General features: G+C 39.4%; 2 protein-coding genes and 1 long non-coding RNA gene across 8 annotated transcripts; 1 reads left to right on the forward strand and 2 right to left on the reverse strand.

The window, feature by feature from the left end:
* Nucleotides 1–49,845: 49,845 nt before the first annotated feature.
* Nucleotides 49,846–114,657, forward strand: FXR1 (FMR1 autosomal homolog 1). Of its 6 annotated transcripts, XM_032174060.2 has the most exons (18): nt 49,846–50,049; nt 70,999–71,051; nt 72,805–72,898; nt 85,387–85,458; nt 85,867–86,015; nt 86,237–86,330; nt 86,744–86,860; nt 88,810–88,980; nt 91,313–91,391; nt 95,303–95,412; nt 99,659–99,745; nt 101,075–101,132; nt 101,220–101,282; nt 106,238–106,441; nt 108,328–108,528; nt 109,227–109,307; nt 113,426–113,517; nt 114,233–114,657. In XM_032174060.2, exons 1-18 carry the CDS (start codon nt 49,999–50,001, stop codon nt 114,401–114,403), a joined length of 1,947 nt encoding a protein of 648 aa, XP_032029951.1. In that variant the 5' UTR covers nt 49,846–49,998; the 3' UTR covers nt 114,404–114,657. The 6 variants fall into 6 exon arrangements, with proteins under 6 accessions (XP_032029951.1, XP_032029949.1, XP_032029946.1 ...); XM_032174056.2 differs by lacking the exon at nt 109,227–109,307 and having other exon boundaries at nt 49,854–50,049; XM_032174055.2 differs by lacking the exon at nt 109,227–109,307 and having other exon boundaries at nt 49,850–50,049; nt 101,075–101,282.
* LOC116481275 (uncharacterized) lies at nt 74,952–101,162 on the reverse strand. Its single transcript, XR_004251458.2, has 3 exons — nt 101,054–101,162; nt 95,063–95,105; nt 74,952–75,029 (listed from the first exon to the last, which is right to left on the reverse strand). It is a non-coding gene; the product is annotated as an uncharacterized LOC116481275 (long non-coding RNA).
* A 7,730-nt stretch (nt 114,658–122,387) lies between the features above and the next one.
* DNAJC19 (DnaJ heat shock protein family (Hsp40) member C19) lies at nt 122,388–127,881 on the reverse strand. Its single transcript, XM_032174061.2, has 6 exons — nt 127,717–127,881; nt 126,312–126,363; nt 126,157–126,230; nt 125,043–125,122; nt 123,733–123,803; nt 122,388–122,543 (listed from the first exon to the last, which is right to left on the reverse strand). Exons 1-6 carry the CDS (start codon nt 127,717–127,719, stop codon nt 122,473–122,475), a joined length of 351 nt encoding a protein of 116 aa, XP_032029952.1. The 5' UTR covers nt 127,720–127,881; the 3' UTR covers nt 122,388–122,472.
* Nucleotides 127,882–144,179: the final 16,298 nt, after the last annotated feature.

A 144,179-nucleotide genomic window follows, 5' to 3' on the forward strand; every position in this document is an offset into this window, starting at 1 on the left:
ATGGGCATAGAATATTATTTTGGGGTGATAAAAATGTTCTAAACTTGATTATAGAAATGAGACAGGATAGTTCCCTTGACCCACTTCGTGGGTGGGAATGGAAGTGGCTCGTTTCACTCGGCCCACCACTGGCTACTCCTCGTGAGAGAGAGTGTGCGAGCAAAGGAGTGTGGGAACTGGAGGGAATGAACCCTGGATCTGGCCACTCTTCTCTGCCGGAAGCAGGTTCTGTGCGGGCCCTACAGCAGCATCCAAGCCCCTGTCCTCTCGGCACCCGAGTTCTTGTTTGGCATCCAGGAAGAATTAGGTCACCCAAACGGATTGAAAGGTAGTGTATGTGGAAGATTTTATTGGGTAATGGCTCTCGGCAGGATGGGAGTTGGAAAGGGGATGGTGCAGAAAGAAAGCGATTTTTCCCTGAAGCCACACCATCTGAAGTTAGCTGCGTCTCTCTGTAGTCTCTGACACTCAGTTGCTGCTTCTCTGCTTGCTGCGCATATACCCGGCGCTCAGCCGCTTGTGTTGCTCTGCCAGGTGAAGTCTTTTTTATATGGGCACAGGATAGGGGCATAGCAGGCCAAAAAGCAACATTTGAGGACAAAAATGGGGTCGGCTGTTTTCACACAGGGCTGTGGTTCCAGGCTTAAGGGTGGGGTTTAGCCAGGAGCCAAGCCGTTCTGTATCATTTCCCCCCTCTGAAGAGGCACATCTAACCGCCATTAGGATATGGACAACGACCAGTCTTTCCGTTGTTTAACGAAAGCGGCAGTTGGATTCCTCCCAGAAGTCTACCCAAGGATCCCCAGCGAAAGGGAGCCATAGTCCGAGGCTCTGGCTGCCTGCCTGTTTGGAGCTTTGATGGCCTCGAGGTGAGAGAAAAAACAAGCTTTACAAGGCCAAATATGCATGGATCAAACATGTATTACACAAGGAAAGAATCTAGTGTGAAATATTACAGAAATAAAAAGTGAAATATACTAGTAACATTGTACCCCAAGCTGTCTCACCCTGGTGAAAGAAATTAAACCTCGTATGGGAGCAGTTAAACTTCATGAGAGAGATAACTGCTCTTGTCACATCTGTGGCAGTTAACAGGTGAACCTTAGGAATTCTGGGGTCTGTGGGCTTGCATGGTGGTCATTAAAGCTTCTGCCTCTTTCTTGTGTCTAAATGGCCAAGGTGGCCACTTCAGGAAGTCCCCTAAAGTACTATATGGTCCCAGGGTGCATTTCTAAGTATAAACTGGAGGTGGTCAAGTTTGTTGGTTGCCCATTCTGAAAGACAGGGAATTTGGCGTCTCTCATTCCCTTTCTTCTTTCAGTGAAATTTTGAGGTGTGAGGGAGAAAGAAAACGGGCATTTTCCCTTTCTCTTCTTTTTGTCCGAGTCTCGGCAACCTTGGCAGGTGCCACCCATGGGTGCCAATGCGGCTTGCACCCAGGAAGCAGGGAGGGCCTAGAAAATAGGAATTACGCACACAGCTGTGCCTCTACCTCCCCTACTGTCGACAACCTTTGAGTTCCCTGGGCCTCGTTTATGCCATAGAGCATGGCTTCCTTGCATGAAGCGGGGGGTTAATTGGCAGGAATCGGTCCTGCCCATTTACACTGGGACTGTTGCGTGGCTTCGGTTCCCTCAGATCTGGTTTTCCTTTCTAGGGCCTCAACCTGAAGTTTAGAATCAAGTGTGAGACCAAAAAAGAAGGTATTTCAGAGGCTGCATGGATTCATTTAGATTTAAGTCCCAGATGGACTTTGCCAAATTTGCAGTTATCAGCCAGGAGGGGTTGCTCCTCTGTTGCCTCCCTATCATAAGCAAACTGCTGAGGTAGGAAAGAATCCTCTCGCTTAGAAAAGAAAAAAAGCTTCAAGTACCTCTAAGTTGGGGGGACCTGGGGGAAGAGCCTCTTGCTCTGCTAAAATGGGTTTCTTTAATCACTGTATCCCTCCCCTGGTTCAGACCGGCTAGACCTCTGTGACGGGAAACAGAGCCAACATTCCTTTCACCTAAAGGAAAGAGAGAGGTGCCAGGGTCTTGGAAAAGACACAGATCCAAAAGTTCCTCATTTTAACTCACTCTTTTTCATATCCTGGACAGGCCCCCAGATGAGACAGGATTGTTCTCTCCACCTTAACCCCCTTCGTGGGCGGGAACTGGAGCAGCTCATTTCACTCAGCCCGCCACCGGCCACTCCTGGCGGCAGAGCGCGCGAGTGCCGGAACCGGAGCGAACAAATGCTGGAACCGGCCGGTCACTCCTCTCTGGCGGGAATAGGCTCTGTGCGGGCCTCACAGCAGCGTCCAAGCCCTGCCCTCTCGGCACCTGGGTGCCTATCCGGCGTCCAGGAAGAATTAGGTCATATGAACGGATTGAAGAGTAGTGTATGCAGAGGATTTGATTGAGTGGTGGCTCCTGGTGGGATGGGAACTGGAAAGCCGACGGTGAGAGAGGGTCATCTTTCCCTGAAGCCGCACCACCTGAAGTTAGCTGCGTCTATCTGTAGTCTTCAACACTCTGTTGCTGCTTCTCTGCTCACCGCTCAGCCGCTTGTGTTGCTCTGCCAGCTGAAGTCTTTTTTATGGCCACAGGATAGGGGCGTGGCAGGCCAAAAAAGCAACATTTGGGCAGAAAAACAGGGTCAGCTGTTTTCAAGGCCGTGATTCCAGGCTTAAGGGTGGGGTTTAGCTGGGAGCCCAGCCATTCTGTATCAGTGATAGTTGCACAACTATAAATATACTAACGACCATTGAATTGTGTACTTTAAATAGGTTAACTGTATGATATATGAATTATATCTCAGTAAAGTTGTTTTTTAAAAAATATGCATATACCTAGTCTAGCCATTCCAGGTCTAGTAATACATTCTACAGCGATAGTAGCATAAAGATATAATATGTGGTTTATAATAATAAATATTGGAAATACTTAATCTTGTAAATGCATGATCAGTAAGGTAGTGGAGGCAAAAACTAGGTTTCCCAGGAGCTCCAGGCTTCTCAACTTCTGAGTAGCAGTCTCAAGGAAGTACGTACTCTGACTGAAACTGTTTATGTCACAGACCTACTCGTTAGACCAATCACTGTTCCCATAGAGATAGCTCATTATGATTTGTGGAGTCAGAATCATGTGCCCACTACTGAAATCAGGAATTCAGGGTCCTGGGAGAGTCACCCGTGCCACCCACCTAATGTTTTCTGGAAGTTTGACTTTAAAAGGAAGAAGAGAGCAAGAGATCAATATAGCTAGAGTGTGGAGATGAGGTGTTTTCTTTAGAATAGAGGTGACTTGAACATGTTTAAATGCTTGTGCAAAGTAGCCAATATAGAGGGAGCAGTTAAAAACACAAAAGAAATGGAACATTTCTAATCAATAGATCTCAGGAAATTATTATTTCCCACTATCCCTTAGAAAATTATATTCAATAAAGGAATTTGTTTCTGGATCCTTGGAGGATTAACTTTCCTTTTCATGCTTAGGCAATACAAAGTTGAATCACCACTTTAAACCACATTACACAGACTAGAAGGTGAAACTCCAATGCCCAGGCCATGATGTTAATCAATACTCCAAACTTCATTTTTTTTTTCTTTTTTTTTTTGAGACGGAGTTTACGCCCTTGTTGCCCAGGCTGGAGTGCAATGGTGCAATCTCGGCTCACTGCAACCTCTGCCTCCCGGGTTCAAGCAATTCTCCTGCCTCAGCCTCCCACGTAGCTGGGATAAGAGGCATGCGCCACCACACCCAACTAATTTTGTATTTTTAGTAGAGACAGGGTTTCACCATGTTGACCAGGCTGGTCTTGAACTCTTGACTTTAGGTGATCCACCAGCCTCAGCCTCCCAAAGTGCTGGGATTACAGGCGTGAGCCACCACACTCAGCCTCAACCTTCAATAAAAATAGGATTCCCTCCACTCACTCCTTTACCCAGTTAGGGTGTAATTGTGGCAGGCCATCTATCTGTCTTTGCAAAACGGAACGTGGTAATCTTTGTTTTGTTTGTTCACCTCTTCTCACATTCTCAGCTGCTGTAGCTGACCCCTCTTAGTTGGAACATGAGTAGGGAGGAGAAGAAAGGGAAGCAGAAAGTTCTTCCTTGACTGGTACTATTTTAAGACAGCTTTGCACTCTGGTTTTGGCAGATGTTTAAAGCTGAGTCATACTTAAAGATGGTTGCATGGATTCTTTGGACACTCTCCTGCAGGACCCTTCCAACTACAACTCCTATGACATGGGCCAAACGTTCTGTTCTTATAGTTCCTGATCCACCCTTAGCTGGAAACAAGAGCCCACTTCTCAGAAGCTATGTTGGGGACCCATTATCTTCCCAGGCAATCTTAGAAAAATCTCTTGCTAAGTGAAAGTATATGTTTTCCTTATTAAGTGAATCGAGTCATTGTTTTACGTTATCTGCAGCCAAAGGCATTTTCACTGATAGAGCAACATGCATAAATTTTTCATCTTCCTGGTGTCCTGTTTAATTTAATGGGAGGGGAGTTGCTATTTGTGTGTTTGATTTCTCTTTAGAAAATGTCAGTTGTCCTGGCCAGGCATGGTGGCTCATGCCTGTAATCCCAGAACTTTGGGAGGCCAAGGCAGGCAGATCACCCGAGATTGGGAGCTTGAGACCAGCCTGACCAACATGAAGAAACCCTGTCTCTACTAAAAATACAAAATTAGCCGGACGTGGTGGTGCATTCCTGTAATCCCAGCTACTTGGGAGGCTGAGCCAGGACAACTGCTTGAACCCAGGAGGCTGGGTTTGTGGTGAGCAGAGATGGCGCCATTGCACTCCAGCCTGGGCAACGAGAGCAAAACTGTGTCAAGAAAGAAAAAGAAAAGAAAAGAGAAAGAGAGAGAGAGAAAGAAGGAAAAGAAAGAAAGAAAGAGAGAGAAAAAGAAGGAAAAGAAAGAAAGAAAGAAAGAAAGAGAAAGAAAAGGAAAGAAAAGAAGGAAAGAAGGAAAGAAGGAAGGAAGGAAAGGAAGGTTTCAGTGGTCCTAATTTAGAAGGTTTAAGCTTCATCCATTCAGAGCCTCAGAGAAAAGCCTTGTTATATAAGAAGAATATTGAGGAAATTGTTAAATTGATTATGATTATGAATGAAAACTATAATAAATAATTATTTTTTAAAGTCTTGAGAACCTTATCCCAAAACCAGCAAAGGGCAGAGTTCTTGGACTTTTCTCCTTGAACCTTCCTAAGTGAGCTTTCTCTGAGAGTGACAGTTTTAGGAAATTAGATAGAATGCCCATATGTTTTAGGCAGTAACTGTAATATATTAATAGCTGCCTTAAAAACTGACAAGAAACCAAAAGAAATAGAACAAAGAGACTAATTTTGTACCGAGCTACATGCTAAACTAACCATAAAATGAACCAATCTGAACCTAAATCTAACCGCCACTTTCAGATGTCTATTTAATTTTATAAGTAACTCATAAATATATTCTATTATAAAAGATTCAAGCAATCTCAAAGTTCCTTTCCTTTTTTATAAGTATTTGCATACACACACATAACTTTGAATATTTTACATAAATGAAATCATAAATGTATTGTTCTATGACTTGCATTTTTAGTTAATAATTTGGGGGGTTATTTTTTTTATTTTTTTTTTTTTGAGACAGAGTTTCGCTCCTGTTGCCCAAGCTGGAGTGCAATGGCACGATCTCGGCTCATGGCAACCTCCGCCTCCCGGGTTCAAGCGATTCTCCTGCCTCAGCCTGCCAAGTAGCTGGGATTACAGGCATGTGCCACCATGCCCAGCTAATTTTGCTATTTATGGGGTTTCTCCATGTTGGTCAGGCTGGTCTCGAACTCCTGACCTCAGGTGATCCACCCACCTCGGCCTCCCAAAGTGCTGGGATTACAGGTGTGAGCCACCATGCCTGGCCTTGTTGTTTTTTGGGGTTTTTTTGTTTTGTTTTGTTTTGAGACGGAATCTCACTGTCGCCCAGGCTGGAGTGCAATGGCGCTATCTCGGCTTACTGCAACTTCCGCCTCCTGGGTTCAAGTGATTCTCCTGACTCAGCCTCCTGATTAGCTGGGATTACAGGCGCACACCGCCACTCCTGGCTAATTTTTTGTATTTTAGTAGAGACGGGGTTTCACCATGTTGCCCAGGCTGGTCTCAAACTCCTGAGCTCAGGCAATCCACCCGCCTCAGCCTCCCAAAGTGCTGTGATTACAAGCGTGAGCCACCGCACCAGGCCTAATAATTTGTTTCGAAAATTTTCCAAGTCTGTGTACCGAGCTCATTTTAGCAACTGCATAATATTCAATAGTAGGGTGTATTTATTTATTCAATCTTATCTATTAATGGATATTTAGATTCCTTCCCATTTTTAGTTATTAAAAACAATACTGCAATGAGTAATAAACATTCCTTTATTCATATTTTTCTATAGCATTTGAAAAAATCAATTGAAACAGTATACAGCTAGAATGACATTATCCTCTTAACCACTCCTGCATATATGCTTGCTTAAAGTTTTTACTTTAGTTGCATATAGAGAATTGTCTGATTGGTAATAATATACCATTTGAACAAATAGAGTACTGCCTGCATGAAGATAACCTAAAATAGTATCCTTAATAAATGTCATTTATGTCTCAAAATGGAACTGCAACAGACAAATTCATGAGGTGACCAATCTGAGAACGCAAGCTGACTTTAGGTGCAATTATTCCTTTCTTCCTTCTTTCTTGCCTTTTTTTCTTCATTCCTTTTTTCGCCCTTCTTTTCATTTTTTCTCTTCCTTCCCTCCTTCCATCCTTCCTTTCTTCCTTCCTCTCACACCAGGCTATCACTAACCATTTATTGAATATGTTACAACACACCTTTCAAGTCTTGGTACCTCATTACCCATTGAGACATAAGTATGTAATTATTATGTGTGGGCTGGGCACAGTGGCTCATGCCTGTAATCCTAGCACTTTGGGAGGCTGAGGCAGGTGGACCACCTGAGGTCAGGAGTTCAAGACCAGCCTGGCCAACATGGCAAAACCCCATCTCTACTAAAAATACAAAAACTTAGCTGGATGTGGTGGCGGGCTCCTGTAATCCCAGCTACTAGGGAGGCTGAGGCAGGAGAATCACTTGAACCTGGGAGGCAAAGGTTGCAGTGAGCCAAGATCTGCCATTGCACTCCAGTCTGGGCGACAAGAGCAAGACTCCATCTCAGAAATATATATATAAATAAATAAATAAAATTATGTATGGACAACGAAGAGGTGTTTCAAATTTGCACAGTCTGTTAGAAGACTAAAAGATCTGTTTTGATAAGTGATTCCTCTTTTAAGCAGTTACAGAATTACACTTGTCAAACGGTTTGTTTTTCATTACAAGGGAAGACTTAGATCACATTTTTATTGCCTGAAAGAAAACCCTCCCATGCTTTTCATGTTACGTAGCCTATAAATAGATGTTCTCATTCAGCAGAAAGGAAGCAGAAATGTTATAAGTTTTACATAAGGCACGAAATATTCCTCTGGTTCATGAGTGGACAAATCGAACATTGAAACCAAATCTCCTTCACATATTATAGTCTGCATTAGCAGGAATTCTTAATTTGGCAACCTAAGAATATTGTAACAGAATCAAGGTCTGAAGGCATCAGAGGTTATTTTTAGACTCTTCTATGGGGTCATGGTCTGCTCTTTTTAGGTGTGGATTTCACATATTAAAATTCAGTAACTAGTTTTCCAAACTTCATAAAGCCGATAAGGCAGCAAGCATAATGAAAAAATGCTATGGGTCCCAAATTATAACAAAGGATACCTTTTAATTTTAATTCCAATATTGTTTTCAATAATATTTCAACGTGGTTCCTGTTGTGCCCTGGTATTCTTAGGCAGCCAGTTGTAAAAGGCTTCTTTGATTTGGCAGTAAAGAGCCCATAAAGGAATGAGCACTAACTTATTCATTGCCCATTAGCACAAATTGCAGGTTAGGTATCAGTCAAGTGAGGCAATGGATAACATTTCTTGTATGTGCCTAAGAAACTTGTGAAACAGAATTTCCTGGCAGGTTAAATTTAATTTACCCATACTGAATAAAGAAAATTTTCAGGGACTTTGTAAATAGATTTCTTAGAAGGATTTAAAAGTGGCTTAAGTTTTTCAGTTGAGTCTTTTTAAAAAAAAAAAAATCTTAAATTATACTGTCAGCATTTTCATACTAACACTCAGAGCAACCTCTTTATACTTTGAAGATTGTTTTAAAATGTAATGAATTAGAATCAAATTTGAACTTGTATTGGTAAATGCACTTACAAAATTAGGGAGAATTTTTTTCTTCAATGCACTAGTAAATCCAGAAAAGATTTTCATTCTAATTCTGACTCATTCTAAGTAATCTAGGTAACTATTGCAAGTATTTTGTACTGTTTGTGATTTATAAACCACGAGTGCTTTCTGATATGTTGATTGTATCATGAAGTAGTGTTCCCATATTCAAATTTTTGAAGTGTGTATTTTAAATGTTTTTACTAACCAATCAAATAGCTTTTTTAAAAAGACTATTATTGGCTCTTAATGTTGCAGCAAATACATTTTATTTGATTCCTGCTCAGTGGTTATATGGAATCAGATCCTGAGAGGTGGCGGATCCATTCATTACTCATTTTCTGTGACCAACATTTGCTAACTATTTACACCAACCCCTTGGCTATTTCTATTTTGTAGAGAAGAAATCTAATCTAAGGCATAGAGATGTTGAATAATTTGCCCAAGCTCACACAGCACCTTAGTAACAAATTAGAATCTGTCTTCTGCAAATTTCAGGATGTGACTTAACCTACCAAATGATCTTAAAATACCAACACAGTGGCTGAAGATAGGAATGAATTATAGTTGATGCCATAGTGCAGAAATATTGATGCTTGCTAAAGGCCATAATCAAAAAATAAAAAAAAAATAGATGTTAGTGTGGATTTGGTGAAAAGGGAACACTGTTACTCTGCTGGTGGGAATGTAAACTAGTACAATCACTATGGAAAACAGTGTGAAGATTTCTTAAAGAACTAAAAGTAGAACTACCGTTTGATCCAGCAATCCCACTACTAGGTATCTACCTAGAGGGAAAGACATCATTATACAAAAAAAGATACAAAGATACTTGCACACGCATGTTTATAGCAGCACAAATATGGAACCAGCCCATCAATCAACGAATGGATAAAGAAGTTGTGGTTTATGTACCATGGAATACTGCTCAGTCATAAAAAGGAAAGAAAAATGGCTTTTGCAGTAACTTGGATGAAATTGGAGACCATTATTCTAAGTGAAGTAACTCAGGAATGGAAAACCAAACATCGTATTTTCTCATTCATAAGTGGGAGCTAAGCTATGAAGATGCAGAGGCACAAGAATTATACAGGACTTTGAGGACTTGAGGGAAAGGGTGGGAAGGGGTAACGGATAAAAAACTACACACTGAGTGCAGTGTACACTGTTCAGGTGATGGGTGCACCAAAATCTCAGAAATCACCACTGAAGAACTTATTCATGTCACCAAACACCAACTCTTCCCCAAAAACCTATTAAAATTAAGTTATTTTAAAAAAAGAAGTGTTGATGCTTGCTATATTTATGATTTTTCCCAAGAGGAAAAAGGGGAAACTAAACAAAACAAGAAATATAAATGGCAAATTAACATATAAAATATGTACACCCTCTCTAAGAACCAAAAAAAAAAAAAAGTAGATACACACAGAAAAAAATTGTGCAAGGATACACAGTACTTAATAATAGTTGCTTTGGGGAATTAGGATTGTAGGATTGTGGCAGAAAATATTTTTATTTATTTTATTTATTTTATGCTTTTTGAGACAGGGTCTCGCTCTATCACCCAGGCTGGAGTGCAGTGGCATGATCCGGGCTCACTGCAGCCTCAAACTCCCAGGTTCAAATGATCCTCCCACTTCAGCCTCCCAGGTAGCTGGGACCACAGGCACATGCCACCACGCTTGGCTAATTTTTGCATTTTTTGTAGAAATGGGATTTTACTATGTTACCTAGGCTGGTCTCAAACTCCTGGACCCAAGTGACCTACCAGCCTTGACCTCCCAAAGTGCTGGGATTATAGGCATGCACCACCATACCTGGCTCATTTTTAATTTAAACATTTTTATATTGTTTATATTTGTTACAGTCAAAAAGTATGATAGTCAAGAAATGTCTATTGTTTACTTCTACAGTGTGCCAGCACTGTTTTTTTAGAATACATCAGTGAACAAAACAAAAGTTCTTGTTGCCACAAAGATTACAGTCAGCTTTCATTATACTGGATTTTTTTAAATGGCTGAGGAAAATATAATTCAAGTTTAATTCAAACAACTGCAGAAGAAAAAAATTAGCAGAGGGAACTGCTCTCTCAAACAATATAAGTTACAATGAGGTAGTTTTGTTTGTTTATAATGATTGGTAGAACAAAAGACCCAGGTAAAGGTAGAAAAATAGACAAAACAAAAACAGATTTCAGTGATAGATAATCTGGCAACATATAAACTACTTTTATCTCCAATAGTAGCCATGTTTTATAATTTCACAAAATTATCTAAAACATGAATCATAAAATTTAAAATAAACCAAGAATACGGGTCATGGTTCTTATTTATTTATTTATTTTTATTTTTGAGACGGAGTCTCGCTCTGTCACCCAGGCTGGAATACAGTAGCATGATCTCCGCTCACTGCAACCTCCGTCTCCCAGGTTCCAACAATTTTCCTGCCTCAGCTTCCCAGATAGCTGGGATTGCAGGTGTGTGCCACCACGCCCAGCTAATTTTTGTATTTTTAGTAGAGACAGGGTTTTGCCATGTTGGCCAGGCTGCTCTCAAACTCCCGACCTCAGGTGATCCACCCATCTGGGCCTCCTAAAGTGCTGGGATTACAAGCATGAGCCACCACACCCAGCCTATGGTTTGTATGTATAGTAGAATATGGTTTCTGTAGTGCATTTGAGAGAGATTTTATCTTTTTGTAACTTGAGCAGAAACAGAAGGATGACAGAGGAGAAGAAACCCATGAAAGAAATGAAAGAACAGCAAAACACAGTCTTAACTGAGCCTTTAAATCTTAACCCAGCTGGTTCAGGTAATTTGATGAAGGAGGTATTGGAAATATTCCAGAACAGGGGCATTTACTGCATTGCAACTGAATAAACCAAGGGGACAAGTGATTGCTTCAAAATCTCCCATTAGTTAAAAACTTATCGGCCGGGCACCATGGCTCACACCTGTAATCCCAGTACTTTGGGAGGCCGAGGCAGGTGAATCACGAGGTCAGGAGTTCAAGACCAGCCTGGCCAATATGGTGAAACCCCATCTCTACTAAAAATACAAAAAATTAGCCAGATGTAGTGGTGGGCGCCTGTAATCCCAGCTACTCAGGAGGCTGAGGCAGGAGAATCGCTTGAACCCGGGAGGCGGAGGTTGCAGTGAGCAGAGATCACACCACTACACTCCAGCCTGGGCAACAGAGCGAGACTCTGCCTTAATTAAAAAATTTCCTGGCCGGGCGCGGTGGCTCACGCCTGTAATCCCAGCACTTTGGGAGGCCGAGGCGGGCGGATCACGAGGTCAGGAGATCGAGACCATCCTGGCCAACACAGTGAAACCCCGTCTCTACTAAAAATACAAAAAATTAGCCGGGCGTGGTGGTGGGCACCTGTAGTCCCAGGTACTCGGGAAGCTGAGGCAGGAGAATGGCTTGAACCCGGGAGGCGGAGCTTGCAGTGAGCCGAGATTGCGCCACTGCACTCCAGCCTGGGCGACAGAGCGAGACTCCATCTCAAAAAAAAATAAATAAATAAATAAATAAATATTTTCCATTATCAAAAAGGTGGCCTATATTGTTAACTATTAGAAGATACTTGTTTTTATTTATGAGCACATACATATTTTTCAAATGTCTTTCAGACATTTACATGTACACTATACCATTTATTATGTGGTTTCAAATTTAATTTTACAATTGATTTTAAATTTATACTTAAAAATTTTCTCTGCTGCATGATGCATTTTATATGAATATGATTTTTAAGGCTGTAACAAAGTTTTGAAAATGCTATATCATACCTTGTACATTTGTAGTCATATTGATGGAAAGACTAATACCTAAGTACTTAGCCATAATAATCATAACTATATTCTTATCAAATGAATTATGCCACAGAGAGCTATGAAGGTCAATTCTGCATCATATATTCAACTTTTATTCTGTTGATCTTGGATTCTGAAATATATACAAGTATAAATACATATATATCACATATGTTCTTTTTTTTTTTTTTTTTTTTGAGACAGAATCTCGCTCTTTTGCCCAAGCTGGAGTGCAATGGCGTGATCTCCACTCACTGCAACCTCTGCCTCCTGGGTTCAAGCAATTTTCCTGCCTCAGCCTCCCAAGTAGCTGGAATTACAAGCACCTGCCACCACGCCCGGCTAATTATTTTGTATTTTTAGTAGAGACGGGTTTCACCATGTTGGCCAGACTGGTCTCAAACTCCTGACCTTCAGGTGATCCGCCCGCCTCAGCCTCCCAAAGTGCTGGGATTACAGGCATGAGCCACAGCGCCTGGCCCACGTATGTTTTTTGTGATACATATATATATATATATATATATATATATATATATATTATATGTTTTTTTCCCTCTATTTAACTAGTGAATGAAGAAAAAAATGGAAGTAACACTAGTGGAGAAAAATGTCTTAAAAATGAGAAGAAAGCAATGAACACTTCTAGTATATTTAATATTGTTTTGGGTTTTTTTGTTTTTACATTTTTTGATTTTTGAGATAGGGTGTCACTCCATTGCCCAGACTAAAGTGCAGTGGCACAATCATAGCTCACTGCAACCTCAAACTCCTGGGCTCAAGTTATCCTCCTGAGTAGATGGGACTACAGACACGCACCAACACACCCGGTAATTTTTCTATTTTTTGTAGAGCCAAGGTCTCGCCATTTTCCCAAGGCTGGTCTCAAAACTCCTGGCCTCAAACAATCCTTTTGCCTTGGCCTCCCAAAGTGCTAGGATTACAGACATGAGCCACCATGCCCAGCCAATACTGTTTTTTTCAAGTGACAGTATTCCACATTTTTAAAACACATGTTCCTGGAAGTGAGGTGAATTAATTATATATTGCAAATTAAAAAAACAAAGCAAAAAAAAAAAAAAAAACCTCTGCCAGGCGTGGTGGTTCATGCCTGTAATCCCAGCACTTTGGGAGGCCGAGGTGGGCGGATCACCTGAGGTCAGGAGTTCAAGACTCGCCTGGCCAACATGGTGAAAGGCCGTCTCTACTAAAAATGCAAAAAAAATTACCCAGGCGTGGTGGTGGGCACCTGTAGTCCCAGCTACTCAGGAGGCTGAGGCAGGAAAATTGATTGAACCCAGGAGGCAGAGGTTGCAATGAGCGGAGATGGTGCCACTGCACTCCAGCCTGGGCAATAAGAGCAAAACTCTGTCTCAAAAAAAAAAAAAAAACAAAAAAAAACACTCTTGATTCTTTTACACATGATTCTTCTAAACATTACTTAGTAAAATAAAATAATCATATAAGAGCTGGTAGACAAATTTTTTGGAATTGTCTGTGATATTTACATAGTTCTATTTTTGTTTTTACCCTCTCAGCCTAGAAGTTCTATTTCATGAACTGTAAAGTAAATTGATTTTGAAAATACTGAATTCATGACTAAAACTCTAAATTTATGAAACACAGGTTAATTAGAGCAGGTTGAAATGATTCCTTTTTTGTGGTTTTAGGAGGTTTTTATGTATGCTCTTTCAAATTCTAAATTAATTCAATGTCAGTGAAAATACATGAAGAAAAATTACATGTTGTTTTAATAATCTTCAATAAAGGCTGGAAGAAAGAAAAAATAAGTAGCAATTATGAAGGCCTACATTTGCCAAGAATTGATACACTTTTTTTATTAATACAACAGTGCCATGAGGTAAGAAATATTCTTATCTTTTCTTTTTTTTTTTTTTTTTGAGACAGAGTTTTGCTCTGTCATACCCAATCTCAGCTCACTGCAACCTCCGCCTCCCAGGTTCTAGTGATTCTCCTGCCTCAGCCTCCCCAGTAGCTGGGACTACAGGTGTGCACCACCACGCCTGGGCTAATTTTTGTATTTTTAGTGGTGACAGGGTTTCACCATATTAGCCAGGATGGTCTCGAACTCCTGACCTCGTTATCTGCCTGCCTCAGCCTCCCAAAGTGCTGGGATTACAGGCATGAGCCACTGCACCCTGCCGAAATATTATTTTCAACAGTTTACAGATGAGGGAAAGTAACTTTCTCAATGTCACACAGTTAGTAAGGTTCAGCCTAGAATCTGTGTTCTCAGAAACTCAGTCCTGATTATAGAAACAACTATAATCTGCTACCCATCTGCCTTATCTTAATTTCTTTCTGTCTCCTCATTCACTGTTTTCTACTTTCTTTCTTTCTTTTTTTTTTTTTAGACGAGTCTCGCTCTGTTGCCCAGGCTGGATGGAGTGCAGTGGCGTGATCTCGGCTCACTGCAACCTCTACATCCTGGGTTCAAGCGATTCTCCTGCCTCAGCCTCCCGAGTAGCTGGGACTACAGGTGCGTGCCACCATGCCCGGCTAATTTTTGTATTTTTAGTAGGGATGGAGTTTCATTATGTTGACCAGTCTCGTCTCGAACTCCTGACCTCATGATCCACCCACCTCGGCCTCCCAAAGTGCTGGGATTACAGGCGTTAGCCACCGCGCCCAGCCACTGTTTTCTACTTTCATTCTTTTTCTTTTCTCTCATTTTCCCTTCTTTCTTTCCTGTTCCAATACAAAAGGAAAAACACAAGAAAACAACAAATATTGTTTCATTGTATTAGGAAAAATACATTATGGATGTACTAGATATTTTGCCTTACTTATTTTCAGGTTTTTTAGGATAAGGATCAAAAGCAGCAGACTTGTAAAGGGTCTTATCAGTTAGAACTGGTAGGAAATAGAAGGAATCCTCAAATTGGATAATTTCAGGAGAGTTTTTTAAAGGTACAATTTTTAAAATGTGATCAGGACACAAGGAAACTACACGATGGAGTGCAGCAGCAGTTGGGCTCCGTCGCCACTGTCAGGCCTGATAGCGCCTCTAGAGGCCAAGAGAAGTTGTGGCCTCTAGAACCTGAAGACACGGAAAGGTATGTAGAGGAGAGGGGTCCATCTGACAGGTGCTCTGATCTCCTGTCCAGGGATGCAAACAAGTAAGAGGTGGTGGAACCTGTTTCGAGAGCTCTCTGCCCTCCCAGCATCTCTGGCTGCGGCCGTCCATTGGCTGGTCCCATCTAAGGCCAGAAGACAAAAAAGCCTGTTGATGCCGTCTATGCAGGTCAGCCTCTTAGAACACAGAGCAGGCAGAAGAATGGAACAAAGACCTGGAGAGGTAAACAAGATATTCAGCATAAGGCCCAAATTGTGAAAAGATGCAGTGTAGCTACTCCAACTGCAGATATTTCTTTGTCTCCCAAAAGCTTTCTTTTTCCTAATATTAGAAATAACTCTCAGATTAACCCCATCACAATTCTGGTAACTTCCTTGTACAAATTGCAACAACATTAACTATTTTGTTTGCATCGGATTAATTTATCATATATATCTTTTAGAGCAACTACAATTGTTCCTAAGTTTTTGTAGTATGAATATCTTATTATGCCACTCCTAGAACATAGAAACAGGCAGGCCTATGGTCTCCTAGGTCAAATGGCTAGGCCCTGGTACTCAGAAACACAATATTGAGAGTTGCTATGTCCCCAGACTATATTACTAGCCTCAGGCAGCCTCTTTGTCACAATGCTTAAAAATAAGGGCTCTGGCCAGGCATGGTGGCTCATGCCTGTAATCCTAGCACTTTGGGAGGCTGAGGTGATCACCTGAGGTCAGAAGTTCGAGACCAGCCTGGCCAACATGGTGAAAACCCCGTCTCTATTAAAAATACAAAAAAATTTAGCCAGGCATGGTGGCACGTGCCAATAATCCTAGCTACTTGGGAGGCTGGGGCAGGAGAATCTCTTGAACCTTGGAGGCACAGGTTGCAGTGAGCCAAGATCGCACCACTGCACTCCAGCCTGGGTGACAAGAGCAAGACTCCATCTCAAAAATAAATAAAAAATAAAGGGCTCTGAAGTTAGATTCTGCTACTTGATAACTCTATGATACTAGGTAAATTATTTCTGCCTATATTACCTATTTATAAAATAGACAGTAATGATACCATCTACCTCAAATGGTCATCCTAAGGGCTAGATATATTAACAGATGCAAAGTGATTAGAGCAATATCTAACACATAGCAAGCACTGAACAAATTTTAGCTTTTATTATTATCTCAAAAATAAATGTATTTTTGTGTGACACAAATTGGCTTATTATAAAGAGACTATGTGTAAGAAAATAGATCTATTAACATAAATTACTAATAGAAAAGCAACTCAAAGTGACTTTGAGATCACTTACAGAAACATCAGGGCAGAAACTACATCCAAGTAAGCAATATGCAGGTAAACAACATAGTCCCAAAAACCAACTTTGCAATATGGAGTCTCATATCAAATCTGCTTTCTGTGTAGGTTGAATATTACGTTTCCCTTATTCCACAATTCTTTACCCAGTATTTTTTGGGTCATTCCAAGTGACCAAAAGCTTAGGTCAACTTGCTTTCTCCTTGGCACCTCTTCATGGATCCCACATCTCAAGTGTCCTGAACCAGCCACTTTCCCCCTCTGTCTACAGCTCTGCCAGTTTCATTTAATGCCACTATTTTACCTGCTCCTGAGGACAATGCTTTCTTCACCATTCTTGTTACTACAGTTCTCTAGCCAACTTTGCCCAGTTCACTCTTAAGGCCCTGGTTTATTCTTTTTAGATACCTGTAGCCTTATCAACTTTATTCTTGCCAATTCATGCCTCATACAGTTGATTGCCTGTGAACATTTATTTTCTATATTATCTATAACCTTCATGGATCCAAAAATGAAAGTATAGTAGGCATGTTATTATAGATACATAAAAAAGTTTATTAGTCATTTAGCAAGACCAATGTTTTCCAAACTTCAGATAATGATCCCTTAAAGGTCATAAACTAAGTTTCATTGGCAGATGCTAGAATTTTTTAAGCTAAATAAAATACAACTAGAATTAAAAAAAAAAAAAAAGAAAAAAAAAAAAGAATGTAACCAGCCAGGCTCAGTGGCTCACACCTGAAATCCCAGGATTTTGGGAGGCTGAGGTGGGCGGATCTCGAGATCAGGAGTTTGAAACCAGCCTGACCAACATAGTGAAACCCTGTCTCTACTAAAAATACAAAAATTAGCTAGGTGTGGTGGTGCGTGCTTGTAATCCGAGCTACTCAGGAGGCTGAGGCAGGAGAATTGATTGAACCCAAGAGACAGAGTTTGCAATGAGCCGAGATCACACCACTGCACTCCAGCCTGGGTGACAGAGTGAGACTCCATCTCAAAAAAAAAAAAAAAATGAAACCATAAAATAAGAGTATGCAGGAGGCTGAGCAGGAGGACCACTTGAACCCAGGAGTTTGAGTCTAGTCTGGACAATATAGTGAGACTCCATCTTTTGAAAAGAACAATAGTAGTAAGAGTATGCATTGTTTCATAAAACTATAAAACTTTAGTTTTAGTTTTTTTGTTTTTTTTTTTAGAAGCAGTCTCGCTCTGTCTCCCAGGCCAGAGTGCAAGTGGCACTATCTCGACTCACTGCAACCTCCACCTTCCAGGTTCAAGCAATTCTCCTGCCTCAGCCTCCAAGCAGCTGGGACTACAGGCGCCCACCACCATGCCTGGCTAATTTTTGTATTTTTTGTAGAGACAGCGTTTCACCATGTTGGCCAGGCTGGTCTCAAACTCCTGACCTCAAGTTATCTGGCTGCCTCGGCCTCCCAAAGTGCTGGGATTACAGGCGTGGGCCACTACGCCCAGCTTGTTTTAATTTTTATGTGTATATATATGCTTGGTAGCCATGTAAATGTATTTCTTCCTCTGGGTTAAAATTTTTAAAGTTTGAGAGCTACTCACATTTATTTAATTGTTGCTTTGAAAATGTTCTTAGTCCTCTCCATAAGGATACTTTTACCTTGTCAATTAGATTGTATACTGCTTGAGGGAAACAACTCTTTCTCATTTACCTTTTGCATAACAGTTCCACAACTCAATTGAACAGATATTACTGAAAGCCTTAACACATAAAATATAATAATTCAATAAATACTGACCATCAGCTGGGCGTAGTGGCTCATACCTATAATCCCAGCACTTTGGGAGGCCAAGGTGGGCAGATCACGAGGTCAAGAGTTCAAGACCAGCCTAGCCAATATGGTGAAACCCCATCTCTAATAAAAATACAAAAATTAGTCAGGTGTAGTGGCACATGCCTGTACACCCAGCTACTCGGGAGGCTGAGGCAGAAGAATCGCTTGAACCCAGGAGGCGGAGGTTGCAGTGAGCTGAGATTGTGCCACTCCACTCCAGCCTGGGGGCAGAGTAAGACTCCATCTCAAAACAAACAAACAAAAAATACTGACCATCTTGACATCTCTACAAATAAAAAAAAAAAAGAAGGCAGTGCTACTTGAAAGTAAGTCTGTAAATGAACTAAAATTTATCTTGTAGTTTATAGAATACTCATTACCATTTGTTCAATGCCATTAAATTAAATGAGAAGAATTGATCACATACTGTGTGCCATACCAGGCATTTTGTTAGGCGTTCAAGACAGATATGTGACTATAGTACCTGCTCTAAAAGAGTTCATGATTTATAAAGGATATGTATTTTGATTAGTGATGATAAAATGAATCTATACATCTTCATGGCCTTACCCAGTATGCTTGAGATTTTCTGATTAATTGAACACTTTATAGACTTAGTTCTCTTCTTTTTAAATTAACATGCAAAGAAAGCTTAAGCTTTTTTTTTTTTTTTTGAGATGGAGTTTCTCTCTTGTTGCCCAGGCTGGAGTGCAGTGGTGTGATCCCGGCTCACTGCAACCTCATCCTCCCAGGGTCAAGCGATACTCCTGCCTCAGCCTCCTGAGTAACTGGGACTGCAGGCACGCGCTACCACGCCAGCTAATTTTTTTGTGTTTTTAGATGGAGTTTCACTATGTTGGCCAGGCTGATCTCGAACTCCCAACCTCAGGTGATCCACCTGACTCGGCCTCTCAAAGTGCTGGAATTACAGGCACGAGCCACTGTGCTAGGCCAAGTTTAAGCTTTTTTATGTCAAATTTTATATATTTGTATCTTTTTTGAAATAAGCCTTAGGTCCATATACATTGACTCAAGGGGTTAGAATCCCAAGTATACCTTAACATCTCTGAACATGTTTCCTCTTCTTAAAAGTGTGAGTGCGGCCGTGGTGGCTCACACCTGTAATCCCAGCATTTTGGGAGGCTAAGGCTGTCAGATCACTTGAGGTCAAAAGTTCAAGATGAGCCTGGCAAACATGGTGAAACCCCCTCTCTACTAAAAATACAAACATCAGGCAGGTGTGGTAGTAGGAGCCTGTAATCCCAGCTACTTGGGAGCCTGAGGCAGAAGCATCTCTTGAACCCAGGAGGCAGAGGTTGCAGTGAGCTGAGATTATGCCACTGCACTCCAGCGAGGACGACAGAGTGAGACTGCGTCTCCAAAAAAAAAACAGACTTTTGTTTTGCTATTGTTGTACCGCCATTCCTCCTTCATTGGACAGCATTATCATTTTTTTCCTTGTAAACAACACTCCATCAGGAAAATCACTAGGAATGCCTCTTTGGGCAAACCTCTAAGTGATTCTCTGAGGAAAAATGCCAGGAAGAAAGCCTGTTGGGTCAAAGGGTATTGTCGACGAAAAAAGGCACACTGTGAAATATTTGAAGAGATTTATTCGGAGCCAGATATGAGTGACATGGCCCATGACACAGCCCTCCGGAGCCCTTGAGAACATGTTCCCAAGGTGATCGGAACCCAGCTTCATTTTACACTTTTTTTTTTTTTTGAGACTGAGTCTCGCTCTGTCGCCCAGGCTGGAGTGCAGTGGGGCGATCTCAGGTCACTGCAACCTCCGCCTCCAGTGTTCAAGCAATTCTCCTGCCTCAACCTCCCGAGTAGCTGGGATTACAGGCGCATGCCACCACGCCCAGCTAATTTTTGTATTTTTAGTAGAGACAAGGTTTCACCATGTTGGCCAGGCTGGCCTCAAACTCCTGACCTCAGGTGATCCACCTGCCTCAGCCTCCCAAAGGGCTGGGATTATAGATGTGAGTCAATGCACCCAGCCGCTTTTGTACATTTTAGAGAGGCATGAGACATCAATCAAATACATTTCAGAAATACATTGGTTTGGTCCAGAAAGGCGGGACAACTCAAAGCAGGGGCTTCCAGGCTATAGGTGAATTTAAACATTTTCTGGTTGACAATTGGTTGAGTTTATCTAAAGATCTGAAAATGATAGAAAGAGAAGTTTCAGGTTAAGATAAAGATTGTAGAGTCCAAAGTTCTTCTGAAGTCTTATAGTGGCTGCTCTTAGAGATGATAGATGACACATATTATCTATTCTGATCTTAATCTCTTTAGGATTGAGAGGGTCTGGAATAAAAAGATCTAGCTATGTTAATGCAGTATCTTTACAGATGTAAAATTTCCCCCACAAAGAACAGCTTTGCAGGGCCATTTCAAAAAATGGCAAAGAAACATATTTTGGGGTAAAATATTTTAATTTTCTTCCTTGTCTTGTAATGTTATGCCAGAGGCAGGTTGGAAAGTAAGTCACGCTATATAGCGTTAAATAAAATCCATCTGATAAGAATTTATGATTTGTTGGGCATTACTCCCCAGACCCCTTAGAGAGAAATTTGGGCAAGATGAAAAAAATCAGACTTAGATCCTCAATATATACCTTTAAAATTTCATTAGGGACCAGATGTGGTGGCTCACTCCTGTAATCTCAGCACTTTGGGAGGCCAAGCAGGTAGGCTGCTTGAGGTCAGGACTTTGAGATCAGCCTGGCCAACATGGTGAAACCCCATCTCTACTAATAATACAAAACTTAGCCCGGCGTGATGGCACATGCCTGTGGTCCCAGCTATTTGGGGGGTTGAGGCGGGAGAATCACTTGAACCTGGGGGGCAGTTCAAGTGAGCTGGGATTGTGCCACTGCACTCCAGTCTTAGACAGAGTGAGACTCTGTCTCAAAATAAATAAATAAATAAATAAATAAATAAATAAAGGCTGGGCACAGTGGCTCATGCCTGTAATCCCAACACTTTGGGAGGCTGAGGTAGGTGGGTCACCTGAGGTCAGAAATTCGAGACTAGTCTGACCAACATGGCAAAACCTCGTCTCCACTAAAAATACAAAAATTAGCCAGGTGTGGTGGTGCACGCCTGCAATCCCAGCTACTCGGGAGGCTGAGACAGGAGAATTGCTTGAACCTGGGAGACGGAGGTTGCAGTGAGCCAAGATTGCCCCACTGCACTCCAGCCTGGGCGACAGAGCGAGACTTTGTCTCAAATAAATAAATAAATAAATATAAATAAAATTTTATTAGGTTAGACCTTCAACAATGGCTATGCCAATTTATAATCACTGGGAAAAGTTTGAGATTGCCCATACCCCACTGGCATTTAGTAATATATACTCATTTTTTAGGTATAATCCTTTTTTCAAATTTATTTTTAATAGATAGATGTGTAATTATACAGGTATGTATGTGTGAATTTATGCATATAAGTAAGTTTTTAATGAAAAACAGCCATTCTCTGCCCTAAGCTTTCTCACAACTGGTATCTACTTCCCAGAGGCAGTCATTGGCAGCTCTGCTGGCTATTTTCTCTGGTATTTATCTCCATATTTGTGAGTACTATGCTTCTATGGTTATTTGTTAATTTATCATTTTTTGAATTTTTTTTTTGAGATAGGTTGTGGCTGTGTCATCCAGGCTGGAGTGCAGTGGCACAATCATAGCTCACTACAGCCTTAACCTCCTGGGCTCAAGTGATCCTCCCACTTCAGCCTGCTGAGTAGCTAGTGCTACTGGCACACATCACCACACCTGGCTAATTTTTATTTATTTATTTATTTTTGGGACAGAGTCTCACTCTGTTGCCCAGGCTGCAATGCAGTGGCACGATTCCCACTCACTGCAGCCTCTGCCTCCAGGGTTTAAGTGATGCACCTGACTCAGACTCCCGAGTAGCTGGAATTACAAGCATGCACCACCATGCCCGGCTAATTTTTGTATTTTTAGTAGAGACGAGGTTTCACCATGTTGGCCAAGCTGGTCTCCAACTCCTGACCTCAAGTGATCCACCCTCCTCACCCTCCCAAAGTGCTGGGATTACAGGCGTGAGCCACCGTGCCCAGTGTATACCTGGCTAATTATTTTTAAAAAGTCTGTAGAGACATAGTATTGAGACAGGTCTCCAATTCCTGGTCTCCAGTGATCCTCCCACTTCAGCTTCCCAAAGTGCTGGGATTACAGGTGTGAGCCACTGCCACTGGCCTTATCTTTTTTTTTTTTTTTTTTTTTTGAGACAGAGTTTCGCTCTTGTTGCCCAGGCTGGAGTGCACTGGTGCAATCTCGGCTCCCGGGTTTTTAAGCAATTCTCCTGCCTCCTCGGCACAGGCATGTGCCACCACGCCCAGCTATTATTTGTATTTTTAGTAGAGACGGCGTTTCTCCATGTTGGTCAGGCTGGTCTCAAACTCCCGACCTCAGGTGATCCGCCAGCCTCAGCCTCCCAAAGTGCTGGGATTACAGGCGTGAGTAACTGCGCCCGACCCTAGCCTTATCATTTTCAGATATTGCTTAATGACTCTGATGGATGACTAACCTTTCCACATTTACATCTATCATTTCCCCTCCCCCATCATCCCAACATAGCTTTATCACACTTTTTGGAGGAATAAATAGTCAATATTTACATTATAATTGTATAGAAGTTAAGAAGAAATCACTTAGGCAGATAGTGAGTGTACAGAAGTCCTCAGTAAGGCTTTTCTTTTAAATGAAAGGCAGCCCCAAATCATTTTCTAACAAAGAGCGGCCTGTTAGCTGGGCGCAGTGGCTCACGCCTGTAATCCCAGCACTTTGGGAGGCCGAGGCAGGCGGATCATCTGAGGTCAGTTCAAGACCAGCCTGGCCAACATGGTGAAACCCCGTCTCTACAAAAACAGAAAAATTTGGGCATAATGGCGGATGCCTGTAATCCCAGCGACTTGGGAGGCTGAGACAGGAGAATAGCTTGAACCTGGGAGAAGAGGTTGCAGTGAGCTGAGATTGAGCCATTGCACTCCAGCCTGGATGACACAGAGAGACTCTGTTTCAAAAAAAAAAAAAAAAGGGCCGGGCGCGGTGGCTCACGCCTGTAATTCCAGCACTTTGGCAGGCCGAGGTGGGCGGATCATGAGGTCAGGAAATCGAGACCATCCTGGCTAACACGGTGAAACTCCGTCTCTACTAAAAAAATACACACACAAAAAAAAATTAGCCAGGCGTGGTGGCGGGCGCCTGTAGTCTCAGCTACTCAGGAGGCTGAGGCAGGAAAATGGCATGAACCCGGGAGGCGGAGCTTGCAGTGAGCCGAGATAGCGCCACTGCACTCCGGCCTGGGCAAAAGAGCGAGATTCTGTCTCAAAAAAAAAAAAAAAGCAGCCTGTAAAGTCAAGCTGCAGACATAAACAAGCAAGCTGGGAGCTTGCACAAGTGAATGCCAGCAGGAACTAGGGACTAGATATGTTCAAGATGGTGGCTCCATCTTCCCTTCTCTTTGTCAGCCACGTGTACAGTAAAGAGCAGACAAGATGGCCCCCATCAACTGAAAAGCTCATTTGCATAACAAGATTAGGGTGGGGCAACCAGCCTTCCCCACGTGCTATGTAAACGTCATACCTGACCGAACCAATATGTGAGCCCTACGTAAATCAGACACTGCCTCCTCAAACCGAACTATAAAATCTGCTGTGTTCCCCCCAAATTTTTTTTTTTTTTTCCAGATCTTTCTCTCTCCTCTCTCTTTTCTCCTCTCTCCTCTCTCTCTATTGCAAAGAGCTGCTCTCCTCTCTCCTTTCTTCTTTCTATTAAACTTTCCACTCCTTAACCTACCCACGTGTCCATGTCCTGAATCCTTTCTCAGTGTGAGACAGCAAACCCCAGGGTATATATCCCAGACGACGTAGCCGTTTCACAATGACTGTGCACGTATTGTTCACCCCTGAGCCATCTGTAGCATTACATATCCATTCTTGTGCAGCCAGAATTTCTAAAATTAATGCTGGCCTCATTTTTAAATTCGCTTTTTTTTTTTTTTTTTTGAGATGGAGTTTCACTCTTGTTGCCCAGGCTGGAGTGCAATGGTGTGATCTTGCTTCACTGCAACCTCCAACTCCTGGGTTCAAGCGATTCTCCTGCCTCAGCCTCCCTAGTAGCTGGGATTACAGGTATGCACCACCACGCCCAGCTAATTTTGTATTTTTAGTAGAGCTGGGGTTTCTCCATGTTGGTCAGGCTGGTCTCGAACTCCCAACCTCAGGTGATCTGCCAGCCTTGGCCTCCCAAAGTGCTAGGATTATAGCTGTGAGCCACCACACCTGGCCTAAATTCACCTTTTTTTTTAGTTATTTATCATTAGTTTTCTCTAAAAGGTTTCACATCTCTACCAAAAGCCTTTAAATTATATTTTCCATATGCTCAAGCACATCAATTCCATTTCTATTCTCCTTAGGAGGTCTCCTTTCTGGACCCTGGGCTGGCTGGGGTCTGGCCTATTGCTCTTCTGTAGTCCTGAGCCTCACCACTCCTTGGTGTTGTATACCCTATACCCTGTTTGGGGGATTGGGGGATCTCCTGTCTTCTTCTCCTTCTTCCTCTCCTTCTACCTCCTCCTTCTTCTCCTTCTCCCTTCTCCCTTCTTCCTTCTCCCTTCCTCCTTCCTCCTTCCTCCTTCTCCTCCTCTTCTTCTCTTTTAAAAAATTTACTCCTTCCTTTTGATGGGGCATTTCTCTAGTAGTGTCCTAATAAAAGTTACTTGGGAGCGTACTTGGAACATTTTGTTCTTCAGTGAAAAATTATGCATTGTTTAGAGCACACCTTTCCAAGTTATCTGATTCTGATTATACAGAGGCTCAGTGCCTTTCATTACCTTTGAGCTATTTTACAACTCTGTAAATTGTGGATAACTGATAGCAATGCAAAATAATTCTTATCTATAGACACACAATAAACAATTCACATCCCTCTACCCACCTCCACAAAAAGAAAACAGCTTAATATCTATTTGCAAATTTTTTTCAAAATTCCCTTATTCCATATAAATTTGTGCTTCTTTGAATTCTCCTTTAAACTGGCTGTAAAATCTTACTGGTTCCCTCATTAACAATGAGTTAAGTAAGATATTTAGCACATGTTCATTTTATATCTGTATGTATGAGAGTCATGATTTTACCTTTTCTGAAGTTATTCTTTAACAGAAGTATACGTTTCAAGCTACTATAGTCTGAAAATATCTGCTTTACCTTCATACTTTACTGTTAGATTGGCTGGTTATAAAATTATAGGTTAAAAATCCAATGCCAAAAAGAACAAAGAAAAAATAACACTAGTGTCTTTGAATGAGGGATCATCAAGAAGATGAAATTCAGAGTTATCACTTGTGTCAGTGTAAATTACATATTATTCTCCAAAAACGTCATCTTACCAATAACATTCTTTTCCCTAAAATGATAACTCTTAATACAGAAGGGAAACTTTCTATTTTCTAGCCATGGCAAAAAAAGATTTCACAAAGCAAGATCAGAAAAAGAAATAAAATAAATGTATAAGTGACACCAGAAAACAAAATTATAACAAAATATCAAGACTACTTGGATGCATTAACAATTTTTTTAAGTTCTTAAACCATATCTGAGGTGGTCATATATTAACTTGCTCTTTCTCATGAGATGTGCTAAGCCAATCCTCATTTAAACAAACAATATGACCTATAAATAAGAGTATTATGGTTACTGTCTTAATAGAAAGCTTGCACACTATTTAATTAGTGAACTGGAGAATTCAAAGGAAAATTAAACACTCAAGTATTATTTCATCTTTCTCCTCATTTATTCTGCTCTTTACTCCCTAGAAAGGGGACAATGAATCCACATAGTTCTAAAAATTTTACTCTAACCTGTACCCATCAAAAGAATATGAGATTCAGGCTGGGCACGGTGGCTCATGCCTGTAATCTGAGCACTTCAGGAGGCCGAGGCGGGTGGATCACCTGAGGTTAGGAGTTCGAGACCAGCCTGACCAACATGATGAAACCCCGTCTCTACTGAAATTACAAAAAACATTAGCTGGCTGTGGTGGTGGTCGCCTGTAATCCCAGCTACTTGGGAGGCTGACGCAGGAGAATCGCTTGAACCCAGGAGGCGGAGGTTGCAGTGAGCTGAGATCAAGCCATTGCACTCCAGCCTTGGACAACAGAGCGAGGCTCCGTCACAAAAAAAAAAGAATATGAGATTGAAACAAATTGACCATGTCCTTTTTTTGCTTTTTATATACTTAGCACCTAGCCAACACTTAACATGTTTATGTATTCCAAACATGTTTAGTTTATCAACGAATAAAAAAAGCTGCTTTTATAAGAATTTTTCGGCAGAGCACCACGGCCCATGCCTGTAATCCCAGCACTTTGGGAGGCTGCAGTGAGCCAAGATCATGCCACTGCACTCCAGCCTGGGTGACAGAGCAAGACTCCGTCTCAAAAAAAAAAAAAAAAAAATAATAATAATAATAATTTTTCTTAAATGTAGATCATAATTGAAATTTAAAAAAATCTAAAAAAGAGAGAATTGAAAGTCTTTCCTTAGTCTGCATACAAAAGTGTATTTGATTACATTTCTTAGGTTAACCAATATAGTTAACGATGTTTGGGATAAGGGAAAAAACTTTTCTATAGGTAAGAGCGTCACTTGGTGCAGTGGACTGGATCCAATACACCTCCCTCATCCCCTGCTCCCATGGTTTCTTTAGAGCAGTGTGTCATTATCATTACTACAACTCTTTTTAGTCATTAGTTTATTCACAGAAAACAATAAAAAACTCACAAAAGAAAAACAAACAAAGCACTTAATCGAGGTCAAATGACTCATTAAATCCTAAAAACACCAAACAGCATTCTCTTTATACCTTCCATTGGATGAGATGTCTTCTTTCCCATTTTTACTCAACTGCACCTACTTGATTTAATGTTTTTTAAATAGAAGTATCTTCCTCTCAACATATCCATGTATATATTTAAAGCAAAACAATTTTAATCAAATTCACATGCAGATTATATGGGCTCCCGCCAATTCCTCTTATCATAATCGACCAGAACAGTGGTACTGCCATGCTTTATAGAGTTTTAGAATAATTTTCTTTGATGCACATTTCATATAATTATGAAATGATATGGCCTGTTTAAAAATATGTTTTATAAAACCAATTCCCTCTCCTGTCTTATTAACTCTTGAAAGTACTGAACAGTAAAAATTTTGAAAGTTATTTGTTGCCCATCGTTTTGGCTTTGAAATTTCCTTTATATTGGAAATTGAACAATACATTGTTAAATTTCACCTGTGTTTCTAAGTAGTTTTACTTCTTATCCCAAATATATTAAACAAGTACTACAAAATACATATCATCTGTAGTTACCTTTCAAAATGCCTCATCAAAATTAGCAAAGGCAATTCATGTCCAAACAGAAAATAATTCTATGGTAAAATTGAAAAATGCCGATTTTTTTTTTAGTTTGTAAATCATTTTTAAAAATTTAAATGTCGGACGGGCATGGTGGCTCACACCTGTAATCCCAGCCCTTTGGGAGGCTGGGGTGGGGTGCAGAGATCACCTGAGGTCACGAGTTCGAGACCAGCCTGGCCAACATGGTAAAATTCTGTCTTGCTAAAAATACAAAAATTAGCCGGGCGTGGTGGTGGGCGCCTGTAATCCCAGCTACTCGGGAGGCTGAGGCAGGAGAATTGCTTGAGCCCAGGAGGCGGAAGTTGCAGTGAGCCCAAATTGCGCCATTGCACTCCAGTATGGGTGACGAGTGAAACTCTGTCTCAAAAAAAAAAAAAAAAGAAGAAGAAGAAAGGAAACAAAAAACAGATACAGCCTCAGCCTAAACTAACATGTAATGGAGCAGTAGTAATTAAAACAATCTTATCCATACAACTGAACAATATGCACCAATAAAAGGAATGGAATAGGACCACAGTTCCCAAATTTTGTGCCACAGGCACCAGGACATGGCAGTGAATTTACAGGAGTGCTATGGGATACTTTTTTTTTTTGAGACGGAGTCTCAGTCTGTCACCCAGGCTGGACTGCAGTGGCATGATCTTGGTTTACTACAACCTCCACCTCCCGGGTTCAAGCAATTCTCCTGCCTCAGCCTCCTGAGTAGCTGGGATTACAGGAGCGCACCACCGCGCCCAGCTAATTTTTGTATTTTTAGTACAGACGGGGTTTCACCATGTTGGCCAGGCTAGTCTCGAACTCCTGATATCAAGTGATCTGCCCACCTCAGCCTCCCAGAGTGCTGGGATTACAGGCATGAGCCACAGCGCCCGGCCATTTTACATTTTTAAAATAAACATTGTGACACTTGACATCTGTTAGGCATTGTGCAAATTACTGTCAAGGTAGTTGACAGTTCATACATTAGACTATCCTACATTCTATTCCATGATGTTATAACCTTGCACGCACGGGGTTTTCAGTGATTGATGTGACAAAAACAAAAATCAAACAGGAAATACGGGTAGTAGTATATTTTATTAGGAGTCTTAATTACATATGTAAAACCCCTTCACCTTTGCCACATTCTATTGGTTACAAGCAAGTTCCAGGTTCTACCCACACAAAAACATGGATACCAGGGAGCAGAATCAGGAGGGCTATCTTAGAATTCTGTCTACCACAATGTACAGAGTGCAGAACCTACTGGTGACTGAAAATCTGTGAAACACAGCTTTAACCAACCAACTCTCTCTAGACTCTTTCATTCATTCATTCATTCATTCATTCATTCATTCATTCATTCATCTATCCATTCATTCATCTGACTTATGTAAAGCACTTACAGCCAGGCACATAGTAAACTGATCATAAGTGTTGACTACCATTATTATGGTGGAGGACAGCCACATAAATAAGCGATAACAATTCAATAGACTATGCAATATTACAACTCTGCACCATGTAAGATGGGTGTTCAAAGAAGGAATGCCAATTCTGCACTACGTCAGTGGTGCCTCCACAGAGCAGAAGGCAATTTAGTGGTATCCTGAAGATACTGTAGTTTGGCTGATAGTCAAGGAAGGAGATGTTTCGAACTTAAGAACAACATGAAAAATGACCACAGTGTGAAAAAGCAAAATTCAGCCCAGTTTAAGCTTTTCCCTCTATTCACATAGAATTTGAAAATATTTCTACTTCATTGTATTATATCACGTAACTGTTTGCAACATTTTGTACTATTTTTCACCAACTCACATGCTCTTTGAAGAAGTTTTAAAAATATACAGATCAACTATACTTGATATTTAATAAGTAATTAATGAATGGGTAGATGGATTTGGGATTGGATTGGGAATAATACTATAAGCCACACTAAGAGGTCTGGAATTAATAAATTTGCAAAAGGTAGCTGTGAGGTAATGTTAAGAACAAAGACTCTAGAGTCAAACTACCTGGCTCTGCCAAATTACTGATCTTGGGCAAATTATTTAACCTCTCTATGCCCTGGTTTTTGCATTTGTAAAATTGGAATGAAAATAATGGCTGCTTCAAAAGGGCTGATGCAAAGATTAAATTAAATAATATAAAGCACTTAGAAGAATATCCGGCATATATTATGTGTTCAATAAATGTTTAAAATGGTGATAATATGATGAATTGATAGTGTCAGATAACAAACAAGAAATCATGTGTTTAGAAGTAAGATCGTTTGACTAAGGTTGTTTATTTATTTATTTTTTTGCAGTTTTTACATGCTTATTTAAACACAAAACGTGCATATGAGCTGTCTACTCATTTTCTTTGCTGTGCAGCCTGGCATCGGGGTTGGTGACTCTGATGGCCAGCTGGGCAGCTCTTTCCACCAAGGCTTTGTGGTTCTTGGAGGAAACTGTGAGCAATCTCAGCACAGTAAGATTTGTTGCACATCAGCAGCACTTCCAGCTCCTTGATGTTGTGGACCAGGATCTTCCAGAAGCCACCGGGCAGCATGTGCTTTGTTTTTTTGTTGTTCCCATAACCACTGTTGGGCATCAAGATCTGGCCCTTGAACCTTCTATGAACCCTGTTGTCAGCACCTCTGGGTTTCCACCAGTTAGGCTTAATTTTGACATACGGTCAGACCAGTGCCAGGTGAACTTCTTGGTTCTCTTTTTGAGGATCTTGGGCTTCATAAGGGGTCTGAAGGCAGCCATGATTCCGAGGAGGCGATGACTGCCACCTCCGTTGGCAGTGCCCAGGTTGGGGTTTGTAAAAATTAATTAACTTATTTATTTTGAGACAAGGTTATGAGACTATATTTTTTTGTTTTGTTTGTTTGTTTTTGTTTTTGTTTTTGAGATGGAGCCTCACTCTGTCACCCAGGCTGGAGTCCAGTTGCACAACCTCGGCTCACTGCAACCTCTGTCTCCCGGGTTCAAGCAATTCTCCTGTCTCAGCCTCCCGAGTAGCTGGGATTACAGGCGCCTGCCACTATGCCCAGCTAATTTTTTTGTATTTTTAGTAGAGATGGGGTTTCACTATGTTGGCCAGGCTGGTTTCGAACTCCTGACCTCAAGTGATCTGCCAGCCTTGGCCTCCCACAGTGCTAGGATTACAGGCATGAGCCACTGTGACCAGCTGAGACTTTCTAACTTTTGTACTTTTGTAGAGACAGGGTTTCGCCATGTTGCCCAGGCTGGTCTCGAACTCCTGGCCTCAAATGATCCATCCACCTTGGCCTCCCAAAGTGCTGAGGTTACATGTATGAGCCACCAAACCTGGCCTAAGGTTGGCTTTTAAAAAGAGAATTCTTATCAGTAGAGAGGGATAAAAACTGAAAAATCACAATGGAGAAGGCAGAAACCAGTTAAAGGGCTACTGCAAGCATAGAGAAGAGATGAGTAGAAACTGAAGGAATACAATCAGAGTGTAGATAAAGAGATAAAATTGAGATATTTAAAATGTTGAAGTAATGAGGCCTACTAGATAGAGATGTGATAAGAAATGAGAGATTCATAGGTAAATTTAAGTTTTTACTTAAACAAAACATTATGAATAATTGGGTACATAATGATGCCATTAGTTAACATAGAACATAGAGGAGGATCTCTTTATTTGTGGAGGGAGATAAGTTCTTTTTGGAAAAAATTATATTTGAGGTGTCTTCAAAACTTGCAATGAAGATTTTAGAGAAGATTAAGTTTTGGGAGTCTCTAGTGAATGTTCAGCATTTAAGACTGTTAGATATAAAAATGCTCTAGAAATAAATGCTCGGTGCCACAAAATGAAACCAGCACTCAGGCAAAAGTTTTCTCAGCAAGGCAATTTACTTCTGCAGAAGGGTGCCACTTACATCAATCAAGAGATCGCAAGAGCACACGGAACAAAGGAGAGCAGGGCGTTTTTATCTCTGGCGTGTAGTCCTTACCTCTGTGTCACTCCCCAATGGGCTGGGGTCAGACCACACAATCTGAGCTGACCCAATTGGGTACTTTCAAATATCTTTCTCAATATGGAAGGGAAGGGGGATGTGAGGTACAGTGGTGAAGCATGTGAGACATGCAGTTTTGGGCAAACAATGGGTGCAGGTAACCAAGGAAACAGATGTGAGTTATTGATTAGAGCTGACGAGAAGGGGTAGGCTGTTTAGAGTAACTAGGAACGAGGAGGCAGGTAGAACAAGAAAGTTAGGTTTGAGAACAAAGAACCAGGAAGTTAGCAGGCTAAATCTTTGAAGAGAAACTTTATTGTATCCTACAAGATCAGGGAAACACGAGATTTTTTAGGGAAAGTTTATATGAGGAGAAACTATAAAAGAGTAAATGCAATTTACAGGTAGGACTATTTTGAAAAAAAAAAAAGAGGTCACATGGTGTAATTTACAGAGCACAGGAGACTATATTATTGTATTAATATAGACTATTGTATTTAAGAATAATATTAATAAAAGATGGAAGGCAACAGGCATGGTGGCTCATGCCTGTAATCCCAGCACTTTGGGAGGCTGAGGTGGGTGGATCACTTGAGGTCAAGAATTCAAGACCAGCCTGGCCAACATGGAGAAACCCCACCTCTACTAAAATACAAAAATTAGCAGAGTGTGGTGGCAGGTGCCTTGTAGTCCCAGCTACTCCAGAGGCTGAGGCAGGAGAACTGCTTGAACCCAGGAGGCAGAGGTTGCAGTGAGTGGAGAGTGTGCCACTGCACTCCAGCCTGGGCAACAGAGCAAGACTCAGTCTCAAAAAAAAAAAAAAAAAAAAAGAAAAGAAAAGAAAAGAAAAAAAAGATGGAAGGCAAAGTAACTGATTAATGTAGACTAGATATAAACTCCCCTAGAGCAAAGATGCAAAGATTTCTGTTTTGACATGACATTATCTTGCCCAGTGCTTCATTCATTATAAGTTCTAAGTAAATATAGATGAATACATGAGATATGAATGATAAAAAAAAATAGACCAGGTATAGTGGCTCACACCTGTAATACCAGCACTTAGGGAGGCAAAGGTGGGAGGATAGCTTGAGCCTAGGAGTTCGAGACTTGCCTGGGCAATATAGTGATACCCCCATTCTCCAGAAAAATTAAAAATAAAAAACCATGAATAGATATACCTAATCTATGTAACAACATGGAAAATGCTTAACAATACGTGTACAAAAAATAAAGCAGAATATAAGTTGATCCTCTGGTGTGTACTGGAGTTTGAAAAAAAAAAAAGCTGATCAGCACTATGATTATAATTTTGTAAAATTTATATGTGCAAATAGATAAGAAGTCAAGGCTTAAATGAAAATAGTTTGTTAGGGTGATTAAAATACTGCTCCCCCAACTTTGGGAGGCTGAGGCAGGCGGATCACAAGGTCACGAAATCGAGACCATCCTGGCTAACATGGTGAAACCCCATCTCTACTAAAAATACGAAAAATTAGCTGGGCATTGTGGCAGGCGCCTGTAGTCCCAGCTACTTGGGAGGCTGCGGCAGGAGAATGGCGTGAATCCAGGAGGTGGAGCTTGCAGTGAGCCGAGATCACGCCACTGCACTCCGGCTTGGGTGACAGAGCAAGACACTATCTCAAAAAAAAAAAAAAAAAAAATACTGCTCCCCCTCAACCCCAACCATTTATTTGGAATTCCATTCATAATGTAATTTAATAAGAAAGAGAACTGTTAAAACATATTTTTAAACTTTATTTATTTACTTTAGAGACACGGTCTTGCTCCGTTGCCTGGGCTGAAGTACAGTGGCATGATCATAGCTCACTGCAACCTTGAACTCCCGGGCTCAAGTGATCCTCCTGCCTCAGCCTCCTGAGTAGCTGGGATGACAAGCACATGCCACCACACCTGACTAATTTTTTAAGAAATTTTTTGTAGAGATGGTATCTTGCCATGTTGCCCAAGTCGGTATTGAAACGTTTTTGACCAGAAGGCAAGATCACTGACCTCTACAGCAGGCTTGAGTCTATTGTGGTTAGCTTAGGCTAGCCAATTCACCTCTTTGAGGTAGTGCTATTATGCCAAAACATGAAAAAGATGATTTCAGATATAACCAGGTGGAATGGAGACAGTAATAAAGGGGACAGTATTCTAGTAAGAATATGAAGGCTCCCAAGGATCAAGATGACCGGAGCATAGAGTATAAGGGAGATATGGCAAGAGTTGAGCTCGGCCTAGAGATTCCTGGCAAACAACGAAGGGATTTATGTTTTATCCTCTGTCGTTTCAGCTATTTGGGTGGCTGAGATGAGAGAATCACTTGAGCCCAGGAGTTTGTATTTAGCCTAAGCAACAGAGTAAGAACCTTTCTAAAAAAAAAGAAAAAGGAAAAAAATGTTATCCTAAGGACAATGGGAATCCATTATAGGTAGAATAAAGCAAGCTGTGGCTCTTAGAAGACCAGAAGCTCATGTGAGGAAGCATAAGGTTTTATCAAAACTTAGAGTTTACTGGAGAGGCAGAGGTGGGAGGATGGCTTGAGCCCAGGAGGTCTCAGCTGCAGTGAGCCTTGATCAAACCACTGCACTCCAACCTGGCTGACAGAGACCCTATCTCAAATTGTTTTTTTAAAAAGCGAAAACAAAAACACTTAGAGACTATCACAAGATAGCTGTTCACCTGACTTCCCTGGGCAGGTAAACTTAGGAAGATTCTCAACTTCTTCGGGAATGAGGACTTGAAAATATATTATCACAAACTCATAATCTGGGGGCTGTGATCAGCCTCCTAAAAACTTGCTCACCTCCACATTACCCTGAATATTTTCCAGAATTTGCATGGAAAATTATGGGCCTCCTTATTTTAGAATTCTTTGCTTTCAGTTCTTTCTTAATGTTATTGTTATGAAACAATACTCGCTTTTTAAAATAAAATTTTTATTCTGGAATAATTTTAAATTTATAGAAAAGATTCAAGTGTATTACAGAGTTCCCATATACACTCCAACTAGTTTCCCCTAATGTTGGCATCTTATATTACCATAGTACCTTTGTCAAAACCAAAACCTAGTATTAGTATATTGCTATTAACTAAATTCCAGACTTCACTAAAATTTCACTAGTTTTTTTTCCACTAATTTTTTTTTACTAATACTTGGTGCCAGAATCCAATCCTGGATAGCAAATGGCATATATTGTCATGTCTCTTTCATCTCCTCTGGTCTGTGACAGTTTTCACTTGTTTTTCATGACACTTTGTCAGTTTCAAGAAGTCAGTTATTTTGTAGAATGTCCCTCAGTCTGTTTTTGTCTGATAGTTTTCTTGTGATTAGACTGGAGTTAAAGATATTGGGGAAGAATACCACAGAGGGGAAGTGCCCTTCTCACCACATCCTATCACAGACAGGATGCTATCAACATGATTTGCCACTGGTGATATTAGCTTTGATCACTTGGTTGAGAAATCTGTTCTTCAGATTTCTCCACTGCAGTTGTTTCTTTTTATTCTTTTTTTTGAGACAGTCTTGCTCTGTCACCCAGGGCGGAGTGCAGTGGTGCAATCTAGGCTCACTGCAACCTCCACCTCCTGGGGTCAAATAAGTCTTGAGCCTCAGCCTCTCGAGTAGCTGGGACTACAGGCACCTGCCACGATACCTGGCTAAATTTTTTTGTGTTTTCAGCAGAGATGGGGTTTCACCATGTTGGCCAGGCTGGTCTTTAACTCCTGACCTCAAGTGATCTGCCTGCCTCAGCATCCCAAAGTGCTGGGATTACAGGCATAAGCCACCATGCCTGGCCCAATTGTTTCTTATACATACTTTATTCTTTTGACATCACTAAGTTCAACCCACACTCAAGGTGAGGAGGAGTAAAGAGGGGAAAGAATGAATAAGTTCCATCTTCAGGAGCGGGGGTTATCTGCATGCATTATTTGGAATGCTTCAGTAAGAAAAATTTGTCCCTTTATTCCCATTTATGTTTATTTACTCATTTATATCAGTCTAGATGCCTTGTTGTTCACTGTATATGTTGAGTATAACCCAATACTACTTTTGTTTTATTTAATTAATTAATTAATTAATTTATTTTTGAGATGGAGTTTTGCTCGTTACCCAGGCTGGAATGTAATGGTGTGATCTCGGCTCACTGCAACCTCCACCTCCCAGGTTCAGGCAATTCTCCTGCCTCAGCCTCCCAAGTAGCTGGGATTATAGGCACCCACCACCACATCTGGCTAATTTTTTGTATTTTTAGTAGAGATGGGGTTTCACCATGTTGGCCAGGCTGGTCTCGAACTCCTGACCTCAGGTGATCCACCCGCCTCAGCCTCCCAAAGTGCTGGGATTACAGGCATGAGCCACTGCATGCAGCGTTATTTTATTTTTGTCACAGTCTTGCTCTGTTGCCCAGGCTGGAGTGCAGTGGTGCAATCTCAGCTCACTGCAATTTACACCTCCTCAACTCAAGCGATCCTCCCACCTCAACCTCCATGCCCAGCAAATTTTTGTATTTTTTTATAGAGATGGCATTTCACTACATTGCCCAGGCTGGTCTGGAATTTGCAGGCTCCAGTGATTCACCCGCCTCAGCCTCCCAAAGTGCTGGGATTACAGATGTGAGCCACTGAGCCTGCTCTACTTTATTTTTTTGCTCAGATTACCCAGCTTTGGCCATTGAGAGCTCTTTCAGGTTGGGTCCTGTGTTCTTTGATGTACTCCCATCCTTTAATTTTCTGAGTACTTCCTTGCTTTCTATAAGCCTCTATAAGCATCTGGAAGATGCTTACAGCTCATTTAATATTTTCTCTGGCTCAGTCCTAGAGTAATTTATTTCTCCAAATATTCTTTTTCATTAACAATTTGTCCCAGCTAGGCACGGTGGCTCGTGCCTGTAATCCCAATGAGACAGCCAGGTGGAAGAGGGTCCCTGGAGAAACTCCAACCAACCTGCCCACTGAGGTGGAGCCTCGGGAAGTTCATGACGTTTATAGCAGGGGGCAGCCTGGCTCCTCCTCTTCCTGTATAGAACCTGAGATTCAAGCTGCAGGTGGGAAGCGCTCCAGCAGGGACTCTGTCCTAGCAAGAGTCCGTTTCCCCCTTTTCTTCCTTTTCACCCAGTAAAACCCTGCTTTACTCACGCTTCAAACTGTCTGCAAGCCTAAATTTTTGTGGCCATGGGACGAACAAGGACCCCATCTTTAGCTGAACGAAGGAAAAGTCCTGCAGCATTTTTTGGTACCCAGTGTGGGGCCTCAAAAACAGTGAGTGAAATGGGGACTCAAAACCTCTCACTGTTGCTTCTAAGCCTTTCATCCTTGGACTTCTGAGGGTGGGAGAAACCATGTCCCAAGCCCCCCATCACTCCTGGGCCTTTTCATGGCTTTTTCCTTCCTTTTTCAGGACTGACCGGCGAGCAACAGCTCCCCACGACTCTCCTCACCTTGCCGGGGCTGGGATGCATGGCCCAAGGGTCCAGCACAGCCAGGGGGCTGGCATTTTCCGCCATGTGCCACTGGAGCCTTCCCTTTCCCTAGCCAGGGGGCTCTACTCCATCGGACAGTAATTAAGCTTTTCTCCTGTTGGAGGAACCAGTTGTATAAGAATAAGAGATTATTTCCCAGGCATATTTAAACCTTTTTTCTTTCCTCTTCTCCACCCATCAGCAGTTAACTTTTAAATTTTTTCCCCCATTTAAGAAGATGGTTTTATTAGGCCAGGCCCCAACTCTCACTGTATTCTTTGCAAAGTTTTGGTTGTGAAATCAAGCCTCCATCTTATTTTATATCCCGAGGGCAAGGCTTTGTTTAGCAATCCTGACTTAGGGAATAAGTTTCTTTCTGGTTTGGTATCTGCATGTTTTCCTAGCCCTGTTTCTTACAGGGTGACACCCAATGACTGGGTTTTCTCCTGCCTCTCAGTGTGTATGTTGTGCATAATGTCTGCAAAAAGAGCTCTAATTAATTTGGCCTAAAGGAAGACAAGGGCTTGGATCAAATACTTTTTAAAGGGAAGATAAATGCTGTGGTACCTTTTAGTTCACATGACTTTAATCTTTGAGAAATAAAAACAGTCCTAAAGACTATTGGTAAAATGCAGATCAGATGCAAGGTTTGCATCTGTTTTAAGGTTACAAACTGCCACTGCACTCCAGCCTGGGTGACTGAGCAAGATTCCATCTCAAAAAAATAACATAAAATAAAATAAAATAACAAGGTTTTCCTAAGGTGATAATCTGCTCTTTGGCAAAATTTGTAAAGGGTTATAAAAGATTTTTGCTTCTTTAAACTTTCTAAGTCATGATTTTGGCAAAATAAATAACTTATGGTAATTTGGAATTCTTTTTTAATTTCCTTTGAGACAGAGTTTTGCTCTGCCGCCCAGGCTGAAGTGCAGTGGTGCAATCTCGGCTCACTGCAACCTCTGCCTCCCTGGCTCAAGTGATTCTCCTGCCTCAGCCTCCTTTGTAGCTGAGACTACAGGCACGCGCCACCGCACCCAGCTAATTTTTGTATTTTTAGTAGAGACAGTGTTTCACCATGTTGGCCAGGCAGGTCTCAAACTCCTGACCTCAGATAATCCACCCATCTTGGCCTCCCCAAGTGCTGGGATTACAGGTGTGAGCCACCATGCCCAGCCCAGAAATCTGGAATTCTATTTCATAATATCAAGTGTTTTAAACCTCAAACATTTAACAGCCTTCCCAAAATCGAACTTCAGTTTCAAAATTGTCTTTCCTGGCACCTGGCTTCTTGAATACTTTAGAGGGCCCCTGAAGTGTCCAGAAAAGAGAGGTAAACAGGATTATGTGACAAGTTTAGGTACATGGAATTGCCAAAATATGCTCAATCTTCTTTAGTTGTATCTTGCTGAATAATGCTAATACATGTTCCAAATTGTATGGAATTTCTAAAATTCTAATGTCTGAATATATGCTGTCAATTGTAATTAAGGTTTTTATGTTAAGTTATTGTAAACCATGGAGATAACCAAACTTCTTTGTCAATCGTATTTCTAACTAACTACCCTGGACATTTTGCTATTCACAGATAATTGTTGTCTTGTTTTAATCCTTTTCAAAGATGGTTTATAATGAGCTGTAGAACTTTATTTTTTTTTTTATTTTTATTTTTTGGTAGAGACGGGGTTTCACCATGTTGGCCAGGCTGGTCTTGAACTCCCAACCTCAGGTAATCTGCCTGCCTCGGCCTCTGAAAGTGCTAGGATTACAGGCGTGAGCCACCACGCCCGGCCATGATTAGCTATAGAACTTTAACAGGTGCTCTCAAATATAGGCTTCTCATAACTTTAGAGATTGTAACATTGGAATAAAGGAAAATGTACAGGACTCTGAAGCATGGAATATTGGAATTTTTGAAATTTGCTTGGAATATTGCTGATCCTTGTTTTGTTTTTCAGAGTCAAGGAAACTTTTTTTTTTTTTTTTTTTGAGATGGAGTTTTGCTCTTGTCACCCAGGCTGGAGTGCAATGGTGCTATCTCGGCTCACTGCAACTTCCACTTCCTGGGTTCAAATGATTCTTCTGCCTCAGCCTCCTAAGTAGCTGGGATTACAGGTACTCACCACCATGCCTGGCTGATTTTTTGTATTTTTAGTAGAGACGAGGTTTCACCATGTTGGTCAGGCTGGTCTTGAACTCCTGGTGATCTGCCCGCCTTGGCCTCCCAAAGTGCTGGGATTACAGGAGTGAACCACCGCATCTGGCCATTTTGAACTATTTAAGGCCTTTAATAACTGAGTAAGGTATGCTCCTATGAACAAAATTTGGAGTATGTTTGTTTTTCTCTGCCTGGTTCCTCTAAAATTTGGAAACTATCTGTGAGCATTCATGTGGCAATATAGTTGTTTGCATCAGTGTGCTAAGAATCCATTTTCTTTTGCAAAAGGACCCAGTTGGAGAAACTGGTCATTTTACCACTGGAAGGGTATGCTTTCCTTTAAGGAGTCAATCTCAACTTACAGAGCCAATAAAAGCCCAGTGGGGAAACTGGCCTCATACCCTTGCCTACGCAGTCCCTGTACAGGATTCCTGACCTGTGGTCAGTAAAGAATGTCACTTTCTAACAGGTCTAGAAGCTCCAAGTTTATCTTGAGACCTTAAGAGGAGAGAATCACCCAACTCACAGGTGTTTGAGGATACAAATCCATGGTTGGGCTCAGCTTTAAAAGGTCTTATCTTAGATCCCTTGGGGAACAGAGTTCCATCAAAGCCAATCCAAAAGGCCTATGTAGAAGTAATTATTCTTGCTGCACTTTATGCAAATAATCAGGCCAAGTATAAGATTAAAATCTACTGGGCTGGGCGTGGTGGCTCACGCCTGTAATCCCAGTGCTTTGGGAGGCCGAGGCAGGCTGATCAGGAGGTCAGGAGTTCGAGACCAGCCTGGCCAGCATGGTGAAACCCTGTCTCTACTAAAAATACAAAAATAAATTAGCTGGGCATGGTGGCACACGCCTGTAGTCCCCACTACTTGGGAGGCTGAGGCAGGAGAATTGTTTGAACCTGGCAGGCAGAGGTTGCAGTGAGCTGAGATTGTGCCACTGCACTCCAGCCTGGGTGACAGAGCAAGACTCCGTTAAATAAAAAAAAAAAAAAAAAAAAGATTAAAATCTATTTTGCAAACCACTCAGTCCTATTGTAATTTTTTTATTTTTAACAAAAATGAGGACTGGAGAGACAGAAATTGTGTTCCCAAACTTATCATACATTTGCCACTAAATTCTAAACTCACTAGTTGTTTTTAAGTTTTCGCCTACATGTTAGACTAGCCCTGCTTGTTCCTGTGAACCAACCAGTAATCCCTAGCTGCAACTCAGAAAAGACAAGAGGGATGCTAATGTAGAAATCAAGATCAATATTCGGGTTCTGGGCAATTATCCTACAAATCCTGCTAGGTGATGGGGATAAATATGATGTCCATCACTTGGAGGTTTCCTTTTTGGGAAAGTAAAACCAAGGGAGCTAACAAAAGCCAGGAACAATGCACCCAAATCCTAACAAGCATAACTATAGCTACCAGTTATCTGGGTGTGTCACAAGACATCCTTTTCTCTCCCTTGTTGGAGGAGGACTCAATTCCACAGTTTCACCTTAGCATTCGGCTTATGATAAGGAATCTATGTACCGCCCCCTCGTGACACATTTTTGTCCCAGACTCAATTTCAAGCTTCAAGTCAAAGCCCTGGGAAAGAAAACTGGATCTAAGGGATCCAGAGGCAGATGACAACAGAGGTTAAAAGGCACAGCGCAGGTGAGCGTGGCTGATTCCTGCCGATTAAGCCAAGTCCAAGCTTCTTATTTCATGGATAAAGGCCATGTTAGTATCCATGATGTAAATTAGGTCTAGGCAACTCCAAGGCTACTGACAGCAGGGGAGATAGGGTATATGTGGATAAGAGCAGATGATTCTCGCCCCCTGGACCCCCCCCCTGCTTCATGGGTGCAAGTCGCTTTGATACCCATGGCGGCACCTGCCAAGGTCGCAGGGACTCGGGGATGCAAGGACGGAAGATGGAAATAGGATGCTCTTCCCTCTCTCCCTCACATACCCTGGGTATTTGCTAGGAAGAGAAGGGAACCAGGGAAACCTGCTTCCCTCTTTCTGGATAGGTAGCCATTCATCTTCAGTCTGTACCCCATTCGAATGCATACTGAACCTCTGGGACTCCTTTAAAAATTCCTTCTTTTTCCTTTCTCCTCCTCTGTTCTCTCTTCACTAATAGGTAATTGTGTTTTCATACTACACTCCCCTGAGATGCATCCTCCAACCTGAAAGAGTTAATTTGGCCAAGCCTTAAACTTGTTGTCTTAGGATGGGACTTAGGGGAAGGGAACCTAGAAGCCCAGCATACTGGCAAAAGGGTAAATTTTTTTTCCAGTTGGGCTTTTGGCCTCCCTCTCCCTGTGCAAACTGGTAAAAGGCCTAAGGATTTTTGAGCTGTCCTTACCCCTACCCTTGTTTCGTTTTGATACATGTTTTCTAATAACCTGGTTTGTCTGTTCTTGCCTTCAGGCCATCAGACTCCAAATAGTCATGCAACTGGAGCTTCTGACAATGGCCCCTTCTGCCGGGAACCCTTAAATAGGCCTCTAAGGGAGCTCTGACTGCTATTTCCCCCAGAACAGCACCCTCTGTCAGCAGGAAGCAGTTAAGATTGGTCTTCATCCTTATCCTTAATCTAAGAGTAGTTAGATGTACTTTTTTTTTTTTTTTTTTTTTTTTTGAGATGGAGTTTCGGCTCTTGTTGCCCAGACTGGAGTGCAACGGCATGATCTTAGCTCACTGCAACCTCCACCTCCCGGGTTCAAGTGATTCTCCTGCCTCAGCCACCTGAGTAGCTGGGATTATAGGCATATGCCACCATGCCTGGCTAATTTTGTATTTTTAGTAGAGACAGGCTTTCTCCATGTTGGTCAGCCTGGTCTTGAACTCCCGACCTCAGGTGATCTGCCCGCCTCAGCCTCCCAAAGTGCTGGGATTACAGGCGTAAGTCACCGCACCTGGCCAGATGTACTTCTTTAGAGGGGGGAATGAGACAGCCAGGTGGGAGGGGGTCCTCAGAGAAACTCCAGCCAGTCTGCCCACTGACATAGAGCCTTGGGAAGTTCACTTTGTAGCAGGGAGGAGACTGGCCCCTCTTCTTCCTGTGTGGAAACTGGGATTCAAATAGCGTGTGGGAAGTGCTCTGACAGGGACTCTGACCTAGCGAGAGTCCCTGTTTTCCCCTTTTCTTCCTTTTCATCCAATAAAACCCTGCTTTACTCACCCTTCAAACCATCTGTGAGCCTAAATTTTTGCAGCTGTGGGACAGACAAGGACCCCACCTTAGCTGAACTAAGGAAAAGTCCTACAACACCAGCACTTTGGGAGGCCAAGGCGGTGGATCACCTGAGCTCAGGAGTTCAAGACTACCCTGGAAAACATGGCAAAACCCTGTCTCCACTAAAAATACAAAAATCAGCCAGGCGTGGTGGCGCAGGCTTGTAATCCCGACTCTCAGGAGGCTGAGGCAGGAGAATCACTTGAACCTGGGAGGCGGAGGTTGCAGTGACTGCACTCTAGCCCAGGCGACTTAGCGAGACTCTGTCTCAAAAACAAACAACAAACTCAGTTTATCAGATTTAGCCAGTGGGAAAGTCTCCAAACTGGCTGGTGGGTTCTTATAACATGGTCCATCAGTATTTGAGCTATACGTACATTGTGGCACAGCAGCATGTACTAGGTTCATCTCATACTCTCCTTCCTCTGACATGGAATCAGCCATTTCTCCTGGAAGCCTTGGTTCCTATTATTGGGGAACTGCGTTTACAAACTAAAGTCTGAATGATGGGTATACGTCTGCTTCTGTAAAAATATAGAATGTTTTATAAAAAGACATTTTTAATGAACTAAAAAGATAAGACTTTAGAATTTCTAATGAACTAAAAAGATATGACTTTAGAATTTTATTCGTAGGCATAAAATATGAGCTAGGATGCCATGGACTTCAAAAAGTACTTTTTTTTATTTTGGTGGTCTTGAAAGCATTGGAAACTAGGAGTTATTTTATTGTAAACATAGACTTGACCTTAGACTTTTATGAATATCATAACTTATTACTGTAGTGAAGATTTTGAAAAACATACACAAGGCCAAGTGTGGTGGCACACGCCTGTAGTCCCAGCACTTTGGGAGGCCAAGGCAGGCGGATCACGGGGTCAGGAGTTCAAGACCAGCCTAGCCAACATGGTGAAACCCTGTCTCTACTAAAAATACAAAAAATTAGCTGGGCGTGGTGGCAGGTGCCTGTAATTCTAGCTACTTGGGAGACTGAGGCAGGAGAATCACTTGAACCCGGGAGGTTGCAGTGAGCCAAGACTGTGCCACTGCTCTCCAGCCTGGGCAACAGAGCGAGACTCCATCACAAAAAAAGAAACAAATAAAAAAAGAAAAACATATGCAATTAATAATTTTTAATCACCTTTGTCCTTCTATAACTGTTCATTTTATTTTCTCTTTCCATAATTGTGCATTTTATTATTTTTAATCTTCCATAACTGTTATCTTAAATGCATTTATTTATTTTTAAGTTTTTTTTTTCTTTAAATCAATGTTACTGTGCTCTTATTTAAAAGGAGGGGACCACCATTAGCTTCAAATAGCACTAGGCCAATGTTTCTCAAACATTTAAGTAAGCCTTTATTAGTGGAAAGTTCTCTGGTCTATTCGTTAGTATTTTATTTCAACTTTTAAAATGTTGATAATATCCACTGAATTGATTTCATGATCCAATAATGAATCGGGATTAGCCGTCTCTACTAAAAATACAAAAAAATTAGCTGGGCGTGGTGGCATGTGCCTGTAGTCCCAGCTATTCAGGAGGCTGAGGCGGGAGAATGGCATGAGCCCAGGAGGCGGAGCTTGCAGTGAGCCGAGATCGCACCACTGCACTCCAGCCTGGGCGACAGAACAAGACTCATCTCAAAAAAAAAAAAAACACACTAAGTAAGGCTGTGCAAGGTGGCTCACGCCTGTAATCTCAGCACTTTGGGAGGCCAAGGTGGGCGGATCATCTGAGGTCAGGAGTTCAAGACCAGCCTGGATAACATGGTGAAACCCCATTTCTACTAAAAATACAAAAAATTAGCCAGGCATGGTGGCTCAGGAGGCTGAGGCATGAGAATCGCTTGAACCTGGGAGGCAGAGATTGTGGTGAGCCAAGATCGTGCCATTGCACTCCAGCTTGGGCAACAAGAGTGAAACTCTGTCTCAAAAAAAAAAAAAAAATCACTAAGTATTTATAATGATTTCAGATAAATGAGTCTTGTGCTTAAAATACTGAATCTAGCAGTAATAGACTTCTAGAGTTTAATAATAATAATTTAAGTGCTTATTACATGCCACTGTGTAGTCAGCACCTTTACATATATTTCTTCACTTGATCTTATTAGCCCATTGAGGTAAACATTATTCTACATTTTAAAAAGAGAGAACTAAAGCTCAGAGATGTTAACCAACTCACTAAAGACCATATAGCAAATAAAGGATTCTAATTCTAAAGTTCGTGCCCTTAACCGCAACATCACAATATCTCAGCACTATTAGCAATTTAATTAAGGTGGAATGAGCGTAAGAGTTACATTATAAGAGTTGCCTAAAAAGCATAGTAAAGGAAAGCAGCTTAAGAGTTGAAAAATGGCACGATCGCATAGGCCTGAAATACGATCCTAAAGTTGAGAACCATGTCTTGTCTATTGACTTTCAGAACATCCTATTTTTTTCGGTCACTACTGGTGCCCAGACCTCAGATCCTCAGTTCTGCATTAATGCATCTCAGTCCTGGATTGTCTACAGAGCAGAAAGGATACTCTTTCTTCTGAAGAAAATTATATTTCTTCTTTTTAGCTTTGATCTTTGTCAAAAATTCTACCTATTTAAAGAATCGGATTCCTTTGGGCACACTGCCTGTGGGGTAGCCCTGCTCCAAAAGAAGCAGTTAAAAAGAAGGAAAGGGGCCAGGTACAGTGGCTCATGCCTGTAATCCCGGCACTTTGGAAGGCCAGGGTGGGCAAATCACCTGAAGTCAGGAGTTCGAGACCAGCCCGACCAATGTGGTGAAACCCCATCTCTACTAAAAGTGCAAAATTAGCCGGGCATGGTGGTAGGTGCCTGTAATCCCAGCTACTCAGGAGGCTGGGGCAGGAGAGCCTGTAATCTCAGCTACTCAGGAGGCTGGGGCAGGAGAGCCTGTAATCCCAGCTACTCAAGAGGCTGAGGCAGAAGAATCACTTGAACCTGGGAGGCGGAGGTTGCAGTGAGCCAAGATTGGGCCACTGCACTCCAGCCTGAGCAACAAAGTGAGACTCTGTCTCAAAAAAAAAAAAAAAAAAAAGAAAAGAAAAATGAAATAGTACTACTTTTAAATACAGAAAACTTGGAAAATATAGAAACTCACAAAGAAGGCAGGGCATGGTAGCTCATGCCTCTGATCCCAGGCAGGAGGATTGCTTGAGCCCATGAGTCCAGGATGGGCCTGGTTAACACAGCGAGACCCCAATCCCTATTTAAACATACACACACACACACACACACACACACACACACACACACACAGAGAGAGAGAGAGAGAGAGAAATAAATATTCATAATGCCACTACCCTAAGAGAACCACTGTTAGCATTTTGGTAAAGTCTTTGTAATACATTTTCATGCAATATACATATACGTATCCTGTACAAAATTGATTGCATATATAAGCTGCTTTTTACAGTTATAGACATCTTCTCATATCAGTAATCTTCTATAATTTCATTGCTAGTGGCTGTAGAATATTCCATGGTATAGTATTTAAAAAATGAAAATATCTTTTTTTTTTTTTTTTGAGACAGTGTATTGCTCTGTTGCCCTGGCTGGAATGCAGTGGTGCAAACACAGCTCACTGCAGCCTCGACCTCCAGGCTCAAGCAATCCTCCTGCCTCAGCCTCCTGAGTAGCCTGGACTACAGGTGCACACCACCACACCCTGCTAACTTTTGTCTCTTTGTAGAGCTCTCATTGTGTTGCCCAGCCTGGCTTTAAACTTCTGGCCTCAGGTGATCCCCTTGCCTTGGCCTCCCAAAGTGCTGGAATTAAAGGTATGAGCCACTGTGCCCAGCCAAAAAGATCTTTTTTTTCTTTTTTGATGATCAGGTAACATGCTCATTGTGAAAAATTCAGATGGGGCAAAAATATAGACATTATATAGTTTATGTAAATCATTAGCCCATCTTCTGGAAATATCCTCTAATAATATATGGAAATATTAACTTTCAGACTTTATATATGTATATACATACTGCGTATATATTTTAATATGATTATGTATGGTGTTTTGTGACATTCTTCTTTAAAGTGAACATCTTTTTATGATGATGAAAATATATCTACATCAAAATTTTAAAGTTTGTGTAATGTCCCATTTTGAATATTACATGGAGGCTGCAGTTATTGATGTGGCATTGGAAATGGAAAGTAAGATGGCTCAAATCGTAGTTCTGACACTTAGAGCTTGTCTGATCTTACATGTGTTACTGGTTGCTATAGAGCTCAGTTGCTTAACTGAAATCATGAAGTCTACCTAGAAGAAGTAGTAAAGTGTTGGCTGGGTTCCAAATTCAAATGTTTTCGCTATGCAAGGCCTGAAGAGGGACAATACTTATTCTTTAGAGTTCAGGCAGTATGAGATGCTTTGGCCTGTGCCCAAGTGGAACTTTTGCATCTATATTCAAAATCACTCACATTGAGAACAAACAAAAAATACATTGAAAGCCAAAACAGACAGAGAGAGAGAGAGAGAGAGAGAAGAGAAGAGAAGAGAAGAGAAAAGGAGGAGAGGGGAGGGGAGGACAGGAAAGGAGAGGGGAACCCATAGAGAAAAGCAAACTCAGACCCTCATACGCTGCTGGTGGGAATGCAAATAATGCAGCCGCATTGGAAATGCGGAAAAGTCTGGCAATTCCTCAAAAGGTTTAAACATGGAGTTATCACGAGTCAGCAATTCCATTTCTAGCTATATACTCAACGGAAACAAAAACATACATCTGTCTATACCAAAACATATACAGAAATTTTCATAGCAGCATTATTCCTAACAGCCAAAAGGTAGAAACAACACAAATGTCTATCAACTGATGAATTAATAAATAAAATGATGTGGTATATCCATACAACAGTATATTTGACAAAAAGGAATGAGTAGTAATACATTCTACAACATGGATGAAACTATAAAGCATTATACTAAATGAAAGAAGCCAATCACAGGCCAGCTGCAGTGGCTTACGTTTGTAATCCTAGCACTCTGGGAGGCTGAGGCGGAGGCAGAGGATAACTTGAGCTTAGGAGTTTGAGACCAGCCTGGGCAACACGGCGAAACCCCGTCTCTACAAAAAAATACAAAGATTAGGCGGGGGTGGTGGGTGGTGTCTGTACTCCCAGCTACTTGGGGGGTGGGGGTTGAGGTGGAGAATCGCTTTAGTCCAGGAGGTGGAGGTTGCAGTGAGCGGAGATCAAGCCACTGCACTCCAGCCTGGGCAACAGAGTGAGACTCTGTCTCAAAAAAAAAAAAAAAAAAAGGAAAAAGAAAAAAGAAAGCCAGTTGTAAAACACCACATATTCTGCGATTTCATTTATATTAAATATTTAGACTAGGCAAATCTATACAGGTAGAAAACAGGTTAGTGATTTCCTAGGGCCTGGGGAGTTGGGGTTAAATCTAGAGTGAATGCTAACAGGTATGAGGTTATTTTTGCAGTGATGAAAATGTTCTAAAATTGACTGTGGTGATGGTTGCACAAATCTGTGAATATATTAAAAACTACTGAATTGTACACTATAAATGGGAGAATTATATCTAAAGAAAACTTTTAAAAAAAGCAAATAGGACATTATAATTCTGAAGGATCATAATGAGATACAATATAAAGTGTCAGCATAAGGTGCCGTTAATAAATGGTGGCTATTACTCATTGATGGGCATTTAGTTATTTACATTTTTCTCATTATGATGAACCCTTTAAACATCCAGCCCAGTGTGGGATGCCCAAGAGTTCAAGGTTACAGTGAGCTACGATTGTGCCACTGCACTTCAGCCTCCGCGATAGAGATCCTGTCTTAAAAAAAAAAAAAAAAAAGGCCGGGAGTGAATAAATAGGCTGGGCACGGTGGCTCATGTCTGTAATCCCGAGGCGGGCATATCATGAAGTCAGGAGTTCGAGACCAGCCTGGCCAACATAGTGAAACCCTGTCTCTACTAAAAACACAAAAAAATTAGCTGGGTGTGGTGGTGCACGCCTGTAATCCCAACTACTCCGGAGGCTGAGGCAGGAGAATCACTTGAACCAGGAGGCGGAGGTTGCAGTGAGCCAAGATCACGCCACTGCACTCCAGCCTGGGCGATAGAGCGAGACTCTGTCTAAAAAAAAATCATAAATAAGATAAAATAAAATAAATATTGTAGTCCCAGCTACTCAGGAGGCTGAGGTGGGAGAATCACCTGAGCCTGGGAAATCCAGGCTGCAACGTAATCACGCCACTGCACTCCATCTTGGGTAACAGAGTGAGACCCTGTCTCTAAATAAATAAATAAATAAATAAATAAATAAATAAATAAATAGAATATCCTGTACATAACAACAGTGAGCACTTTCACAGCCCTCATTTTTTCCCAGAATCTTCAGATGCAGACGTGCTCATAAAATGTTATGTACATTTTTTTTTTTTTTAGAATCTGAAAAACTGGGTCAGTGGGCACTTCATGGGAAGTATAGAATGTTAGCAAAGTATCCTTTCTTAAGTTTCTCTGCGAAAATAGTAATAATGTAAGTATAACAAGGAGCACTTACAGTATTATTTTCCAAAGCCCTTGCTTAGGGAAGGAGCTTCAGTACTAAGTTGTTAAAATCCATACCCAAAGTATTTGTTACGCTTACAAAACTGGAGATGGTTCTGCTTTGATCCTATTTGTGGAAATTTGCATGCATTTAGCAGAGGAAAACGTGGTCTCCTGCTCTATTAAGTTTGTCTGACTACTTTTAATAAGGCGAATTCACCCAAACTCTGTCCTAGGTTGTGAACACAGTTAACTTGCCCTGAAAATACTCAGTTTGACTTTTAAATAGTTAAAGTGGTAACAGGTGGGGAGAGGGCTAGGCCAAATTGTTTGAGGGGGTGTGGAACTGTGGAATTTGAGTCAAGAGAAGGCCCAGCTTTTTTTAAAAAAAGAACGGGGCGAAATAACTTGGGGCACAATAGTATGTCTATTTTGTAGGCATCCCTCTTCCCCAGGGCAACTGGAGCCCAAAAAGTGGGTGAGAAAGCCATTCCAGGGCAGCCAGCACTTCCAGAAGTTTAAGGTCAGGATGCCGGAGCGCAGGGGAATGCCGATGCGCCGGGCAGGCTGTGCCTGGGCAGTTCCTTCTGTGGCAGCTGAAAGCACTACTCCGCCACCGCGGTGCGAACAGCGGGCACTGTGGGGCGGGGACCTAGGGGCGGGTCAACAAAGGTCGGGTGACTGTGTCCGGAGGCAAACCCGACGTAGACGGCGGCAGGCGGAGCCCAAGGCCAGTGATGCGGGGTGCGCCGGGATCCTACCTGGAGAGTCGGGGCGGCACGTTGAGACCCCAGGGGTGAGGGGCGGGGGATCCCAATCCCAGCCCTGTTTTCCCCTCCCCTTTCCCCGCCTCCTTCTCGCCCCTCCCCCCTCCTCCCCTCTGGTTGGAAAGTTTCTAGAATCTCTTCCCAGCGGCCTTTGCGGTTCCAACATGGCCGAGCTGACGGTGGAGGTTCGCGGCTCCAACGGGGCTTTCTACAAGGTACTGACCGTATTGCCACTTTGTCGAGTGTTCTGGGGGCTGGAGCGCGTTTGAGGGAGGGTTGGTGGTCCCAGAGAGTAAGGTTTGGGGTCGGAAAGGCAGCCAGGCCAAAGCTCGAGGCCGCTGGATTCCTTGCTTCTCCCCCCTCCACCCGCGGTTTAACGGTCTCGGGGGCCGGGGCTCCGTTATGTTTTAAAAACCACACATCGGACACCTCTTGCATTTTCCTAGTTATGAACCCTCTTGGTTGCTAGTACGGTTCTTGGCGGGCCGGTGGGAAGCAACTGAGTGGCTGCTGGGCGGCCGGAGCTCCTTCGGAGCAGGCCCGAGCTCTGGGAGGTGGGGGAGTCGTGAAAGGAGGCGGTGGGATTGTGTGGTCACACCCGCTCCCCCGCCCCTCGAACTGGGCCGGGCGGGAGCTCCTCAGCCCGCTCCTCCGACCCCTCCCCACCCCCTGGGGCGGGTGTATCGCGGAATCTTTGGAATTTACCCTTGTATTTGAGTTTTGGGCCAACAAATCTTCAGTGTCTGAGGAGAATGGGGGTACCAGATTGAGGGTTAGGATCGAATACAGAAAAGCAGAAAACCTTGAATTGTGGCGGGTTGGAATATTTTTGCGGCCTGGGAAATTGGGCGGCGCCTTAGCCCCTCTATTACGGAAGAAAAGGAGAGTTGTGAGCTTTAAAGTAAGATTTAAAATGCGAAATGGATCAGGGAGATAGGTGGAGAGGTGACTAATTTCTTTATATCACTGCCCCTGTTTTTGGAGGGAGGTTTTGTTTTGTTTTGTTTTTGTTTTTACCCCCACGAGGTTTTTTGTTTGTTTGCTTGGGGAGGAAGGACATGCATTACTATGGAATCGGGGCTGAAAAACGTAAGAGGAATAGAGTAGAGGAATTTGGTGGGGCATTCAGCGTTCACATATCTGAAAATGAAATCCTACTAGTTTATTTTTTGCCGCTATAGCGTTCTTTTCTCCTTATTTTCCCGAGATAATGCCAGGCTTTAACAAGATCAATACAGAATCTCCCCAGCTGTTGTCTGTCAGTCAATCTCACTAAGCCAGCATCTCAAATGTTTGAGAGTCTTGGCTATTTTTATGAAGGGCCTTCTTCTAATACATGAGTATTGTGCGTATGCAAAATGAGTTCTCACAGGTTTTCATTTCAGCGTACCTTTTATCCCATGGGTTTTTATTTTATTTGGCCACGATTTTCTATTTTCAGCATTTTGATTTTCTTAGTTTACTGATTAGCTCTGTGGATTTGGTTTAACTGTCACGTGGTACTAGCATAATGGAGAATCACAGCGTATAAAGGATCCCCCTAAGCTTTTTGCAAGTTTAAATCTCCTTAGGTGGTAAACTTAAAGTAGGAACAGTGCCTGTTGGAAATGAGACTTTATGTTAATGCGTGAGTAGTTACATTAACGTTCTCGGTTTAAGACTTGATGTCAGACCAATGACCTAGGTGAAATTTGAGTACATAGTTAATTGACTTTTGTTGTTATTGAAACCTGGTGGTTGCTTTCCCTGGACTACTGCAGATACAGTTCGCTGGGTAAGACGGCGCAAAGAATAGATTTATCCATGTTTTTCCTATCAAGTGTAGATAAGTCGTTTTGCATCACCCCCCACCCCTTTCCCGAAAAGTTTTAAATTCTCACTATTTGGCTCTATGGTTCTTGTATAAGGGAGGTATGCATTTTTTCTTGCGTATTGGAAAAAATAAAGTGATTTTTTTGCTTTAATTCATGGTTCTGCATCATGCATGTGGTAGACAACTATTTTTAGCAAAGTATATTTGTCAATAGCCTGCTATGCAAGATCTTTTTTCCTTTTTTTAATAAGGTGAAGGTAATTTGTTTTAGTAAAGATTGTTTGCAGTCTTACTTTGGTTTCTCACGGTATTTTTTTTTTCCAGTCAATTCACAATGAATCAAATGTCCCCATTTTGGAACTCTGAAGTATTTATAATTGATCTCTATACATATCTACAATCTACTGCTTGTTTCTACTTAGACTTTGACTCCATTACTCATTTTGCCTCACAAAGTGAGTTGGTACTTTGACAAAGGTTGGAAAGGACACTAGCCACCTGTGTGTGCACTGAAATCATGTACGCTTGAACATTTGGAATTTTATGTCCAGCCATAATCCACTTGCACATGCACTTTGTGGAAACTGGTCTTCAGAACTCTGGAAGAATGAGAATGGCGAAGTGGAAAAGAGTCCTGGATTTGAAGTAAACAGATGAGAATTCTAGGTCTGTACTTCACCTTACCATTATCTAACCATGGACCCCCGAAAAATCTCTCTGTCTAACATGAGGGGCTTGAAGTAGTTCAGTGATCCCCAGTATATTTTTATCCTATTAAACTGCTGACTTTAAAACCATTGGCTTATTGCACAGAAATTTATTGCTTTTTATTCATTAGAATGTAAAAGTTGAGGTTAATTTACATACAGTGAAATAAGCCTTTTTTGGTGTACGGTTATGAATCTTGATAAATGCTGACAATTATCAAGATTAACTGTCACGTTAACTGTGGTTGTGTCAGCATTTATCAAGATTCATAGCCCCCAAATTTCCGTCATGCCCTTTTCAGTCAACCATTCCTCAACCCCAGCTTCTAGAGTGTTTTCTGTCCCCATAGTTTTTCTTATTCAGAACGTTACGTATATAGAATCATACAATATATTGTGTAGTGTTTTGAGTCCGGCTTCCATTTAGTGTAGAAGCAATTTAATTTTAATTAGTTTTTTTCCGATTTAGAAGATAATACATGGTCACTGAGGGAATTTTGGAACTCAGCAAAAACTAGAAGTTGCCTTGAGATGAGAGCTGTTAACATTTTAGTGTATTTCTTTGTTTTTTTTTTTTTTTTGTGGTGTTTTTCAGTGTACAGGTGATCTGAATTTCCCTCCTTGCCCCTCCTCTTACCCCAGTATAGGCAGAAGACACACATTTGGCTGTAAGTGTGAATTGCCATTAATGAGTTTCAAAGTCAGTTATCATGCCTTGAGGCAGTGCTCTGTAGACTTTGATTAAAGTTTTTGTAGTAGAACTGAAACTTCATTTCACAAATTAATTGTAACCAGTGAAACGCTGAAGATCTGAATATTTTACCTAAAATTAGGGTAGCCTTTAAAAAATAGTATGTACACAAATGGTGGTGTGCTAAATACATTGTTCTGCATTTAACAGTGGCTCTATAGTTAAAGAGATTAAAAACTTGATTTGTGCATGTTCGCAGCCCTATAAATCTGTGGGGATGAGAGAGAATGGGAAGATGTTAATTAAGCATTTGACGGTGGGCTATGCTGTTACATAAAATAACATTATAGGCTTTATACTTTTGTACTTCTCATACCTAAAGTAGCATCTTAGGTTTTATACTACTGGACATTTAAGGTGTCTTGAAAAAGAAAGTTTTATTGAGGTAGAATGTATATTCTATAAAACTAACCTTTTTTAAGTGTACAGTTGAATGACTGTATTTACAGAGTTGTGTAACCACCGCCACAGTCTTCCTTCAGAACATTACTCCAAAGAAACCTCCGGCTCATTTGCATCATTAAAGTGCTTTTTAACTGATGTATAAATATATATTAGTCTTTGTAATAGCATTGCAATTTGGATGGCCTTGAGCTGAGTATAATATTTTCTTTTTATTTTTTGAGACAAAATCTTGCTCTGTTGCCCAGGTGGGAGTGCAGTGGTGCGATCTCGGCTCACTACAACCTCCACCTCCCAGGTTCAAGTGATTCTCCTGCCTCAGCCTTCCCAAGTAGCTGGGACAACAGGCATGCGCTAACATGGCTGGCAATTTTTGTATTTTTAGTAGAGACGGGGTTTTACTATGTAGGCCAGGCTGGCCTCAAACTCCTGACCTCAAGTGATCCCCCCTCCTTGGCCTCCCAAAGTGCTGGGATTACAGGTGTGAGCCACCGCGTCCGACCATGAGTATAATTTTAAATACAAGTTGAAAGTAAGTCACTCAGTTTCTGGCTCATAGGAAAGTTTCCATGATGTTCCAAGGGAACCTGTAAGCTCTAAGATTTCGATCACTTTCTGCAGAAGGTAGAGTTACTTTTTTTTTTTTTTTTTTTGAGACGGAGTCTTGCTCTGTCACCAGGCTGGAGTGCAGTGGCTCAATCTTGGCTGGCTGCAATCTCTGACTCACTGGTTCAAGCGATTCTCCTTCCTCAGCCTCTTGAGTAGCTGGTATTTCAGGCACGCGCCACCATGCCCAGCTAATTTTTTGTATTTTTAGTAGAGACGGGGTTTCACCATGTTGGCCAGGATGGTCTCGATCTCCTGACCTTGTGATCCGTCCGCCTCGGCCTCCCAAGGTGCTGGGAATACAGGCATGAGCCACCGCGCCTGGCCAGAGTTACTTTTAGAGCTGTCTGCTTCAACTGTGTAACTGTCTACAAAACAAATCTCAAAGTACTATAGTATTTCTATAATTCCGTTTAGCTTGATTTAATATTAAGTGGAATTTGAGCGTAATCTAAATTATGCAGTAGGTATATTAATAATGATGACCAATAGAATTATAGTAAAATTGCTTTCAGAGATACGGTATGCTCACTTTTCAAGGTTAGTACAGAATCTTGTTAGTTGGTTTCATTGTGGAGATTTGTAATTTAAAAAAAGATAATTGTCTTAATATTAGGGCACCCTGTTAATTTAAAAATACATAGTTCCAGATACTTTAAAATAGTTGTTTTGCATATTTAAAAAGATAATTTTCATTAAAATGCTAAGGAATGAAGATTTAACTGAATGTCAAAATAAATGAGCACAACAGCTTTTATTTTCATTCACAGATAGTTGCAAAACGTGGAGGGGAAGGAAGGCTGGGATTTTTACTCTATCTTGCTGATGGTGATCACAGTTATTAAAAAGTCAACTTAGGCCGGGCGCCGTGGCTCACGCCTGTTATCCCAGCACTTTGTGGGGCCCAGGCGGGCGGATCATGAGGTCGGGAGTTCGAGACCAGCCTGGCTAACATAGAGAAACCCCGTCTCTACTAAAAACACAAAAATTAGCCAGGTGTGGTGGCACGCGCCTGTAGTCCCAGCTACTTGGGAAGCTGAGGTGGGAGAATCGCTTGAACCCAGGAGGCAGAGGTTGCAGTGAGCCGAGACCACGCCATTGCACTCCAGCCTGGGTGACAGAGTGAGACTCCGTCTCAAAAAAAAAAAAAAAAAAAACAAAAAACAAAAAGTCAATTTAAATGCATATTTCTTGTAAAGTTTTGTATTTTGTATTAGAAGAGCAACACATAATTACGAAAAATATGGAAGAAAAGCACATCTATCTAGAGAGATATTGTCAAGGCCCTGGCTTTAAATACTTCCAGAAAACATTATTTTTCCATATTTTTACTTTTATGTACCTGTTATTTTCTGTCAGCTATTTGTGCGTCTTCTGTAAGATAATAGTTTAAGATGACAGCCTGTTCTTTACTAGATTGTGTATTAAGCTTCTATATGTATTTCCTGATTTTCTTTTCCCAAGGACTCTATGAGGTTGGTTTTATTTTTTAGTTTTTATTTTTTAGTAGAGATGGGGTCTTGCTATTTTGATCAGGCTGGTCTCAAACTCCTGGTCTCAAGCAGTACTCCCATCTGGGCCTCTCAGAGTGCTGGGATTACAGGCATGAACCACTGAGTCTGGCCAGCATTAGGGATTTTTCAAAGTAAATTTTAGGATACTGAGCTTACATTTTCATTAGGAAAAGGACAGACACTTTGCTGGATTATCACTCTGAGTAAGTTCTTCTATCACAGTGTTTAAGGTTGTCAAATTAGCTTTTTTGTAGTGGGAAGACCAATATGCATTCATTCCATGATTGACACCTAATTCTTGTAATAGCTTTTAACTGGCAGGATCATCCAGGTAAACACCTTGGTTTTTTCATATGCAGTATGAAGCAGTTTTATTTCCTTTAACCTCTTTATAAGTTGTGAAATGTTTGCTAGTTTCTGTTGATGGCAGTCCCATCTACCTCTAGCAACTGTAATTAATTTTCATTGAGTACCCAGACTACTTACCAGACTTTGTAGGTGCCTTACCCGAATTTCCCATTTAATCCTGTCAACCACAGTGAAGTAGATAACATCACCATTTGAGAATACTGAGGCTAAGTGAATCCAGGTCTGTAAATTTAGATGCTGATTCAAGATTCAGACTCTGAAGTTTGACGCCACAGAACCAATTTCTTGAACCATTATGGTGCAATATTTTCTGAAGTACAAATATGTTTTGCCACATTATTACTAATTTTGAATTGTTACTAATATGAGGAGAATTATGAGGAATAAATTGGGAGGCTCCCAGAGAAATGATTTGAGCTGTGCCTTTGCTTTAGACAAATCTGCTCTTTCTAATATGGTAGCTGCCAGCCATGGAGCTGAAATGTACTAGTCTGAATTGAGATGTGCTTTAAATGTAAAATACAAATTGGGTTTCAAAGCCTTAGTATTAAAAAAAGAATGTGAAACACCTCAATAGTTTTTTTTTTTCTTTTTTTTTTTTTTTTTGAGCCAGAGTCTTGCTCTGTTGCCCAGGCTGGAGTGCAGTGGCACTATCTCGGGTCATTGCAACTTCTGCCTCCCGGGTTCAAGCGATTCTCATGCCTCAGCCACCCGAGTAGCTGGGATTATAGCTGTGTGCCACCACTCCCAGGCAATTTTTGTATTTTTGGTAGAGACGGGGTTTCACCATGTTGGCCAGGCTGGTTTCGAACTCCTGACCTCAAATGTTCCACCTGCCTCAGCCTCCCAAAGTGCTGGGATTACAGGCGTGAGCCACTGTGCCGGGCCAATAATTTTTTATATTGATTACATGTTGGATAATATTTTAGGTATATTAGGTTAAATAATACTGAAATTAATATTACCTGTTTCTTCTCATGCATTTTGTTTTATTTTGAGATGGAGTCTTGCTCTGTTGCCCAGACTGGAGTGCAGTGGCGCGATCTCAGCTCACTGCAACCTCTGCCTCCCGGGTTCAAGCAATTCTCCCGCCTCGGCCTCCTGAATAGCTGGGACTAAAGGTGCCCGCCACTATGCCCGGCTGATTTTTGTATTAGAGATGGGGTTTCACCATATTGGCCAGGCTGGTCCCAAACTCCTGACCTTGTGATCTTCCTGCTTCAGCCTCTCAAAGTGCTGGGATTACAGGCATGAGCCACTACCTCCTCCTTTTAATCAAGATAATTTATGCTATCAGTGTATTTAACTTGCCTGCCATTCTCTATCTTCAGCGTTTTTTGCTGTCTATTTTGGGAAGATGAACAGAGGTCTCTATTAGTAAAATAGCTGATGAAGTTTATTATTGTTGGCAAAGGGATGCGCTCTCGTGTTGAGATTTCTTCAGGATCAGGAGCCTCAGAGGCTCCTGAATTCCTTCCTTAATCTACATAATTAATCATAGGTAGCTGTTTTTGGTTCCTTTTTCATATAACCTTTTTAAAACAAAAAGGTTATATGAAATTTTCAGGTTATTTTCAAGTCTTAAATTTTGTTGATATATGTACTTAGTTCATAGTAAGCCCTCAGTATATATTTGTTGAATGATGTGTAATCTTAGTAACTGCTAACTTCGTCATTTCTGATTTTGGTTCAAACTGAACTTAAATGATTTTTTTAAAGAAGTTATGTTTTGATCTTGGTCAAGTTCAGATACTGTCACAAAACTTTATGCATACGTAGAGGGAACTGTATAGAAAAACTACAACAAGAAAGTCAGAATAGTTCTTTTTTTTTTGAGTCTAGCTCTGTCGCCCAGGTTGGAGTGCAGTGGCGCAATATTGGCTCACTGCAACCTCTGCCTCTCAGGTTCAAGCGATTTCTTGTGCTTCAGTAATTATTGTAGCTGAGATTACAGCCATGCACCACCAAGCCCAGCTAATTTTGTATTTTTAGTAGAGATGGCGATTTGCTGTGTTGACTAGGCTGAACTTGAGCTCCTGATCTCAGGTGATCTGCCTGCCTCAGCCTCCCAAAGTGCTAGGATTACAGGTGTGAGCCACCATGCCCGGCCTGGAATAGTTTTGGGTGGCCATTTGGAACCACTAACTCATGCCATTTCAAAGAGAACTGTTAGATAATACATACAAATGGGTGAACCTAACAAGCCGAGAACATTACTGGTATGTAAGCAGCAGTAGTAGTAGACACTTGTGTATTGTTAAAGAAATCTTCACATCCTCATTGTCCTTTTTTTTTTGTTTTTCCAAATTCAGAACAGTTACATGCTCAATACTAATGAATGCTGAATGCTTGCCTTGAATAATTTTTTTTCTTATTAGAGCTTACTCCATAGTTGGCTGAGCATGGTGGCTCTTGACTGTAATCCCAGCACTTTCGGAGGCTGAGGCGGGTGGATCACTTGAGGGCAGGAGTTCGAGACCAGCCCGGCCAACATGGTGAAACCGTCTCCACTAAAAACACAAAAATTAGCAGGGCATGGTGGCTGGTGCCTGTAATCCCAGCTATTCTGGAGGCTGAGGCAGGAGAATCCCTTGAACCCAGGGTTGGGGTGTGTGTGGAGGTTGCAGCGAGCCGAGATCACGCCACTGCACTCCAGCCTGGGCAACAGAGTGAAACTCCATCTCAAAAAAAAAAAAAAAAAAAAAACACTTGTAATAATTATTTTAATGTATAATGTAATTGGTAAATTTGTGGACTTTTTGAATTTGTGGAACAAGTATCCAGTGATTTGAAATAATTTTACTTTGTAGATTTAGTTGCATAGATCTTTTTAAAAAGTATGTTTGAAGTTAAGACATTTTTTTCATTGCAGTAGCAGCCTTGACTATTTGGTACTTGTCGGAATCAGATTACAACTTAGATCTTTTAGGTGTTGTAAGCATCTTTTAAGTTTATATCTTACAAATTCGAGATCCCTAGGGATGGAAAAATTAGAAGTGGGAGTGGTGATGCACATATGTGCTGTATGGAAAACATGTTGGCTGACAATAAGATATATTCTAACTCTTAAAAGTATACATTTACATACACACATGTATAATTTTACACACACGTAAGTATGATATAAAAACTTAGTCTTGTATTTTTTTCTTACTTTCTTTTTTCCCTCTGGTTGGTCTTCACCACCTGGGTCTCTCACCTCCGCCTCCATATTAGGTAACCTTTGTTTGTAGCATATGTACGTGGTTCCATGTATTTCACCATGCTTGTAGAATTGTAAATAGGTACGCATTCAGTTACAGGTATAGGGTTTTTCAGTATTACTGTATAAAAGTAGGATCATCCACATCTCAACTGTTTTCATGTGGAGTATGATTTATTTTTTAAGGTTATATAATCATAAGACTATATTAAATTCAGCCATTCCGCAGTTAATAGACATACACTTTGTTTTCAGTTTTTTGTTGCTCCACATAACTATTTCCATTGGATAGATATCAAAGAATGGGATAGCTTTGTGAAAGGGAACCTTTAAAAAACAAACTGTAATAAATGTTAAAAGATTACTTTCCAAAAAGGCTTCTGATGCTTCCTGTGTTCTCCATCAATAATAAATGGCAGCTCTTTTTCTTTTTATCTGTGCCAGAAATTGGCTTTATGATGTTTAATTTTTGCTAGTCTGTTGGATGTAAAGGGATATCTCAACTTGATCCCAGTTGTGAATTTTAATGTTTGTTTGCCATTTGAACTTGTTCTTTTAAGACTTGCCTTTGGCCGGGCGCGGTGGCTCAAGCCTGTAATCCCAGCACTTTGGGAGGCCGAGGCGGGCGGCTCACAAGGTCAAGAGATCGAGACCATCCTGGCTAACATGGTGAAACCCCATCTCTACTAAAAATACAAAAAATTAGCCGGGCGTGTTGGCGGGCGCCTGTAGTCCCAGCTACTCCGGAGGCTGAGGCAGGAGAATGGCGTGAACCCGGGAGGTGGACCTTGCAGTGAGCCGAGATTGCGCCACTGCACTCCAGCCTGGGGGACAGAGAAAGACTTCGTCTCAAAAAAAAAAAAAAAGACTTGCCTTTGTTTGCCATTTGATTTTGTTTTTCTAAGAATTGCCTGTCTTTTGCCCGTTTTTCTGTTGGGGTGTCCTTTGTCAGTTTTGGAAATCTTTTTGTATTATGGATATTAAGCCTCTGACCTAATGTAAGAGTGTCCACTATCCCACCTATTTATTTAGGTTATTAATTTTGAGGTAGAATCTCAAAATAAATAATACTGTGTCACCCAGGTTGCAGTGCAGTGATAGGATCATGGCTCATTGCAGTCTTGACCTCCCAAGTTCAAGCGATCCTCCTGCCTCAGCCTCTGGAGTATCTGAGACTACAGACATGTGCCACCAGGCCCAGCTAATTTAAAAAAAAAATTTTCTGTAGAAATGGGGCCTTGTTACGTTGCCCAGGCTGACCTCCAACTCCTAGACTCAAGTGATCTTCCTGCCTCGGCCTCCCAAAGTGCTGGGATTACAGGTGTGAGCCACACTGTGCCCTGCCTCCCCATCCTTTTGACTTCTTTTCTTGTATTGCTGGTCATAGTGAGATTTTAGTTTTTAACATAATTTTTTTTTTTCATTAAGGCTTCTGGGTTTCCAGTCCTGGTTAAGACAGTCTGTGCCCAGATTATACATACAATTTCTTAGGTTATTTTGGAGTTTTATTTTTACATTTAAATAGTATGTTAATATTTTTGCATATTTGTATGTATAGGCAGTTATGCTAGTGCCATGTATTAATCATCTCTGTTTGAAAGTTGTTTTTCTTGCATGTGTGGGAGTTAGGTACTTGCTCTCCTTAGCTGGATCTTCCTCACTTCTAGCATTGGGATGAGAGGTTGATGCTCAGCATCCTGGAGGGCTGGATCCCATTCCAGATTGATAGACCCTCCTGAGAAATACTACAAAGAGTCTGGGGTATTCTGGGAATACCACAGAGAGATCTTGAGAAGGGAACATTGTGATTTGCTTTTTGGCAAATAAGGCCAGTTAGGGATCTTATTTTCCTTACATTACTGTCTTGGATCCTCTCTTGTTATACACAGTAAGTAGTGGGATCTGAGACCTTACAGTGAAACCACTGTATTGTAGTGCCTTCATTTAGTGAGGCTTTTTTTTTTTTCCTTGCCCTGATAAGGAGCCCTTTTATAATCTGTTAACTATGTAGACAGTCCAGAAACTTTATTATGAATCTTTTAAATTACTTTACTTGTCATAAAAGCTCCAGGAAGATTTATCATGGTAGTTGTGGGGAGGGAGTAGCTTTAAGTACTCCTAGCACATCTTTGAGTGTCAGGGAGTACCACAGTTTAAGAATCTTCACCTCCTTTATTTTGCAAATAGAGAAATTGTTGTTGTTTTAGGAGACCGGTCTGTTGATCTGTCTCCCTATGTTGCCCATGCTGGCCTGGAACTACTAGGCTCAAGTGATCTTCCCGCCTCAGTCTCCTGAGTGGGTTGGGATTACAGACCCTCAGGCATCCTTCTTGAGAACTTTAAAGTTGCCTAGATAACGATGATGACCCAGATCTGGGAGACAAGTCAGACTTTTGCAGCTTGAGTTTCTTTTTTGTTTTTTTTTGAGACAGAGTCTTGCTCTGTCACCCAGGCTGGAGTGCAGTGGTGTGGTCTTGGCTCACTGAAACCTCTGCCTCTTGGGTTCAAGTGATTCTCCTGCCTCAGGCTCCCAGGTAGCTGGGACTACAGGTGTGTACCACCATGCCCAGCTAATTTTTGCATTTTTAGTAGAGATAGGGTTTTGCCATGTTGGCCTCGAACTCCTGACCTCAGGTGATCTGCCTGCCTCGACCTCCCAAAGTGCTGGGATTACAGGTGTGAGCTGTCGTGCCCAGCCTTCAGCCCGAGTTTCTTATCTGAACTATAAAGCACAGAAACACAGTTTCTCAGTTCTCCTGGTGATGGCACATAGGTCGTAGTACCATTCTAGATGTATGTGAGAGAAGTTAATTCATTACACACAGTGGATGCCTTATTGCATTGGGCTGTATTCTCCTAGAATTCTGGTTAAAAAAGATTGTTTGCTGTGTTCAGTTTTCTCTTTCATTTTGAAAATCCTGTTAAATGGATCATGCTGTGTAGGGTGCAGAGCAGGACAACAGATGAGATTCTGACTGTGGATGTGTTGATTTTAGGTGTCAGTAAACTATGGGTGGAGATGTCTGAATAGTTGGAAGTTGGGTTTAGAATCAACAGAATAGGTTGTTTTTCCATATAGAGATTTGGGAAATTAGTGGAAGATCAACCAATTTTTGTATTTTTAGTAGAGACAGGGTTTCACCATGTTGGCCAGGTTGGTCTCAAACTCCTGACCTCAGGTGATCCACCTGCCTCAGCCTCCCAGATTGCTGGGATTACAGGCGTGAGCCACCGTGCCTGGCCTCAATGCAATTTCATTATACATAAAACAGCATCAGTTGTCAGAGGCACTGTACCGTGAAGAAAGAAGAAATGTGCCAATTAATCTGAACAATGGTTATCTTTATTTTTTAATATTCTTATGTAGTTATTGAAAGTTACCCTTCTAACAGTCCCATACATAAAATGGGAAAGTCAAGCAAAAGAAATTCATTAAGACATATTCATATTCGGATATCTGCATTTCTTCTCAAAATATCTTCCTCAGTGCCATGGAGAGTATTGATGTTGTAAACCTACTTTAAAAGTGCTGTCCTGGCCGGGCGCGGTGGCTCACGCCTGTATTCCCAGCACTTTGGGGGCTGAGGTGGGTGGATCATGAGGTCAGGAGTTCGAGACCAGCCTGGCTAATATGGTGAAACCCTGTCTCTACTAAAAATAAAATTAGCTGGGCATGGTGGCACGTGCCTCTAGTCCCAGCTACTGGCAGAAGAATCGCTTGACCTGGGAGGTGGAGGTTGCAGTGAGCTGAGATCAGGCCACTGCACTCCAGCCTGGGCGACAGAGCAAGACTGTGTCTCAAAAAAAAAAAAAGGGCACTCCTCTGTTGTCTCCAGGATTTTCTTCCAATAATTTTTAACTCTTTTTGTGAGCTTTGATCCTGGTGCTTTCTAGATTTTATCAGAAGGTGTCAACAGACAAACATTCTGATAAGAAACCGCAGTCATTCCTACAGTGGTTCTTCATTGGTTTGCTGACTGAAATGCTACAGAAAATCGCAAGCAAACCAAGTTTGAGTACTAAAGAGTGACATTTATGTCCTGACTGACATGTGGCTATCAGCTATTCCAAGACGCCATCCATTGTAAGAAGCATCCTGACTTCAGAGATGTTAAATCATTCAAATTGATGGGTTGGAAAGGTAGACTGGGGCCAGAGTATGAATCAATAAATAAACTGATAATTGATCAAGGGATAAAAAGTGATAATAAAATCCATTGTGGCAGTTCTTGGAGAAAAAAAAACCCGAGGTGCTGAATTTTGCATGAATTATGTTAGTACCTTTTTCTCATGGGCTATATATTTTGTAATCAAATTTATCCACATCAGTAATATTTAACTGATGTAGTTGGGGTAAATGGAGAGTTAACCTAGTCAGAGGAAAGACCCTTCACTATTTAACAAACAGCCCGGTGTCTCTAATAAGGATTTATTTTAATCAGTTTATCTTTAGAAATACAGTAAGTACTTTACCACAAGTTTGCATCAGGAATTAAGCCATGAACTGCACTTTTTTCTTTTTTTAACATGTTTGAGAAGGCATAAAAAAAGTAATTTCTGACTGTTGTGCCAAATCTAGAGAGAAAAATAAAATGTTTAAATTTCATGCCAGCGATTCATGAGAAGAGAATTAAAAAGAAAAACAGTAGTCTTAAAGCTGGAGTGACAAACTATGTAAGAATACTTGATCAGGTTTGAGGGAAGCAGTAATGTGAGTCTGATACTTCCTTTTGCTTACTTAAGAGAATAAATGTGAACTAGAGGTATGATTCCTGACAGGTCTCCTGCTTTACCATGAAACTTTTAATAGGTTGGAATCTTGAGATCGGAGTAATTAAAAAGTTGGGTTAAGCCAAGGATAGTTCCTAACCTCTATTTAGGGGGATTGTACTGTCTGTTTTTTTTTTTCCTGGCCTTTTGTTGGCATTAAAAAAGAAAAAAGGCAGTTTGTTTTGCAATCAGAAAACTCTTCTAAGAATTTTGAAATGTGAGAGTTAAACTTTTAGGGTGTAAATCTTGGATTTTTTTGGTTCTGGACTTTGCATTTTAAAACTTCGGATTCAGGCTGTGCTGTTTCTGATTACATTTGGTAGTCTGCCAAATATTAAGGTTTTAAAGTTTCTGTTTACTCTTTTATAAAGTTTGTTTACTCCTTTATAAGGAATGTAAATTTACTGTTGTAATGAATTGCAGTGGTAGGAAGGCATTAATGGGTCTTAAATCTAAAGTAATAGATGAATTTGTAATCATAGTTACTTTCCAGTCAAAGGAATTTTTCTAGACTAGGACGGTATATTCTTAATGGGTTTATTAGGAATGTTCCTGAAGGGACATGTGTACAGATTTCTAAGCCACAACTCAATCAAGATATCTGATCTATTGATCAGTATTTTAAACATTAAAATTTTCTTTCAGCTTGAATCCAGGTTTTGGACAAGATAATTGCCTTACCAGTTGTGAGTGAGTTTTTGATACTTTGGGAACCTTGCCTTAAATATCTTTTTATGATAGGTGCCTTATTTCCCCTGATTAACATTACTATCAGACTCAATCCTTTAGAGTTTAAAACTATATGAATTGGCAAAAGGATTTCATCATTTGGTTCATAGTGATTTAGTGAAAAGAGCTCAAGACAGATGAGATTTTAAATTTGTACTTTTAACCTAGGGAGTGAAACTTTGGGGCTGTATAAGATGTGTATTGTTTCAACTTTCCTTCTTTAAAATGAGTGCTCTTATGAAATGAGTGGCTTATAAATGATATTTTGTGTGCCCTCATACAGTGTCATTAGGTGACTTTTCAGCCAGGGTCCATAATACATCTGTTCAGATTTTTTGCTATATTTGTAATATTAATCTTTTAACTCCTGAAATGTATTCATACCATGTTTCTTTCTGTTTAGCCTATAGGATTTTTTTTTTCCACAACAGCTCCTGTCAAGTTGAGAAACTTTTTGTTTTTCAGCTATATTCTGTAATTTCAAAAATATATTCATAAAGTAAGCAGATATCCTGTGTACTTTTTTCCCCCACAGGCCATTTAAGCACCCGTCTAAAAAAAAAATGAGTAGATCTTTATAGTAAGGTAGGATCTACAAGACACAAACTGAAGAGAAAAGCAAAGTTCAGAACAAATTGTAGCAAATGTTTTAACACTTTAAAGGAGATTTGTATATTATTAAAATTACATTTTTTCCTGTGAATTACTTGTTCACCTAGTTCATATCCATCGATACCTTTTCCATCAGCTTGTTCTTACTCACCTAAGAATATTTGAATTGGGGATTTAACCCTGTTGTGTGCTGTTTCACCCCCTGCCCCCTTTTCTCCTTTGTATGTGATGCTTTTATATTTTAGCTTCTAGATAGTATACTTCTATCAAACTTTGTGGCTTTTGGGTTTTGTTTTTTTGGTTAGAAAGGCCTTCCTTACTGCAAGGTTATAGACAATTGGCTCCTGCTTTCTGCTGGAATTGTTACTGATTTTTTTTTTTGAAGTTTGAATGTTTTATCTATTGATTTTTTTTTTTTTTTTTTTTCTGGTGGAGACGTCCATTTCTGTTTTCCCTAAGAATTATTTAAATGTTCCAATACCATTTTAAAAAGAGTCCATTCCTTCCCCATTTGTAAATTCCTGAATGACTTTAGGCCTACTTTTGGAATCTGTGTTCTGTTCCTTTAAAATATCTTTTCCATCTTCATTATTGTAGTTTTAAAATCTTTAAGGTTTGGTAAGTATAGAGTGTTATTGTTCCCTCCCATCCCAGCCCCCCCCCACCCCATTTTAGAGTTTCCTTTTTGAATGCTTTCTTTTTTAAAATTTTTTGAGATAGCCTTATTTTATTAGGTCCCCCCACCCCAAACACATACACACTCTTAATATTTCAGTGGGATCCCATTTAAATTGTAGGTTAATTTTAGGGGCATATTGAAATTTTTATAGTATCGAGGTCTCTAAGAACATGATGGTGTTTTACATTTTCCTAAATTTTGTATTTATTAGGGCTTCTGACATTTTTGTACATAGCTTCTGTGCATATTTCTGTTGAGGACACTTGTAGGATTTATTTTTTGGTTGTTGCTTTAAGTAGAATTTTTTTGTATAAAATTTTTATTTTAACAGCTGCCTGTTGTTTACATGTAGAAGGCGAATGGATTGTTAGTTAACTTGCTGCTTAAGTGAATCTTTGACTAGAACCTTTTTTTAAAAAATTGTTTTATACTAGATTGGTTTTGAAATTAGTTCTTTGGATAGTGCTTTTTCACTGCTCAAGGATTCCTTCTACTCCTTCCATCCCTACTTTCATTTTACACTTAATTTATGGCATTTTTTTTTTTTTTTTTTAGATGGAGTTTCGTTCTTGTTGCCTAGGCTGGAGTGCAGTGGCACTGTCTCGGCTCACTGCAGCCTCCACCTCCTGGGATCAAGTGATTCTCCTGTCTCAGCCTCCCAAGTAGCTGGGATTACAGTCATGCGCTACCACATCTGGCTAATTTTGTATTTTTAGTAGAGACGGGGTTTCTCCATTTTGGTCAGGCTGGTCTCGAACTTTGCCCGCCTCAGCCTCCCAAAGTGCTGGCATTACAGGCATGAGCCACCGTGCTCGGCCTAATTTATGGCATTTCTAGTTTTTTATTACATGATGCCTATTTGTTTTGTCAGAGTTATGTGGGCATTTTAAGATTTTTTTTTCCCGCCTATCCATAGCAAGCTGTGAACATTTTAAGATTTTGAATACACTTCAGATGTGTTATACTGCCTAGTTATTAATGATTATCTTAAATTGTAGTTAAGAGTTTCAAATGTAAACATTATTGGACTGTGTGAGTGAACAAGACAAGTGACCATTTAATAAGGATGCCTTAAAATCTTCCATGTCTGCATATGTATGGGAAGAAGAAAAAGAAATGTCAAAGGCTTTGTTCTGAGAAATATGGGACCTGAGCCAGATGGGTGTTGAATAGGAAGAGAGACAGTCAAAATCCCCAAAGATTGGATGGAGACTTAAAGGCATAAAGCCCTCTGCCATGTGCAGACAAATGTGGCTGTTACTGGTGTCTCCTGACTATTGGATTTTGGCAAAGACCCATCCCTGTCAATTTGGGTCTCTTGAGCAGGCAGGGAGACTTAGCATCATTCTGTTGGCTTGGGGAGTACAAAAATAAAAGTATTGACTGTGTCCTGTATCAAGTGGACTAAATTTTAGAGAAATCTGACCATTAGAAACACCTTTGTCTAGAATTTAGGACTTGGGGATTAGATTTTATGGAGTAGGATGTTAGAAATTGTTCACTACAGTCCAAATAGATTTTAAGGACTAGGTGTCAGGCCTTACTCTAGTAAATCTTAAGGCAGAATGATACTAGCAATAAGAGTAGATGCTCAAGGGCCAGGGCGTGGTGGCTCTCGCCTGTAATCTCAGCACTTTGGGAAGCCAAGGTGGGCGGATCACAAGGTCGGGAGTTCGAGACCAGCCTGGCCGACATGGTGAAACCGTCTCTGCTAAAAATACAAAAATTAGCCGGGCGTGGTGGCGCATGCCTGTAATCCCAGCTACTCGGGAGGCTGAGGCAGGAGAATCGCTTGAACCAGGGAGTTGGAGGTTGCAGCCATCTGAGATTGCGCCACTGCGGCTCCAGCCTGGCAACAGAGTGAGACTCCATCTCAAAAAAAAAAAAAAAAAAGTAGTTGTACAGAGCTATGTTTTAAAGTTTGTGAAAAATGTGCACTCAAAATTGATACTGATGTTTATGGTAGAAGTGTTCGTGGGAAAGGTAGAAGTGGTGATTTTTAGATAGAAAAAAAGGTTTTTATTACAAAGGAGAGTGAGATTATTATAAAGGTGAGAAAGGAGAGTGAAAGTTTCTAGTGATTTAGAGTTCTGATTTGAACTAATCCACTATGAATTATACAGAGACTAGAAAGATTAATTTGTGAGACTTTTCAAACTTTGAGAGTTTGTTGAAGAACTAGAACACGTTAGTGGAAGTTGAAAATATGGCTGTCTTCTGATGGAAGAGATGCTTTACTGATATTCATAAACATGGAAATTCCCAGTGTCTGAAATTTTTAAAAAAATGGCAAGGGTATAATACAGTTATGTTTGCTGGTAACATAACTGAATGCGCTGACCAAAGTGATTTTTGAAAGTGAATGTGGGCCAGGCGTGGTGGCTCACGCCTATAATCTCAGCACTTTGGCAGGCCGAGGCGAGTGGATCACCTGAGGTTGGGAGGCCGAGGCGAGTGGATCACCTGAGGTCAGGAGTTCGAGACCAGCCTGGCCCACATGGCAAAACTCTGTCTCTACTAAAAATACAAAAAAATTAGCTGGGTGTGGTGGTGTAGTCCCAGCTACTGGGGAGGCTGAGGCAGGAGGATCGCTTGAGCCAGGGAGGTGGAGGTTGCCGTGAGCCCAGATCACACCACTGCACTCCAGCCTGGGCAACAGAGCGAGACTCTGCCTCAAAAAAAAAAAAGAAGTGAATGTGCCCTACTAGAAATAGAGAAACTGGCCAGAAAGTCATTATTATAGCATGGTCAGATAATCAGAGCCTGAACTAGAGTGGCAACTCTTAATATTTAAATTTAGGGAGGATTAATTAATATCTCCAGAATTGCAAGGCAGGAGCTACTATAGCAGTCTTTTTTGTTTTTTTCTTTGAGGTGGAGTTTTGCTCTTGTCGCCCAGGCTGGAGTGCAGTGGTGTAGCCTCGGCTCACTGCAACCTCCGCCTCCTGGGTTCAAGCAATTCTGCCTCGGCCTCCCGAGTAGCTGGGATTACAGGCAGCTGCTACCACATCTGGCTAATTTTTGTATTTTTAGAAGAGATGGAGTTTCACCATGTTGGCCAGGCTGGTCTCGAACTCCTGACCTCAGGTGATCTGCCTGCTCTGGCCTCGTAAAGTGCTGGCATTACAGGCGTGAATCACTGCACCGGACCTACCATAGCAATCTTCAAGAGAAATGTATCCTGGGTTTTAGGCCTCAGTGAGTATGTTTGCATAGAAATGTCCCATAGCACACAAATAAATGAGACAACAGGCAGTTGGAGCTGGAGAAGAAAACTGAGCCATTCCCACTGCCAGTTTATGTTTTATAGTCTTAATTTGCTAATTTGCTTAGAAAAATGTCTAACACAGAGTACGCCCTTAAAAATTAGTTGTTGTGTTTTTTTTTTTTTGGAGATGGGGCCGTATTCTGTCACCCAGGCTGGAGTGCGCAGCTTGGTCATGGCGCAGCAGCATGATCATGGCTCACTGCAACTTCTGCCTCCCAGGCTCAAGTGATCCTTCCACCTCAGCCTTCCAAGTAGCTGGGACCACAGACACACCACCAGGCCCAGCTAATTTTTTTATATTTTTGGTAGAGATGGGATTTCACTGTCTTGCCTAGGATGGTCTCGAACTCCTGAGCTCAAGGTGTCCACCTTTCTTGTTCTTCATAGCTCTGGGCGCCCGGGCTTGCTTTGTTTTTTATTACTGTTACCCCTCTTCCATTTACTTTGTAAGTTTCAAAAAAAAAAAAAAAACAAAAACAAAAACAAAAAAAACCACACACAAAAAACATTTTTTGTTGTTGTAAGTTTGCCCTTTCCCTTTATTCTCTTCTTTCTTTTGGGTTTATTCCTTCAAATCTCTTTAGTGTTAGTTAATGGACTTTTGGGAAGGAGTGAGATAAACAGATGTGTTCATTTTTGCCTTGCTTTGACGAGGTGCTATACATGTGTTTATATAGCTAGTTTGCCTTGGACATTATGGAGTCTAGTGTGATAAAGATGTTTTAGAAAAGTGTTTCATATGTACCCCATGGTTGAAAGTGTATATAACCATTTGACTAACATTCAGTAATTTGCGGTTCTGATTCATAGTAATAAAAAGTCATTTAATGTTAGTTGTAATTACATAAGTGCCAAGGACTGCTTGCTTATGGTTACATAGTGGTGGAATCAGGATTTCAGCAACAGTAATTCTACACCCTAGTCCTTTGCTCTTTCTTGAGTATGTCAGATCTTATGGTTTCTTTCAGCTGTATTAATCAAAGGAAGATAGAGTAAGAAGGCTAATTTTAATAGTAATTTTAAGGCTGAAAAATGACCACCAATTGTTATTGAGAATCTGTATTCATTCCAACATAATCTTGAACAGTGTACTCACTATAGCCCAATTTTCTTTTGAGAGAAGTATGTAGGAAAAATAAGATTAAGTTAATGGCAAAGATGGTATTCAAAATGGAGTCATGCATTTTACTGAAGGTGGACTATAATATTGATAACATTTATAACAAAATTGGGTTCTTACTTTGTGCCAGGTACTGTGTTAAACATTACTTCATTAACTTCTCATAATTTTTCATTAGGTGGATGATACTGTAATTAATTTCATTAGATCAAAACTGTATTCAAGAATAATATACAAGTGATAGAGCTTGGGTATGAATGCTGGCAGCCAGTACTCCAGAGCTTGAACTCTTTGTCACAGTAGTAAATACTGAACTCTTAGTCAGAATACTAAATAACTGCCTTGCTGAACTAATACCTGAGATGTTCCAGGGATGTACATTTACTTTTGCTAATTCCCAGGTAGATGACACCGGGTGAAAAATGAGGTTCAGAGAGGTTAAGTAACTTAAAAGATCATATGTCTCATAAATGGAATAGATGGAAATCAAACTCACATCTGCCTAATTCCAAACCTTGTGTTCTTTCAGTACTCCCTATTATCTTTGTATCTCTAATACAACCTTTTAGAGTTATGAAGTGCTTTAATATATATGCTTTTATAATGTTTTTGTGTCTTGCAGGGATTTATCAAAGATGTTCATGAAGACTCCCTTACAGTTGTTTTTGAAAATAAGTAAGTTATTTTTGTTGACAAAGGCCTTGATTTTAGAGATGGCAGTGCCAAACTGTTTGCTTTTGGGTGTTCCTACTGCCAGTGGAAAAATGATTTTGCTTTTTGGGGATGGGGAGGTTTGGTTGTTTGATCATAAGTCTAGTTTTGATAATTCTTTATCTGTTTTTCTGTCCATAATTGTCACTTTTTTCATAACCCTCTTCTTTGCCAGACCATGTATAGATATGAATCAGTTTTGCAGAAATAGATGGCACAAATCAGATGATAATATGCTTAATACTTAAAAGCCCAGAATTTTCAAATGATGTTGTAGAAGGTCTTCCAGTTGACTGCTGGTCATCAGAATAAGTATTAAGCCATCTTTAATTGCCTGAGGGGTATGTAGTCTAAAAATGGGAAAGACAGCATGCTGGGCTTGGTTAGGAAGGGCTATAAAAGAGCACTGGGCTGGGTGCGGTGGCTCATGCCTGTAATCCCAGCACTTTGGGAGGCCGAGGCGGGCAGATCACTTGAGGTCAGGAGTTTGAGACAGCCTGGCCAACATGGTGAAACCCTGTCTCTACTAAAAAATACAAAAAAATTAGCTAGTCATGGTGGGGGGCGCCTATAATTCCAGCTACTTAGGAGACTGAGGCAGGAGAATCACTTGAACCCGGGAGGTGGAGGTTGCAGTGAGCCGAGACTGCGCCATTGCACTCCAGCCTGGGCGACAAGAGCGAAACTCCGTCTCCAAGAGCACTGTTTAATTGATGGTCAGAAAAAAACTGTTCAGCTTCCACTTTTAAGCTGTTTCTGGAATTGCCTGAAAAGATCTTTGCCTAACAGCTGCTTCATGTAGAAACAAGTGTTGAGATGATTTCTATCTTTGAGCAGCTGCCATTTGGACAGTAATGGTGAGAAGAAAGCATCCCCAAATCTTTTACTTGTCAGCTGCTACTTTGCCCAGCCTTGGCAGATAGAAACTTGAGGGACGTTTTATGTCATAGTGTACTTCCCAGACATATAAAATGACCTATGAGAAATTAGAGTAGGGAATAATTTTTTACTTTATAATTTCAGCTTTTAAAATACAACATAAAAAATGTCAGTTAACTGCTAAATTGGTTTAATACATTCATATTTGCTACAGAGTTAAAAGTAAGCTTTTTCTGGGTTCTAATTATAATTTATCCACTGTAGGAAAGATAAATGGAATGTGAGAAAATGGAATCTTTTGTAATTCAGCTATTCAAAATAATTGCTGATAATTTTCTATATTTCTGTGAACATGTATACTAAAAAGAGTTATACAGTTTATATTGTTTTGTAATCTATGAAATTGTGTTTCCTTTATTGATAGGTCATGTAGTTGTGAAACTATTTGAAATAAGTTGATACCACTACTATTTATTGGGCAGCTGTCCGAATCAAAGTTAGTCATCACTGTGAACTTAGCTTATTTCATTTGCAGAATAATGTATGTATTGCTCTTACAATGAGTAATTTGGGAGAATGCGTGTACTGCTCTTAGGATGAGTAATTTGGGAGGTAATATACAATTGTTAACAATTATGTTAATTATGAACTTCGTTAAGAGTCATACAAAATCTGTTCTACTTCAGTAACTAATTACTTGGGAAATTATTAATAGTATGAATGTTGTTTTTCTTCTCTTTAGGGAAAGCTAAATGATAAACTAACTTGAAAAAATATGCAACACCAGGCATAGACTATATATTTTTAAGTTGTTAATACACCTTTTCTAATCCTTCAGTTGGCAACCAGAACGCCAGGTTCCATTTAATGAAGTTAGATTACCACCACCACCTGATATAAAAAAAGAAATTAGTGAAGGAGATGAAGTAGAGGTATGTATTTTTAAGTTTATTTTCTTGTGGTGTCTATTTTTTTTGATTTAAATAAATACTCTTTTAGGAGAATTAGCTTAGTTGATGGAGGATAAATCTAATTCCTATTTTCTATTCTTTCTATTGGTGGTAATAGCTGTGTAATATAGCAGTGCTTGAGTTTTGGAGTTAGAATCGGTCTCACCTGTCCCATTTTTAGCTTTGTAGACTTTAAATTTATCATTATAATTTGGAAGTCATGGATGATAGTGCATTTGAATTCTTAAAAGAACCTAGCATAGAACACTATGCACTATGGTGTTACCCTTTTCCTTCATTTTGCTAATTACTTTATTAAATAATTTGTCTTAACGATTTGCCTGGGTGTCTTTATGAGGTGTTAATAGTTATTCTTTTACTATAGTGATCATTAACAGAGTTCACATGTAACAACGTGAAATATTGTAACTAGCTTTCTGCCTTCTACAATATTCTAGAAATGTCTGAGGAAAAATTTAAAAGTACAGAAAAGCAAAAAAATAAAAGAGGAGGGAAAGAAAAATCACAGCTCACAGATTAGTAAAACACTGTTCATGTTGTGCATGTTCTTTCAGGCTTGTCTCAGCATCCCAAAATGATGGGATTACAGGCGTGAGCCACCGTGCCCGGCCCTACAAACATTTTATTTTATTTTATTTTGAGATGGAGTTTCCCTCTTGTCTTCCAGGTTGCAGTGCAATGGCGCAATCTTGGCTCACTGCAACCTCTGCCTCCCAGGTTCAAGCGATTCACCTGCCTCAGCCTCCTGAATAGCTGGAACTACAGGCGTGCGTCACCATGCCTGGCTAATTTTTGTATTGTTAGTAGAGACGGGGTTTCACAGTGTTGGCCAGGCTGTTCTCGAACTCCTGACTTCAGGTGATCTGCCCGCTTTGTCCCCCCAAAGTGCTGGGATTACAGGTGTGAGCCACCGCGCCTAGCCATTTACAAACATTTTAAACGTACATATTCTGTACTAAGCACTTTGCAAATGATTTAGTTATCTGCCAATTTTATTTTACTTTATTTTATTCTTTGAGATGTAGTCTCACTCTGTCGCCTAAGCTGGAGTTCAATGGAGTGATCTCAGCTCACTCCAACCTCCTTTTGCCAAGTTCAAGCGATTCTCCTGCCTCAGCCTTCTGAGTATCTGGGTTTACAGGTACCCACCACCACGCCCAGCTGATTGTTTTACTTGTAGTAGAGACAGGATTTTGCCTTGTTGGCTAGGCTGGTCTTCTTTGAACTCTCATTAATCTAGATAATATGCTAGGAAGTCAAAAATTGCAGCACTTCAATCCCTGACAACCTTAACTTAGTGTACCCACTTTGGTGGAAGGAAGTCAAAGTTAAAAGAGTGAGTAAAGTGAATGCTTTACTCATTCATGAGGGACTTGGCTCATGGCACCCTGACATAATTTATACTTTGCTTTAGTAAAAGCAAACTAGTACACAGTGAACTTAGTGCAGATAATTAAAATCCAGGTAGAATTTTTAAATGGCAGTAAGTTAAGAAATAACTTTTTGTAAGGATACCTGTAACTATCTGTGTGTATTAGAGTTCTTGAGGAAAAGGTTACTGGTGGCATCTGGGGGAGACACGAGGAAACAAAGTGGTGAAGTGACTGCTGCAAATCAAGGAGTGTGAAGTGGGGTCCTTGGTGGGTGCTATATATGGCAGTGATGCTGCAGATTACTATGTTCCTTTGGACTTTAGATTTTATTGAACATGTTTTTCTCAATATTGTATCTCTTACAGTTTTCTGTGAGAATAAAGGGCTTGATTCGTTTTCATTTTTCAAAATTTATTTCTGGTACAGTGTTTTTTGGATTTTGAGTAAGCAAAAGTTAGGTCAAGCAAGGAATTATGTAGGTTTGGACATGTTCTAGAATTAGAAATGTGTGGCACTCAGTTTTGAGAGTAATGCTTCTTACACTTTTTTGTTGTTTAGACACTTAAAATTGGTAGCGTGAAGTCTCCGATTAAAGGGAAAACTGCTCTTGGTGGGGTGCTGAGGGTGTTGTTCCAGTGTACTTTTTCCATTCCTGTCCAGGAGGGTCCTGCCCTGTTCCTGAACAGTCTGTGGCTCACCCTTGTGGTCTGCCTCCGCTTCTGTGAAGAAGACATTGGTGTTAGAGAGTGAATGATTTAGAAATTGAATCTAGAGTTTTTTTTAAGTTTCACGTTGTGTTTTATGATTCAGCTCTGGTCAAATTTGCTCTCTAGAATTTTGTAAGTCATTATCTGAAATTAAGATGTGATTTTTTTTCACTTTTGAAAAATTTGAAAATTCATATAAGGAAAAAGTTTAAGCATAATCTTGCCACCCATAGGATTTGTTTTTTTGTCACCGTTTATTAAGGATTTATCCATATTACATAGAGTGTTTAGAAACTCGGAGTTAGTGCTTTCCCAGGTAACATTTCGAAAGCCTCCTCCCCTTCTTTAAAGTAATAAAGCTTAATGTAAAAAATTATATAAAGTACAAAGTGAACCTTCCATCTTAATGTAGGTGTACTTGTCCACCCACCCTATCTTAAATCTCATTTACCAGAGTTGATTCTCTTGTGAGTTTTTCATTTGCATGTATAAAGGACATATTTAAGTTGAAAAAAATTGGGATTAAGTTATATATTTGTGACTTTTGTATTCACTTAATTAGGACAGCAGACATTTTCGTGTCTTCTCATTTAAATTTACCTCATTTTTTGTAACCACCTCAGAATTATTTGGTGTGGATATATCAAATTAAAAGACATTGAAATTACTTTACATTACAAATTTTTTGCTGTTAGCAAAAGAAAACAATGCCAGAGTTAAAGTTAATATTCTTATGCAAGTCTGGTAATATAATTCCTAAGAGGTTAACATTTTTAAAAGTATTAAAATGTACCATTTCATCCTCCAAAAATGTCTTCGGAATAACCACTTCATACTTTTATTAACACTGGAGGTATCTTTTTCATACATTAAGTGACTGTATTATATTGTTCGTATGTACAATTTTGTAAACTTGGTGGATGGAAGCTGATGTCTCATGAATTCTCATTTCCTTAATGAATAGTAATATGGGAACATCACTTAAATTAGTTGGTTGGCTCTTAACCCCTTGTTCTGTGAATTGTCTATTTTTTGTTTGTGTAGTTTTTGGTGTAGGAAGTCCTTGCATTTTATGGCTGAGTTTTATTTTTTTATTTTTATTTTTTATTTTTGAGATGGAGTTTTGCTCTTGTTGCTCAGGCTGGAGTGCAATGGTGCGATCTCGGCTCACCACAACCTCTGCCTCCCGGGTTCAAGCGACTCTCCTGCCTCAGCCTCCCTAGTAGCTGGGATTACAGGCATGCGCCATCATGCCCGGCTGATTTTGTATTTTCAGTAGCGACGGGGTTTCTCCATATTGGTCAGGCTGGTCTCAAACTCCTGACCTCAGGTGATCAGCCTGCCTTGGCCTCCCAAAGTTCTGGGATTACAGGTGTGAGCCACTGTGCCCGGCCCTGAGTTTTTATCTTTTTGTGTTTTTTCTTAGGCAATTTTATTTTTTATTTTTTGAGATGGAGTCTCACTAAGTTGCTCAGGTTTGAGTACAGTGGCACAATCTCAGTTCACTGCAACCTCCACCTCCCAAGTTTAAGTGATTGTCGTGCCTTGGCCTCTGAGTAGCTGGAATTACAGGTGTGAGCCACCATGCTCGGCTAATTTTTTTATTTTTAGTAGAGATGGGGTTTTGTGATGTTGGCCAGGCTGGTCTCAAACTTCTGGCCTCAAGTGAACACCCGCCTTGGCCTCCGAAAGTGCTGAGATTATAGGCGTGAGACACTGCGCAGGCTTACTTTTACATTTTTAAATTATGTTTTTTACATCTGCTTCCCTGCACTATTTTTCCCTGATACCGGTGGGGGGTTGGGTGGTAATCCTTTTAGGTTGCTTCATATCTGATCGCCTTAGTTATGAAATGTAATTTTTTTGGTCAATAAACACTTTTTAAAAAAATTTTTCTGGGATTGTGCAAAATACCAGAGGTAAACTGACATTTTTCAATCATACTTACAGATGGTAAGGCTCGATTGTTTACTGGTTTATTATAAAGGATACAAGTCAGGAACTGCCAAATGAAAGAGATGCATGAGGCAAGGTCGGGGTGAGGGAAGGGGTTTGGAAAGTAGAGCTTCCATGACTTCTTTGAGCATGCCACATTTCCAGCCCATCAATAGATTCACCAGCCCGGAAGCTCTACCATCATGCTTTTTAAACAGATTATTTCAGAGTCACAAAACAGTTTGTGTCCTCTTCTTAACTGTGAATACTTTATTAGCTTGTCCAAGGTTAGTCTGGAGGTTGGGAAGCTGATAATGAGTTTCATTTTTTGTTTTTCCAAATGTATTCACAGGGTTTGGTCAGTTTTGTGCCAGACTCACAACATTCTTCTGCAGCTCTAGGAATCCTTCTTTGAAGGAAAGAAAAGGTGACTTTGCCCCTAGTAATAAATTTAGAACAAAAATGATCCAAGAGAGAGCTTTATTAAGATTGTAAGGTGATTTTTAAAGACTTGAGCCATAAGAAATTTCCATTCTTGTAGGTCAGAAATGGTTAAGTATTGACAGTTTCATATGGTTTACACTAACATTTTGTTACATTAAAAATATATTGGTTGCTTAAATACAGGGTTTGCCTTTCTAGCCCCTTAGGAAATTTACATGAAGTTATAGCACATAAAGTAATGTCATGGCCCAGCAGTGGACCCAAGAAGACATTATATGATTTATAGTAGAAACTTAATTTTGAAAAGGTCTAAAATGGAAATATTTATTTTTATACCTAATTAGTGGCTTTTTATTTGCCTTTTAAAAAGTGGTGGCATCTCTTTAAAAATCTTTATAACACTTAATAGTAAATATTTCATAAGTATTTGCTTAATGATTGATTTTTGCTGACTAAAGATTGCTAGAAAAATATGCTCAGCCTGTAAAGTTTGAAGGTAATGTGAAAATGAAGAGTTCTTTAGATTTCGTTTACACTGGGTATCTAGTGTTTTGGGCTCTTGGAAGGGCAGTAGAAATATCCCTCCTCCCTTATTTCACATGTAACATTTTTGCTTTTTATTTCAGATATCTGCCTTGCTCAGCAAGTAATATATAAGCAACACACATAGACATGTTACATAGTAAGCCTGACATCTAAGGTGATAACGTGTTGGTTTCTTTTTCTTTTTTTTGGAGATGGAGTTTCGGTCTTGTCCAGGCTGTAGTGCAATGGCACCATCTCGGCTGAATGCAACCTCCGCCTCCTGGGTTCAAGTGATTCTCCTGCCTCAGCCTCCCAAATATTGGAGATTACAGGCATGTGGCACCACACCCAGCTAATTTTGTATTTTTAGTAGAGACGGGTTTTCTCCATGTTGGTCAGGCTGGTCTCGAACTCCTGACCTCAGGTGATCCATCCGCCTCGGCCTCCCAAAGTGCCGGGATTACAGGCTTGAGCCACCACGCGCCGCCCTGATAATGTTTTTTATAAGGTTTCTTCCTTGCATTTAGCATATTTGAAATTTTAAAAACCTGTTTTTGAACTGTGAGGTTTTCTGGTTTAGTATTCATAGTTAAAATAGGAATTGGCAAGTTTTTGTTCTTGTGGCATATGCCTTTCCTTTTCTAGTCATATGGCGGATTGTCAGGCATTATGGTTATATATCTATATATTATATTAAAATGTTGGGATAGGCGCCTTGAGAGAAATTGGATTAAAAAAGAGAATAAAAATTATCTGAGGTAAGGCACTCCTTTCTTTTACAACTTTTTAGATTTTTTTTTTTTTCCAAATTTTATTTTTTTGAGACAGGGCCTTAACTCTGTCACCCAGGCTGGACTACAGTGGTGCCATCATGGCTCACTTACAGCCTTGACCTCCCTGGCTCAAGGGATCTTCCCTGCCTCAGCTTCTTGAGTAGCTGGGATCATAGGCATGTGCTACCATGCTGGGCTAATTTTTGTATTTTTTGTAGAGATGAGGTTTTGCCATGGTGCCCTAGCGAGTCTTGAAGTCCTGGGCTCAAGCAGTCGCCCACCTCAGCCTCCCAAAGTGGTGTGTGCTACCATGCCCAGCCTAATTCAGTATTTTATTTATATAAAAGATATACATGGATTATTTAGTCTACTTTTTAAAAAGTTTTAAGTTTGATTCTTTTAGCCAGTCTGAAGTTTTCAGCTGTCTGTATTTAGATGTGGTTTTTCTCATCATACCAAGATACCAAGACCATTGTCAGTCTTACTGCTTGGGAAATGCTCACACATAAAGGAGAGACGAACATATTTGTTACTTGTTTTTGTCTTGCAGAGTGGCCAGTTTCTAGGACTTGATATAGTAAAGAAAGTTGGTAGGAAACTGATTTGTTAAAGTATCAGCTTTAAAGGTGAATGAGATAATACTATTATTTAGGTAGAGAAATCATACATGTTCATTCCAGATGTTAAACTTTTCTAATGAGCATTTTCTTCTTAAAATGTAATAATACAAAATGGCAGATACATAATAGCAGTACTCAATAAATGTATTTCACATGTTGAAAATGGATTATGATTATTTAGTTTAATAGTAAATAATACTAGGAAAATTTCTTTGGAAAAATGGAAATATAGTTAATTTATTGAAGACTGGTAAAAATTCTCTGTCTTTGATACTTATTCTTAATTTGGCTACTTGAAAGGCATAGGTTGGACTGGGCATGGTGCTCACGCCTGTAATCCCAGCACTTTGGGAGGCCGAGGCGGGCGGATCGTGAGGTCAGGAGATGGAGACCATCCTGGCTAACATGGTGAAACGCCGTCTCTACTAAAAATACAAAAAATTAGCCAGGCGTGGTAGCAGGCACCTGTAGTCCCAGCTACTTGGGAGGCTGAGGCAGGAGAATGGCATGAAACCGGGAGGTGGAGCTTGCAGTGAGCTGAGATTGCGCCACTGCACTCCAGCCTTGGCAACAGAGCGAGACTCCATCTCAAAAAAAAGAAAAAGGCATAGGTTGAACATTATGAACTTCAATGAAAAATTGATGACTTTAGGATCCAGATTGGAATTACATTTAAATCACTCACATTTGTTTGCTTGAGTTTAGAGAGTTTTTTTTTTTTTTTTTTTTTTTTTTTAAACAGAGTTTGACTTGGGATCATTTGGTGGAAAGAATCCTGAAATAGGCTTTTGGAATTTGATTCTTCCTATTTATTTCATCCTGTACTCCATAAAACGATAGTGATTAAAATGAGTGCTGTTGTGTTTTTAGGCTTCTCATCATGGTTACTCCACAGTCTCCTGGATTTTAATATGTTAGAGCAGTGTGTGGGCCATTTGAGAGTGTGAATTGTTCCTGTGAAATAGTTGCAGAGTTAAGTAAAATCTGAAGAAAAGGAATTTCTGTGGGGCACTGTTATTCAATGACATATTTGTAAATCAATTCAGTAATTAACATGTAGGATATAGTACACTAGAGCACAGTTTTAATGCTGGCTTATTAAAGTGGTATTTTATTGTGTGAGATATACTCTTCATTTTTTATAGGATATGATTTGATCCATAGCACTATAAGTGGGGTTTTTTTTTTTTTTCTTCCTTCTTCCTGAGATGGAGTCTTGCTCTGTCGACCAGGCTAGAGTGCAGTGGCGTGATCTCGGCTCACTGCAACCTCTGCCTCCTATGTTAAAGTGATTCTCTTGCCTCAGCCTCCTGAGTAGCTGGGATTACAAGCACTCGCCACCATGCCCGGCTAATTTTCGTATTTTTAGTAGAGACGGGGTTTCACCATATTGGTCAGGCTGGTCTCGAACTCGTGACCTCAGGTGATCCACCTGCCTTGGCCCCCCAAAGTGCTGGGATTACAGGTGTGAGCCACTGTGCTCACCTTTTTTTTTTGTTTTTGTTTTTTTTTTTTTTTTTTTTTTTTTTTTTAAGAAGGAGTCTTGCTCTATCACCCAGGCTGGAGGGCAGTGGTGCGATCTTGGCTCACCTCCCAGGTTCAGGCGATTCTCCTGCCTCAATCTCCCAAGTAGCTGGGATTACGGACACCCGCCCACCACCATGCCCAGCTAATTTTTGTACTTTTAGTAGAGACGGGGTTTTGCCATGTTTGCCAGGTTGGTCTCAAACTCCTGACCTCAGGTGATCCATCCGCCTCAGCCTCCCAGAGTGCCGGGATTACAGGTGTGGGCTGTGCGGCCAAATTTGTAGTGTTTTGATTCAGGCTTAGGAATTTAGGTTTAGTCACTTTATGAGAGTAACTTGGTCTTTCAGGGGTGAAGTTATTAAGCTTACAGAAGTGGATATTAAGTTTAAAATTGAGTTCAGCATTTCATTGTTCAGTGAGAAAAGCCTCCAGGCAGTTGAGAATGGTTTATTTAGAAAGCCAGATTCATGAATGGTTATGCTTTGGTGAAAATAGAATAAGGGGGTTAGGTAGTTTTAAGACATAACATTTTCAGCAAATGAGGCTTGATTTACCCACAGATTAACAAGAGATATTTGAGCTACCTCTCTGAGATAGTTACTTGAATGGGCACCTTCTTTTGGTTGTCAGGATATTCTTTTTTTTTTTTTTTTGAGACGGAGTTTCGCTCGTTGCCCAGGCTGGAGTGCAATGGCGCGATCTCAGCTCACCGCAGCCTCTGCCTCCCAGGTTCAAGCAATTCTCCTACCTCAGCCTCCCGAGTAGCTGGGATTACAGGCACGTGCCACTACACCTGGCTAATTTTGTATTTTTAGTAGAGACAGGGTTTCTCCATGTTGAGGCTGGTCTCGAACTCCTGACCTCAGGTGATCCACACACTTCGGCCTCCCAAAGTGCTGGGATTACAGACGTGAGCCACCGCGCCCAGCCTAGAATATTCTTTTTGTAACCCTCAGTATACTTGGGAAAACAGTCATCACTGATCATTTACCAAATAATTTTGTAGCAGAAAGAATGAAAGGGTAGTAAGGTCATTATTAGACTTTTTTTTTTTTTTTTTTTGAGACAGGGTCTTGCTCTGTCACCCAGTTTAGAGTATAGTGGCATGATCATGGCTCACTGCAGCCTTGACCTCCCAGTCTCAAGTGATCCTCCGTCCTCAGCCTCCCAAGTGGCTGGGACTAGAGGCATGCACCAACCACACCTGGCTAATTAAAAAAAAAAATTTTTTTATAGAGATGGGATCTTCCTGTGTTGTCCAGGTTGGTCTCAAACTCCTGGGCTCAAGTAGTCCTCCTGCCTCAGCCTCCAAAAGTGCTGGGATTACAGGCATGAGCCACTGTGCCTGGCCATTATTAGACTTTTTTAAAGGCCATTATTGACTCCATGCTGGAGTATAGTGAAGCAAACACAACTCAACTGCAGCCTTGACCTCCTGGGCTCAAGAGATCCTTCCACCCCACCCCAGGCCCCCAAGTAGCTGAGATTACAGGCACATGCCACCATGCCTGGCTAACTTGTGTATTTTGCATAGTGATGGTGTTTGACCATGTTGTCCAGGCTGGTCTCGAACTCTGGAGCCAAAGTGATCTGCCCACCTCAGCCTCCCAGAGTACTGGGATTATGGGCGTGAGCCCCACCACACATGGCCTTATTAGACATTTTAGTAAGAGTTTAAACGTAGCAAATCCAACTTTTTCATATTTTCCAGGTTTTGGTTATATATGTATCTACAATGAATGCAGTTCTCTAAATGTAACTAACTGCTCACTGTTACACATGAACCTAGAACATAACAATCTTAAGACATATTGATAGCAGATTCAAAATACATCTCTAATAAATTCTAGCTTATTCTGGTTATTCTTACAGTTGGATCATCAGAATGCAGTCCTTGAATACTTTGGAACTTTTAGTGGCATCTCATTCTGTTGAAGAAGGGATAGCCATCTCTGTGCTGTAATTTTAGCATATTTAGTCAGTTGGATTGACTATTGAATATTTTTGCATTTCATTATCTTTCTTTTTCTAGTTACCTTTGTATACACATCTGCTTTTGATATTTCCACTTACAAAGTACATTTTGGCACACAAACATTTCTTAAAGTTTTATGTTCAATTTTTATTTTACTTTTTCTTTTTTCCCCCGGACAAGGTCTCGTTCTGTCACCCAGGCTTGAGTGTAGTGGCACAGTCTTGGCTCACTGCAGTCTCAACTTCCCAGGCTCCAGCAATCCTCCCACCTTAGCCTTCCATGTAGGTGGGACCACAGGTGCACGCTATGACACCTGGCTAATTTCTTTTGTATCTTTGGTAGAGATGGGGTTTCATCATGTTGTCCAGGGTGGTCTTGAACTCCTGAGCTCTCAAGCAGTCCATCTGCTTTGGCTCCCCAAAGTTTTGGGATTATAGGTGTAAGCCACCGCGCCTGACCACAAACATCTTAAAAGATGGAAGAATACTGTCATATACCCTTTTAGCAAACCAGGATGATCTGGGTTCTTGTTGGAGGATTTTGCATGATGGAGTCTCAGTTGAGTCATTAACTGGATGAGAATACACATCATTTTTCCCTCTTCTCCTTAGAAATACATTGTTTGAGAACATTCATCTAAGATGTCACCATCTGAAGACTTGATAGTCTGAGATTTTGCTTTGTAAGATAGTTTCACGTGTATCAGTAGAATCTAGTATGCTGCTATCTCTTTGCATCTGTTGTCTGATACCTCTAATAATTAGAAAGGCCTTCCTCTGTAAATTTTTCTTCTCTTCGCAATTATGAGTGAAAAATAAATTCATAATTATCAACTGGTCAACGGTAGCTAAAAGCAGACTACAAGGATGGTGTCTTTGGTCTTTCTGAACTGTTTTGAAAGAGATGTGATACCTCAGGCTATGCAGTAAGGAAACTGTATGAACATTAACAGTTTATTTCACTTTTGTATCCTCTAGGTGATGCCATCATTCCTCTGTTCCATTTTAGTCTTTATTTAAAGCATAGCTGAGAATAACTGATGAATGTTGATGAAATTGTAAAGTGTTTCAAGATATAGGAAAAATAAGATAACTAGATTCTACTTTACATTTATAAAAGGGCCAAGTGGATACATATAATAATTACAGAATAAGGGTGAGTTCTGTTCTAGTCTTAGAAAAGTAAACTTTCTTGTTTTTTGGAATATGTCTAAGGAAGAATGTAAGTCATGAGATATCCCTTTGAATAGTTAGATCTGTTTATAAAAGAAATGGAAAAGCTAAAATTGAGTTTAACGGACCCTGATTGGTATATTGGACTTCCTGCTTTTTCTCATAGCTTTTTTCTAATCATGGTGTACAATAAAGTTCATTAGTAGGTTTTGGTTTATTCATTTCCAGTTCCAGTATTCCTACCACTTCCAAGATTACTCTCAAATCATCCTGATAGAAGCTTCAGGCTTTCTAAAAGTCTTTGTTTTTAGTTGTCTGTGTTTATCTCCCAGATGGCTGTTTACATCCACTGATAGGTTTCGCTGATCATCTCTGCAAGGACAGTCAATCTTGGTTTTTATTGGTTCTTAGTTTCTTCTCAGCCCTCCTTTTCTACCTTTCTCTATATTGAAAATATAATACGTTAAGCTCTGCTGTGTCATAAGAAATAACTCTAATCCCAAGTGAAAGCTTCTGTGACCTATTAACGTTAATAAAACTGATATTTATGGATATAAAGAATATGACTTGTTTTTTTGTGGATAGTTTTTGTTTTGTTTTTGAGATGGAGTTTTGCTCTAGTTGCCTAGGCTGGAGTGCAATGGTGTGATCTCTGCTCACTGCATCCTCTGCCCCCTGGACGTGATTCTCCTGCCTCAGCCACCCGAGTAGATGAGATTACAGGCACCTGCCACCATGCCCGGCTAATTTTTGTATTTTAGTAGAGACAGGGTTTTCCATGTTGGTCAGCCTTGTCTCGAACTCCTGACCTCAGGTTATCCACCCATCTTGGCCTCCCAAAGTGTTGGGATTACAGGTGTGAGCCACTGTGTCCGGCCTGGATAGGAATTTTGTAAGATACTTAACGTATTCTGCTAGATGGACTGAATGTAATTTTTTTGTTCAGTTAAACAATTTTAGTACATTTGATTTAGGTTCTTTAGCAAGGGATCTAAATGTCATATCTTCAATGGAATTTAAAAATTAGGTTAATCATTTTTTGAGAGCAATTTTTAATATTAACAATGTTGACAGAAACAGGAAGACCTGTGTTTTACATTATTTAAAACTCCTTTGTAAGAGCATTTCTGTAAAATAATACTTACATTTAGTAAACCTCATGAATATGGAATTAATTTCCAAGAAGCTAAATTGCTCAAAAAAGTGTAGTTTTATTTTTAAGTAGTAAATTTAAGTGTACATATCACTTTCCTTAAATTGCATTTAATATACCAATTTAAATAAAATAGTATTTTTGATTCTTAAGTTTAATGGGATTGGGTATTAATAAAAAGTCATTATTTACAGCATTGAAATCTTTTGGGATGAATGGATATAGGCATTTTTTTTTCTTCTCAGGTATATTCAAGAGCAAATGACCAAGAGCCATGTGGGTGGTGGTTGGCTAAAGTTCGGATGATGAAAGGAGAAGTAAGTACTCTTCACACTTGCTTTGTGACTAGTTTCTAAGGAAGTACCTCAGTGCTTGGTTTTTGTAAATCTTATTTCAACTGTTAGTTTTATTTCTAAAGTCTACCTGAGAAATAGTTGATCAGACATTTCCATTAGCATTAATTTCTGTTTGTGTTCTGTATTGGCAAACACCAAAGCTGCTCTCCAGAGGTACACCTCAAGCATGTAAGGACTACCAAGGTTCATGCTTGTAAGAACCTGTAATCTAGTTTAGGCAAATCAGATTGATGTGGCTAAGCTGTGCTTAGTATTTTATGCCACATGGAGGGGAGGGTCCATTGGTTAAGCTGAGCAAGGTAATTAGAACTTTTAAACTTCATTATTTTTGTTCAGATGGGATTTTTAAAGTATTTTGATGTCTTTTAGTTTTATGTCATTGAATATGCTGCTTGTGACGCTACTTACAATGAAATAGTCACATTTGAACGACTTCGGCCTGTCAATCAGAATAAAACTGTCAAAAAAAATACCTTCTTTAAATGCACAGTGGATGTTCCTGAGGATTTGAGAGAGGCGTGAGTAATTTTATTTACTATTGAATTGTTTTGTGAATTAAGAAGATTTTTCAGTCCTACAAAACATTTTCCCTAATGCCCAAACCTGCTGACGGAAAATCATCTTAATGAACAAAGGTTTTAGTGGGGGATGTCAAAATGAAACACTGACTTTGTATTATGACTCTCCTCTGACTTTAATCTGTTATTGAGTTCTTACACATAAATTAATTTCTCTCTAGGTGTGCTAATGAAAATGCACATAAAGATTTTAAGAAAGCAGTAGGAGCATGCAGAATTTTTTACCATCCAGAAACAACACAGCTAATGATACTGGTAAGATAATACCATATTATAAGGTAGCTTATTAATGGGTATTGCACAGATTTTATAATTACATATTTCAAAGGAGAAAAGCTAAGGTCAACTTAGTGTATAGTGAATTTATTAATACAGTGTGGGAGAAAAATTTGCAGCTATAAAATGTTAATTACTTTACATTCTTAACATCATAAAATTCTTAATGTGTGAGATTCTGGATTTTCCCCCAATCAAACATATTCTGAATAGCAGATCTAAATAATACAGGAATTCAGAAAGGAAAGTGTGATTACTCAGAGTAGTGAGTGTTAGGTGAAAGAAGTGTAGTAGATGAGAAGCAAGGAAGGGTTTGCATAGAAGATGGGATGGTGTTTGTGCTATTTGGAAGAATGATTAAAGTTTTGAGTAATTAGCTTGTTTGTTTATAGTCTGCCAGTGAAGCAACTGTGAAGAGAGTAAACATCTTAAGTGACATGCATTTGCGAAGTATTCGTACGAAGTTGATGCTTATGTCCAGAAATGAAGAGGCCACTAAGCATTTAGAAGTAAGTGGGTTTACTTACAAAAGAGTTTTCTGTGTCCCATTTAGTTTTTGTTTGCTTTTTGGAGACAGATTCTGGCTCTGTTGCCCAGGCTAGAGTGCAGTGGCACGATCTTGGCTTACTGCAACCTCCGCCTCCTGGATTCAAGCGGTTCTCCTGCCTCAGCCTCCATGTAGCTGGGATTGCAGGTGTGCCCCACCAAGCCCAGCTAATTTTTGTATTTTAGTAGAGATGGGGTTTTGCCATGTTGGCCAGGCTGGTCTTGAGCTCCTGGCCTCAAGTGATCGCCCGCCTCAGCCTCTCAAAGTGCTGGGGTTACAGGCATGAGCCACCGAACCTGGCCCCCATTTAGTTTCATATTTTTCAAGTTCCTTGCTTCAAACGAAGCCTAGGACCTCTGTTTCGTGATTATTTGGAGTTGTCGTGTCTGTAGAAGAATTGCTTTTCCATTTTATCAAACATAGCCTTTCCTTTGCTAAATGCCTGTTGACTTGTTGGTAGGACTTAGATGACAGGTGCCAAAGAGCTAAGAAACTAGGAATACTCAGTAGACTGTATTGCTAGTTCTTTACTTTGTATTTAACCTTTTTATTTTTTTAACTGCCTCGTCGTCTGTCAGACATGATACCTTTCATCAGTAACTAGTTCACTGTAACAACTCTTGTGTGAGAGGAGAGGAGGACTAGGAGTGAGGCATCATGTGGCATGTAGTATTAAAATATTAAGCTAATCATTATATCTCTGTCTTATCCTAAGGTACTCTGTTTTGTCCTGTTCTTCCCTGCTACGCTATTAGGATACTTGTTCTTCCCACTCACTCACACTTTCTAGATCTAGATGAACACATGTGCATGCACACACTGTGGTGTCTTAGAGAAATTAAGATATGTTTATTATCCTTAGGACAAATTTGGAAATGTTCTCATTAATTTAAAAGTTCCGAACAAGGGATATGTGAACAGATCTGCCTGTATCTGGAAAAGTGTTTTAGACTAATAAAATAGACGAATAAAACAGTTTCTTTTCCCCATTCATTTTATGACATTAGATGAGTTTCCTTTGTTTCTTAAGAGACTGAGTTTTGGCCTTTTTTAAAAAATTTATGTGGGTTTTTGGTGATTTTTTTCTTCTCGGGTTTTTCTTTACACTGTGGTAAAGTACATATAAAACTTAGCATCTTAACCATTTTTAAGTGTACACTTAGTATTAAGTGTGTTTACATTATTGATCAATCTTCAGGACTTCTCATCTTGTAAAACTGCAAATCTATACCCTTTAGACAGCTGCTCATTTTCTGCTTTCCCCAGCCCCTGGCAACCATCATTCTATTTTCTGTTGCTATAAATTTGACTATTTTAGATACCTCATGTAAGTAAAATCATTTTAGTCTTTTTTGTGACTGGCATATTTTACTTAGCATCAAGTTTTATCTTTGTAGCATGTGTCAGAATTTCCTTTTTAAGGCAGAATGTATATACCACATTGTGTTCATTCATTCATTGGTCTGTGGATTTGGGTTGCTTTCACCTCTTGACTATCGTAAGTAATGCTATGAACATGGATGTGCAATAAAACATTTTGTGGCCACGTGTGGTAGCTCATACCTATAATCCCAGCACTTTGGGAGGCTGAAGTGGGAGGATTGCTTTAGCCTGAGAGTTCGAGACCAGCCTGGGTAACATAGTGAGAGCTCTTCTCTACAAAAAATAAATTAAAAAAAAAAAAATTAGCTGGGCTCAGTGGTGCGTGCCTGTATTTCCAGCTATTCAGGAGGCTGAAGTGGGACGATTGCTTGAGCCCAGGAGATTGAGTTGGCAGTGAGCCATGATCACGCCACTGCACCCCCTAGCCTTGGTGACAGAGTGAGACCCTGTCTGGAAAAAAACCAAACCATACAAAAAAGCCATTTTGTATTTTGATCTTTGATAATACTAGTTTTCTTTTTTTATTAGTGCACAAAACAACTTGCAGCAGCTTTTCATGAGGAATTTGTTGTGAGAGAAGATTTAATGGGCCTGGCAATAGGAACACATGGTAGTAACATCCAGCAAGCTAGGAAGGTTCCTGGAGTTACCGCCATTGAGCTAGATGAAGATACTGGAACATTTAGAATCTACGGAGAGGTAAGTTCTCTTGGCCTTTGGTGTATTAACCATCTATTGTTTGATTATGTTTTTATCTGAAATTGCAGTTTCCAGTGAAACACTTTTGAGGTAGAATTTATTCAATTAGTATCAAAGTCAGCCTAGTAGTCATTACTTATGAAGCTGAATTGAAGTTAACTTTGTATTGAGGGGAGTGAAAGATTTACTAAGTAATTAAATATGTAGTTTTTTTATTGAGGTTTCATAACTGCTTCTGAGTTTGCTTCAGTTTTATACCCATAACAAATATCGAAGTATTTTTTTTTTTTTTTGAATGTTTACTGTGTGCCAGGCACTGGCAGGAGTAAATGGCATATATTAGAATAGCTTTTCTAGAACTTGAGTTTGTATAATACTTGGTCACTGGTTAATCATGATGTTTGCAGGGGTAGAAAATTAGTAAGTTATTTTTAAAATGTTACTCAGCCAGGTGCAGTGGCACACACCTGCAGTCCCAGCTACTTGGGAATCTGAGGCAGGAGGATTGCTTGAGCCCATGAGTTTGAATCTAGCCAGGGCAACATAGAGTTTAGGAAAATATATGTAAATTTATATATATACATATACATGCATCTTATCTATATTTTTATATATGTAAATTGAGACCATCCTTCAAATTTGAGTAACTGGATTTTTTTTTTTTTTTTTTAAAGAGACAAGGTTTTGCCATGTTGCATAGGCTTGTCTCGAACTCCTGAGCTCAAGCAATCCACCTGCCTCAGCCTCCCAAAGTGCTGGGACTATAGGCGTGAGCCACCATGCCTGGCCTGGAGTTTTTTTTGTATGACAGTTTTGTCTCTTGACTTTTCATACATAGCTCTTATGAACAGCTGCTTTCACATATTAAAGCTGACTAGAAGCTTCACTTTTAATTTCAAAACCTTTAAAAGTAGACAGTATAACATAGTAATTAAGACAGCCAGGCACGGTGGCTCACGTCTGTAACCCCAGCAGTTTTGGAGGCTGAAGCAGGAAGATCACTTGAGTCCAGGAATGAGAGGCTGCAGTGAGCTATGATCATGCCATTGTCCTCTCGCCTGAGCGACAGAGCAAGGTCCTGTCTTGTTGAGAAGGAGGAGGGGAAAAAAAAAAGATGGGCTTTGGAGTCATATTGCCTGGATTGGAATTCACTTTAAGTAGGCCGCTTTGAGTAGGCTTGGAGTTTGTTACTTCCTTGTATAAGTGTTCTCATTATAAAATAATAATAGTGCTTACCTTAATATAGTTCTTAAGGATTGGATGCATTGTAAAAAATGTTGATTGCATATGGTGTATCATGTAGTGTGCACAGAATAATTTGAGCTATGGTTTTAAAATTTAAAAAATTTTTTATTTGCTTTTTTTTTTTTTAAGAGACAGGGTCTATTCTGTTGCTCAGGCTGGAGTGCAGTGGTGTGATCATAGCTCACTGCAGCCTCCAACCCCTGGGCTCAAGCCATCCTCTGGCCTCAGCCTCTTGAATAGCTAGGACTACAGGCATGTGCTGCCATGCTGGGCTAATTTAAATATATATCTCTATATTTTGTAGAGATGGAGGTTTCCTGTGTTGCCCAGGCTAGTCTCAAACTCTTGGCCTTAAACGATCCTCCTGTATTGGCCTCCCACAGTGCGGGGATTACAGGCGTGAGCCCAGGCTAGTCTCAATCTCTTGGCCTTAAACGATCCTCCTATATTGGCCTCCCAGAGTGCGGGGATTACAGGCGTGAGCCCACCGCATCTGGCCTTATCTGTGGTTATTAAAGAACAAACGTTAAAAGTGAAAGTGAGAAGTATTGAGAAGTATTGAGAAGTAGAAAGTCCATGTAGAGACTCACTCCCAACCCTCTGGTCGTTTAAAATTGTACTCATTAGAAATTATGAATTTTGATAATCTTACCAGTAGGTACTTTTAAAAAATGCATCTCTGCAAAAATAGCTTTTTAAGTCATATACCTGATTTTGAGAATAAATAAATCAGACAATTTTAACAATTTGTATTGTTAACATTTAACATGAGAATTTCAACCAGGAGGTATAGACTAGTATATTTAGGATTGGGTTAAAGTTTTGGCTGTTCGGCAGCTTAAAGATTTTAGAGATGATATTTTATTTTTGGTTTTAATAGTACTGACTGATTTGGGGTTTTTAAAAATGATTTTTTCAAAGTACTTTGTGAATCACTTCACCTGAAATCTCTCCCCAGTGGAATGAGCATAATCTTAGTAGAACATAATCATTCAGAATTTTCTCTTTTCTCATCTTTTTGTTTCGGATTATGGGTTGCTCCAAGATTGAAACAGGATTTCATTTTTACTTTTCCCCTCATCTACAGAGTGCTGATGCTGTAAAAAAGGCTAGAGGTTTCTTGGAATTTGTGGAGGATTTTATTCAGGTTCCTAGGAATCTCGTTGGTAGGTACTTTTACTAAATGTTAAATAAGTTAATGAACATTATTTAGTTACATATAGCGACTTAATTGAAAACTAGTCTTGTAGTCTGATAACCTTATTCCAGTTATGTGTAGATTTATTTAGATAGCAATACTTCTTTTCTTTTTTTGGTGATAACATTTTGTGTAACTTGTTATTGTCATATGTTAAAAAGTAAAGATGTTTCTTCTGTACAGGATGACCCACTAATAAGGCCCAGGGTTTTTATAAGTTTGTCATTACAGTTTTTCATCAGTCTTTTCATCACTTGGGATCTTCCCTATTCTCACTCCTTTACTGTCTTTTTATCACTGATATTCATCAAAATTATCACAGTACTTTTTGAGAAGGTATTTGTGATATTTGTTTAGTGCAGAAGAAAAGTAACAGTGAACTAACAATAGGGTAATAAACTTCTACACAGTAGGCCCTGAATAGTAGGTTGTTGCAAGGCATAGAATAATAAGGTAAGAACTTGTGGGCAGGAGAGAAGGATGATAATATGAGGGGAGGTTTCACTGTTAATTATTTGACACCATTATTGAAACTGTTGTACCCATGGATTATAGTTAAGTGACAAGAATTTGCATTTGAAGCTATGGTTAAATGAGCATTATAGCTTGGAGTGAGTTAATTTATAGCTCTGTTATTAATATGCCCTACATCTGTGCTGTCTGTCTTTTTGCAGTTTGAGGCAATTGGGAAGGCTTTGGTTATGTGTTAAGTATACAGTGACTGTACTAAAAATTGACTTACCTAAACATTTAATATAAAAAGAAGCATCAAGATATAATGTAGTGTAGTTTACTAGGAGGGGGATGAGTTTTTGTTCCCTGTTATCTCTCATGAATTTTTTTTGATGCTAAGGAAATACTTTCAGCTTCTTGGGTTCCATTTATATAATGCAGCCTGTTCTGCCTTTAGGAAATGATGTTTAGCTATGGGCGTTCTATTTGTTAAATTGTGTAAAACAAACAACAGAAAAATAAAAAACACTTCCAAAAAGATTTTTTTTTTTTTGGCCATTAATAAGTAGTATATTCAGGAAAAGTAGTTTAAAACACAGGAATTTGTTTCTTGGAATTTAAGTGTTGGTATTTATGTAAAAATTAAATTTTTTTTTTTTTTTTGGAGATGGAGTCTTGCTTTGTCACCCAGGCTGGAGTGCACTTGCAGTGATGCAGTCTCGGCTCACTGCAACCTCTGCCTCCTGGGTTCAAGCGATTCTCCTGCCTCAGCCTCCCGAGTAGCTGGGACTACAGGTGCCAGCCACCACGCCTGGCTAATTTTTGTATTTTTAGTAGAGATGTGGTTTCACCATATTGGCCAGGCTGGTCTTGAACTCCTGCTCCTGATCTTGTGATCCATCCACCTCGGCCTCCCAAAGTGCTGGGATTACAGGCGTGACCCACTGTGCCTGGGTATAAAAAGCCTTTCAATTCTGCTCGAACATTTGGATAGGTATGACATTACTGCCAATTGTGTAAGCTCTACTTTATTAGTTCTTGGTATACCATTGTTCACTGTAGACTGAACTGCTAGAAAGATGAGATGTTAAAATTCAATATAAACTTGAAGAATTTTGTATAATTATACATAGGTAAGGTGCACAATGTTATCAAATGTTTATCAGTGTCAAATGAAATCACCTTTGATAAGCTGCTTTTGAAAATGATGCCCTTTTAAAGAAATTGTTAAATATTGACATCTGTCATTACTAACATTGTGGTAGCTGCTCTACAGATGTAATTTTAACTTAACTAAGGTTTCCTCACTTGTAAAAATGATTTGGCAGTGGGTTTGTGAAAGGGAGTCAGGTTTCTTTTCAATCCAAGTCTGTCAATTATAAAAGATAGCCTTGGTCTTAGAGAGTTGTGGGAGGTGTTGTAAGTAAAAGTTTCTGATATTTCAAAAATAAGAAAATTGGGTATATTTGTAGTTCTTTGTTCTCTTTATTCAGTGGAGTACCTGTTGTCTCTTTTCCTGTATCCTGTCTATGTTGGCTTTGGTGATGTGGATTGTGTGCTCTTTAGGAAATACACATTAGCAGTGACTTATTACACACTGGTGAAATACTCAGGAGTAGTACAAGAATTTCTATTGGTTGTCATGTGTAAAAATACAATGTTTCCCTCCATAATGTTTTATGGATAAAGCAGTCTTTTGAAAAATAGTACATTCTTAGTCCAAATGAAAGAAAAAGAGAACTCAGGATTAAAAGGGAATGAGAACACTTGGTGGGTAAGTTCCAGAGAGGATTTCCTTACACATTTGGGTTCTGAGAGTTCTAAGATGACCATTCCCATCCCTCCCAAATCAAAGGGAAAAATACCTGAATGTTGATTTGAAAATGGTTCAAAACCTTTTACCTCCAGAAGCCTTCCTTAATCACTTCTGTCTGTCCCTTCAGCATTTATATTCAATGCTCAATTTATACTACAGGTCTGCTTCAGTTTGTCAATATGGTCTGGATTTAAACTGTGGAAATGATCATTTAAAATATTGACGGTCTGGTGGGACTAAATAAAACTTGCAGGTAGGTTCCTGCCAAGGACCCCAGAAGGGTGATGGATGATCACTCAAAACTGGTATAGTTCACAAGAAGGAAGTGGCAAAGGTTCTGGGGGAGGAATATGGTATATCAACCTAACCTTTGTTTTTCGAAAGACATTTGCTTTTAGCAGGGTCAAGGATGGAGTTGCTGCTTGAGCTTCACTGTGTTAACAATGAAGGTTGCTTTTATGTGCTGCTGCTAGGGCTGCTCAGAGAAGATACACGTCATGTGAATTCCCTGCCCTATTTTTTTTTTTTTAACCTGTTCAATTGCTGCTGCTTTTAAATTTAGGGTTATTAATGGGGAAGGAGGCTTGAGAGTAGGAATACAAGAGAGAAAAACCCATTATAGTCCTTTTATTGTATTGACCAGTCTACTGTTGTCGTTCTTATTCATTCTTTAATGGAAACTGTTTGTTCAGGCATGCAACAGGAAAACCTTCCATTTTAACGCCTTCAACCAAGGTTTAAGTTTTTGTGAAAAGTGTATACTTAAATTAATTGAGGATGTGGACTTGATAACAAATATGCTGTTGCTGTTCACTGTCTAAGGGATACATCTGTTCCATATGGTGAAGGTTACTTGAATAGTACTTGTTAATAGGTACACAACTCAGTGTTGCTTTGTTATTTATGTAAGTATATGCTAATCTTTAGATAGTCCTTTAGGGAAAGAGAGCCTTTTGACCCCTTTATTTATTAATATACTGAATAACTGCTGTTTGACAGACTTATGAGTTAAGTGTAGAAAAGTTAAATACTTGAATTTTATGTAATTTTACAATATTTTATTTTTTATATAGCTGTGGAGTACTTGAAAAACTTCTTGGTGTAAAATATAATACATTTAAATATTCATCCTAAAGTTATCTTCAAGTCATGGAAATCTCTTGGACCCATAGAAACTTGCAAATAAAAGCGAGATTGATGAATTTGTTACTTATGTGAATTAATAAAGTGATAATGATTAATGTCAAATTAAAATAGTTTTCTCTTGGCCTTTGTGTATACATCCAAGGTTTTGAAATGGGTTGGATATTTTAAAAATATGAAAATGATATAAGCATATTTTAAAAGTCTAGATTTTGAGAATTTCTTACCTGTGAGCACTGTTGTCAGTCCCAGTTAGTAACCTTAGGCGTGCTGAAAGAGAAGTAAGTTTCAGACCAAGGGTAAAGTTTCTTGGTAGTCTGTAGGGCGAGTTAATTGAAAGTAAAAAGATGGGAGCTTCACTTGATGGTTATAATTTAGTAGCAAGTTACAAATAATTTGGGCTGACACTGAAAGAATAGCAGAATTGAATTTTAGCTTACCGTTATATTTGTTTTCTCTTACTAAAGGAAAAGTAATTGGAAAAAATGGCAAAGTTATTCAAGAAATAGTGGACAAATCTGGTGTGGTTCGAGTGAGAATTGAAGGGGACAATGAAAATAAATTACCCAGAGAAGACGTAAGTATTTAAAATGTAATCTGCCTCTTTAAAATGTCCTTTTTTTTGGCCAACTTAATAGTTGTAAACATTTTGTCTGTTTTGTCTGATACAGAGGGTTTTTCTTTCTTGTTTTTAAAATTATGTTTTTATAATATTATTTCATACACTTAAAAAACAAGTCATTTTCTACTGTGTGGGCCTTGTTCTTAGTTGTTTTGATAGTACTTCAGTAAAAAAAGCCGGTTCTTGATAATAAAGATTTCTATTTGATAATCTTAACAGTTATTTTTCATATGTAGAGTGTAAAGCTGTAGAACTTCATACTCCCAAAGGAATTTTTTGTTTTTCAATAGTTTTTGGGGTATAGGTGGTTTTTGGTTACATGGTTAAGGTTCTTCAGTGGTGATTTCTGAGATTTTAGTGCACCTGTCACCTGAGCAGTGTACACTGTATCCAATATGTAGTCTTTTATCTCTCACCCCCCTCCCAACCTTCCTCCCCGCTGAGTCCCCAGAGTCCATTATAGCATTCTTTTGCCTTTGCGTCCTCATAGCTAAGCTCCCACTTACAAGTGAGAACATATGATATTTGGTTTTCCATTCCTGAATTACTTCACTTAGAATAATGGCCTCCATCCAAGTTGCTGCAAAAGACATTATTTTGAAAAATATCAAAAAAAATGAAAAATTAGCTGGGCGTGATGGCGCACACCTGCAGTCCCAGCTACTCAGGAAGCTGAGGCAGGAGAATCACTTGAATGAGGGAGGCAGAGGTTGCAGTGAGCCGAGATCGTGCCACTGCACCCCACCCTGGTGACAGAGTAAGACTCTTATCTCCAAAAAAAAAAAAAACAAGCCAATACTTTCAGATTCTACAGCAATGTAAAAGTCTAAGGGGATTTCCTTTTTATGGCTGAGTAATATTCCATGGTATATATATACCATATTTTTTTTGTATCCACTCATTGGTTGATAGGCACTTAGGTTGGTTCCATATCTTTGCCATTGTGAACTGTGCTGACAGGAATTCTTGATTGTACTTTCCTTAACTATTTTATAGAATCTGAAAGTATTGACCATTTCTTAATTGAAATCCCCTTAGACTTTTACATTGCTGTAGAATCTGAAAGTATTGACTTGTTTTTTTTTTTTTGGAGATAGAGTCTTACTCTGTCACCAGGGTGGGGTGCAGTGGCACGATCTCGGCTCACTGCAACCTCTGCCTCCCTCATTCAAGTGATTCTCCTGCCTCAGCTTCCTGAGTAGCTGGGACTACAGGTGTGCGCCATCACGCCCAGCTAATTTTTCATTTTTAGTAGAGATGGGGTGTCACCATGTTGGCCAGGATGGTCTCGATCTCTTGACCTCATGATCCGCCTGCCTCCACCTCCCAAAGTGCTGGGATTACGGGCGTGAGCCACTGTGCCCGGCCTTGACCATTTCTTAATTGAAATTCCCTTACGCTTTTACGTTGCTGTGGAATCTGAAAGTATTGACCATTTCTTAATTGAAATCCCGTTACGTTGCTGTTAATTCGTTAATTCTGATCCTAGCTTTCTAAAATTTTTCGTCGTCTTTCTTCCCACATGTTGATGATGTTTTGTCTTCTTAGAATTCCTGTTTTTTGGTCGTATCATTAATGCTGTACAATGAGTTTTTTATGATAACGTTTAGTTTTTTTTTTTTTTTTTCCCTGAGATTTTGATCATCTTTAGAACAGAAACTTTATTCTTACACCTTCGCAGAAGATCCTGGCAGTTAACAAATAGATGTTATTTGGAATTAGGTAACTAGATGAAACTGGCTGGTTTGGTTGCTGATTTTATGACTTCAGCAAGTTATTTTGTTAACTGTAAAATTGGTATACTATTTCTTAGTTTTTAAATGAGCATTAAATCAAATACATGAAATGCATAATACAGACCTGAAAACAGGCTATGTGCTGAAGATTTTTTTAGGTCCTTGCCCTCCCACCCCCCTTTTTATTCACTTCGAATGCCCTTTTATCTGCTTGTGAACTCCTGAGGACAGTGTTAAGACTTCCTCACTCCCTAATCTTAGTTTCCCTTGTTTCATGCTTTCATAGTTGAAATGACTTCTTCAAAGCCACTTGCCCTGTTGCCTAAGTTTTAAATGAACCATATCTAAAAATCGTTACTCTTAAAAATTACTTTGAAAGGCCGGGCCTGGTGGATCACGCTTGTAATCCCAGCACTTTGGGAGGCCGAGGCGGGCGGATCACGAGGTCAGGAGATCGAGACCACGGTGAAGAGGCTGAGGCAGGAGGATGGCGTGAACCCGGGAGGCGGAGCTTGCAGTGAGCCAAGATTGCGCCACTGCACTCCAGCCTGGGTGACAGAGTGAGACTCCGTCTCAAAAAAAAAAAAAAAAAAAATTACTTTGAAAATAATTGAGTCATATATAGAACTAAAATGTCTTAAGCCACACTTAGTTTCATATTTAGAACCAAAAATCCCTAAGCCATTCTGTTTAACTGTTAGAAACTATTCTGTAAAATGAAGAAAATGAGAGACATGGAAACTGATTGGGGGAGTTAAGCTTTACTCTCATTTTTCTCAGCCATTAAGAAGCTGGAAGTATGTTTCTTTAAAGAAGAAAAATTCACAGTGTGCCATCTTATTTCTCTTTACTGCCACTTTTTTAAAACCTTCTTACTTAGAAGTTCAGCAAAGTAAACCAAGTCTGGCCTAATACTTTGATTTACTTGAATACCTCTACGTATCTTAATAATTCCTTTAATTTTACATTGTGTAAATATTTATGCTCTGGCGGTGATATTTCTTTTAGTGGTCAGGAATTACCTCTTGTAGTACACAGACACTCAAGATTTTGTTATCTGAGCACATACTGTAGGGATAACTGGGCTAATGTGCTTTATTATGCTTTAAAGCTATACCTACTAAGATGATATATCTAGTCTGTAAGTTTATAGCCAGTTTGAAGGAAAATTGTTTATTTTTGTTTTTGGAGACAGCCTTGCTCAAGATCTTGTCCAGGCTGGAGGGCAGCGGCACAGTCTTGGCTCACTGCAATCTCTGCCTCAGGCTCAAACTATCTTCCTACCTCAGCCTCCCAAGTAGCTGGGACTACAGGCATGTGCTATTCTGCCAGCTAATTTTTGTATATTTTGTAGAGACGGAGTTTATCCATGCTGCCCAGGCTGGTCTGGAACTCATGAACTCAAGTGATCCACCTGCCTCAGCCTCCCAAAGTGCTAGGATTACAGGTGTGAGTCACCATGACCTGCCAGAAAATCATTTTAACTTTAAAAGTTGATTGATATACTTGGAAAATTAAATTGATTATAAATCAGAAAACTTGATATAAACTTGATTTTTAAAAATTATTTTTAAAGTGTTTAGCACACAGAACACAATTTACAACAGTAAATTGGGGTGCAAATATGAAAAGTTATTGAAAATCTGAGTATTTCAACTTATATGGATTTTAGCATTTTTTCCCCCTTAAATCTTGAAGTTTAGTACATGTAAATTGCTGCGTGTTTCTGAAGAGTTTTCCTAATTATATATTGGGGCTGGGTACGGTGGCTCACGCCTGTAACCTCTTTGTGAAGTCAATAATCCCAGTGCTTTGGGAAGCCAAGGCAGGAGGATTGCTTGAGGCAAGGAGTTGGGCAACAGAGCAAGACCCTGTCTCTACAAAAAATAAAAAAAAGGCTGGGCGCGGTGGCTCTCGCTTGTAATCCCAGCACTTTGGGAGGCCAAGGCGGGCGGATCACGAGGTCAGGAGATTGAGACCACGGTGAAACCCCGTCTCTACTAAAAATACAAAAAAACTAGCCAGGCGTGGTGGCGGGCGCCTGTAGTCCCAGCTACTCGGAGAGGCTGAGGCAGGAGAATGGCGTGAACCCGGGAGGTGGAGCTTGCAGTGAGCCGAGATTGTGCCACTGCACTCCAGCCTGGGCGACAGAGCGAGACTCCGTCTCAAAAAAAAAAAAAATAATAATAATAATAAAAATAGCTGGTTGTGGTGACACGCATCTATAGTCCTAGCTACTCTGGAGGCTGAGACAGGAGAATCACTTAAGCCCAGCAGTTTGCTGCAGTGAGCTGTGATTGCACCACTGCACTGTAGCCTGGGCAACAGAGCAAGACATCATCTCAAAAAAAAAAAAAAAATGTGTGTGTGTGCCTGCCTGTCAATTTCATGTCACTTTTAGGCTAGAACTTTGTTAAAATATTAAACACTGAAGACCTTTTTTTTTTTTTTTTTTATATATACAGGGTATGGTTCCATTTGTATTTGTTGGCACTAAAGAAAGCATTGGAAATGTGCAAGTTCTTTTAGAGTATCATATTGCTTATCTAAAGGTTTGTATACGGTTCATACTATATTCTGATATTGCTGCATTTACTACATAAATGTTGTACATTTGCTACAAATTTAAAATGTCCTCACATTAAACATTTTATATTTGAAGTAAACTTCAAATCTTTAAATATTTTTGTTAATTCAGCTTCAGATTTGCCATTGTTCTACATGAGAATTTAAAGTCTTTTGTCATCTTAAAATGATTGACCTTATGTGCATAGTTTCTCTTTTCTCTGAGCTTTTATATTTCTTTCTTTCTTAAGAAATGATTACTTTCCCTTGTCTTCATGCAGTTTGACTCTCAGATCACTTATGTATCTGCATGTTCATACTGGAGCCATTTTATTTTTACTTTTGTACTTTACATACAAATAGGGTACAGAACCAGGAGTGACATTGGGCTTCCTTGGTAACTTTGGCATTATGCAAATCACCTGCGTTATCTCCATTGACATTACTTGATAATTTGTAACCATTGTTAACAAAATAGTCTATTTGGATTGATACATAAAGAGCAAGGGTTTTTAGAAAAATATGACCCATAAATTATTAAACATTTTAATTTTATTTTCTACTCTTTCCCTTTTATTCCTTCTGTGTTTCTTTTTAAAGTATAATAATATCCTCACCTGTTCTCTGCCTCTAGTATGTTTTCCTCCCAGTCTGTCGTATCATTGTTGCTGTTACTATTTCGAGATCACTCCGATAATGCCATTTCTTTTCTTTTGAAATTCATCTTTATATGAAAATTCACAATTAAAGCTGGCATTTTGAAGCCAGTGCTTTATCTTTCAGTACTCATCTTTTAACCAAGAGCTTTCTGTAGACATGTAACCTTTGCATCCTGTAATTACCTCAATTTCTGAATGACCAAGTCTAGCACTCCTTCTAGGTCACAACTCATGTTTCACTACTTTTATAGGAAAGTAGCTTGTTAATAGTACCTTTCATAGATGCTACCTGTATCTCATTTAGCAGTTGTAACTCCTTGAGGGCAAAATCTGGTAATATTGTATAATTGTTAGCTATTTAATAAATAACTTATTTTAAAGCTGTCTGTTAAACATCCCCTTGGTCGGGGAGAGTCCATGTCTTCTTTTATATTGTATGCCTGTAGCAGCATGTTTGGCACACTCTAGGCCATTCAGTAAATGTTGAACAGAAACAGCAAATGACCTCATCAATTCTGTTGACTAGGAACACAATGCTCTTTACCATCTAATTGCCTAACGTCACGGCTTTGGTAGGGAGTACAGCTCTAGCTTTAGGCTTTAGGAAGACAAAAAGTTATATATAAGAAGACTTACTCTTTTTTGTTTTGATTGTAGGAAGTAGAACAGCTAAGAATGGAACGCCTACAGATTGATGAACAGCTGCGACAGATTGGTATGGGTTTCAGACCTTCTTCCACCAGAGGGCCTGAAAAAGAGAAAGGATATGCCACTGATGAAAGTACCGTCTCTTCTGTACAAGGTTCTAGGTCTTATAGTGGAAGAGGCAGAGGTCGTCGGGGACCTAATTACACCTCCGGTTATGGTAAAAAAAAAATTTTTTTTTTTTGTAATAGTAATAATAGTAGTTATAGTTTAGGTGCTCTAACACATTTTCTTATAATTAGTTCATTACTCTATCTTGGCTTTGAGGGTAGAAGGTAGTTCTGAAGGTTTAGTACATGTCTCAATAGTAATGATAGTATACGTTAAAATGACAGTAAAATATATAAAATTTCCAAGCAGTTATGTAATGAAGCAAAGCATGTTTTTAAGTTGGTAGTTCATTGTCATGTTTATTGTATTTACAAAGAATACATATGTAACTTGTTTTTCACATACTTTGCTAGTACAGTTTTATACATTTCCCAGTAAATACCTAGTAATGGTGGTGGTGATACTTCTAGGAATCACCTTTTGTCTACCCTCTTTAAGTAAAAAATGAAAAGTATGCGAATCACTGCCAAGATTGCATATAGCAAGTCTTTTTACTAGCTTTAAAAAAATACTTTATTTACTCATTTGGCATATTTGAATATATTAACATCTCACATCTGGAATTATTTTGTCTAACAACATTTCACTAAAATGAAGGCTCTGAAATCCAGAATCTAATTTAACACTTTATAAATGAACATTTTCTAAAATGTATTTCACTATGAGGATTGGGTCTAACCCAGATAGGAAGGGGACAGTGGAGTGGTGATAGTCAACAATTCTCTAATCCTAAATTCTCCCTTATTCTTCTTCAGCTTTGGAGTTGTTCCATTTTTCTACATTTGGACTTGGATGTTAGCAGTGACCTGATTTTTTTCCTTCGCCCCTTTTCTTTTCTCTTTTCCTTTTCTTTTCTTCACTCCTATACTTACTCCCTTTTGAGGAAATATAAAACCTTTTCCAAAATGTAAGGCATTTAAGGAAAATAGAAATAAATGCAAATTTCATGCTTAATTGAAGGATCATCTAATGCTGACAAAGTTATATTAAACCTGAACTATCTTCAATTTGTTGTAGAGTTGTAAGTTTGTGTCCCTGCCCTTTAATATCATTATCTTTATGTTCTCATTTTCTTACATATATGTTTTTATTTAATGCAGTATTGAAACCTAAACAGCAAAATTCTAATAAATGTTCAGCATATAAAGGGATGAAAATTGCAAACTATTATTATATTTCTGAAAATGTTTAATGCAAAAGACTATTAACCAGTAATGACGTAGAAATTAAATATATTCTCATTGATTTTTGAACCATACATTATTGGCATAGATAATCAGACTTGGCTTATTGGATGATGAGTATGATGAATTCATTAATAATTTTATTAGCTTTTGTGGGAAGTCGGCTTATTGATGAGAGCTTACTCTGGCAAAATGCTTTTGTTGAGAGTAGATAACTATGTGAGAGGTAGAGAAACATCATCTGGATTCAAGAAAGCTGTGCAAATTGTTCAGTAGATGGCACTCTTAGCTCTGAATCTTAGCAGAATTAATAACATTTTATTTCTTGAAATAGTTATCGAACCTGAGTGGGCTTGGAAAAGCAAGAAAAACCATTTGAATTTGGTTGTAGATGTTCATGTATACTTTATATCAGAGAGACTTGTAGTTGATTTTATATATATATATATATATACACACACACACACATATATATAATGAGTACTATAGTTTTATCAGTTTAATAGGAACTATAAGAAACATTTCCCAGTATAACATCTCTGAAGTTGGTATGTGTGTTAAATTGGACATCTTACAACTTTAGCAGCATTTTCTTTTTTAATGGCACATAAAATAATGTCTTAAAATTGATGGCCTTTTGGAGTTGATAAAACGTGATTATTTTTAGCTATTAAGCTTAGCACAGCCAACCATTGAAAATGATATAAACCATCTTCATAAGGTGATTTTAGAAGTTTGAGGGGAAAATATGATTTTAAAATTGGTTAAAAACATGTCGTCATTATGTTTTGTTACTCTTTTTTTTTTTTGAGACGGAGTTTCGCTCTTGTTGCCCAGGCTGGAGTGCAGTGGCAAGATCTTGGCTCACCGCACCCTCTCCCTCCTGAGTTCAAGTGATTCTCCTGCGTCAGCCTCCTGAGTAGCTGGGATTACAGGCATGCACCACCATGCCCGGCTAATTTTGTATTTTTAGTAGAGACAGGGTTTCTTCATGTTGGTCAGGCTGGTCTCAAACTCCGGACCTCAGGTGATCCGTCCACCTCGCCTCCCAAAGTGCTGGGATTACAGGCGTGAGCCACCAAGCCTGGCCTAGTGTCATTACTTTTAAAGCTTGTTTAAAAAGACTTTGAATCAGCAACCTGTATTTTACAAAATTGAGGGGTTGGAATAAATGGTTTCCCTGATTTCATAAGAGTATTTGCTTTCTATTGCAGTAATAAATTATCACAAACTTAGAGGCTTGACCCACAGAAATTTATTATCTTATAGTTCTGTTGGTCAGAAGGCTGACATGGGTCTCACTGGGCTAAAATCTTGTCAGCTGGGCTACGTTTCTTTCTGGAAGGTCTAGCGGGGATTCCTCTTTCAGTAGTTCAGAAAGTTTCTCTACTTTTAAAGACCCAGTGAGATTAGTTTGGACCCACCTGGATAATCCAGGATAATCTATCTCAAGGTCCTTAACCTTAGTCACATTTGCAGAGTCCTTTTTGCTATCACAGAAACATTTAATATGCGTTATTAACAGTTATTTAATATGAGTAATGTTGAGCACTAGCCAATACATTAAAATTTTGGGGAGTATGGCCTCAATATCTGTTTTACCTGCTGAAATCTATGATTTAGACATTCCCTCTAAGTATCTTGAATACTATATGTAGGACTTTACTTGCTGTGACATGGGGTTAGTAAATACTACACTGGATTTCTAAGGATACTTCAATAGGAACTTTTGAGAGAGTCTTCAAAATGAAGTATTCTTTATTTGCCCTGAATTTTGGTAATGTTTTCAGGTAGGGTATAGGTTTGTAAATAAATTCAGAAGTTCTTAAACATTCTGAAAGGTTTTTTTTCACTGTTTAAGAAAGGATAAATTGCCTTCATTACAACTTTTATGACATCCTGTTAATAAAGTGCTTTTTGTCATTTGGTGAAATAAATGTTAGGGGAAATTAATTCCCTTCCCCGAGATTCTGATCCCAACAAAGAATTGAAAGTAATAGAAATTTGATGTATTCTTTGAAAAATACACATCCAACTAATTACCTAATTGTTTTTATAATTGACTAGTTACATCTATTAACAGCATGTGGAGAAAAGGTAGGCATCCTAGAGTTATCTTTAAAGGAGAAAGGAAGTGAGTAGGCACCTTCATGTATAAAACTTTACATTTTATTCCCTGCACCTCAATACTTAAAGCTTTTTATGTCTGAAGAGCTCTTGTTTGCATTTTTCCTCAAATGATTGCAGAGTTTAAATATAGGGGACTTCAAGGTATTTCATGAAATCACTCTTATCTGAGGGTTTAGCAAATGAACTTCAAAATAATGCAGCAAATTAATTGGTTGAGAAAATTGTTATACACTCTGCCAGACATTTGAGGACATATAAGATGGAGTTCCACCCTTTATCATAGACCAATTTTGAAGTAATTCCAAAGGGGGAAAAATAACAACACGGCATAGTCTATGATAGATATGGGGCAATTTTAGGATAACAAAAAATGGGGAGAGATCTGTCTTAGTTGCAGTGGTCTGAAGTTAGAAATTGAACTAGGCTCTGAAGGAGATATATTTGGTCATATAAGAGGGAAAGAAGAAGTGGCATCCCAGAACTAACAAGTGGAAATGAATATGATAGTGATTGAGTCATATGTATCTGACACTTTAGTTACAGTAATTATTAAGTAATGATACTGTAGGCTTCTGATTATATCTTTGTAGTGTTTAAATAAATTTTTGAAAGGTCACCGATAGTTGCAGTGTTAGAAATGGTCTGTAAACTTTAAAAGGCAATGCTGAATATTTGTCTCACTGGTCATGGCGTCAGTTCTGTTGTCAGGTGAGAGACCTTCTGTTTCAGAGAAACCTTAAATTCTGTTTAGTAATTGCAAATAATTAGGTTGGTGCAAAAGTAATTGCAGTTTTTGCCATTAAAAGTAAAAAAAGCAAAAAGTAAAAGTAATTACTTTTAATGGCAAACGCCGCAATTTAAGATGCTAGTAAAACATGCTATCATTTTATATACAACTACTGGAAAAATTACTTCTAGCTTATTATTCTAGCTTATAATAAAGATGCCATCAATTATAAGAAATATCTTGATTTCAGAGATGTTTACATGTGAAAAGTATACCCTAGAATCAATGAAATGATGGTGAAACACACTATATAGTTAAACTATTCAATTTTCTAAATATGATTAATTTACTCAAATATAGGATAGAAGTTATTTTTATTGTACTAATAATTTAGGTTACTAAAACCCAAATGAGCAGAAACATTTGACTATCCATACTAAGAACATTTTAATATTGATAAATGATGTTCTGTATGTTTTTTTTTTTTTTTTTGTGCCAAAACCTAGGAATTAATCTTCTGTATATTTTCTGTAATTTTTCTGTTGACTGCATTTCTGCACATCAGTTTTTTTTAACTTCCATGACTTTGTATTTCCTGGATATTATCCCCTTTTGCTGATGGGATGGTCACACCTTTGACTATGTTACATGACATAGCCCATCTTAGCAGACTGCAGTGAGGCATTCTTCTGCTGGTTTTGAAGAAGTGAGCGGCCTTCTGCACATCAGTTTATTTTTTAATCTATATTAATTAATAGATACTATGCTAGTATATTAATAGTATAATAATATTTGATTATTCCTTAGTACGTTTCAGATTGATTTTAACTTTCATGGATCTTTCTTTGAAGCAGCCAAACAGTATTGCTTATTTAAACAATGATTTGTAGGAAATAATTTTGAACATTTTAAAAGCCTCTTTTTATAGAAATCTAAGTGGTTTATGTTCTTATCTTTTCCAAGGTACAAATTCTGAGCTGTCTAACCCCTCTGAAACGGAATCTGAGCGTAAAGATGAGCTGAGTGATTGGTCACTGGCAGGAGAAGATGATCGAGACAGCCGACATCAGCGTGACAGCAGGAGACGCCCAGGAGGAAGAGGCAGAAGTGTTTCAGGGGGTCGAGGTCGTGGTGGACCACGTGGTGGCAAATCCTCCATCAGTTCTGGTAGTCTTTTCTATACTCTGTCAGCATCTATTCTTTGTAAACAGTATAATTTTACAAAAGTTAATTCATCTCCCAGGGCCACCCGTTTTTGGAAGTTTCTCTTGCTACTCATTGTCTTAGAGAAAGTAGTGGACCGTATAGCACTATCAGGAAAGGCCCTTGTAGAGTGTTTCTCAGTGAAGGTTTACTTAGAATATACTGGTCAGAACTTTAGTTTGCAGCTTTTCTTTATATTATGAGGGTCAGATGTTTCTCTCTTCAGGTTTTGGAGGCTTATTTAATTAGAAATTTTTTGTTTTCCCTAGAATTTTGGGGTTATGTATTTTTGTTTGCCAGACAGACCCAGATATTTCTAATGCACGGAGAGATGTCAGTACTGTTCTATACTTAATATTGAAAATGAATTGAAGAGCATTCTTAGCTACACTAGGTAGTACTTTGGGAACAGGGAAAAATTGTGGAATTAACTAAGTTTTTTAATCGTTTGAGGACCTGTGCTGTAAAGAGGAGTGTTTGGATGACTAAAGATTTGAGGGTGTAGGAAACGTTTTACTTGATTACTTCTGTCTTCTAAAATTTTTTTATGCTTTACATTAAGTTGTAGGAGTTTCCAGAATATTCTTGGTTAGCATAACGTGCTAGGGGGTTAATTGCCAGGGATACATAGACTATATTAAGGATATAACTTTAACATATCATTATGGTATACCACTTTAAGAAACCCGCACCTCCCTTAATGTTATAACCATGAAAACTTATGTAGTATTTTAATATTATAGAAAGTGTGTGTAGATACATTAAATATAGATGCCAGCTGTGCTTACAAGTTACAAAAACTGGAACAAATCAGGGCAAAAATTAGGAACTTGTTCATTGTTTAGATTTTCTCACTTTCCACAGTAATACTCTTTGAGCCTTTAGTTTACAGGCTTTCAGGGAAATAATTTTTATATTTTAGTACACTTTGTATAGTTACCAAGGTGTTTAAAATTACAGTATACTGAATTGCAAAATAAATGTACTTGACCTAGTGTTTAATGATTAATGGATACGCTTAGTGTCTTTTGCAAAGATGCTTAGCTTACTAGCTGTTACCAAAGGAATCTTAGGAAAAATCGGAATTAGGTGAATTTCTCCTATAAATTTGATTGTTGGAGGTAATAAATGCACATAGGTAAGATCGGTATTTTTCTTATGAATTATACCTTACAGTTTTTCCTTTTCTACCTTCACGTCACCTTCCATGTTGTTTCTAAAGATGGAGTACTAGTCAGCATTCGTTTCAACATTTTCCTTTCATAACCAGTTAGAAGTTCAACCTCATTTAATTGGCTGCTTTGTTTCAACTTGTCTTGATTGCTTCAGTTCAGTTGCAGATTTCTGTTATGTCATGGAATGCAGGTATTGAGTATTATTTGGGAAATAGTCCATCAACATCAACACAACAAAGCTGCAGTCATTTTGAACTCAGTTAAGGGGATGAAAGCTCTTATAATTATTTCTTAACAGCTGAATATTTATTTCTTTTCACTTTTGTGAAAAGAAATCCTGCTCTGGGCAGGATTACCTTGAAATGTGAATGCCAGAATTAGCATTTAATACACTATTTTCTAATGTATATTTTAAAAAGAAGGCACAGGAAATGTTAGGAAGCCAAGATGTCTGCTCACTTTCTGCTTTAATTTTTCATCACCACTTAAAGTTTTATCATATTTAATTGTCTTTATTATTTTCCAGGTAAAATTGAAAACATTTTATTTGAAGACAGTGCATTTTTATTGGGGGAGATTGAAGTTTATCATTAATTGATATAGTTCAATATAGATCAAACATTCATAATTGCAGTCCTCTTAAACGAATATTTCTTGCCTCTGACATGAATATAGTGCTCAAAGATCCAGACAGCAATCCATACAGCTTACTTGATAATACAGAATCAGATCAGACTGCAGACACTGATGCCAGCGAATCTCATCACAGTACTAACCGTCGTAGGCGGTCTCGTAGACGAAGGACTGATGAAGATGCTGTTCTGATGGATGGAATGACTGAATCTGATACAGCTTCAGTTAATGAAAATGGGCTAGGTATGTAAGCACTTAGGGAAAAGAAATATATATATATATATATATATAATTGTATACTATTGTTAGTATATGAAGCTTTTTTCAAAGAAAGTATGCAATTCACAAATTGACTTTTTCTTAGTGTTTACTTTGAACAAGGTAGATAGCTTTTTTGTCTGTCTTAAATGTTTAGTTCTCAGATTTGTTATAGCCAAATTATTTGAAACTTGGAGGGTTAAAGTGCCCTTTGATGCCATTAAATCAGTACAAATATTCAGCTGGCAAGGTACTTAGTGCTTTTATTGTCCCCAAGCTAAAATCAGGCTTTCATCTTGCCTCTTTTAAAATAATTATAAATGACACTGGTAAAGGTATATATATCAAGAGTAGGTATTAATTTTCAAGGGCTAAAATGTCATTAACTTCGGTATAAACCAAACTACTAGAGAGGAAAACTGTGTCCCTGAATGATGGCAGTTTAAGTCTGAGAGTTTTACTGTGAGTTAAAACCCTCTGAATTTCCAGATGATAATTCTATTTTTAATCCATTTGGAATGCTGAAAGCTACAAAAATGTATTTCCTGTCAGTAAACATTTGTTGTTTTATTTTTGTGTTTAATTAAAAGTTTATTTTTCCCCTTTAAATCTTTGAAGGAAAGAAGGTTTTTTTGTTTGTTTGTTTTTGTCAGAATAGTTCATGGTAAACTTTGCAATTACAGATGATAGTGAAAAAAAACCCCAGCGACGCAATCGTAGCCGCAGGCGTCGCTTCAGGGGTCAGGCAGAAGATAGACAGCCAGGTAACTTGAGTGGACCTGTGGACAACATCAGGTCACAAGCATGAAAAAAATGTCATATGTCTGCTTTCTAAATATATTATACTTACATGTACACATGTGTGCATATACATTCAAAATTTGCATTGCATAAATTGTTTATTCAACTAATAAGACTACTACTATTAAGAAAATGCATTCTTCCTTCACAGTGTGTTAGTAACTTGTCTAATTGAACTAATGTTGTGTCCTAATTGTTTACATGGAAATACTGTTGAGAAGACCATTTTGTTCACTTGGCAGTTTCTTCACACTTGAGATGGGGCCTGCCATCCCAGGGACTGTGTTGTAGATTGTGTGTGATCAAGGTTGATTGGCAAAACTGGGCAGCATTTGCATGGTGCCTGCTTACTATAGCTGAATTCAGCACCTCATTTTTGTGGGAGTTGTAATACCCACAATTTAAAAAAAAAGTATAAAAGAGAAAAATATTTGAAGGTGTCTTTAACCTAATGTGAGGAATGCATGTTATGTTTTTGTTTGTTTATTGTAGTGTGATGCCTTTTCCCTTACACCTACTAACTATTCAAATTAATAGTACTTACTTAGTTTTAGAATGTTTATTTTATGTAGTCATTTTTTTAGTAACTTCAAAGAAACTTGTTTGCTGTGTCTATTATTTTGAACATAATTCCATTTCCTGTGTACAGAGAATCACATGTATATTCACAATGAAGCAATTGTATGCACCAGAAATAAACCCCTTTCAAACTAATCAATTTTTGCATTCTTTCCAAAAGCAGTTCTTTCATGTGTTTTCCCCAAATAAAGAACGTAAATTCTGGCATCTTTACTATTTTAAATTTAGTGGTCGTAGAGACATTTGGGAAAACTGGTTAAGAGAATTAGTTCCCATCCCTAAAAGTTCATGTTTTGAAGATAGTTGGAAATTTTTAGAGCAATTAAATATTGTCAAAAAATAGAAAGTGTCCAGAAAATATTTGTTTTCCTTCCCCTTCTTTCCTCCCCTCCTTTAATGTCGGAAATATATTTTAGGGCTGGGCTCATACCTGTAATCCCAGCACTTTGGGAGGCCAGGTAGCAGGATTGCTTGAGCCCAGGAGTTTGAGACCAGCTTGGGCAGTGGGGTCCTGTCTAGAGAAAATACAAAATCAGCTGGGTGTGGTAGTGCGCACCTGTAGTCCCAGCTACTCTTGAGACTGAGGCAGGAGAATCACTTTAGCCTGGGAGGTCGAGGCTGCAGTGAAGGGTGATCGTGCCACTGCACTCTAGCCTGGGTGACAGAGTGAGACCCTGTCTCAAAAAAAAGTGTTTTAGATGAAGAGATTATTTCATTTTTTGAAGGTGGTACAGCATTTTCTGGCCCTATTGTAAACAAGAAAATTCAGGGTATCAGTATGAACTTAACAGACTATATTACAACATTTATTAACTAGATGTATGGTGGTTTATTACCAAGTCAACAGGTATAAAAGGAGTAACAGTGGGGTTTGTTGGAGAAGAGGCAGAAATTTCTGTATGGTATTAATTGCAACTTGAGTAGTGTGGAGGCTTCAACAGTTCGACAGTGATTTCTGTTCCATACTGCATCTATTCCTGTTTTATTTGTTTGGGATTACTACTTCCCTCTTTTAAAACTCCTTGCATTCCCTAGCTTGCCCCTTCTCCCAAAAGATAAGGTGGGTGAAACAAGCACAAAATTGTTACCCTTGATCCTGGTAGCAGTTCTAGGAGGCAGTCTCCCTCTAAAGTTAATATCAATATTCCCTTTAAAACACTCATTTAATTTGATCTCATCTGCTCAAAATTTCTTGTTGCTCTTAGTGTAAATTAAGCAGTGAATATTCTTTACCACACTTAGAATGTGACAATACACACTAGTATCCAGTTGATTAACTTGGATCCCTTCGAGGAAATTCTAGAGTCCATGTCATTACACAAATTGCCTGTATTTTTTCTAGATATTGTTAATTATTAATCTGTTTTGGACTTTTAAGGGTCTTGTATTATAAGGACTGGCTATAAACAGGTTTTTATTTGAATTAACAGCTTTCTTTTGGCTTCCTTTTATTTAGGTAGGGGATACCCCAGCTAAGTGCTTGTTAATTTAGTTGATAACTATATCAAAATATATTATTCTATCTCTGTACACAGTGGATGAAATGTTCTAGGAATTGTTTCAACAATGTGTTAGGTTGGTGCAGTTTTTGCACCCACCCCAAAATGGCAAAAACCACAATTACTTTTGCACCAACTTAATTTAGTAGCAGGGTTTCCAATTAGATGTTTTCCTAGGTGTTACTGAGAGCCGAACTTGGAAACAGTGCATTCACTATGCTGTTCCCCACACTGGCTAGAATTGTTCTTGTAATAGGTTTGCTACAATAAAGTAGATTATGACAACAGCCCTTTTTCCAATATTGTAAACTCTTTTTAATGTAGTTATAAATATATTAGCAGTGAATTTAAATAATTTAAAAAGCTTCAAGATGAGTGTACTGAGTTTCTTACAGTTTGGAGGGAAGGAGGCAGTTTCAGATTTGAAACATCTTTAGTGGTTTTCTAGTAAATGATGTATGTAAGTTCTGAAATAGGTTGTTCCTTTGTGGTTTTAAAAGATTTACATAATAGTTCTAGAAAGTTCTTGGATCTTATGAAAGTGTTAGCATGTTAATTCATAATTAAGAAACATGAATTGTAAATACCATCCAGCTTTTTATTATACCAGAATGATTTAGTTGTTTTCATAGAATTTATACTTTATGGACCAATTCTCCCCATACCTAGTGACTTTAAATAAATAATTTAAAATTTACTGGAGTTTTCATTCTTTACATAATTAACTTGCTCCCATCATTTAAAATATATATCGTACTTTTACATATCAGGGATTTTCTAAAACAGTTTGTGATAGAAAATACTTGAAAGAAAAAAGGGTGGTTCTTTTGGTATTTCTTAGAATCAGTGAATTCTAAGTTTCAATTCTTTTTTTTTTTTTGAAACAGAGTTTCACTGTTGTTGCCCAGGCTGGAGTGCAGTGGCACAATCGTGGCTCATTGCACCCTCCACCTCCCGGGTTCAAGCAATGCTTTTGCCTCAGCCTCCCAGGTAGCTGGAATTACAGGCTGTGTCACCACACCTGGCTAATTTTGACGGGGTTTCACCATGTTGGTCAGGCCGGTCTCGAACTCCTGACCTCAGGTGATCTGCGCACCTTGGCCTCCCAAAGTGCTGGGTTTACAGGTGTGAGCCACCATGCCCGGCCCTAAGTTTCAGTTCTTGAAGAGAGAGTGTTGATGTATAAAGTGAGTCAGTTCACATACTGTAGAACATAGGTCATTTGTTGAAGTTGGGTTGACATGACAGTAGGGTGTTAGGTTGGGTTTGGTCTTTTTCCTAATCCAATACTGCCACTTCTTTGCAAATACACATTTCAGATTGTCCCTACCAAGATTGGCAAAGGGGGTGTGGGAGGGGTGTCATTGAATACACTCTGGACCTTTTCCCACTCTGATCAATGTCCACATTTTTGGGGTGGTGGTCTGTCTTTAGTTTGCTTGTAGTTTCTTATTGTAATCACTCAGAATCGTTTCTAGTGTGAAACGTTAAAACAAAACCATAGAATAAATCACACTTGGATATCTTAATTGTGCTTTTAAAAAAAAAAAAACACATTTGAGTAAATATTTTTGTATCTGAAATTTTCAAATTTAAGTATATCATACTATGATTTGGCCCAAATTTGCCCCATTCCCCCCCCCCCCCCCCTAATTGCAAACACTGGGCTTAGAACACTGCGTTTGTATTTCCTTTTACTGGTTGTGGGTTTCTCTACCAACTTTGTTCCACAACCTTAGGGTCAACCAGAAGCAAATAGCTGGATCTTGGGAAAGAGGGATTTAATCTAGATTTCCTCATTCTCAAGCTTGAAATTTTCTTCAGCACCAAAAGCCCAGGCAGATTTTTAAAGCTTTGTTTTTGGTTGGAGGTGATACCCAGCTTAAGAAAATTTTGACACTGGGTGACCCACCACTAGTTTAATAGTGAAATTACCCTTTATCCATAAATAAACTTTAGAAATATTTTTTCAACACCTGTAATTTTTTTCTCATCTTTAACAGTCACAGTTGCAGATTATATTTCTAGAGCTGAGTCTCAGAGCAGACAAAGAAACCTCCCAAGGGAAACTTTGGCTAAAAACAAGAAAGAAATGGTAAGGAGAATTTAACCTGTAGGTTTTTGTTGTTTTAATTTTTGGTATGGTTTAGCTTTATTTTTTACTACTTTTACTGTGTGATCACTTGTTTCCACAAATAGACAATACTATTTTAGTTAAAGACTCTTGAATATGTTCTTGGCCCCAGGTAACTAAAGATATGCATGCTTGAGCCTGAAATACTTTTTAGTTAGAGCTTCAAATAGCATTTATAAAATTCAATCTGCCCAAAGATATTGGGCATAGAGACTATTGCCTAATTCAGGAGCAATAGGCTATATACCTCTTCTCATTGATGGATATAGACCTTTTAAATTTTAATTCTTTTAAATGCTTTACGGTATTTGATATGTAAATATGATTTCTCAAAAGAAGGTGAGTAAAGTAGGTGATTATTTGTTTAATATTAACTGTTTATGTCATTTTCATGGTGAGCTTTCCAGTGTTTTAAAATTAGGTACAGTTTTCATTAGTTTAGATGTTTTGTGTGGTTTGGGCACTGCTAGGTACTAGAGATACAAAGTTGAAAGACCCATAGAGTGGAATACTTTGGTATTTGTTTTGAATTTTAAAGATGTTTTAATACTTTGATCCACTGTGGCATATGAAACTGAAATTTTTAATTAGCTAATTAATGTTTATGTAGCTGTTTTCCTCCTCAGCTATAGATTTCATTTACAAAGAAGTTGAAAAAGTTGTCTCCCTTTGGCAGGCAAAAGATGTGATTGAAGAGCATGGTCCTTCAGAAAAGGCAATAAACGGCCCAACTAGTGCTTCTGGCGATGACATTTCTAAGCTACAGCGTACTCCAGGAGAAGAAAAGATTAATACCTTAAAAGAAGAAAACACTCAAGAAGCAGCAGTCCTGAATGGTGTTTCATAAACTGAAGAAGTTCCTAGTTTACAGTTCTTTTACATTACATTTACAATAGTGCTTGTACAAGCTTGCCAAAGATAGAATATGGATCGCCAGTCTTTACATCGCACTTTCAGTTCCTCCATTTGGAATTCAAAAAGGGGAGGGATCCTGAAGAAATCATATGTTAAACATACTTTGACACCTACTGTGTTATAAAATATATCATCAGATGTGCCTTGAGAATAGTATATGTAACATTAAAAAAAAGTTGCTGGCTATAGGAAATGTTATTTTGTTTTCAAAATATGGCAGAGATGGGGGGTGGTGGGTGGGGTGGGATCCCTAACGTAATATTCTTTATGAAAGCATTAGCTGCTTTTGTTACATTTTTAATATGCAACCACTTCTTCACCTGAGGAAAACTAGAATGAAATGCAGTCTAAAATATTTGGCACTGAATTGTAATTTCTTCATTAGTTTAGTCTGGAAACTGGTCTGTTTTAATGTGTTTTTTAAATGCTGTATGTAGAGGAAAATCTGCAGACCACTGGAATACATTTGTTAAACTCTCATCTGCAGGGACACTGGGCGATACTTGGCAGTGACTGTTCTACCTTGAGGCTTTGTTTGGTTTATTTATTAAAGTGTACAGTATTTAAAAATCAAACATAGCTTTAGTTAAAACACTAAGCTGAATTAGTCATGTCCATTCAGACATAACCTGAACTACTGAAAAGATCAATTTCCAGAAGGTTTATTCTGTATAAACTACATGTTAGTCTTCAGTAGAGTATCTTTTTTTTCCTTTTTTTTTTTTTTTTTTTTTTAAATTTCGGTTGTTTGATGTGCAATATGTTTTTGTATGCAGGTAGTAAATAAACTTTGATCTTCCATTTGCTGAATTTTTTTAACTTTCTACTTTTTACACCAATTGTTGCAAAATAGTTGGAGCTATTAATAGGCTTAGGATAGTATACTTTGCTTTTTAAAAAGCATTTATACTTGCTCATAAATAGCATTAAAATGTCAGTTGGCCACTTCATCATTTTGTAATGAATCCTCTGAAATCTTAACACAAGTTTAGGCTGTTAGATGCATAGGTAATTAATAATACATGTGATAATTAGCAAAAAAACCTAATAAAATTCTAATCAAAGGCAACTTTGGAAGACAATGGGGGATAGAAGATATGACAAGCAATTTTTAAATGATAGGCCAATGATTTGCTTCTTGATTCTCAGCTTATTTTGAAGGCTGTCATACCAGTGACCAAAAATCAGTTATTAAACTTTATGTATGTGTTTTAGCCAGAGCTTAATTTTTATGAAGATAAAGACATGAAGTTTAACAATGGTACAACAGTTAGTACAGCTAACTGTGAGGTCAAGTAATTGTTAGACATAGGGGAAGACTTTGTTCCACAATATTATATGGACCACTGAACAAGAATGACAGCCCTTTGTATTATTTGGCATATGCAAAGTGTTTTTTGTGTGCATAGTTTGTGTTAATTTTTTATGTGCATAAAAATGTGATTTTAATTTATATGCTCTGAAGGATAATTCAGGGTATAGTTAAAAATGTAAAATTTGCCAGCTCAGTATATATAACCCTAGCCCTCAAATTATTCTGATTAAGGTTAAAATTTGCTGGTATTGCTTTTCCTGAGGCCTTCTAATTGGTTCTTGGTAACAGAATTTTAAAGTAAGGTGTGAGTAGTGCAACTCCTGTCCTTTATATATAAAAGGTATCAAGTAATTTCATGTCCTGATATTTAAAAAAAATTACCCACAAAGGTGGTTTTTTAAATCGATCAAAGCTAGAAACAGGTTAAATTGTCTTAGTTCTCTTACATAATTGGGTTAAAAATTATAAGGTATTAGAAAAATTTTAATTAATGCCACATTGGTAAATATGGTAAAGAAAATGATTTTTCATTTTCTCCCATGTAGAATAGTCAGATACACTAAACATCCCTTTTCCATAAAGATTGTTTCAATGGGAATGGAAGAAACATGAGTATAGCTGAACCAGTTCTTCATTCTAGCAATAACCATACTAAGTTCATTACTTTACAAATGACTAAACCCAATGTCTTGTCCTTTAAAAAATATAGGTAGTGCAGAATTGTGATAAATACGCAGTTTTTTTTAAAGAGAGCCCACTCCCCAAAGGGTAGCCATTAATTCAGGTAGCCTTCTAAATGTATTTGAGAGGGGTCCGTCTTTTTGGCTGCTCTCCTAGTTAGATGAGATGTTGCTATGGGAAGAACTTGCCAGTATACACTAAACAGACACTTAAGCAAAAGATGTATTCTGGAGCCTGGTGCGGTAGCTTATGTCTTTGGTTCTAGCTACTCAGGAGCCTGAGGTGGGAGCATCATTTGAACTCAGTTCTGGGCCAGTGAGACCCTCTTTAAAGAGAAGGAAAAAAGGTATTCTGGAAGATCTTGTGCAGTTTCAACAATGTTTCACAATATATATGTGAATTCATATATGACACCTGAACGGAATCATGAAGTAACAGCTGAGATTATATGGTGGCAAAAATGACCTGCTTTTCCTGAAGCTTTGGGAGGCCTAGGATTCTTGCTTTAGGCATCACCTTTGTTAAGCCTTAAAGGGGGCTACAACTTGTGCAAAATGGTGTCTCAACACTTCAGACATAATTGGCAAAAGTGTAATAGGAATACACAAATCTTTATTTTGAAATAATCTTGTATTTTAATGTGGAATTAGAAGCAGCACATCAAACTGGTGAGTTCATAGAAACTTACCTGAGATGATGCTGGGTTCCATTGCTGTTGTGCTAAGTCACGTATTTTTGTAGCTGCTGTTGGCTGTGTCTAGAGTTTTGTAACCTAAGGAGGGTCTTATAAAAGTTGGTATGTTAACTAAATCTTGGATTGGGAAACAGCACCATTTGTATCCTCTGCAAACAGATTTACACTTTTGAGGCTCAAACCAACTAGTCTTCTCATAGGCTGTTGCCTAAGGACAGATAAAAATGGAAAACAGGCTATGTCCAGGGACAGATGATTGGTGGTTAAGAATGGCAGCAAAGGAATATTACACCTGGATTTTCTTCTGTAAGGTTTCAAGGAACTTGGATTTGAACTGTGAATCTACTGTTTTGGCAAAAAATCCCAAAGAAAAGGATGTTTGTTATTGTTCAGTCTTCCTGTCTTTGCTACGTGATTTGGATCCCTTACGCTTTTTCATAAGAATATCTGTCTGCTATAGTGAATTTGCTAGCCCCTTATTTTTTTTTTTTTAATTTTAGTTCTTTATTAGAACGTGTACTTGAATGGACTGTAGCTGCTCATAACCCATGTTAATCTCTGATAGTATTTGGGTTTTATTTCAGGAGCTTTTGCAATAAAGCAGTAACTGCAATCTGCTGAAGTCAGACTGTTAGCAAGTGGTGTTAACTTAAAACTGATTTAAGTCCATTACATTGAACAGTAGGAAATTACCACTTTTGTAAGGGTCAAAAATGATCAACTATTAACAATTTCTTATGGTTCAATCTAATTACAAATCTTTAAAAAGTTTATCAGTATATCATTTCAGATTCATCTGTATCTTCTGTACTATTATTTCCAGTACTGAGGTAAGGTACACAAAAATTCCCCTGGAAAAACTATAGTTTTGTAAGATGATTTCCCACAGTCCATTTGCTTATTTCTTCCTTTGATAATTCAAAAAGATGCTTTAGGTAATGGTACAGAATTAGAAAACGCTATTTTAGCTCTATTAACTTTTTCTCTATGGTTTCAATTTTATCCAACCAGAGAGGGCTGGACTAGTTGATATCTTTAAGGCCCTTCCAATAGTAATTTGAGTCTAGTCACATGTCAGACCCTGGGCAACATCTAACCAAATGCCCAAGTATTCTCATAAGGAGTATGCCAAATTTAAGTGGTGTTTGTTTTACATATGTATCCATCCCAGACATGTTTCCACTACGCTGAATGCAATCTATAAGATATTCCGAACAAGGACAAAGTAATTTTTCACAAGTTTTACAGCCCCACTATTAGGTATGCTACTTACTAGCTTCTTGAACTTCTTTGTATTTCAGTGATGAGGATGTTCTTTTTTTGGGGGGGAAGTTTACCCCTTTGTACCTTCTTAATTGGATTAACTGTAAAATGTACGTACTAATTTTCTAGTTTTAGAGACCATTTTCATTAAAAATATTTTCCAATAGTTTTTCTAGATAAACAATTTATACTTAATTGTTGCTTGGTTGCTTACATTTCAACCTCTAGGCTTTTTCAGCTAACTTGGCTGTCTTCAGGTTGTAAAGAAAAATGTAAACATATTCGAAATTTCATTAACTGAAACTGCTGTAAGGTGTTAGCAAATGTTAACCATAACAGATTATCCCATATCATTGGACTGTTCTATTATTGGGTCAGGAATAATAGGTGACACAGGATAGAAGCTCTTCCTATATATATCTTGTTGCTAAGGCAGTAGTTGGCTCTAAGCTGATAAACAGCACACTGTACAGCAGTCCAAAAACTAAAACCAGAGCTTAGGTCATTCAAGTTAACTGGTACTCAAGGTTACTCATTCCAGGATACTTTACATGACCAAAAACCTAGGAGAGCATTCTACATTGTAATTTTTTTTACTTTGTTTACATAAAATTTACAGGGTTTTTTCTTTTTTTAAGCTTAGTCTGTTCTTTGACATTGTTGATTCATGTTCTAAATTTTCATCAGATTTAACATGTTTGGAGGATCATGTGCACTCAATGTGAACCTACTACAAGCTTCTGAACTGCAAAACAACTTTTTAGGTCGCTGTCCACAGAAAGATGCCTTATACAATTTCTCATGATTGAAACAGAACTCTGCATTCTAACCTAAAACCCCACTAACCCTTTAAATGAAGCATTATGCCTGCGTAAAATTTTATTTTTAGACATTTCTGATATTAGGTTTTCTTTATGGGAGGGCATACATATTCAGTATACTGAATTTATACAGCTTTCAATGTGGCAATATATTAAGCTAGTTCCCTAATTTTTCTCTGTTCTCATTGGCTTTCCATTTATTTAAATGTTTCCATAAGTACTCTCATCATTTGGAAAATACTTGATGGCAGGAGAACTTGCTTAAAAACTAAAGGTGGAGAAAGGGTTAACTTCCAGGACAACCCATTATAGCTCACTTCTTACCAACAAAGCAGTTTTTATACAGCACCTTAGGACTCATTTCTAATAATGTCAACCCAGATGGCCAGTAAAGGCAAGGGAAGAGGCTGACTCACAAAAATCTCTGATATTGAGGTCTAATATGAAGGCTATAGATAGGAATTCCCCACAAACTTCTAATGAGGACTAATATGAACAGCGAATTGGAGAGGACACCCAGGACCTAATTCTAGTTTCACTAGCCATGGGACCTTAGAAAAAAGACCATTTGCCCTGGACTTTTGTTTCCCAAGCCATAAAATGTGGAGGAATCCTCACAATTTCAGGTTGGTCACGTATCTTTCCCTTTTACAGAGAAAGCTGAAGTCTCAAGGCTCAGATTTACCTGGCTTCTGTTTACTTGGCTTCTGCAGAAGTTTAACTGGCAACCTACCTCTCATTCCCTAAGTGTTTTTAATCATGCCGCCTTCTTTAAAATGTATCTGGAAGCACCAATGAGTAAAGACAAAGGCCCCAAGCTAGATCTGTAGAGATAAGTACTAGACTCACATCTCAGTACCATCAAGGAAAACATGCTTAGGTTATCAGAACTGTAAAGGCCATAGTACAAAAAGTTATGAGAATGGAACTCAGGATCTGAGAAAGATCAGCCATCCTCAGCATGTTGCCTTGGGTGCTTAACCTTACTAAACTTCCATTTCCTCACATGTAAAATGTACATCATAACTAGTTTACTGAGATACAGGAAGAATACTTAGCACAGTGCTAGTACACTGTAAGTACTCAAATGTTACAGATGAAGTATTTTGTAAGAAAATACCAGTAAAAGATAAAAGTTTTTTTATGGATCGTATTTGTATCAATCACCTACCATGATCTAGAGCCCTCACATGGGTGACATTTAAATGTTCAGTTTGCCTAATAGCCTTCCATGAAACATGGATTCTTCTACTTAAAAAAGGTAAGCCTGGAGAAAATAAAACTGATTACTATGCAAGAAAAAAATGTGCTCTGCTGTGCTCCTTGGTAGTATTTTTAAGTGGTTTCCATTGTGTTAACACCTGTCTTAAAACGGGTATGTTGTCTGCACTGAACACTCAAAAGTATTTATACCTATTAAGTTAAATTTCCCTTTTTAGAGTTAATGCTTCATTGCCTGTCGGCATATTATCACTATCTGTCTTTGAAAAATTTGCTTTTAAGTCTCAACTATTTCTTCATAAAGCTCTTGTTCAGAGAAACATTTTTTGATTTGTCCAATGGACTGAAATAAAAGGTTAGTAAACCAAAATACAGTTGATCCTCATTATTAGTAGAATTTCTTATTTGTGAATTTGCCTACTCACTAAAATTTATTTGTAACTCCGAAATCAACATCCTTTTCTGGTCATTTGTGAGTATTTGCAGAATGACAAAAAATTTAAACCACTTTATGTGCACAAGGCAATGCTCTATCTTGTTTAAGCTCTCACACCATAAACAGGTATCCTTTTTGTGGTCTATTTAGTGCCAAGTTTCATGTTTGTGCTTTTTGTTGGTGATTTTGCTGTTTTAAGATGGTTCCTAAGAGTAGTAGTGAAGCGTGCTACCAAGTGTTCTTAAATGCAAAGAAGGCCGTGATGTGCCAAGCATGAGTTATATATAGTGCTGTTGGCTGTTAATTCAAAGTTAATGAAATACTAAAGAATGTTTTCAAGCAGAAACAGGTCGATCAAGGTTATATACTGACTGGCAGATAATATTGTGACCAAAGCATCACAGAATCTGTATTTCTCTTAGGAACTTGTTCCTTATTTGCCAATTCAGTGTTCATAGCCACCTTAAAGAACAGAATTACCACAAACAAGAACCAGCTGTACCTTCATGTCTCCTTGTCCCTGGAAATAATTTATCCTGCATAAAAGTCTTAGAAGCCAGTGTTTCATCATACAATAAATCATAACGGACTCCATCAGATTTTAAACAAGGGTATAGGATAGAAAACACAAAGAGCAGATATACCTTTACTTTATATGGCAGGTAAATGTTACCTCCACTATTTTTTTTAACCTCAAAAGTCCTTGTATCCTCCAATAATTAAGAACCTTATGATGATTTAAGGAAGTTTAGATGGTAGGTAGTATAATTTATCATCTTAGAGCTACACATAAGAAATACTCCTGTTGGGAAATACATACTAGTTTATATCAGATGTTTTATTTTACAGGTCCTCTGGTTAAGATCCTTATATATTTTATGTTAGACGAACAGTAAGTAATTTGCCTTTAAACATCATTTAAATTTATTAGTGTATAAATTTTAGAGTCCAAATTAAATATGTTGATATTGAGAACATTTCAGTTTTCAGTGTTGCTAACAGTGTTTAAGCTTAATCATAACAATTGCAGAAGTTTGATTTATGTCAAGAAATAGCCAACTGAAGGAATAATTTATAAATGGTCAGTACCTTTAAGGGGCTAGCTGAATACAATGTAAATACTCATGCCTGTAATCCCAGTACTTTGGGAGGCTGAGGCGGGAGGACTGCTTAAACCCAGGAGGTTGAGGCTGCAATGAACTGTGATTGTACCAGACCTGTACTCTGAAATCTTTATCATACTATTTTTAATGCATGAAATAAAAGAGAGCAAGGACTGTCATCTTCACTTTACCTTGAAAAGTAGACATAGGTCCCAAATTATCTGCTAAATGAGTAATGAACAATATTTCTATTCAGATGGTGTGTGCTTGCCCATAATATGCAAATATTCTAAACTATAATCTGATTTAAAATCCCCAAATTTAAACAAGAAAATTATACCAAGGCTTTGAGATTTAGCTTGTGCTAAATCATTTTTTAAAATTGTAGTTCTGAGGCATTTTATTATAAAAACTTAGTACTCATATACATAAACTAATATGAACTTAAAATTCATCATACATTTACTTCATTTTTTAGCTTGACCTTCTAGTAAATCTTTAGCTTCATTGATTTTGGCTGCTATATAAGGAGATCCTCCTATAGGAAGAAAGAAAAAAGAACAGTTACAATATGGATTCTCAATTTCTGCTTGGTAAAAAGCTACTCTTGTTTCAAGGACTCCAGTGCTTATCTAAGGGAGATTTAGCAGAAATGGTGTTTTTAATTTTTAAAAAATAATCCTGACACTGCAACTGGATGACCAGATTTATTGTGACCAATGAGAAATGAATTAATTTATGTGGGAGAGATTTCTACAAAAATAACACCTTTTTAGAAAGCTTAAACTGATAGAAATAGGATATTAGATACATATGTATATGCCTTTGAACTGGTGTTAGCCTATTCATGATGATTACAGGTCATAAATGAACATCAATTATACCATGTCATTTTAATACCATGATATTCTCAGAGGCTTCTGAGCTGTTTACTGGAAAGATCCCAGTTTGCTTTACATCCTTTTTCTGTCCAGTTTTTCTTTTCCTATTATCTACTGTCCCTTCACAATGTCATCTACAGCTGCTTTCCTACGAATCTGCTGGAGGAGTGATTCTCAAAGTATGGTCCTAAGACCAGCAAGAAATAACAGGAAATTTAGTATAAATGCATATTTATGGGGCTCCACTGCCGACCTACTGAATCAGAAGCCCTCCATACAATACAAGCTGAATTTCATAAAAGATACTGTGAAGTAGATATCAATTATAACCCTGTTTAAACTGTCAAAACCCTTTTAATGAAAGCCCTCTCCTGTATAAGTAAAAGGATACAAATACTAGAACATGAATTCTGTGGTCTATTTTTTGGTATTCAAAGAAATTCTTGCTTTCCTTCAACACAGCCAAGGCTGCATAGAAGTGTATCAGAAACGAATAAATAAATCCCGTAAGTTTCTATCTAGGTAATCTCCGTTTCAAGGTATCTAAAATGGATAAGGAAAAATTACATTTTAGTTTTATGAAATTTAACGTTTTAATTATAACAAATGTAGGCCAGAAAAACCCACAAAACATAGTAAAAGTAGCACTTACATCTGCTCATTCTGTAAGTAAAGTTTTCACTCAGTTTCTTTTAAGATACCAAAAATCTATGGCTCCAGCCTAGGAGACAGGACTTACACACAGATTTAAGTGTTTCCCTTCTAATAGCCGGGAATTTGAGATAAAATTATCCCATTAATAACAGTCACACCAACAACATCAACGAGAATTTAATGACTACTTACCTTTGTCAGGATGATTTAAAAGCATAATTCGTCGATGAGCATCTCTTATTTTCCCTTTATTGGCAGTAGGGCTAATTAAAAAAAGAAATGGTATTTACTTCATCCTACTTCTGCATCACATCAAAAAACTGTACATAAAGGCCAATTAAAGACATTGTGGGCCGGGCGCTGTGGCTCACGCTTGTAATCCCAGCACTTTGGGAGGCCGAGGCGGGCGGATCACGAGGTCAGGAGATCGAGACCACGGTGAAACCCCGTCTCTACTAAAAATACAAAAAAATTAGCCGGGCGTAGTGGCGGGCGCCTGTAGTCCCAGCTACTCGGAGAGGCTGAGGCAGGAGAGTGGCGTGAACCTGGGAGGTGGAGCTTGCAGTGAGCCGAGACTGCGCCACTGCACTCCAGCCTGGGCGACAGAGCAAGACTCCGTCTCAAAAAAAAAAAAAAAAAAAAAAAAGACATTGTGAAACTAGTAAATTAACACAATAGTATGAAAAGCTGTTTAGAAACCTCAACACACCCAATGCGTATCCTAAATTGGGAAACTAAACTCCTTAGAAAAGGCACTCTCAAAAATGTGTTCAACTTGTAATACTCATTACAACAGTCCTTTTATTGATAAGAAAAGCATGTTTAAGGATTTGAAAATGAAGAAGGCAGAGTTTTTGTTTTTTTTTTTTTGAGACAGTCTCTGTCACCTAGGCTGGAGTGCAGTGGCTTGATCTTAGTTCACTGCAACCTCGGCCTCCCGGGTTCAAGCGATTCTCCTGCCTCAGCCTTCCAAGTAGCTGGGATTACAGGTGTGTGCTATTACACGTGGCTAATTTTTGTATTTTTAGTAGAGACGGGGTTTCACCATGTTTGCCAGGCTGGTCTTGAACTCCTGACCTCAAGTAATTCACCGGCCTTGGCCTCCCAAAGTGCTGGGATTACAGACGTGAGTCACCGTGCCCGGCTGAAGGCAGAATTTCACCACAAAAAAAAATGTCAGTTACAGAGAACAACACTGAACACTGATAATCTGCTGAGGAGTCTATCTTTCAATAAATGAAAAAGTGCCTGTGTTTTAGCAAACACTCTAGGAAAAAAGAAAAACTGCTTAAGTGCTAGTGTGCCTTCTCATTTGAAGGACTGTTTACATCTTAAAAATAACATGAAGGAACAGTACAGTTTCATTGATTAGAATTGGTAATATCAATCTTCCTGGACAAAATCCCCCATGACCCTCTCCTATTAAAGGAGAGAAGGTCTTATATTTCCTCATGGCTCTAGAGTGGTAGAAAAATGCCAAAAAATATTAGAGATTATTTTACCTTACACCTAGTATTAATGCTGCTTCCCGTTTTGTCATTTTGGGTTCAAACCCACCTCTATAATAGCCACCACTGAAGGCCTGAAAGAAGAAATGCATTTGTAAAGAAAGGTTAATAAAATAAAGTCGCTTTAAAAAAGAAGTCTGGAAATATTCACATAACTAAGAAAAACTAAGACATTTCAGAGGACTTTAAGTTCAATTCCCGAGGTATTTTAGCTAAAGGTAAATAAAGTTTATAAATAAGTAGCAACAAGTAGTATTTTAATGATCATTAAACATTCATTTTTTTCCAGCCAATATGAACTATCTTAGAAATATAAGACAAAATAACAGTGTCTGAAAGCCAGGTCTTCCAGGAGTAAAGGAAAGATTGTTCCAAATTAGCCATATTGTAGATAAAAATCTGCAAGAAGTGGCTCAAGAACACGATCTGGAAGTCTTTTGATACAAGAGGTTCAAGGGTATTTTAAACAAGACTTTAAGATACATATACAGAAAATACCACTATTAGGTCCTCTGACCTTGCCATGTCAGAAATCATATTGGTAAAGCCTACAATCACTCTATTCTGTTACACTTAATCACAACATAAATATTCAACAGGTGATCACAGCCAAATCTATTCTTAACTGTGACCACAGAGGGTATGACCATAACATCAAGCCAAACCCTATAGCCTAATTAACTAGAGTGCTACCTATGTATGATGTCTGGGAGTGCCAAGGCCACATGGTAAGATCGGATCACTTTAGAATCATATACCTCTGTGTGTGCGATGCAGAGCAGATGAAGGAAAACAAGAATATGTACAGATGATGCTGAAGGTGATGGTATGTGAAAAAGTGATTATTTCACAAGAAACCTGGGTCTAGTGGGGTACTAGAATTATCAAACCCCCATCCAACTCTTTCACATATAACATCCGTTGTTTCAGGGTAGCACCATTACAAAGTTCAGAACTTCTATACTTTCCTTGCGGCAAGCAGGAGAATGGGTCCAAAGCAATCACTTAGAACTTCATGGATATTTGGAAATTTACCCTTCCTTAAGTGTGGCTCTAGGTTTCAAATAGAAGCAGCAAAGAATTAGCAAAAGTGTTCATTAAGTCTTACAGATTTTGGTAGGCTTTGAAAAACTTGTTTTACTTGAGGCTCCATATGCTTCATGGCTTGCAAAACGTAACGGCCTAAAACCAAAAGCAATAGAATAAGTACACTAACTCTCCAATCTCCCCGACTTCACTTCCACCCCCAAACCATAAACAAACCTGCAAATCCTGCAGCAGCAATGGTCAGTCCAACTGCTACCACTGTACTGGCCTGGTAAGGGGGAGAAGAGTAAATATTTACTTCTCTAATTCCTACCCTTTCTCATTTTGCCCGTTCTTCCATCCCCAACTCATTACAAACTGCATTTTAATAGGAGAAACAACTTTTTTTTTTTTTTTTTTAAGAGGCGGAGTCTTGCTATGTTGCTTAGGCTGGTCTTTAACTCCTGGCCTCAAGCAATCCTCCCACCTTGGCCTCCCAAAGTGCTAAGATTATAGGCATAAGCCACCATGCCTGGCCGAGAAACAACTTTTAAGGCGGAAATATTCTTTCCAGTAATCTTTAAAACTACTGCATCTGTTATACTGAATGCATTAAAGTTACAGGATTCATTACTATGGGAAAAGGGGCAAGTTCGACTTGCTTATTTATCTCTACAATAGTGAAAAAGATGATTCCCTCCCTTGGAAAACTTCTTTCATCACCGGACAAATTAGGTCACATTAAAGTTCAATCAGAAGTAGTGTAAATAGGCCGGGCGCGGTGGCTCACGCCTGTAATCCCAGCATTTTGGGAGGCGAGGCGGGCGGATCACTAGGTCGGGAGATCGAGACCATCCTGGCTAACAGGGTGAAACCCCCGTCTCTACTAAAAATACAAAAAAAAATTAGCCGGGCGTGGTGGCGGGCGCCTGTAATCCCAGCTACTTGGGAGGCTGAGGCAGGAGAATGGCGAACCCGGGAGGCGGAGCTTGTAGTGAGCCAAGATCGTGCCACTGCACTCTAGCCTGGGAGACAGAGCAAGACCCCGTCTCAAAAAAAAAAAAAAGAAGTGGAAATAAGGTTTCTGCTAGAGAACGAAAAACTGTTTACAGACGGCTCCTGTAAAATTCTAACAACGCATTTTCGAGGCTAACCGTGGGCTAAACTAGGAGACTAATACCTTTGGCACTGCCCTGTCGTTTCCTAACAAGACAGGCCCAGATATGCTCAGGAAGCATGGAGAAGGCATCTGTCAGCAAAAGCCAAAGAGAAGGATACAGCAAAGTGGAGCCAGTGCTGTGAAGATGTGTTAGGGCAAGGGCACTTATAATCAAATACGTTTCCACTAATCTCCGAGTCCATGATAGCCTCTGACCTTACAGGAGTTCCAGGCAAGCAACACCTGCAGAGCCCGTGCGGACAAGACTGGAGAACCGTGCAAAAAGACGATGTAAAAACACAAAGACCCAAGAGCAGCGAGCCAACAGGGTTGTGTCCTGGTGAGTGTGACTCCCCAAAAACCGAAACCTCCCGCCCAGAGTCGCACTAAGGGGCACAACTTCAACTCCACACCTCCGAGGCCGGGAGCTGAGGTTGAGGCCTGGGCCGGAGGTCGCCAAGAAGACCGGAAGGCCGCACTCACCATGGCTCCGGCTGGGCTCCCTTGCTTCCACCGGGAGCACGGCTCATCCCAGCTCAGAGGGCGCGGCCAACACCTGCACGCCTTTACCAAAGAGCGACGCAACTCCCAACCTCAAGCACAAACCACCCAAGCACAGGCGCCCTACGCAACACGGCAGGAGCAGCCGCAAACTAGGCCGTAAAACTGTCGTAAAAGGGGACGCGGAGGAGAAGAAAAGTCGCTTCAGCAGTGGACAGAGCGGAGAAAGCGACTTCGGGTTGGTTGAAGGGTGGGCGGATCTCTTTATTTCTAGGTGTAGGGGTGGGGCTTCTCTGTGTTTTCTGTCCTTTGCTCCTGGGCGGTGGGTATTTGGGAATTCTTGCAGGGAAGGGCATGGGCAGCCTTACTGAGAACGATTTTTTTTCCCCTACATCTTAGCACCTCGTTTTGCCTTTATTTTATGTTAATAATTGTCAAGGGTAATGAATATAGTTAAACATGCTGTGACAGATTTCCACCACGAACCCAAACAAATATGTTGTAACCCAGTGTAGGAAACGAGATGCCCAGAAAAAGAAATGAAACCAACCACACTGTGTTTCAGGGGTTGCTCGGTAGCATTTTTTAATGTAAAAGAACTTCATTTAAGGATGTGACTTGACAAGACTTTGTGAATGTTTGGGTTTTCGTTTTGTAGAATGGGATTAAAGACAGTTCATATTCTGAACATGGAATGTCAAGATCCTACAACTGAAAAGGGCTATTTAAAAGTTTTCCTCCTCACCCAAAATAAAAAGTAGGGCTGGATTTTGCCTTTACGTGGACATAGTTTCATACATCCCTACATAAATGCTTGAGAAGAGAAAAATAATGGAGACAATAATGGAATTTTACAATGCATTGTTCGCATGATCAAAATAAGTTTGGAGTTACTTCCCACTCAGAATTTACAGAGTGTTAAATATCCGTTTACATTGCAATGCAGTTCTGCTTTGATGAGTTGGTTAGTTATTAAACAAATATGCAAAATTTTAGGGTTTGTTTTCCTCATCTATAAAAACAGTTTGCATTTGATAATCCAAGAGCTCTTCTAGCTCTAAGGTTTTTGTGATGTAATTTATTGTCAACACATGATTTAAGGTGACATCCAGCACTAAGACACTACCATTAAGTTTATAACTTCCTCTTCTGCCTCTCTTTTATCTAGTTTTTACCCAACAATTACAAAATAAATAATCAAATGAGGCATAAGACCTTGGGAACAAATTGGCATCAACAAGCTAGAATGCTATCTGGAAAAATTTATTATGCATATTTTTGGTATGTACAAACTGTGTAATGCAGTTTTCTGGAGGAATAGATTTACAATAGAATCTAATTAGCTTTTAGACTTTACAAAAGCCCAGACTCAGGAAATTGGGAGTAGCAACACAGCAAGACACTTTGTTGAGCTGAAGATAGCTCTGTTTTTGGTGGCAGATCAAACTGGAGGTAACCTGGCTCTGTCACTTACTAATACTGTGACTTGGACAAGTTATTTCTGATTTGAGTTTCTTCCTCATTTGTAAAATGAAGGTAATGATAACTACCTTGCCGAGTTTTTGTGAACATAGAGATTATGCACATACTGTGTTCTGCATATGGTCATCACTCAGTGTGGGGCTATTATTATGAGGGAAGCCAGAGTGCAAATTGGAGTGTAGAAACCTTCCTCATTCTCATGATACCTCACTCATGAATCTTAAGTCTGGTTGCCTCTTACCTACCTGCCAAGATCCTAGAAACAGCCTTGAAAAGTAATCTTTTTAAATGTCCATTGACTGATGAATGGATAATCATTCCTCATTTCTTCTAGCTTCTGGTGACTGCCAGCATTCCTTGACTTGTGACTGAATCACTGCAGTCTTGTAAGCCAGCATCTTGAAATCTCACTCTGCTCCAACTTCTCCATCTTCACACTGTCCTTCTCTTCTGTTTGTAAAATCTCCTTCTGGTTTCCTCTTAAAGGATATATGTAATTGCATTTACCAGCTACCCAGATAATCCAGGATAATCTCCCCTTCTCAAGATCCTTAACTTAATCATAGTTTACAAGACTTTGCCATATAAGGTAACATTCACAGGTTCCAAGGATTAGGACCTGAAATCTTTGGAACACATTATTTAGTTTACTATAGAAAGTAATAAAAGACAAAAGAGCGGGTAGGGACAAAAGAATGAGAAAAGACTCAAGCACATCTTAGTTTCTCATCCCAAATTTTTAAATCAGGTAAGTCACTTCTCCTTGGTAAGAAATAAGTGAGAGTTGAGAGTAGTAGCTAAGAGTGTTCTTGCACTGTGGCTTTCAAACATTTTTTGAGTGTCATCCTTAGTAAGAAATATATTTTACACTGTGACCCAAGGAGCACATACATACTTGCATGCACAGATATACATAGTAGACATTTATTTATGAGATAATACTTATCCTTACTTCATGAAATGCATGCCGGTCTTTTCTGTTTCTTAAAGAAATAAGTGCTGGAAAACCTACTAAACTCACAGCCCACTAACTGGTCATCACCTAAAGTTTGGAAATTATCACTGCAAAAATCCACATTTGGAACTATAATGCCAGGCAAATAAGGGGTTCCCCCACCAACTAAAAGCCATGTGCCAGACATTGTACTAAATGCTTTACATAGATTGTTTCATTTCACCCTGTGAAAGTAACATTTACTTCACTATATTGCTATATTGCTTTGCTATCTTGCTGGATGCATTTTGCTTTTCCCCAGATCCTCTCTCTACCTTTGTTTTCCTGCTCTGTGCTCCAGAGGAGCAGAAAGGTTAGTAGGGTGACCTTAATGAACTGTATCCATGAGCAGCTCTCTCGTTTTCTGGCTTAGGGTTCATTTAGGTTTGTGATCAGGAGATCAGAAGGCAGGAGAAAAGTGAATTCATGGTTTTTATTTCTACCTCTCACTTTCTGGTGATTGCTGTAGGCTGAATGAATTGGTCTGCTGAAGAATACAGCTCCTGTTGTGTGCATGTGTTCTGGTCATTACTCCTGCCTGTCGCTCGTTCAGATTTAAGGGTAGTCATGCCTTTACTACTGGCCCCTGCTTGCTAGGTGCAGGGCACTTGAACATTTTGTGCCAGTTTCCCTTAATCCTGTCTACATCTTTGTAAACAGTCCTCTTATTAAACTCTCCATTTGGCTGTGGTCTGAATATTTGTCTTCCCCCAAATTAATATGTTGAAAGCTAATAACCAATGTGATGGTATAAGGAGATGGGGCCTTTGGGAACTGATTAGATCATAATGGTAGAGCCCTTGTGAATCAGATTAGCGCCTTCATAAAAGAGGCACGAGAGAGACCCTCGCCCCTTCCACCCTGTGAGAACACAGTGAGAAGGAACTGTCTGTGAAACAGAAAGGGCCCTTACCAGACACACATTCTGCCTTGGTCTTGGACTTAAGGGTGAAAAGATGGCTGTCTATGAAGAAATGGGCCTTCATCAGACACCAAATCAGTCAGGACCTCACTCAAACTTCCCAGCTTTCCAGAACGCTGAGAAACAAATTTCTGTTGTTTATAAGCTGCCAGTTTATGGTATTTTGTTATAGCAGCCCAGACTAAGGCAGTGTACCATCTGTTTCCAACATGAATAGTGACTATTATTTTTATGCTATTTTTTTTTGAGTCAAAGTCTTGCCGTTCCCCAGGCTGAAGTGCAGTGGCATGATCATGGCTCACTGTAGCCTCTAACTCCTGGAATCAAGTGATCCTCCCTTCTTAGCTTCCCAAGTTACTGGGACTGCAGGCATGAGCCACTGAGCCCAGTTTGATAATGACTGTAATAACAGGCTGTTGCAATAATTCAAATGAGAAATGATGGTAGCAGTGGTGGTAGAGTGAAGTGGCTGGACTCCTGCTTATATATTTAAGGTATAGCTGCAAAAATTTGCTGATGGATGAGATATAGTGTGTGAGAGAAAGAAAGAAGTCAAGAGTGACTCCAAAGCTTGAGGCTTTAGCAGCTGGAAGAATGGATTTGCCACTGAATGGGACTAGAAAAACTCAGGAAGAGCAAGCAGGAAGTGGAAGGCTTTTGCCATGTTAAGTTTGAAAGCCAATGAGATATCCAAGTAGTGCTGTCCAATAGGCAGTTGGACATACAACTCTGGTGTCAAAAGAGAGGTTTGGAAGTCATCAGCCCATGGAACAGGTAAAGTCATCCTTTGCATGAGTGGAGACAGAAAGAAGAGGAATAAGAACTGTGTTTTGGGATACATCTGTGTTTGGAATCTGGGGACATGAGGAAAAAAAGAGAAAATTATTTAATAGACTGAAAAAGGGTAGGCATAAACCAGGTAAGTGTGGTGTCTTGGTAGCCAAGTGAAGAAAGTGTTCAATGGAGGAAGGAGTGATTAACTGTGTCAAATGCTGCTAATATTCTTCTGAGGGAGAGCCTTTGGAAACCAGAAAGCAAAACAAGCAAACAAACAAATGTTCCTAGTAGTCAAATAATGAAGAATTGAGAATTGACTATTAGAGATCATATTCATGACAATTTCTGTGGTGTGATGGGAAAGAAAGTCTGATTGGAGTGGGTTCAAAAGAGGATGGGAGGAGAGAGAGTGGAGATATGGATTATAAGAAATCTCTTTTGGCTGGGCACAGCGGCTCACACCTCCCAGCACTTTGGGAGGCCGAGGCGGGCAGATCACGAGGTCAGGAGATTGAGACCATCCTGGCTAACACGGTGAAACCGCAACTCTACTAAAAATACAAAAAATTAGCCGAGCGTGGTGGCGGGCACTTGTATTCCCAGCTACTCGGGAGGCTGAGGCAGGAGAATGCTGTGAACCCAGGAGGCAGAGCTTGCAGTGAGCCGAGATCGGGCCACTGCACTCCAGCCTGGGCGACAGAGCGAGACTCCATCTCAAAACAAAAAACAAAAACAAAAACAAAAACAAAAAACAGAAATCTCTCTCAAGGAATTTTGCTGAAAAGGAAATTAGAGAAATGGGCAGTATGAAAGGAGGAAGCAGTATAAGGAGAGCTTTGTTTTTTTAAAAAGTACTAACAAGAATGAGCTTGGAGTAAGATAAAAGAAAGAAAAGCGGCGAGGCACGGTGGCTCAAGCCTGTAATCCCAGCACTTTGGGAGGCCAAGGCAGGCAGATCACAAGGTCAAGAGATCGAGACCATCCTAGCCAACATGGTGAAACCCTGTCTCTACTAAAAATACAAAAATTATCTGGGCGTGGTGGCATGTGCCTGTAGTCCCAGCTACTCAGGAGGCTGAGGCAGGAGAATCGCTTGAACCAGGGAGGCGGAGGTTGCAGTGAGCCGAGATTGTACCACTGCACTCCAGCCTTGCGACAGAGGGAGACTCCATCTCAAAAAAAAAAAAAAAAAAAGGGAAATAAAAGCATTTTTAGCTACTATAGGAATAGGAATGATCTTATAGAGGAGAAAATTTGGAAAAATTCATTGAATTATGTAATTTAAGAATGAGAAGAAAATGTAGAGACCATATTTCCCCCAGCAGCTTTATTTTATAATTGAGGAAACTGGGCCTCAGATTGGTTGACTGACTTTTCCAAAGCCCTGACAGAGTCCAGTAATTGTTTGCCTTTCTGTTCACTTTCTAGATATGTATAATGTTAGGGTCATAAAATGAGATGGTCCTAGAATTGTCTTTGCCTATATTTTCTTACCACTCTTTCTAGGGATTATTTGAGGTCTGGATTAGTGACATCTGAATTCCTCATTAGTAGCTATTTAAGCCCAGGGGATCTATCTTGTGTAGCCAGCTGTTCACATAATGCTATATGGAAAAGCCCTTTGCCTAAAATTCAATAGCACTTGGTAGATACTCTCTTCCTTTCCCTTCTTCTTTGTTCCACCCATTTTTGTCTCTTCCTTCTCTCCTTTCTTTCAATGATCCTGCCATCTCCTGACAATCTACTGTGAAAAGAAAATAAAAATATGGGACCCCAATTCACTACTCCAAAAGAAAAAAAATGAAGCTGAAAGCTGACTAATGCAAAAAGCTGACTTTCTTTTTGTTCCTAAGCAGATAGCTACAGATACGAGGTTAAATATCTCCATAGGTAGCTCCTCTATGTTCACCTTATCTTCTGCAAAGTGTTGGTTAACTGAGCATGAGGCAAATGCATTATTGACTATTCTCTTGCCTGCACTTTTTCTCTTGCAACATGTGGATTACCATACTTTCCCTCTTTCCCCTCCAGCCCATGTTTCTCCTTTAAATATTGAAGCCCTCAAAATTATCTTTGAAGGACGGTGTAGACCACAGACTGTTTCTGTGATTCTGTGTTTGTTTCTTCCAGGCATGTCCTTAACCTTAGCAAAATAAACTTCTAAATTGATTGAGACCTGTCTCAGATACCTTTTGGTTTACACTACTATTAGGAATTCATCTTACGTCTCCTGTCTGAATGTGAAATTCTTGGTGAATGATCAGACTGAGATATGATCAACAGACTCCTCTATGAAGTGTTTTAAGAGATCGTTTTGGTATTAATAACTAGTCAAAGGAAGATTTTAATTGGAGTGCAAAAAAAGAAAGGAAGGAAGGAGAAGATATTTAGAGCAAGAGGGGTTGAGGACAGGCCCAAGTAGGAATGATGTGAGGACCCAAGACACTGGGAAAGAAGAGGGGATGCTGGGAAGCCAGAAGGGAACACCCATGGTCCAATCACTTTTTCTTCCAGCTGGCCTCATCTGCATCCAAGTCAGGTGACCCTGCTCTGCCCTGTGGATATTATAAAATAATTTATAACTGTTTCTCCAGTGATTTTCTCACCCCTTTTCTCAATTCGCTTTGTTTTTCTCTCACTGCATCTGTTTTATTTTATTGTGTTTTTTTTTGAGACTTAGCCTTGCATCACCCAGGCTGGAGTGCAGTGGTACAATCATAGCTTACTGCAGCCTCGAACTCCTGGGCTCAAGGAATCCTCCTGCCTTAACCTGCTGAGTAGCAGGGACTATAGGTGTGTGCTCCCACACACAGCTAATTAAAAAAAATTTTTTTTGTAGTGATGGTATCTTACTATGTTGTCCAGGTTGGTCTTGAACTCTTAGCCTCAAGTGATCCTTGGGCCTTGGCCTCCCAAAGTGTTGGTATTACAGGCATGAGCCACCATGCCCAGGCTGCATCTGTTTTAGACTGAATTCCTACTTTCCTTTCTAATTACAAAGACGTGTGTGTGTGTGTGTGTGTGTGTGTGTAAGTCTAGAGCATGTGGGTGGTGGACCAGTGAGAGAACTGCAATGTGTTTGATCAGAATGATAGCATCCAGGAAACATATATTTCAGGATAAAGGCTTTGCTCTTTTCTCAAACAGTGAGGAAAGAAGATTGAGACACTGTGGATTTCAGAGAAAACTTGAAAATTGGGGTAGCTTAAGTGCCTTTCCAAAATGGAGATTCCTCAGCTGACCCTCCATTTCATTCCATCTTAGCATGCCTTTGCCCATTGCCTTCCTCAGTCTTTTTTTTCTCCTTCCTTAGCCTGGGTTCCAATTATAGGCAGCAGCTTTATGTGTTAAATAAATTGAGCTCCTCCTGCTGAGCTGTCAGCGAATGGAACTGACCAACAGAACAATCTATGTAAGTGCATCTTGTGCCTGGGCCAGACAGACAAGCACAATTATTTGATTGCTGGAGATTGCTACTAAATGAGGATGAAATAGCAGGTCTGAGACTTGTTGGTGAATATTATTAATAATATAGTGTCATGCATTAATAACACAGTGTCATGGGAAACAAAGCTACACTGGAGGGTCTGTCCGAAATCCCATTTTCAGGGGGCTAGATGGTTGAGGAGATGAGCAATAATAAAGCAACTTTAAGCACAAATTTAGGAGTTTCAATTTGACTTAGGCTGAAGTTAAGAGAATATACATCACGGTTATATGTTATTTGGTGACCAGAATAAAGCATGGGATACATCCCTGGCTAATTGTCATAAAAATTGTGCTTCTATAATATTCTACTGTGAAAAATAATCTTCACTGTCATCATTAGAGTGCTTGAAGAGAGGCCACTGCAAAAACTCCATAACATTCTTTCTGGCACCTATTATGCCCTCAGTTACTACATGCATAGCAAACTTCCTTAGCCCGGCACCACAGACAGTCTTTCCAGACTTCTCTTTCACTTCTCCCCTTCATAAACCTCATAGTCTTGTCAAATGGGATTTGTCACCACTATTCTTCAAATATGCTCTAAAGTCCACTGTCCCCTGGGCTTTTAGCCAGGTCACTCCCGCTTTTCCAAATGCCCTTCCCAAATCCCATCTCTGTCCCTCAATTAAATGTCCAGATCAAATGTACCTTCTGCAAAGGCTTCTTTGTTCACTCAAGTCTGGAACAGGTGTCTACAAACTTTTTATGTAAAGGAACAGATAGTAAATATGTTAGGCTGTGCAGGCTGCATATAATCTCTGTATTCTTTCTTTTTTTTAAATGAAAATATAAGAATGATCCTTAGCTTGTAGATCATTCAAAAACAGACCACAGGATGAATTTGGCTCATGGAGCATAGCTTGCCAAACCATGGTCTAGAGTGATCTCTCCTTTCTCCAAACTCCTGTACAATTTTGTTTGTGTCATACTGCCAGTTTCTATATAATGTCTAGAAATTATTGGTATAGAAGTGTTTTCTCTATTAGACTGAAGATCCTTGAAAGAAATCATGTCACATATACTTCTTTTTTTTTTTTTTTTTTTTTTTTGAGACAGAGTCTCGCCCTATTGCCTAGACTAGAGTGCAGTGGTGCGATCTCGGCTCACTGCAAGCTGTGCCTCCCGGGTTCACGCCATTCTCTCGCCTCAGCCTCCCGAATAGCTGGGACTACAGGCGCCTGCCACCATGCCCAGCTAATTTTGTTTTTGTATTTTTAGTAGAGACGGGATTTCACTGTGTTAGCCAGGATGGTCTCAATCTCCTGACCTCGTGATCCACCTGCCTTGGCCTCCCAAAGTGCTGGGATTACAGCTGTGAGTCACTGTGCCTGGCCTTTAGTTCTTTCTTAAAAAAAATTTTTTTTTTATACTTTAAGTTCTGGGATACATGTGCAGAATGTGCAGGTTTGTTACATAAGTATACACATGCCATGTTGGTTTGCTGCACCCATCAACCTGTCATCTACATTAGGTGTTTCTCCTAACGCTATCCCTCCTCTAGCCCTCTACCCCCCAACAGGCCCTGGTGTGTGATAGTCCCCTCCTTGTGTTCATGTGTTCTCATTGTTCAACTCCCACTTATGAGTGACAATATGTGGTGTTTGGTTTTCTGTTCCAGTGTTAGTTTGCAGAGAATGATGGTTTCTAGCTTCATCCATGTCCCTGCAAAGGACACGAACTCATCCTTTTTCATGGCTGCATAGTATTCCATGGTGTATATGTGCCACATTTTCTTTAGCCAGTCTGTCATTGATGGGCATTTGGGTTGGTTCCAAGTCTTTGCTATTGTGAATAGTGCTGCAATAAACATACGTGTGCATGTGTCTTTATAGTAGAATGATTTATAATCCTTTGGGTATATACCCAGTAATGGTATTGCTGGGTCAAATGGTATTTCTGGTTCTAGATCCTTGAGGAAACACCACACTGTCTTCCACAATGGTTGAACTAATTTACACTCCCACCAACGGTATAAAAGCATTCCTATTTCTCCACATCCTCTCCAGCATCTGTTGTTTCCTGCCTTTTTAATGATTGCCATTCTAACTGGCATGAGATGGTATCTCATTGTGGTTTTGGTTTGCATTTCTCTAATGACCTGTGATGATGAGCTTTTTTTCATATGTTTCTTGGCTGCATAAATGTCTTCTTTTGAGAAATGTCTGTTTATATCCTTTGCCCGCTTTTTGATGGGGTTGTTTGTTTTTTTCTTGTAAATTTGTTTAAGATCTTTGTAGATTCTGGATATTAGCCCTTTGTCAGATGGATAGATTGCAAAAATTTTTTTCCATTCTGTAGGTTGCCTGTTCACTCTGATGATAGTTTCTTTTGCTGTGCAGAAGCTCTTTAGTTTAATTAGATCCCATTTGTCAATTTTGGCTTTTGTTGCCATTGCTTTTGGTGTTTTAGTCATGAAGTCTTTGCCCATGCGTATGTCCTGAATGGTATTGCCTAGGTTTTCTTCTAGGGTTTTTATGGTTTTAGGTTGTATGTTTAAGTCTTTAATTCATCATGAGTTAATTTTTGTATAAGTTGTAAAGAAGGGGTTCAGTTTCAGTTTTCTGCATATGGCTAGCCGGTTTTCCCACCACCATTTATTAAATAGGGAATCCTTTCCTCATTGCTTGTTTTTGTCAGGTTTGTCAAAGATTATATGGTTGTAGATGTGTGGTGTTATTTCTTAGGCCTCTGTTCTGTTCCATTTTTCTATATATCTGTTTTGGTACCAGTACCATGCTGTTTTGGTTACTGTAGCCTTGTAGTATAGTTTGAAGTCAGATAGTGTGATGCCTCCAGCTTTGCTCTTTTTGCTTAGGATTATCATGGCTATATAGGCTCTTTTTTGGTTCCATATGAAATTTAAAGTAGTTTTTTCTAATTCGGTGAAGAAAGTCAATGGTAGCTTGATGGGCATAGCATTGAATCTATAAATTACTTTTGGCAGTATGGCCATTTTCACAATATTGATTCTTCCAATCCATGAGCATGGAATGTTTTTCCATTTGTGTCCCCTCTTATTTCCTTGAGCAGTTGTTTGTAGTTCTCCTTGAAGAGGTCCTTCACATCCCTTGCAAATTCTATTTCTAGATATTTTATTCTCTTTGTAGCTATTGTGAATGGGAGTTCATTCATGATTTGGCTCTCTGTTTGTCTGTTATTGGCGTGTAGGAATGCTTGTGATTTTTGCACATTGATTTCGTATCCTGGGACTTTACTGAAGTTGCTTATCAGCTTAAGGAGATTTTGGGCTGAGATGATGGGGTTTTCTTTTCTTTTTTTTTTTTTTTTTTTGAGATGGAGTTTCGCTCTGTCGCCCAGGCTGGAGTGCAGTGGCTTGATCTCGGCTCACTGCAAGCTCTGCCTCCTGGGTTCACACCATTCTCCTGCCTCAGCCTCCCGAGTAGCTGGGACTACAGGCGCCCGCCACCATGCCTGGCTAATTTTTTGTATTTTTGGTAGAGATGGGGTTTCACTGTGTTATCCAGTATGGACTCAATCGCCTGACCTTGTGATCCACCTGCCTCAGCCTCCCAAAGTGCTGGGATTACAGGGGTCAGCCACTGTGCCTGGCCAGTGATGGGGTTTTCTAAATTTACAATCATGTCATCTGCAAACAGAGACAGTGTGACTTCCCCTCTTCCTATTTGAATACACTTTATTTATTTCTCTTTCCTGATTGCCCTGGGCAGAACTTCCAATACTATGTTGAATAGGAGGGGTGAGAGAGGGCATCCTTGTCTTGTGCTGGTTTTCAAAGGGAATGCTTCCAGCTTTTGCCCATTTAGTATGATATTGGCTGTGGGTCTGTCATAAATAGCTCTTATTATTTTGAGACACATTCCATCAATACCTAGTTTATTGAGGGTTTTTAGAATGAAGGGGTGTTGGATTTTATCAAAGGCCTTTTCCCTATCTATTGACATAATTATGTGTTTTTTGTCATTGGTTCTGTTTATTTGATGGATTATGTTTATTGATTTGCATATGTTGAACCAGCCTTGCATTCCAGGGATGAAGCTGACTTGATCGTGTTGGATAAGCTTTTTGATGTGCTGCTGGATTTGGTTTGCCAGTATTTTATTGAGGATTTTTGTATCAATGTTCATCAGGGATACTGGCCTGAAATTTTTTTTTTTGTCTTGCCTTTGCCAGGTTTTGGTATCAGGATGATGCTGGCCTCATAAAATGAGTAAGAGAGGAGTCCCTCTTTTTCTGTTGTTTGGCATAGTTTCAGAAGGAATCGTACCAGCTCCTCTTTGTACCTCTGGTAGAATTCGGCTGTGAATCTGTCTGGTCCTGGGCTTTTTTGGTTGGTATGCTATTAATTACTGCTTCAATTTCAGAACTTGTTATCGGTCTATTCAGGGACTCGACTTCTTCCTGGTTTAGTTTTGGGAAGGTGTATGTGTCCAGGAATTAATCAATTTCTTCTAGATTTTCTAGTTTATTTGTATAGAGGTGTTTATAGTATTCTCTGATGGTAGCTTGTATTTCTGTGGAATCAGTGGTAATATCCCCTTTATCATTTTTTATTGTGCCTATTTGATTCTTCTCTCTTTTCTTCTTTATTAGTCTGGCCAACAGTCTATTTATTATGTTGATCTTTTCAAAAAAGCAGCTCCTGGATTCATTGATTTTTGGAAGGGTTTTTCATGTCTCTATCTCCTTCAGTTCTGCTCTGATCTTAGTATTTATTGTCTTCTGCGAGCCTTTGAATTTGTTTGCTTTTGCTTCTCTAATTATTTTAATTGAGATTTTAGGGTGTCGATTTAAATCTTCCCTGCTTTCTCCTGTAGGCATTTAGTGCTATAAATTTCCCTCTAAACACTGCTTTAGCTGTACCCCAGAGATTCTGGTACATTATGTTTTTGTTCTCATTGGTTTCAAAGAACTTCTTTATTTCTGCCGTAATTTCGTTATTTACCCAGTAGTCATTCAGGAGCAGGTTGTTCAGTTTCCATGTAGTTGTGTGGTTTTGAGGGAGTTTCTTAATCCTGAGTTCTAATTTGATTGCACTGTGGTCTGAAAGACTGTTTGTTTTGATTTCAGTCCTTTTGTATTTACTGAGGAGTGTTTTACTTCCAATTATGTGGTCAGTTTTAGAATAAATGTGATGTAGTGCTGAGAAGAATTTTTGGGGTGGAGAGTTCTGTAGATGTCTATTAGGTCTGCTTGTTCCAGAGCTGAGTTCAAGTACTGAATATCCTTGTTAATTTTCTGTCTCAGTGATCTGTCTAATATTGACAGTGGTGTGTTAAAGTCTCCCACTATTATTGTGTGGGAGTCTAAGTCTCTTTGTAGGTCTCTAAGAACTTGCTTTATGAATCTGGGTGCTCCTGTATTGGGTGCATATGTATCTAGGAGAGTTAGCTTTTCTTGTTGCATTGATCCCTTTACCATTACGTAATGCCCTTCCTTGTCTTTTTTGATCTTTGTTTGTTTAAAGTATGTTTTATCAGAGACCAGGATTGCAACCCCTGCTTTTTTTTTTTCTTTCCATTTGTTCGGTAAATATTCCTCCATCCCTTTATTTTTAGCCTATATGTGTCTTTGCGCATGAGATGGGTCTTCTGAATACAGTACACCAATGGGTCTTGACTCTTTATCCAATTTGCCAGTCTATGTCTTTTAATTGGGAAATTTAGCCCATTTACATTTAAGGTTAATATTGTTATGTGTGAGTTTGATCCTGTCATTAGGATGCTAGCTGGTTATTCTGGCCATTAGTTGATGCAGTTTCTTCATAATGTCAATGGTCTTTTCAATTTGGCATGTTTTTGCAGTGGCTGGTACCGATTTTTCCATTCCATGTTTAGTGCTTCCTTCAGGAGCTCTTGTAAGGCAGGCCTGGTGGTGACAAAATCTCTCAGCATTTGCTCCTCTGTAAAGGATTTTATTTCTCCTTTGCATATGAAGCTTAGTTTGGCTGGATATGAAATTCTGGGTTGAAAATTATTTTCTTTAAGAATGTTGAATATTGGCCCCCACTCTCTTCTGGCTTGTAAGGTTTCTGCAGAGAGATCTGCTGTTAATCTGATGGGCTTCCCTTTGTGGGTAACCTGACCTTTCTCTCTGGCTGCCCTTAACATTTTTTCCTTCATTTCAACCTTGGTGAATCTGACAATTACGTGTCTTGGGATTGCTCTTCTTGAGGAGTATCTTTGTGGTGTTCTCTGTATTTCCTGAATTTGAATATTGGCTTGTCTTGCTAGGTTGGGGAAGTTCTCCTGGATAATATCCTGAAGTGTTTTCCAACTCGGTTCCATTTTTCCTATCACTTTCAGGTACACCAATCGAACATAGTTTTGGTCTTTTCACATAGTGCCATATTTCTTGGAGGCTTTGTTCATTCTTATTCATTCTTTTTTATCTAATCTTGTCTTCATGCTTTATTTCATTAAGTTGATCTTCAATCTCTGATATCCTTTCTTCCACTTGATCAGTTCAGTTATTGGTACTTGTGTATGCTTCACGAAGTTCTCGTGCTGTGTTTATCGGTCCATCAGGTCGTTTATCTTCTTCTCTAAACTGGTTATTCTAGTTAGTAATTCCTCTAGCCTTTTTTCAAGGTTCTTAGCTTGCTTTGGGTTAGAACATGCTCCTTTAGCTCAAAGGAGTTTGTTATTACCCACCTTCTGAAGTCTACTTCTGTCAATTCATCAAACTCATTCTCTGTCCAGTTTTGTTCCCTTGCTGACAAGGAGTTGTGATCCTTTGGAGGAGAAGAGAAGTTCTGGTTTTTGCAATTTGCAGCCTTTTTACACTGGTTTTTCCTCATCTTCGTGGATTTATCTACCTTTGGTCTTTGATGTTGGTGACCTTTGGATGGGGTGTCTGTGTGAATGTCCTTTTTGTTAATGTTGATGCTTTTCTTTTCTGTTTGTTAGTTTTCCTTCTAACAGGCCTCTCTTCTGCAGGTCTGCTGGAGTTTGCTGGAGGTGCCCTCCAGACCCTGTTTGCCTGTGTATCACCAACAGAGGCTGCAGAAGAGCAAAGATTGCTGTCTGTACCTTCCTCTGGAAGCTTCATCCCAGAGGGGCACCTGCCAGATGCCAGCCGGAGCTCTCCTCTATGAGGTATCTGTCAAACCCTGCTGGGAGGTGTCTCCAGTCAGGAGGCAGGGGGGTGAGGGACCCACTTGAGGAGGCAGTCTGTCCCTTAGCAGAGCTTGATCGCTGTGCTAGGAGATCCACTGCTCTCTTCAGAGCTGCCAGGCAGGAATGTTTAAGTCTGCTGAAGCTGCACCCACAGGCGCCCCTTCCCCTGGTGCTCTGTCCCAGGGAGATGGGAGTTTTATCTATAAGCCCCTGACTGGGGCTGCTGCCTTTCTTTCAGAGATGTCCTGCCCAGAGAGGAGGAATCTAGAGAGGCAGTCTGGCTACAGGGGCTTTGCAGAGCTATGGTGGGCTCTGCCCAGTTCAAACTTCTGGGAGGCTTTGTTTACACTGTGAGGGGAAAACCGCCTACTCAAACCTCAGTAATGACAGACACCCCTCCCCCCACCAAGCTTGAGTGTCCCAGGTTGACTTTAGACTGCTGTGCTGGCAGTGAGAATTTCAAGCCAGTGGATCTTAGCTTGCTGGACTCCGTGGGGGGTGGGATCCACTGAGCTAGACCACTTGGCTCCCTGGCTTCAGCCCCCTTTCCAGGGGAGTGAACGATTCTGTCTCGCTGGCATTCCGGATGCCACTGGGATATGAAAAAAACTCTTGCAGCTAGCTCGGTGTCTGCCCCAATGGCTGCTCGGTTTTGTGCTTGAAACCCAGAGCCCTGGTGGCATAGGCACCCGAAGGAATCTCCTGGTCTGTGCGTTGTGAAGACCATGGGAAAAGCATAGTATCTGGGGCAGAGTAAACCATTCCTCATGGCCCAGTCCTTCATGGTTTCCCTTGGCTAGGGGAGGGAGTTTCCCCACCCCTTGCACTTCCCGGGTGAGGCGATGCCCCACCTTGCTTCGGCTTGCCCTCCGTGGGCTGTACCCACTGTCTAACCAGTCCCAGTGAGATGAGTCGGGTTCCTCAGTTGGAAATGCAGAAATCACCTGCCTTCTGTGTTGATCTCGCTGGGAACTGCAGACCAGAGCTGTTCCTATTTGGCCATCTTGTCAGCTGGGCCACATATACTTCTTATTACTCCTTACCACACCTGTTATAGTGCCTAAACATAGAAAGTCCTCAAAGGATATTTGTAAAATGAATATTTATTCATTTCTGGAAAGCACTTATGATGTTTTCCAGAAAGAATATAATTTATTTCTAACTCTTCTAAGCTCTTACTTTTATGAGAGCTAGGTAGGTCTTCTATCTTTGGGAGGCTGAGGTAGTAGATCACCTGAGGTCAGGAGGTCCTTACCATGGACCCCTTAGCAAGGCCTTGGGCACCATAAATGCAACTGGTAATTAGAGATGGAATAGTTTCATTTATTAAATATTGCATTCATTGAGCACTTATTATATGCAAGACACCATTCTAGGTTTCGAGAAAACATCAATGGATAAGACAAAAATCTCAGCCCCTGTGAAGCTTTGCACTGTAGGCTGGGAAGCATTATCTTAATATGAGCTTTCCTCCTGATTTGTCTTAACTTCACTTTCCTATTTTTCATGGTGTAGACTTGAAAATAGTATTTGCCACTTGGTTTACCAGGGTGTGAGAAATAATAAAAATATTACTAGTGGAGGGTGACACTGATTGTAGACCTAAGACACCTAGAAGTATTTTTTTAAATATGTGCAACCACCTAAGGAATTTATGAAGCAATTACAGTAGTCCTTCTTTATC

Source organism: Hylobates moloch, unplaced genomic scaffold (genome assembly GCF_009828535.3).
Source record: "Hylobates moloch isolate HMO894 unplaced genomic scaffold, HMol_V3 SCAFFOLD_13, whole genome shotgun sequence".
NCBI classification, from domain to species: domain Eukaryota; kingdom Metazoa; phylum Chordata; class Mammalia; order Primates; family Hylobatidae; genus Hylobates; species Hylobates moloch.

Coding starts and splice junctions, on each gene's coding strand:
- DNAJC19 (XM_032174061.2), bottom strand. Junction 125,123..126,156: donor TTCAAAGCCTACCAAAATCT/GTAAGACTTAAT, acceptor TTCTTCTTTCAG/GCCTTCAGTGGTGGCTATTA. Junction 122,544..123,732: donor TTTAAATCATCCTGACAAAG/GTAAGTAGTCAT, acceptor TTCTTCCTATAG/GAGGATCTCCTTATATAGCA.
- FXR1 (XM_032174055.2), top strand. CDS start 49,999: ATGGCCGAGCTGACGGTGGAGGTTCGCGGCTCCAACGGGGCTTTCTAC. Junction 72,899..85,386: donor GTGAAGGAGATGAAGTAGAG/GTATGTATTTTT, acceptor TTTTCTTCTCAG/GTATATTCAAGAGCAAATGA. Junction 86,331..86,743: donor CAACACAGCTAATGATACTG/GTAAGATAATAC, acceptor GTTTGTTTATAG/TCTGCCAGTGAAGCAACTGT.